Source organism: Equus quagga, chromosome 2 (assembly GCF_021613505.1).
Source record: "Equus quagga isolate Etosha38 chromosome 2, UCLA_HA_Equagga_1.0, whole genome shotgun sequence".
Classification (NCBI taxonomy): Eukaryota; Metazoa; Chordata; class Mammalia; order Perissodactyla; family Equidae; genus Equus; species Equus quagga.
Genome location: NC_060268.1, coordinates 50,337,584 through 50,481,762, shown reverse-complemented (window position 1 = coordinate 50,481,762; position 144,179 = coordinate 50,337,584). Strand labels below are relative to the sequence as shown.

Sequence of the window (144,179 nt, the reverse complement as noted above, 5' to 3'; positions counted from 1 at the left end):
AACCTAATTATGAATTCTGCCTTGATTATATTTTTTTATTCTGCAACTAGTGGCTATTGTTGGACTGTAGGCAAGAGTAGATATTGCAAGGAAGTGCAGACAGACAAGTTAAAATGCTTATTCTTAAATCTAATTTAAAAAGCATAGATACCTGTAGTTCTATTAAAATATTTAAAAATATATAGACACAAGTTTAACCTGAAGTAACGTTCCACTCTTATAATAATTCAGTAGTATGTGCATATCATGCAGCAGTCATGGTGGAGGCATCATTTGTCTATGACCTGTGGTTGTAATAAACAGTTAGAAATACTGGCTTTTGTGGTTTTATTCTCTATAAATTTTGAAGCAGTCTATGATAAAGACTACAAATAAGTATGATGTGTGTATAGACTACTTTTTTCCATTTTGGCCACCATCTATGAAACTTGCAGTGTGACTAAAACCGGCAGTTTATTTTTCCAATCTGAGGCCTAGAGCTTAGTGCTGTGGGAATACTTTAATAGCTACCCTCTAAAGCTAGGAAAGAAATTTAGATCCTGTTTATTGTTATTTAATGTTATGGCTATTTGGGGGTATAAAAGGTATTTTTAGTTAGAATTTTAAGTGAAAGATTCTAGAGTTATATGGACAAGCATATTAAATGGAAATTATGGTAATGAAGCTTCTTTTGAAGGTTACCTGTGGAGTTTGAAGTAACAATGGATTTGAGCTCAGAAAAGCATACCTTAATTCCTTTCCTAAATGAAAGAAACCTACACTTTCTTATCATTAAATATAAGTAAATATAAACATGACTTGGGTTCGAAAGGTCAAGTGAAGAATTAAATTTTTGTAACACTGCAAGAGAAATTTGACTAAAATTAGGTTCATAAGTGTTAAGATAACAGGACAATTTTAATGACTTCTTTGATCAAAACATGTATTTTACCCTGCATTCTCATTTCAGGGGCCTTCTTTTCCTCCATTGTCTGAGTATGCTCCACCGCCGAATCCAAACTCTGACCATCTAGTGGCTGCTAATCCATTTGATGACAACTATAATACTATTTCCTATAAACCACTACCTTCATCAAATCCATATCTTGGCCCTGGCTATCCTGGCTTTGGAGGTTATAGCACATTCAGAATGCCACCTCACGTTCCTCCAAGAATGTCTTCCCCATACTGTGGTCCTTACTCACTCAGGAATCAGCCACACCCATTTCCTCAGAATCCTTTGGGCATGGGTTTTAATCGACCTCATGCTTTTAACTTTGGGCCACATGATAATTCAAGTTTTGGAAATCCACCTTATAATAACGCACTAAGTCAGAATGTTAACATGCCTAATCAACATTTTAGACAAAATCCTGCTGAAAACTTCAATCAGATTCCTCCACAGAATGCTAGCCAAGTGTCTAACCCTGACTTGGCATCTAACTTTGTCCCTGGAAATAATTCAAATTTTACTTCTCCATTAGAATCCAATCATTCTTTTATTCCTCCCCCAAACACTTTTGGTCAAGCAAAAGCACCACCCCCAAAACAAGACTTTAATCAAGGAGCAACCAAAAACACTAATCAAAATTCCTCTGCTCATCCGCCTCACTTAAATATGGATGACACAGTGAATCAGAGTAATATTGAATTAAAAAATGTTAATCGAAACAATGCAGTAAATCAAGAGAATAGCCGTTCGAGTAGCACTGAAGCTACAAACAACAGCCATGCAAATGGGACGCAGAATAAGCCACGACAACCTAGAGGTGCGGCAGATACGTGCACCACTGAAAAAAGCAATAAATCCTCTCTCCACCCAAGCCGTCATGGCCATTCTTCTTCCGACCCAGTGTATCCTTGCGGAATTTGTACAAATGAAGTGAATGATGATCAGGATGCCATCTTATGTGAAGCCTCTTGTCAGAAATGGTTTCACCGGATCTGTACTGGAATGACTGAAACAGCTTATGGCCTCCTGACTGCGGAAGCCTCAGCAGTGTGGGGCTGTGACACCTGTATGGCTGACAAAGACGTCCAGCTAATGCGCACTAGAGAAACGTTTGGTCCACCTGCAGTGGGCAGTGATGCTTAATCACAGCCAGTAACTAAAGTGGGTTTTTTTTCCTGTGTATTACAGAAGTTCAGTGACACAGGATTTTAATGTTTTACATTATTTTTTTAAATGCACACACAAGATTATTTACCTTTTAGTTTTTATTAATATTCCACTTCAGTACTAGTGCAAATTTTGTATCATTGTTTGCTATCTTCAATGAGAATAATGTATATGAGGTGCTTTAGGAAGTACTATACAAATAAATGTTATTTGTTGTTGTTAATCATAAACAGAAAAGCCTCTTGAAGCTTCAAAATAATATGTAGCAAATGTAGGCAAGTTTTGACTTTTAAAAGAATCATTGAAAAGTGTGTACTTCAGCGCTGAACTTTGGCAATATCACATTAAACAGTTCAAAAATTTTTCAAGGATCCATTTAACGTGTTTTCAGGAAAAATTTATGTAGCTATAAAATGAAAGGAACCATACGTTTTAATGGATGTTTTTAAAAAAAATAGGGTATGACACCAGATTCCTCCCCACCCTGGGTCCTTGAAATTAGTGACTTTCTTATTTTTAAGTCAGTCTTTCCAGGATATCTGTTTGTAGAGAGATGAGACAGATGTTAGCATAGAGTAGATGCTCCGTAAGTATTCATTGATTGACTTGTGGATTGTACCACATGAAATTGCTAATATTAGATCAGTTGAAAATTGACTACAATTAGTAGAGTTGACATAAAGGTATGTTTCTAGTTGTGCTATTTAGAATTATTATAATATGCTCTTCAATCTTCAATTTTCTTTGATTATTGAGTTGCATTGTTTTCCGGAGAAATAAATAATATGGTATCCTCAGAGGAATTGCGAATAGCTTTTCTAATATGATTTCAAACTGCAACATATTGCAAGTGAGACAGGTAGAAACATCAATTAGGCGTTACAAGGCTCTGCTAGCGAAAGAACTACTCAGTGGTGGTTTGAAAACTCTTGTTCTGGGGATCTGAATTCAAAAATGAGCCCCAGGAGAGATCAAAATCCATTTTAAGCAAAGACCAATTAAGAGCCAAGGTGAAAGCTAACTCAACAGTTCGAGGCCTGCAGCAGACAGGAGTTTCTGCTATGACTGGGAAAAGTGTAAAAATGGACCCAAAGTATCCTCTTGAGAGATGATAAAGAACAGAGATGGTTGAAGGGGAAGTCATTAAGATTCAAAACAGCAGAAACCTATTTTTGGAGAGGATCATAACATGTGACCACAAAAAAAAAAAGATACTGTATCACAATTGATAGCAGTTTATACAATGGTTGGATGTTGGTGAAGCTCCCAAACTTGTGCAGTCATTATCATTGCAACCAAAAAAGTCCTGAAGACTGTATGGTGATCTGCGAAAGGGATAATTGACTACTACTGTTTAAACCCTGGTGAAACTACAGCAACAGCATATTGCCAAGAAATTAAAATTATGCATGAAAAATTTAATTAAAAAACGTCCTTTGATTAATAAACATGAACTTACACTTTTACATGACAGCACTTGACCTCACATGTCACAAGCCACTAAAGCAAAGTTAATTGAATTGGGCTGTTAAATCTGGTCATGTCCGTTGTAGTCACCAGCCGTTTATCCAATCAGCTACTGTCTTTTTCATCATTTAGAGCTTTTTCTAAGAAACAACATACTCTCCAGTTGAGAAGCAGTAATTGGAGGATTTGAACAATTTATACAGCCTAACATGATGAATTTTATAAAAATGAAATATTTAATTAGCTATTAGAAGAAAATTAATGCTCATGCATATTTTGATTGAATAAAACTTATTTTTTTAAATACAGTGTTTTAATTTTGACCTACGAAAACAGCAATTTCATATGGTACAAGGTAATATAAGGTTTTCTCCATTTACCTGTGACTAGTTAGAGGTGAGTACAAAGTATTTTCAATAGTTGTAAAATATATATCTTTACAGTTTTAGGAAATGAAATGATAGAAACTATAATACTAGGTACTCCTTTGTGTGAAAACTTTACCAGTTGAGGCAGATTAAAATTCAGTATTTTTGGCTGACTCTGATATTTGATATGTTCAGTAGCATACTTGAAGATCCCATTTTGCTTACATTGTAGCTTTTGTTAGAGATACATAATTTTTTAAATGTTTAAGGACCTAGTTATGTTTTTCTTGAAATCCTAGTGAGTGCTAATTTTTAAGAAATGATGCACTGCATGTATACCCAGTCCTAGTATCAGATCATGATTTTTTATGACTGAATACAGTTAAATAGATATTGAGTAGAACCTTCCAGTGTCCGCAGGAGTTAACACTTTATGTGGTATACTTGAGTTATGCTCATTGCTAAAATTCTGTAGTTCGTAAGCCTTCTGTTGCTTACAGTTTCAGTAGTTAGTTGTTTTGTGAAAATGAAATAACCTCTCCCGAGCTAAAGATACTTGATTTGTAATGTGATTCTTACATTTTCCATTTCCAAGTAGCTGTTTTTTAAAACTTACAAACAAGTGAATTTTTATTCAAGTATTTAAGTCTTCAGAGCACCTTACTTAAATAGGAATCTGTAAATACTCAAAAGAAAAACCCGTAGTTGATTTTGCCAATGAATCATAGGCAAACTATAATCATGACTGATGAATGTTTTCATGTATTTGAATTAATTTTCTTACTGGTTCCACATTTGTTTCTACATAACACTAAGTCCAAAGTTATCTAGATCTTTTTGGTAGGGAAAGTGATGAACTATAAGAATGGCCAGATACTGATTTGCCCTATTTGACCAAAGACGGCTATTATACAAATTGATATGGCTTTCTTAGGTGATGAGCTGCCCTAAACATTTTAAAATATTCAGTGATGGAAAGAAATGCACACAGGTGGAGTAATCTAGTCGCATTGTACCTTTTTGATGTAAGACTTTTCCTTCACTGAAAGGCCTCATCTCACATGCGCACGTGTGTGCGCGTGCACACACACACACACACACACACACACACACACACAGTTGAGCAGGAGTTTCTCCTACAGTCTCAAGTTTTGCCAAAGTTCAACCTGGCTAGCCTTCAGCAGCGAGGCTCTCTCACCAAGACTAGGTTACTGATAGAAAGTTTTAAAGCATCAATTCCTTTCTCAGAACTTGCTTTCCTCATTTCACTAGAGAATTCCTGGTCCCCTTGCTTCTAGATGCTACTGGACTCACTAATGCTGAAATAGCTTAGCTGGGGAAAGACAAATCAATTATTCTTCAGATAGAGTGCTTAGAATTTAGATTTGCGATCAGTGTTTTTGTTTTGTGTGAAATACTTGAGTACTGCTATTATGATTCTTGTTATCCAGATTAGAAGATGTGTACATAAAACTGAAGATTTTCTTGTCCTAGTGCTTATTCTTCATAGAGTAACACAATATGAAGAAATCCAATTTTTTGGCTTTTTTTTTAAACTCCCAAGTCTGCCTAGTGGTAGGAAAAAACCTCAATAGTGTTTGTCACCATGATATCTGCTGACTTTAATCATCCAAATAAAATAAGTATCAGGAATCTTCATCTAATATTCTTTCAAACTTGTTCGTCCTGAATATTAACAGTGCTGGTACTTACTGTCCAACATACTATGGTAATTGTATTTAATAGTAAAAAATATATATAAGCAATGTTTTTAAAGGGAGCTCTAAAGAGTTTGGATTTCTTTTTTGCAGTGTATAGAGGTTTCATATGCATGAACATTTGTACTATTTTAGATTTTTTTTAATTAAAAGCATCTAGGCTCCCAAAGTTCATTTGTAAATAGTGGTTTGGAACTCTGTATAAGATGATTAGATTCTTAGGGAAGTTCATAAAGGCTTATTTAAACCGTAATGTTGTTAACCAATAGTACCATGCTGAGTGCTCTGTAGCCTGAGTTTTCTTTAGGGAACCAATCAATGTAGGAGGGAAAAAGAAGCAGAGGTCTTTCCTTTTTCCTGATGTGATTCAGGAAGGTTAAGTTCTTTGGTCTGAATGTTTCCCAGTTGCCCTCTTGCCATCCTAAACTCTCTAGTGGATTGCCATATAAGCCGACTTGCCTTTTCCCTTTGTGGATGCTCTTTGCTTCAGAATTTCTTATCTTTCCTCCAGTCGGAATTCCCATTTCTTTGTGTGGCTGCGGTTGGCTAGATTTTAAGGGAAAAGTGTTTTCCACCAAGATGTGAATGAAGATAGTGAAGAAAGTGAGATTAAATTCTCTTTTTAAAAAGACTTTATTCAGAATGAATCTTTAAGATTTCAGACAATATGACTAAATTTCACGCACCATGGGAAGCAGTATTTTTATTGACTTGGCTGTTACTGTCTTGAGAGTACTTTCCAATTTCCTTTATATTGTTGGGACTTTTCACAGTTTCCCTTCTTCTACTTCCGAACCCAGAGTTTTTCTTCTTATTTCTAAACTTTAGTAACTTCCACTTTTCTCTCTTCCCTTTCTCCGATAAAGCAGTATAGAAGTGGTTGGTACAGTGAGGGGAGTTTAGAGGCACACCTAGAGTAAGGAGGCTAGGGATGGCATTAACATCTCCCAAGACAGTGGTCTGGGGGAAATGAAGGGAAGAAGGTGGCTATGTGTAAGCCAGACATTAGTACATCAGAGGCTGCCTGTATTTTATTGAAAGCTTTTAATGAAACCCAGTGGGTAAGCTTCATCTTTGTCATATTTTGTCAAAATACATAACTTGCAGTTACATTGAAACTTACTCTAAATACCTGTACTTTTCTTGTTCTGTAGATGATGTAGATGCTGTTGCTTGTTAGTTAAAATATCTTTTATAAAAGAAAGTCCTGCTTCTTATCATGATGTATGTGACTTAAATGACTGTTTCATATTAAAACTATTTCTTCCTTATGTACTGTTTACATATACCTCTTTTTGGGATATTAGTTCAGTACTTTTATACAAATCTGAGTGTGTTCCACATTGGTGACATGTATTTTTGCAGTAATTTTTTGTTTTGTTCTTAGAGCATGTCTAAAGTAACACATGCACTAGTGCTGTGGTCTGTGGCAAAATTACTGTAATTCAAATTGGAAAATAAAATGTTTCCAGACTTTGTCCAACATTTATTCCTATGGCAAAGGAAATTACTATGTAATACTAATTATTTCTTACGCTGGTATGTTTAAGCTACTCTATGAAGTATGTGAAACATCAATATTTCTGGATTAGTAGATGGCCTGATGTCTTTGAAAGGGGAGAGGGGTAAAATTTGGTGTTAGCAATTCATAACACTCATAATACAATAAATACTTCTTAAAAGTTTGACCTTCCTCTTGCAGTTATAATTTACTAAGGATTTATTATCTTAATTGACAGTGCATATTAGGATTTTTTTAGCCCATATTATTAAAATTATATACTAGACTTTGAACTTATTCTGATATCTTCCAACCAAAAAAGATATCATTAATTCACCATAATCAAAATAAGTAGTAATACTCTTCTCCATTTATTAAGAAACTATTACAATACAATAAAACTCCTCTAATTTACTTAGCATTTGTATCCATTGTTACAAGGACTTGAATGGTGTTTACTTGGTACTATCTGATGAAAAGACTTGTTAATAAAACTCAGAATCAAGATTTTCAAGAAAAATGTTTAATCTTGGAAAATTTTTAAGCTTTTTAGAGGAATTTATTTAAGAATACAATACTAGTTTAAAAGCATTCTTTTGTCATTAAAACAAGTAGCCAAAAGAATTGTAGTAGGTAATACTTGGCCAATGCAAATTTGTATATTTGAAAGTATCTGCTTGAAAGAAAAAAGAAATGTTCGTGAGTGCTTAAACTGCATATCTTTTTAAAATACTCAAATTGTTAGACTTTAATCAATCCAAACTAAACTTAATTAATAAGCTTTTACTACATCAGTGATGTATATTACAAGATAAGTGTCTACCTATGTTATGTTAATGATATCTATACAGCATCATTTTTGGCATGGTTATATATTTTGTACATTTGATTGTCAACTATTGATAGGACTGACATAGCAATAAATCTCATTCAGTTCTTAATATTTTTTTTAAATGGCAGATACCATACTGTGTCATAATCCTATTATATTTTACTTGAATACCCAGTGTTTTTATGGGTTTATTTTTTGTGTTAAAAATTTAGTATCACATGTTAGGGGTTTATTTTCTCCTGGTTATTTTCACATAGAATCTTTTAGAACTGGGTCTATTTCTATTTAAATCATAGAGGTTTAAAGAAGTATTAGTATTAAGTGATTAATGAATTGCTCTGTGGAAAAATTTAAGTATGAAATGACTAGGTTACCCCCAAATTGTTTATTTTCTTTACATGGTTAATGTACAGGTTTCAGTTTTCAGAGAAATAAAATTGGCTTAGTAACTGATTGAGTATAGTAGATAAAGGGTAGTTTGACTGTCTAAGGGCTTCCAAGTTTTAAACCAAATAATTCTCAATTCTGAATTACTTTTTAGTAATTACTATAAATAGTGGTAAGCCAGTTCTCCCTTTTCTTTTAAAGATATTTAACTCTTACAGTTTACTCCTTCTGATCCCTTTTCCTTCTTCTTAAACACCATGCTAGAATTTAAAATTGGGGGAGTTTAACTTACCTTCCACATTTTAGTTTTTTATTCTATAGATAAGTAGTAAGACAAGTAAAGGTTCTACTATCAAAACAGTCCGTGTTATTGTTGGCCATTCTTTTCAGGGATTGTGCTAAATGTCATGTGTGCATTGTATAAAGAATGTTATCAGTATATAGACCTACCTTTAGTAGAAATTATGTACGGCAGGCTTTCTTGAACAATATGTATTGTAAGTTTCCTATCGTGTTATGCTTCAGATTCTTTTAAATAAAGCTAGTTTTTAAAGAGAAAAATAACTTTTTAAAGTGTTTGACTTTCATCAGGACAAGTAGGTTTGACAGTCTGGGCTTTGGGTAGGATGGGTCCTTCTAGTTGTGGCATGTGGGATGCCACCTCAGCATCGCCTGATGAGTGGTGCCATGTCCGCACCCAGGATCCAAACCGGTAAAACCCTGGGCTGCCGAAGCGGAGCGCAGGAACTTAACCACTTGGCCACGGGGCTGGCCCCCAGAAATTTAATTGTATCCTGAGGAGTAAACCAATATCTTTGGACAGACTTTGCTATATACATACTTGTTTTTCCCTGTGAAGTTTATACATAACACTGAGTCGTGAGTTTCCTTAAGAAAATGTGAGCATAATGTATCTCTATCTTGATTCTAACAAACTAGGACCTCAGTTCTTTCAATAAAAAATTAATTGGAGAGGGGTTCTAAACCTCAGCAGCTTAACAATTCCTGAAGCAGAGACACCACTGTAGCAATATTAAGAACAAATTTGCTTAAATGATAAGATTAGATTTACAAAAGACCTCTAAAATTTATTTGAAACAACCATCAGGTGCCTTGGGTCTTACATGAAAAGAGGCTGCATAAAATGTGAATGTGTCAGTTGCCGCACCTTGGCATTAGAGTTAATAGAAGTGACAATAAGATAAAATTACATCGAGGTAAAATTTGAATGCACAGAAGTTCTATTTAAACAAATGGAAGAAAGAAAAATGTATCTCACCTGCTGTAGGAGAGAAAAGATGTACAGAGACTTCTGATCAAATAACATTATGACCATGCTCTAAGGCATCCCCTCTGCTCCAAACATATCAGTGATAAATATAAAAAGATAAAATTGGGTTCAAAACCAACATAAATAAATCCAAGGAAAGAAATATAAAAAGAAAGCATAGACCATGCTGAAGCAGCAGCCTGCCTGACTCTGGGTTCAGAGCAGAAATTTGCAGTCAGAAGTTCTAATATGACAGGGTAATGAGGTCTAAAAGTGCTACTACATTTCAAAATCTATGAGATGCAGTAACAGTACTAAAAGGGAAATGTATAGCTGTCGATAATTTCTAAGCCCAAAATATGATGAGCTAAGTATCAATCCTAAGAGGATAAGAAAAGAATAAAAAATCCTAAGGAAAGTACTAGGAAGGAAATAAAAGAATAGGAAATAAAATAGAAAACAGAGGAATAATAAAGCTACAAGTAGGTTATTTAGAAGATTAATAAAATTAATGAGCCTCTGGTGAAACTGATTTTTCTAATCGTAGACAGAAATAACAGGAACGAAAAAGGGGACAAAAAACAGCACTGCTCTAAGCCAGGGGCTGAGCTGGGATTCCTCTTCACTGCTGTGCCACTTGTGAAGGAGGCTAAAAAGCAAAACCTACCTCCAACTGATACCTGGGGCTCTAGCTCATAGGAAGATGCAGGCCTAAGATGGCGGAAGTGCACAGTTTTGCAAAGAATTGAAACAGTGACTTAGCATCTAACACTTGGCTGAATCAGGGTCCCTAGGACACAAGTCGAAGACAACTTAAAACTGCTAGAAAGGAAAAGATGAACCCAGAGGAAAGAAATACAAATCAAACAAAGGGAAAAAAAACCACTGTAAATAAAAACTTCAAAACATAAAAAACCTCATGATTAAAAGAACAGCCAACCAACACCTTTTGAAATTTCAATCCACTCAAGATGAAAAAATAAAAGAGCCCGAAAAAGACGTTAAGGTAAGTATGTTTCAGAATCATGAAAGGTAAACTAAAGAATAAAAATAAAAATTATGAAGCCCAGTAAGTAGACATTCATTCATTCATTCATTCATTCAATATTTATTGAGTGTTTTCATGTGTTGGGCACTGTTCTAGATGCTAAGAATATAGCAGTTAATCAAATAGAAAAAAATCACTACTTGAGGTTTTTATTCTAAGGAGACAGAAAATAAACTATAAAGTATGTTAGAGAATAAGGGCTGTGAAGAAATAAAAAGGGAATGCTGGGGGTGGTAAGGCAAGAGGTGCAAAGTTCGTAGTTTTTAGGAGCTCAGTGAAAAAAGATTTAAGTAATGGCTTGAAGGATAAGAGAGACAGTCATGCAGATAACTGGTGAAGAGAAGTCCAGACAAAGGTAACAACAGGTACAATGACCCTGTGGCAGGAGCATGCTTGGCACATTTCAGGTATTTCAAGGAGGCCAGTGTGTCTGGAATGGAGTGACAGAGGAAGAGTAAAAGGAGATAAGCTTACAAAAGTAACCAGAAACCAGATTATGTGGGACTTTGTAGGTCATTGTAAAGTTTTTGGCTTTTACTCCAAGTGAGATAGGGAGTGTCTGGAGGATTTTCAGGGGCGAAGGATCATTCTGACTGCAGTGTTGAAAATAAATTAGAGAGGCAGAGAGTTTAAGGAAGACAACTAGTTAGGAAACTATTACAATAATCCATTTGAGAGATGATGTGACTGAACCACAAAGATGGCAGTGGAAGGAGTGAAAAGTGGATCTTGTTTGGTTTTGATTCAAACAAAATAACTGTAAAAACACACAAGTGAGGAAATATGACTATGAACTGAGATTATGTGACACTGATTATTTTAGTATTCTTACAGCAATGACATTCTGTTTATGTAAGAAAATGCCCATTTTTAAGAAGATGCATACTGAAATACTTATGACTTTTCAATTAGCTTACAAATATCCAGGGGGCAGAGAGGGGAGGAAGCCAAAACAAATCAGAAAGGATATATAAGATTTAAACAGCACAATTTTCAAACATGACTTAGTGATCATATACGGGATGTTCGAGTGGTAAAGCATACTAGTCCCTTGTCTCATTGAAGATGTATATAAAAATAATGAATAATTTCAGATTTTGTTAGGAAAAAAATTTAGTGAATTATGTATTTAAAAAGTTACAACTTTTTAAAAAACTTATGTCATAACCTAAAGATAAATACAATGTAGTTGCTAAACTAGCAAAAGGCAAAGCAGAATATAGAAAACTTTATCAAGCCAAAAAAAGGAAAGCAGCTAAAAAGAAACAATAACAAAAAACACAAATAAAACCAAATCTATCAGTAGTTAAAATAAATGTAAATAGATTAAATCTGACACTGTCAGATCAGACCAAGAAAAATTTTTTTCCCCCCAAATGCTGCTTATCAGAGATATACGTAGGGGCTGGCCCAATGGTGTAGTGGTTAGGTTCATGGACTTCGCTTTGGCAGCCCAGGGTTTGTGGGTTCAGATCTTGGGTGTGGACCTACACACTGCTCATCAAGCCACTCTGTGGAGGCATCCCACATACAGAATAGAGCAAGACTGGCACAGATATTAGCTCAGGGACAATCTTCCTCAAGCAAAAAGAGGAAGATTGGCAACAGATGTTAGTTCAGGGACAATATTCCTTGCCAAAAAAAAAAAAAAAAAAAAAAAAACCCCAAGAGATACACATAGAAATTTCAAAAGCAAAGGGATAGTTTATGTACAATGATATTCATTAACAAGTGGAAAAGCCAAATTCTAAATGATTGCATACTTAAAAAAAAATTTAAGGTCATCTATATAATAGAAAACTGAAGAATTAAAACTTCATGTTGTACAAAAAATGGAATGGAAGAAATGATCACAATTATGAAGTTAAAAAAGTTTATGAAAATAGTAGGTTATATACAGAATGATCACAATTAATTTTTTAAATAAATATTTTATATATCTATATATACCTACCTAGAGAAAAATGTGTAGAATGATTTTAGGCCAAAATATTAACTGTAGTTATCCCTGGATAATGACAGTGTGGGTGATTTTTCTCCTTAGAATTACCAACAATAAACATGTATCCCTCTGGTCATCAGAAAACGTAATTTAAAAAGAAAAAAGTAAAGAGAAAAGAAAAGGTATACCAGAAAAATACTAATCAAAGAAAGCTAATACAACAATGTTAATGTCAGACAAAATAGAATTTAAGGCTCTTAACAAAAAAAAACAAGAGGTAAGTGTTGGTAAGAATGTGGAGAAAAGGGAACCCTTGTGAACTATTAGTGAGAAAGTAAATTGGTACAGCCATTATGGAAAACAGTATGGAGGTTCCTCAAAAAAACAAAAATAATTTTAAGAGGGTCAAAATGTAAAAAGAAAAAGTAAAGTAAAAATAGAACTACGTATAATCCAGCATACAATCATGCGTTGCTTAACAACAGGGATATGGTCTAAGAAATGCATCATTAGGTGATTTTTTCATTGTGCGAACATCATAGAGTGTACTTACAGAAACAAACCTAGATGGTATAGCCTAAGATACATCTAGGCCATAGGTACTAATCTATGGGACCACCATCATATATGTGGTCTGTCACTGACTGAAACGTCATTATGGGGCACATGACTATATAGCCAAAGGAAATGAAATCGCTATCTCAAAAAGATATCTGCATCCCCAAGTTCACTGTAGGATTATTTACAATAGCTAAGACGTGGGAACAACCTAAGTGCCTGTCAATGGATGAATGGATGAAGAAAATGTGAGATCTCTATACATATAGACAGATAGATAGATTGATCGATCTCACATTTTATATATGTATATAATGGAATATTATTTAGTCATTAAAAAGAAGTAAATTCTGCCATTTGAACAACATGGATGGAACTTGAGAGCATTATGCTAAGTGAAATAAGTCAGAGAAAGACAGATGCCATATGATCTCACTTATATGTGAAATCTAGGAAAACTGACCTCATCGATATAGAGAATAGACTGGGGTTGCCAGAGGCAGGGGTGGGAGGTGCATGGAATGGGGAAAGGTGGTCAAAAGGTACAAACCTCCAGTTATAAGATAAATAAGTTCTGGGAATGTAATGTATGCACAGTAACTAAAGGTAACAATATTGTATCATATATTTAAAAGTTGCTAAGAGTATAGATTTTAAAAGTTCTCATCACAAGAAAAATAATTGTAACTATGTAAAGTGATGAACGTTAAGTAAACATTGTGGTGATCATTTCACAATATATACACACACATCAAATCATCATGTCATATATCTAAAACTAATATACAATGTTCTATGTCATAAGGAGAAAAAGAATAGGAAGGAGAACATTTTATAATTATAAAAGGAACAACCCATCAAAATGATAAAATAATCATGAACATGTATGCTTATAACAGAGCCTCAACATACATAACACAAAAGACAGAACTACAGAGAGAAAAAGCAACAATTGTGTGAGGTTTTAAAACAAATTTCTATCAGAAAATGATAGCTCTAATATATGTGTGTGTGCGTGTGTGTGTGTGTATTTTAAATAATAAACCTGTATCAAGATGCATTTAGAATATTCAACCAAATGTAGCTAAAACAAGAGTTTAATTATTTCACATAAGATGAAGTTTGAAGATAGATGGTTCCAAGGCTGGTTAATTCATCAGCTCAATGTCAGGAAACTGTGCTGGTTTCTCTGTGGTTCTCTTGGCTTTCCTCTCATGGTTGCAAGATGGTTACTACTGCTCCATATATCATTTTCTCACAGAACAACATCCAAAAGCAACCAGGAAAGGAGGTTCATGTTGCTCTGTTTTTATCAGGGAGAAATATCTTTCAGAAGCCCCGAGCAGACCTTCCCTTCGAGAAACAGGAATGATTAGTTTAGACAAAACATGATTCATCCTTTGAGGCTAGACCTATCTTTCTGAAAATATTGCTATCTGATATGCAAACAAAATAGAGGTTCTGATAGCAAGGAAAAGGGGAGAGTAGTTTTTGGATAAGCAACCAATAGCATCTGCCTCAAAAATTAACAAGCTCGATGTAATAAAGAACCTTGTACCAAATAAATAAAAAATATACATTCTTTTCAAGCACTCAAGGAACTACCATGCAAAACTTTACCATGTCCTAAATTAACATATTTCAAAGAACTTTTATCATGTAGACTGTGTTGCCTGACCAAAAGATAATGAAAAGAAATCCATATATTTAGAAAATAAACTCTTAAGTAACTAATTTATTAAAATGACAATTATGTAACATTTAAACGTAATGACAGCTTAAATACTGTATATCAAAACTAAAGGCATAGGTTCAAAAGATAGAAAGTTGCAAAGAATCTTGCTAGCACCCTAACAATAAGAAAAAGATGGATAATCTGCAAAACTGTAACTTTTCCCCAAATCATCAGAGAGCTGATTTCAAAGGCAATGAAGTAATCTGAATACCAGAGGGGGACAAGCCGTTCCAAGGAGAAATAGAGCACATGACCTGTTTCATGTGTTAGTAGACCTGTCCTGCCACAAATGTCAAAGGAAGTTCTTCAGGCAGAATTATACCAGACAGAAACTTGTATCTACACCAAAAAATGACGAGTGTTGGAAATGGTAAAAAGGAAGGTAAATATAAAAGCCATTCTTTCTTATTCTTAATTGCTTTGACGCAGGCATATATAGTTGGTTGGTTTTTGAAAAAGTCACCAAGATAATTCAATAGAGAAATGATTCTATAACAATGATGCTGAAACAATTGGACAATCATATGCCATAAAAAATGAGCCTGCACCTATGCATGGCTACATATTTTTAAAAAATTAACTCAAAATAGAACTCAAATCTAACTTTCTTTCTTTTTTTTTTTGGTGATGAAGATTGACCCTGAGCTAACATCTGTGCCAATCTTCCTCTATTTCATATGTGGGACACTGCCACAGCATGGCTTGATGAGCAGTGCGTAGGTCCACACCCAGAATCCGAACCCATGAACCCCAGCCTGCCAAAGCCAAGCACGTGAACTTAACCACTATGCCACCAGGCTGATCCGGCAAATCTAAATTTAAGACTTAAAAGTATAAAACTTCTAGAAGAAAACAGGAAAACTTTGTGAATCTAGGTTAGGGAACTATTTCTTAGATAAGACTCAAAAGCACAAACATTTTGAAAGCTCGTAAATTAAGCTTTATCCAAACCACAGAATGTGAGGAAATATTTGAAAAACACATGTCTAATAAAGGACCTGTATCCAGATATATGAAACACACAATTCAATAATAAGAACATAGACAAATTTTTCAAATGAGTAAAAACTTGAACAGACACTTCACCAAAGAGTAAAATGCAAATGAGCACATGAAAAGATGCTCAGCATCATTAGTCACTAGAGAAATGCAAATCAAAACCATAATGAGATACCAACAGGCAACTATTAAATTTGCTAAAATTTAAAAAAAACCCTACTAATACCAAGTGCTGATGAATATGCAGAATAACTGAAATTTTCATACACTGCTGGTAGGAATGCAAAATTTGTATGTTTGAAATAGGCTGGCAGTTTCTCACAAAATTGAACACCTACCATACCACCCAGCACTTGAGTGCTTGTGATGTTTACTTTCAACTCCTTGCTAAGCTGCTAAGCTGAAGCTGCAAGATTCTTGTGTTTTTGTGCCTCTTCAAGTGAGAAAAGACTTTACCTCGGCTTGTGTGAGTGTGAGATATAATCCTGCCTCTGTAAAGTATTAGTAAATTAAATTATAAGGCTCTTAAAATAAGGGAGCACGGTTCTGATTGGTTTGCAGCAATTCTGCCCCTCTCTCCTTGGGGACATTTGAAATATCTAGAGAAGCTTTTTGTTGTCACATCTTGGGGGTGCTTCTGGCATCTAGTGGGTAGAGGCCTGGATGAGCCACCCATCTTACAATGCCCAGGATGGCCCTGTGCGACCAAGAATTATCTGACCTACATGTCAATAGTGCTGAGGCTGAGAAACCTTAGTTTATAGAGATTAAAAAGCACTTATATACATCCACTATTCTCAAAACTTCCCCAAAACAAACTGAACATCTAATGCTTTAAATGTGGTAACATTTTAAAGAAAAACAAAATTCTTCTCACAGAAGCCGCTAGCTCAGAAACATTTTTTTAAAAATAAGAAACCAAGTTCATGCAATCAAATCAGACATTTGATAATTTATGTTTAAAAAACAGCTATACCTTCTTCCTGATTATATCAGTGTGGAGTAAAATACAAGTGTACGTTTTATTCTTTTTAAAGACTTGAATTTGTTTTCTTATGAAGAGAATAATTAATCTGAATTTCCTACATTTTTTATATGCAGTTGATCTGATAAAATAATGTGACTCCTACATATTTAGGCAAAGGAACAATGAAAAGTTTTGTTTAACCAAATTGACATATAATTCCAATAAATTTTTAAATATTAAGATTATATTGTGTTTTGCAGTGTGTCAGTTTATTTTTTTAATTTTTTGGCTCTGAGCTAACATCTGTGCCAATCTTCCTCTATTTTGTATGTGGGATGCCGCCACAGCATGGTTTGATGAGCAGTGTGTAGGTCTGCACCTGGGATCCAAACTTGCGAACCCCAGGCTGCTGAAGCGGAGTGTGTGAACTTAACCACTACACCACCAGGGTGGGCCCTAAATGTTGGAACTTTTAACAGTTTAATGTTATGGTAGGAAATATCTGTATTTATCTAAACACAAATTTTAAAATTTTAAGCTAAACTCAGTTATAAAGTGTTAAAAAATTGTTGACAAAACAAAAAATTTATATCTGTTTATATTCTCCTCTTATTAATCCTCTTTATTAAGCATACAAAATTCTACTTTAATAATAGCTATTCTCCTTAATGGGAAATTACAATTCTTTTAATACATTTTATTTTTTACAGCAGTTTTAGGTTCACAGAAAAACTGAGCAGAAGGTATAGAAATTTCTCATATACCACCTTCCCCTACACATGCATAGCCTCTCCCATTATCAACATCCCCCCCAGAATGGTACCTTTGTTACAACTGATGAACCTACATTGAAACATCATTATCACCCAAAGTCCATAGTTTACATTAGGTGTTGCACATTCTATGGGTTTGGACAAAGACATATTGACATGTATCCACCATTATAGTATCATACAGAGTAGTTTCAATTCCCTAAAAATCCTCTGTGCTTTGCCTATTCATTTCTTCCTCTCCCGTAACCTCGAGCAACCACTGATCTTTTTATTGCCTCCATAGTTTTGCCTTTTCAGGATGTCATATAGTTGGAATCATACACTATGTTCCATTTCAGACTGGCTTCTTTCACTTAGTAATATGCATTTAAGTTTCATCTATGTCTTTTCATGGCTTGACAGCTCATTTCTTTTTAGCAATGAATAACATTCCATTGTCTGTATGTACCATAATTTATTTATCATTTCACTTACTAAAGTACATCTTGGTCACATTCAAGTTTTGGCAATTATGAATAAAGTTGCTACAAATATCTGTGTACTAGTTTTGCGTAGACATAAGTTTTCAATTCTTCTGAGCAAATACCAAGGAACATGATTGCTGGATTGTATGGTAAGAGTATGTTTTGTTTTGTAAGAAGGCACTAAACTGTCTTCCGGTGGCTTTACCATTTTGCACTGCCACCAGCAATGAATGAGAGTTCCTGTTGCTCCACATCCTGGTCAACATTTGGTGTTGTCAGTGTTCTGGATTTTGGCCATTCTAATACATGTGTAGTGGTATTTCATTATTGTTTTAATTTGTATTTCCCTAATGAAAAATGATGTGGAGCATCTTTTCATATGCTTATTTATCATCTGTGTATCTTCTTTGGTGAGGTATCTGTTAAGGTTTTTGGCTCATCTTTTAATCAAATTGTTTTTTAAGAGTTCTCATGTATTTTGGATAAAAGTCCTTTATCAAATATGCCTTGGGCAAGCATTTATTCCCAGTCTGGGGCTTGCTGTTTCATGCTCTTGACAGTGTCACTCACAGAGCAGAAATTTTTAATTTTAATGAACTCCAGCCTATCAATTCTTTCTTCCATGGATCACACCTTTGGTGTGTATCTAAAAAGTCATCGTCAAACTCAAGGTAATCTAGACTTTTTCCTCTGTTATCTACTAAGAGTTTTATAGTTTTGCATTTTACATTTAGGTCTATGATCCATTTTGAGTTTATTTTTATGAACAATGTAATAGTTATGTGTAGATTCACTTTTTTGCACGTGGATGTCCAGCTGTTCCAGCACCATTTGTTGAAAAGACCGTCTTTCCTCCATTATACTGCCTTTACTCCTTTGCCATTGATCTATTTGTCTATTCTTTCACCAGTACCACACTGCATTGATTACTGTTCTTCCCAACTTGATCTACAGATTCAATATAATCCCAATCAAAATCCTAGCAAGTTATTTTGTGGATATCAAAAAACTGATTCTACAGCTTATATGGAGAGGCAAAAGACCCAGAACAGCCAACACAATCTGGAAGGAGAAGAACAAAATTAGAAAACTGACACTACCTGACTTCAAGACTTGGCCAAGCTTGGCTAAGGCTCCTTGGAGATTTCTAGGGATCTGTTAAGTCTGGCCTCATAGAATGAGCTAGGAAGTAGACACTCTGCCTCTATCTTCTGAAAGAGATTGTAGAGAATTGGTATAATTTCTTCCATAAGTGTTTAGTAGAATTCACCAGTGACCCCCATCTGGGCCTAGTGCTTTCTGTTTCAGAAAGTTGATTATTGATTCAATTTTTTAAAGAGATATAGGCCTATTCAGATTGTCTATTTCTTCTTAGGTGAGTTTTGGCAGATTGTGTCTTTCAGGGAATTGGTTCACTTTATCTAGGTTATCAAATTTGTGGGCACAGAGTTGTTCATAGTATTCTTTTATTTTCCTTTTAATGTCCATAGGATCTGTAGTGATGTCCCCTCTTTCATTTGATATTAGTAATTTGTGTTCTCTAAGAAAAAAACTTAATTAGCCTGCCTTGAGTCTTGTTGATTTTATGGATCTTTTCAAAGAACCAGCTTTGTATTGTTGATTTTCTCTATTGGTTTCCTGTTTTCAATTTCACTGATATCTGCTCTAATTTTTATTTCCTTTTTTTTTCTGCTTATTTGGATTTAATTTGCTCTTCTTTTTCTAGTTGCCTAAGGTGGAAGCTTAGATGATTGATTTTAGATCTTTCTTCTCTAAGATATACATTCAATGCTGTAAATTTCCCTCAGTTAAACTCCGATAAAACCCCAGCAGGTTAGGCTCTGGTTAAATAGTTTCTCCTGAAGGCAGACCTTGCTAAGAAGAACAGAATGCTCTGGCATATTTCAAAATGGTTCCTTTTCCACTCCTCCTGTTGGGAGCACAAGGAGATTTTTCTCTGATATTTACTGTGAGAACCTGGTAGAGCTTTAGGAAGTAAAACTCACAAAAATGTGGGGTGTCCCTGATGACTGGGTCTCCCTGGAGTTTTTCTCTCTCAGTCTTGCCCATAGTGAACCTCCAGCAATTGGCCAACTATGGTTCAGGTTTTCCTACCTTGGCACTGGTTCCCATGGAGGTTTATTCTCCTATTGGTTGTGATTCTCTGTATTCACCTCTTGATCTATCCAATTTTGTGGGCAGTGGTTTGTCCCGTGACCTCACTTTTCTTACAGATCTAAGAGGAGTTGTTGACTTTTCATTTTGTTCTGCTTTTTACTTGTTAGGATGAAGTTAGGTGACTTCCAAGCTCCTTACATGCTAGAAGCACTTTTTTAAAAAGTCAAATAACTGATATTGTGCTAAAACAAGTTTAATAGGAAAAATCATCAAGATCTATACACTATAAATGTAAATCTAAGATATCTGAACCAAAAATAAAAGGAAAAAGATAGAGGGTCCCTTCATACTCTCCATATGAGCTCTACCTATACAGTCTCGTCTAATTGTCAATCACATTGTCTTTTCCTAAAGCCCAAATTTAAAATCACGAATGCATTTAAAATCTAGTAACTAGATTTTGGTCTTGAAAAGAACTAAGAATTAAAAGAACTAAGGGTTTAAAGAGAACTAAGAACTCTTGGAGAATGACTGATCCCATTTCCTAGAGATAAAAGAGGAAAAAAACTTCAAAGGGAGTCTAAGTCATCTTGTTCCAAGAAGAAAACTTTTAAAAAGCTTTAAAAAGTTCTGGAATGGTATTAAAAAACATCGTAAATCAACCTTTCCCAATGGCCAAATGTGACCATCAAAAATAAATAAAATTATAGTTAATTAATTTTAGGTTAAGAATAATCAGACAGTTTTTGCTTCATAACGTACATTTTCACTCCCTAAAAACCTCACAATATGTAAGGAGAAAATAAAGACCCTCCTCTCCTTCAGAGCTTGTTTTAAAATTTTTACTTTAATTTTGTAATATTTGTTACATACAAAATAATACAGGTATTTGTATATGTAAGTTATGAATCGTAAGATGACTAAGTATAAACCCATCACCAAAAATTAGAGAGAGAAAAAAATAACGTGGCAATTTCTTTGAAGCTCTTTGATGGGATGCCTTGATGTAAACAACAGAATCAAACAAAAATGACTGTGGATGCTCTGGGTTTTCCTAGGGAAACAGCCAATAGGACCTGGACCTCCTGTCTCCCAGTGGAAGGGGCTGCACCTGAACTCAGTTTGTCATGGTACCGACAGTTTCTTTCTTCCAATTAAAACTTTCACGTGAGTTAAGGTCTCTAGATACCAGGCAGCTGGCTTTCTCAGACAAGTCTTACATAAACAGTCTGCACCTAAATCGAGACTGCCTTGTGCCCCAGTAGTTTCCCTACTGACAAAGTTCCTTTCATGTTTGCCCTATAAGAAGGGAGAGCAACAAGGGGATAAAATTCCTCTCCTGTAATGCAAACTCAACACTGCAGATTCAGCATAGTGCTCTGAGCCCAGTGTGCTTCTCCTTGGGATGAAGGGAGAATGAGGAAACCTGTGTTTTTTTCTTGGCTTTGTAAACTTCCCCTTTCCCCAATAAAACCTATCCCTTAACCTAGTGGTTCTCAAACTTGGGTATCAGAATTACCCAGTGGGCTTGTTAAAACATAGATTGCTTGGCCCTACTTCCAGAATTTCTGCCTCAGTAGGTCTAGAGTGGGGTCTGAGAATCTGCATGTCTACCAAGTCCCCAGATGATGCTGATACTGTGATCAGAGGACCACACTCTGAGAACCTCTGTCTTAATTCACGCAGTGAGTCTGTAGAAATCAGCTCTGTTAGCTACCACGAAGGGTCCCACTTACATGACCTTCACCTAGGAGTTAGCCCTTACCCTTTCTTATGTCTTACTTTCCTTTATAGTTTCAGCACATATACAGGAATTCTTAACCAGCAGATTTAGTTTTTATTGCTTTAAAGTTTTATAAAAATGGCATTATTCCTTAAAGGTCTTATATGTCTTGCTTTTTTTTTCACTCATCCATCCAGTGTATAGCTACAATTAATTCATTTTTACTGTTGTATGATATTCCTTTGTGTGACTATAGCTATTGATACACACTTGGTTTGTTTTCAAGTTTTTGCTAGCAAGCTGCTATGAACAGCTACTTCTTTATCCCATCATAGAATTCCCCTGTCTTTACGAAAGGACCCAATCTAGAGGCAACCTCCCTCTCTTAGACCCTCCCCCAAATTCTAACACCCTCTTCCTGAGACAACCAATGGTATGTATTCTCCTTTGCTCAATAAGTAATGAACTCAACTTGCTCAACTACAGGTGTCCCTGTGGTCTTTCTTTGAAGAGCATTGACTATACATATATATATGTATATATACATACATATATATTAACATATTTTATTATGCCTTTTGGTGAACACCAGCTTAATTTTAGGTCAGGTTTTCAATCTTTTTCCTTATGGTTCGTGCTTTTTATGTCATATTTAAGAAATTCTTTCTTACTGCAAGATCACACAGATATATATTTTTTGTTGCAAACTTTTATGTCTTCATTTCACCTGAAATTCATTTTTGTGTGTGACACCATATGCATGTAGCGATCCAATCTCGTTTTTTCCACTATGGTAACCATTTCTACTAGCACCAATGTATTCAACAGTCATTCCTTTCTTTGCTTTTCGCCACCTATGTGCAGAGCCACCTTTGCCATATATCAAATTTCTATCTATATACATGAGTTAGATTAGAGCTTTTTTGTTTTTTAAATATAGATTAAGAAATACAGATTAAGACTTTAAGATTGAATTAGTTTCAAGGCTTGTGAAACTGTTTAGATAAGTACATAAATCATGAGACAATGTAAATAATTAATGATGTTTTAAATTGGCATCAGTTGATATAATGACTCAGTAATAAAACGTCAAGTTTTTTTTAAGGATATAATTCATTCAGACTGTAAAAAATTTGGTAAGACTATGGTAGTGGGGAGAACAATTTCATTGCAGAGGTGTGTATGCACTTAACCAAGTGATTACTAACAGATTTTCCTGAAACCCCCAAACAGCACAAAGTATCCTTTTTCTTATCTTTCATACATACATTATGTCACTTGTGTTTTTATATAGTGGGAGATTCCAGACTATAAAATTTTATATAAAAGGAACGCATAAACCCTGTGTTTTGAAGACACAGGGGAGTTTGAAACAAAACAGTAATAGAAACAATAGAAACAAAGTAGTAATGGAACCAAAGGGGGTAAAATGCCAAAAGCCACGGGAAAAGAAAAATCCATAGGAATAATAGGTTTCTCCGTTAGGAAGACAAAGAAAAGAAGTCCAAGATGGCTTTCAGTATTCAAAGTTACAGAACCTCGAGATAGAGGATGAACCGCTGACAAACCTGGGGAAGGTACTGAGCGGCGGCCTGTTTCAGGGAAAAGATTTTTTTACCCTCCCGTCTGCTGCTCCTAAACTTTCCTGCTGAATTTTTCAGGAGCTTTGAAATTTCTGTTAATGGCCTCCAAAAGTAAGAAGTTTAAAACCCAAATCCCTAGATGGTAAGTAGTTTGTAGGTGCTTAACTTTCACGTAAACGCAATGTGTTTTTGCTTTTAACATCAAATTCCAGTAAACTGCCTCTACAGAAAGCAGCCCCGGGAAAGAACACTGGAATGCGAGCTAAGAGATCAGGATTTTAATCACAGTTCTGCCACTACGTGACAGATGGGCTTAAATGTACGGGTCTCAGATTCCTTACATATGTAGCATGAGGCTGTGTGATCTTCACATTTCCTTACAGCACTGAAGTTCTGAGTCTCCATAAGCAAGTGCAAAACGTATCCGTGTAAATCCAACTGACCTTACAGTTGAGTTGCAGCCAAACATCTGTCAGGTGAGTCACAGGGTCATTTCTGCCCAGTACTCAAACCATGGAGCCAACCCCCCCTGCCTGCTGTGGGAGGCTTTAGGGTTGATAGGATTTGAAGGACTACTATAGTAGGGGCAAGCTTCCAGGCAAGGATGTCTGTATGACCAGGACATTTCCCAAACAGGAACACCAAAGAGTGCTAACTTCTATAGCCTCTATCAGAACAAACAAAAGGCCACGGCTGCAATGGCGCGGGGTCGCCGCACCTGCTGCTCGCGGCTCTCGCTTTCCCACCCCGGAAGCCCACGTCCCTTTTTTGCATTCTCACACGTGAAGCTCTTTTCTTGCTTCAGCAGATGTGGGCCAACTTCTTGGGAGATTCGCTCGGACCGCAAGAAAGGGGTAACACCCGTCCCTAACCGTGGTCTAACTGATGCCCAGCGGGCCGGGCAGCCGCGAGACCAGTCCGCTGAGTGGTGACAGGGGCGCGGCCCGGGCGCGCGGGGAACGCGGGGCGCCGCAGCCCGGCCTGACCCGGAAGGGCTGACGCATGGTAACCCCGGCTTCCCTAGCAACCGAGCGGGCGCGAGGCCGCCGCAGCCGCGCCGTCCGAGCCCGCCGACCCCCGGGATGCCCCTGCAGGTTAGCGATTACAGCTGGCAGCAGACGAAGGTGGCGGTCTTCATCTCCGTGCCCCTCCGAGGCGTCTGCGTCAGAGACGCGGACGTGTTCTGCACGGAAAACTACCTGAAGGTAGGAGCGCGATTCGTGCCCGCCGGGTCCGGGGGTGTGGCCCGAAGCTAAGGCGAGAGCGCTGCTGCGTGCGCGCAACAGGCGCTCCCTGCAGATGAGCGGCCTACAATTTTAGTCTTAAAAAAAAAAACAAAACAAAGAAACAACAACAAACGGAATCCTATACAGGTGACACCTCATCTGTAGACAGACATCGTCAGATCAGAGATTATTTTTATCCAGGGCTTCCTCATATGCCTTGCTAATCTTTCGCGACCTGGAGTAAATTTATAGCAGGCATTTCAGAAAATGATTTTGGCCTCTATCACTTATTTCTTAACGGCTTTGCCTTTGATCTGTGTAACTAAATTAACTTCCGTTTCCCCCTTTCTGAATAGGTCAACTCCCCTCCGTTTTTATTTGAAGTGTTTCTCTATGCTCCCATAGACGATGAGAGCAGCAAAGCCAAGATTGGGAATGACGCTATTGTTTTCACCTTATATAAAAAAGAAGCGGCCATGTGGGAGACACTTTCTATGTCAGGTGGTAAGTTCTTTATTAAAAGATGTTCATCTGGTTGTGCTTTTTATATTTTATACCTTTTTAAAAATTCTCTTGACACATTATGTTGCTCTTCCAGAAAAAAAGAAAATAGGCATATGAGCGTGATCTAAATGAGATAGTGCTTCAGCTGCCACTTAACCTAAAGATTGGCTTATTCAAAAGTTAGAGCACATTTACAATAGCTCTTAAGCCGAAGATGTGGGCTTGTATCTTCAGGGGATAAGGCCTCCGGATATAGCCTTTATTTATGGCCTAATACTTATTTTGTATTAGGCATTAACACATCTGTTAATGCTCACAACAATCTGTCACTTAGGTACCCCACCCCCTTTTATAAAGGTGAGGTTACTGAGGCACAGAAGGGTTGAGTAATTGACAAAGGTCGCAACTACTTAGTGACAAACTGGAGCTGGAGCCTTAGCAGTTTGACTCTAGAGTAGTGCTTCTCATCCCTGGCTTGAATCACCTGCAGAACTTTTAAATAATACAGATGTCTGAAACTCACTGTAGACCAATCAAATCAGTTTCTGGGAGGATTGGTATTTTTTCAAAAGCTTTCCAAGGATTATAATGTGCAGCAAAAGTTGAGGTTTCCTATTCTCCTGTACTCTTTTTTTTTTTTTTGGGTGAGGACAATGGCACTGAGCTAACTTCTGTGCCAATCTTCCTGTATTTGTATGTGGGATGCCACCACAGCATGGCCTGATGAGGGCGTGTAGGTCCATGCCTGGGGTCCACACCTGCAAACACCAGGCCTCCAAAGCACAGCATGGGAACTTAACCACTACGCCACGTGGCCAGCCCCCTCTTCTCTGTACTCTTAATCAGTCCTCTAGTCCTCTGTCAGGATCAGCTTTACAGCTCAGTAATTGCCCTCTGCTGCTTTGCTTCTGTTTTCTTCCTCCCTGTTCTAATTGTCACGTTTTCTTGTGTCTGATATCTGCTGCCTGAAATTTCTCTTTGGCCTCCAGCATGAAACCTTGATTAGGGACTATTGATAATGGAGAGACAGCAGTGATTCTTTATATTAATGCTTTCTTGGTATCTTGCAGTGGAATTTAATTTTTTAATTTGCGGGACCAAGTAGAATTTTTCTCTGAGATCTGTGTTCAGCCCAGAGAATGCCTAAGGTCGGTTACCATAGCCAGGCTACCTCAGTTCCTTAGTGAGTCCCAGACTAACCGAGGAGTTTTTAAAAACCAGGTTCCTGCTTTCCTCCCCCTGCCTTCCCTTGTGATTCGTTAAGTCTGAGATGGGGCCTGGGAATATATCATAAAACACACCTAGGGGGTTCTGACTTCCTACCTAAGATTAAATGTAAACACTTGCATTTATTTCAATTCTTTTGATAATCTTAATTTTGACGTTGGATGGGATCAGAACCATCATCTGTGGTAATGGCTTACTTAAAAATAAACAGATTGGAGGTGGACGACCCCTAGGTGATTCTGTTGACTGGCCAGGTTTGAGAACCACTGACTTAAATGTTTGTGTGTGTGTGTGTCTGTCTCTCCTGGGGGCCAACAGATTTCCCCAGGAAATGTTTTGTCCACCCACTTTTTAGAATATAAAGAAGGGTCACATCAGAAAGCCTGTTACTTTCCCCTATTTCTCATGTGAAACACTTTCTTCTGTGTCAAATTCCACAAATTTCCTTTTTGACCTGGTTGGCCACCTTATCGAGGAGTGGAAAGGGAATTAAGGGAATTTTCTTTCCCAGTCCTGATCTTCCTCTCTGTCTTACATATCGCTTTCATTGCACATCTACTTGATTTTTCTCTTATATGGTCAACTAGTCCAAATTTTGACCATTTAAACCAAGGTTTGGCAAACTTTTTCTGTAAAGAATCAGATCATATTTTAGATTTTGCCGGGCCGTATGGTCTCTGTCACAGTTACTCAGCTCTGCCATTGCAGCACAAGAGCAGCCATAGACAATATGTATTTATTGACACTGAAATTTGAGTTTAATCTAGTTTTTATATGTCACAAAATATTATTATTATTTTGATTTTTTTCAACTATTTAAAAATGTAAAAATTATTCTTAGCTTGTGTACAAAAGGAAAACAGGCAGCAGGTTGGGTTTGGCCATAGTTTGCCAACTTCTGATTTAAACTAATCAAAACAGTCTTAAAACTAACTTATAGAACAAGTAACGAACATTGATTTTGTTTCAGAAACCAGGTTTGAGATTCCTTTAGAAATCAAACTCAATTTTACATGCAATTCAGTGAAATTATTTCTTTAGCATTCTTTTTTCACATAAAGTGTTGTGGAACTCCAGTCTGTACTCCAAGCCTGCCTGCCTCATTATTCAAAACATATGTGCTCCATTTTTGCTTGAACTTCCTTCTTGATACACTTTTCATTTCTTTTAGATGTAGAGCATTTCATTTGGGAAGTTTATGTTCTTTTAATTGTTTTTGCTCCTGAAGCTGGTTCAAGTCTCTGCCACCCTGTTACCAAATAGGAGAAGGGCTGGGGAGAGGCTTCAGACCTAATTTCAGTCCTACTTCCCAGCCAAGATTATGGATGAGTAAAAATTCCATACTTTTTACTTACCTCTAACTGAAATTTAACTTTCTTTTCAATTATGAATATAGGCAACAAACAGCAGTAGTATCAACAAAAATCAGAAATATGTTTGTAGCACAGGTGCTTCTACCTTTTTTAAAATTTTTTTGCTGAGGAAGACTGGCCCTGAGCTAATATCTGTGCCCATCTTCCTCTACTTTATGTTAGGATGCCTGCCACAGTGTGGCTTGACAAGTGGTGTGTAGGTCCACACTTGGGATCCGAACTGGTGAACCCCTGGCTGCTGAAGCAGAACGTGCGAACTTAACCACGGTGCCACTGGGCTGGCCCCGCCTCTATCTTTTATACTCACTACTTTGAAATTATAGTATTTATTAAACTTGATGCTCTATGTTATTTAATGCATTAATAAAGAAGTACATATTATATCACAAATTTATTTATTTATTTATTTGGTGAGGAGGATTTGCCCTGAGCTAACATCTGTGCCAGTCTTCCTCTATTTTGTACATGGGTTGCCAACACAGCATGGCTTGATAAGTGGTGTAGGTCCATACCCAGGATCTGAACCCACGAACCCAGGCTGAAGTGGAGCGTACCGAACTTAACCACTGTGTCACGGGGCCAGCCCCCACAAATTTATTTTTTAATAATTTATATTTTAATATAACTAGTTTTCTTTGTGATCCTGTGTATTTTATTTCATACATTTTTAGACATTATGAAGGAGTCTGTAAGGCTTTGTATTCTGCCAAGGGGTCTGCTGCACAAGAAAGGTTAAGAACCCCTGCCTAGGGCCTGATTCGTCCCTCCACCCCCTCCACTTTACTCTCCCCTCCTTCACCCTCTCCCCACAAATTTTCTCTCCCCTTCTGTTTTTGGGGTTTTTTTCCTCAAAGTCTAGATCCCTTCCTGATCCCTCATCCCCTAAGATAATTTATGCCCTAATGGATCACAGCCTGTAGTTTATAGAACATTGAGTCACTGAATATAGGAATAATTCTGAATGGTAAAGTTCTATATATAACCTGTCGTGTTATTTTATAATTTCTCCTGGGCTGGCCCTGTACTCTTCATATGTATAAATTAGCATTTATGTTTGTGAAGGTGATTGATCATATCAGGTGGTCCCAACCCATCTTCTCTTCTGGGAGACCCCATAGTGATAATTTATTGTGATCAGGTATATAAGCAAATAGCCCTAGTTTTTTAACAGAGATGGAGGAGGATAAATGTGTTCTCCTTCCCCCCATCTTACTCACTCTCCTCCCCATTCCACTACCCTCTCTCACTCTGTTCTGTACCTTTCACTGTTCTCTCCCTCCCCCTCATCGTTCTTATTCTCCCTCTCTGTTGTTCCTCCTCTTCCTTCTCTCTCTCTTTTTTTTTGGTGAGGAAGATTAGCCCTGAACTAACATCTGTGCCAGTCTTCTATTTTGTATGTGGGACACCACCACAGCATGGCTGGTGAGTGGAGTAGGTCTGCACCGAGTCTGAACCTGTAAACCCTGGGCCTCCAAAGCAGAACATGTGTGACTTTAACCCCTCGGCCAGGGGCTGGCCCCTCTCTCTCTCTCTCTCTCTCTTTTATTGTTAGCTTCTTGTCCAGTTTAATATTGAGAATGTTTTCACTTCTCCATGTGAAGTTGGGTCCAAAAAATCTCATCCTGTATCAGTACCTTAAGCTGTTTTCCCCTAAGTGAAACAAATTCATCATAATCCTAATTTAGTGATATTCCTTCTGTTTTAGTTGACAAAGAGATGATGCAAAGAATAAGGGAGAAATCTATTTTACAAGCACAAGAAAGAGCCAAAGAAGCTACAGAAGCAAAAGCTGCAGCAAGACGAGAAGATCAAAAATATACACTAAATGTCATGATGAAGGTAAGTTGCAGATTGATAAGAAAGTCCTCTAATTCAAGAGATAATAGGAAACTATGTAAGGATAATTAGTTCCAACCACTGTACTTCCTCACCTTTTTGTTCATACGTTGGTTATAGGACTTACTGTGTTACATAGGCTCTCTACTACTTACATGTGTTCCTGAAAATGTATATGGAAGTCAAGGGTATAAAGGTTGATGATAGATTTACTTGTTTCAAGGAGAATGTTCTGTTTTCAGGGGAATAAAAAAATTATAAGGTTCTATGGTGTGTTTCACTTTTTTAATCTTAGAATAATGAACACAATTATTTAAAACAAAAAAAGTGTAGCGTAAACACTAAATATTGACAAATTAGTATCTTTTTAACTGTTGAGGCTTTCAAATTAAAGCTTTAATCTGCTATGTATTTTTTGAGGTGGAATTCACACACCATACAATTCACCCATTTAAAGCACACAGTTCAGTGATTGTTAGTGTATTTGGAGTTGTGCAACCATCACCACAATCAATTTTAGAATGTTTTCGTCACTCCAGAAGAAAACCCAGTACCCATTAGCAGTCACTGTCCATTCTTCTGAACCCCTAGTCCTAGGCACCCACGAATCTACTTTCTGTCTCTGTAGATTTACTTATTCTGACTAGTTTTTACAAGTAATTTCTTATCTCACATTCTCGTTTTTGACATCTTGAAATGATTAAGGAATTTATAACAAGATTATCATCAAGAGCTCTGTGGACCCATAACTCTTGCATTTGGATCACTAGTCTTGTTTTTTATAATCAACAGTTTGTAATTCCAAAGATTTCTCTGCTTCTTTTATCATTTCTGCTTGACTTTTAAATATAGCCTTTGGTTATATACTTTCTCTTTTACTTAATAATTGAACTTGTGGTCAGCTGAACAAACATTCTGCTTTCAGTATGCTTGACGATTTCCATCTTTTCTTGATTGTGTTATCACTGCTAACAGCCTTTTGATTTTATCATTTTCCTGAATTTTAAAAGCAAAGTAATATAAAATTTGGGGCAACAGACAAGTATTTACTGGATTAATAGTTAAATAATGGCACACATACTGCTGCATTGGTAAATATAATGAAAGTGAACAGTTGGTTGGCAGGCAGCACCACCACACCATACCTTGAAGTTATTGATTTACTGATAACATGAAAGCCTGACTTTGCTTTCTGGAAAGGTGGTTTAAGGGCATTATGTATAAAATTTGAAGCTCTAGATTACATTAAACTGATAGAACCTATGAAAGTCTGTAGTCTGTACTATGGACTATCCATTTTGTTGCTTTCCCTCAGTAGTGTTGAGAGTTGGGACCATATTTTGTTTCATCCTTATTATAGCCATTGCCAAGTAAATAGTAAGTGCTGGAAAATTGGAATGAATGAATGTAAATACATTGCTTTAGTACCCTGTAACCATAGCAAAATTGTTTTGGTGGATAGATGAAACTATTTTTACTCTGTCCAACCTTAGACACCATACAAAAAGAACTTTGATGGTCTAATATGAGCAGAGGAAGAGATATGACAACGAAAGGCCACCTGTTATTAGCTTAAACCATAAATTAGCTTACAACTTGAATTATGTATACCAAAAAAATAATAGTTTTTTAGTAGTAACCTTTTAAAAATAATTAGCAGGGCTAGTGCTAAGAGTCATTATACCAGTTCACTATGCTGATGTGTTAGTCTGCTCTGGCTCCCATAAGAAAATACCACAGACTGGATGGCTTAAACAATTGACCTTTATTTCCTTACAGTGCTAGAGTCTAGAGGTCTCAGATCAAGGTCCAGCAGGGCTGGTTTCTGATGAGGAGTCCATTCCTGGCTTGCAGATGGCTTAGAGAGAGAGACAGATATCTCTGGTGTCCCTTCTTGTTAGGACACTAATCCTGTTGTATCAGGACCCCACTCTTATAACCTCATTTAACCTTTTTTTTTTAAAGATTGGCCCTGAGCTAACATCTGTTGCCAATCTTTTTTTTTTCTTCTTCTCCCCAAAGATGCCCAGTACATAGTTGTATATTCTAGTTGTAGGTCCTTCTAGTTCTGCTGTGTGGGATACAATCTCAGCATGACTTGATGAGCTGTGCTAGATCCGTGCCCAGGATCCGAACCGGTGAAACCCTGGGCCACGGAAGCGGAGCGCACAAACTTAACTACTCAGCCGCGGGGCAGCCCCTCATTTAACCTTAATTACTTCCTCAGAGGCCCCTTTCCAAATACAGCCAGACTGGGGGTTAAGGCTTCAACATGAATTTTGAGGGGACACAAAAATCAGTCAATAACACTGTAATAAACTATCCCAGGTTTACTGGCTTAAAACCATAAACTTATTTTTCGAGATTCTGTGTGTTGGTCAGGCAGTTCTTGTGGTCTAGGACTGGCTTGGTTGTGGCTGGATGTTCTAGGATGGCCTCACTCATGAGTCGAGAGCCTTGCCTGGGAGATGTAGAGCCTCTCTCCTTGTGGCATTTCATCTTCCAGGAGGCTAGCTCAGCCTCCTTTCCTTAATAGTCAAGGTTCCTGGTAGCTTCTTTGCTTCATAATCAAGGTTCCTGGTAGTGAAGAAAGGGAAAGTCCTAATGCACAAGCACTTTTAAAGCCTCTTCTGTGTCATATTTGCAAATGTGCCATTGGCCAAAGCAAGTTATATAGCCAAGCCCAGATTCTAGGGTTGGAAAAATAGACCACGCCTTTTCTAGGAAAAAGGAATTGTCACATTACAAAGGGGCATGCATCCAGTTATGGGAGGGATTTGTGGCCATTTTACAATTTATTTTACTCAATTAGTTTGAGTGGAAAAGATTAGGATTTGAACAATAAAGAGAATTTGACTCATCTAGCGGGAAAAGTTTGAAGATAGAGCAGTGATGAGATGTAGCTAAATCAAGGCTCTGACTCCATCTTCCTGCAGCGTCCTTACCGCTGCCTTTTCTTGGTGTCTGCTTCATCCTCAGGCTGAGAAGATCATCCACGTCTGCACGTAACAGGGCCCAGCAGAAGACAGGCTATCTATTCAGTTGGCTCCCTTTTAAGCCCCGTAAAACAATTGCTTTAGATATTGTAGAATGATATTAAAAATGATAGTTTTACGCATGTTGAAATGAATCTTCAAGTCTTTGTTGCTTCAATTTTGGTTTACCACATCAACTTCTCGGTAGCTTTGCTGCTGATGTATCATTTGCTCGTTTAACAGACATTCACTGAATACTGTCAAAGGTGCTGAGACAGAGCTGAACCAGTCATTCTTCATTTTCAGCTTACTCATAGTCTAGAGAGGGAACAGACAAGAAAAAGCAAAGATTACACCATAGTGTGCGTGTATGCGTAAGAGGTCGTGGGAAGATAAAGAGAGGACACTGGCAGAAGATTGGTATCTCAGCCTGAGATTGTGGTCAGGAAATATGAAGCAGTGTTGTTTGTGCTGACTACTGGCGAATGGGTGACAGTTACCTGGGAGAATAAGTAGGAAAATGACATTCAAGGCAGCTTGGATAAGTGCATGACAGAATATGGTACAATGAGGGAACATTTGTTGGTCAGAAATCTTAATATTTTGAAAAATTTCCTGAAGGTGGTAGAGAACTCTTTAGGGATTTTCAGCAAGAATGTCAAAGTAATTGGCTTTGTATTTCGGAAGGCTCATTCTGGCTAGTGACTTTGAAACAGTTGCAGGGTGGAGACAGAGCTTTTGTATTTTTAAGATGAGAGGACTTTGAGCATATTTATGTGTTGAAGAAGGAAGCCAGTAAAGAGGGACAGCTTGATAATACAACCAAGAGAGGAGGTTGATAAGGGAGCAGTTTCCTTGAGGTGGGATGAAGGTTGGAACAGGTGAAAAAATTAGTTTTAGGTAATAGAGGGATATTTTATCTTTTGACGCTAGAGGGCAGGAATAAGGAATAACTGAGCATCTGGGAAATTCTTAGAGACAGAGATAGTTAAAATGATCCTTTGTTTTCATGGTGAAGGAGGCAAGTCGTCTCCCCAGAGGGAGAGGGATCGAGGTGGAGGTCTATGGGGGTGAGGTGATTAGTGAAAGCTTGGAATCCTGATGCCATACCAATCTTTGAAACGTGCTTTTTTTCCTCTTTATTGACTGCTGTTGCCTTCTTCTCCTATCTTCACTGTTTTGTTTTATAGGTTGCTGCCTTCTAGTTTGAATTTTTTGGTTTGGTTTGGTTTTCTACTTCAGGGGACCCCTTTTTCCCACTGATCTTTTAACCTAGAAAGGTCTGAGTTGAAGTGCTTTCTTCTGTCCTTTCTTAAAATTGAAACCCAGAAACCTTAAACTGTTGAGACAGCTTTGCCTGGCCATGCGGATGAGGAGTGGATTGCTTTCTGGAGTCGTCTAGGTTACGCGGTAGGGCCTTAAGAAGGTCCTTATCTGTGAAACCTCATGCCCTGTTTGTTGGAGTCATAGATAAGGTACAAAAAGACCACAAGAAACTAACTGCTTGGCCATTTTTTATTCTGTTTTTTAGTAATAACTTTCATGTTCCTGGCATCTTTTCATACCCTCCCCCCTTTTTCTGCATTTTCTTCCCTTTTAATGTATGTCAGACTTTCTCAGCACCCTATTTTCTGCTTTTAGATATTTAACATTTTCCCCGTGATCTCATTCTTAGGGCTCTGTGCTTTTGGTATCTCCTGTGCTAACTTCTTTGGCCTACTCTACATACGAAATCTTCATTCTCGTATCTTATTTATTATTAACAGTTATTACCATCATAAGACACTCAGTTATGCTGTTAGTATACTCGGCCTTTATATCACTATTCCTTTTGAATTTTCTTTTTCACCTTTTTTGTCTTATTTCTTATGAGAAGTCCTACAGACCAAATACACTTTTTTGTTTGCTTGTTTGTTTTTTTTCCTTTCCTTCAAGCTGCTGCTGTGGTGGGTTTTATTTTGCGGAATTTAATTTTAAGCTATTTTTTCCAGTTTTGTTGCGGTATAATTGAAAAATAAAATTGTAATATAGTTAAAGTATACAACATGAAGATTTGATATACATATACATGTGAAAGGAATCCCAGAGTCAAGTTAACCCTTTTTTGTGTGTGTTTGAGAACACTTAAGAGCTACTCCCTTAAATTTCCATTGTGCAGTACAGCTTTATCAACTGTAGTCACCATGCTGTACACTACTTCCTCAGCACGTACTTACCGTATGGCTGAAAGTTTGTATCCTTTCACCAACCTCTCCCCAGTTCTCCCACCTCCCAGTCCCTGGCAGTCACCCTTCTACTCTCTGTTTCTATGAGCTGCCTCTTTTTTTTTAAGATTCCGCGTATAAGTGATAGCATGCAGTATTTGTCTTTGATTAGCTTATTTCACTTAACATACTGCCCTCTAGGTTCATCTGTGCTATTGCAAATGGCAGGATTTCCTTCTTTTTTAAGGCTGAATAGTATTCCAGTGTGTGTGTGTACACACCATATTTCTTTATCAATTCATCCATCAATAGACGCTGAGATCATTTTCATATCTTGGCTATTGCGAATAATGCCATAATGAACATGAGGGTACAGATGTCTCTTTGAGTTAGTGATTTTGTTTCCTTTGAATAAATAACCGAAAGTGGGATTGCTCGGTCATATGGTAATTCTATTTTAAATTTCCTGGAGAACCTCCGTACTATTTCCCATTATGGCTGCAGCAATTTACATTCCTACCAATAGTATACAAGAATCCTCTGTTGTCCACATCCTCATCAGCGTTTGTTATCTCATCTTTTTGATAATAAGCCATCCTAACAGGTGTGAGATGGTATCTCTTTGTGGTTTTGCTTTGCATTTTCCTGATGATTAGTGGTGTTGAGCACCTTTTCATGTATGTGTTGGCCATCTGTATGTCTTCTTTGGAAAAATGTCTAGTTAGGTCCTTTGCCCTTTTTTTAATTGAGTTAGTAATTTTCTTGCAATTGAGTTGTATGAGTTCCTTGTATATGTTGGATATTGATCCCTTATTGGATATGTGGTTTAGAAATATTTTCTCCCATTCCATAGGTTGCCTTTTCGTTTTGTTGATGGTTTCCGTTGCTCTGCAGCTTTTAATATGTAGTCCCACTTGTTTGTTTTTGCTTTTGTTGCCTAATTGAAAAAATCATTGCCAAAGCAATGTCAAAGAGCTTATCACCTGTGTTTTCTTCTAGGAGTTTTAGGTTTCAGGTCTTTTATGTTCAAGTTCTTAATCCATTTTAAGTTGATTTTTGTGTATGGTGTAAGGTCGGAGTCCAGTTTCATTCTGTTGTGTGTGGCGGTCCAGTTTTGCCAACACTGTTTATTAAAGAGACTGTCCTTTCCCTGTTGTGTATTCTTAGCACCTTTGTCGAAAATTGACTGTGTATGCGTGAGTTTATTCCTGGGCTCTCTGTTCTGTTCCATTGCACCATGTATCTGTTTTTATGGCAATACCATACTGTTTTGATTACTATAGCTGTGTAATATAGTTTGAAATCAGGAAATGTGATACCTCCACTTTGCTCTTGCTCAAGATTGCTTTAGCTATTCAGGGTCTTTATGGTTCCATACAAATTTTAGGATTGTTTGTTCTATTTTTGTGAAAATGCCACTGGAATTTTGATGGGGATTGCATTGAATCTGCGTATTGCTTTGGATAGTATGGACATTTTAACGTTAATGTTTAATGTCACAAAATTAACATTTAATATTCTTCTAATCCATGAACATGGAATATCTTTCCATTTATTTGTGTCTTATTCAATTTCTTTATGAATGTTTTATAGTTTTCAATATACAGATCTTTCACCTCATTAGTTAAACTTATTTCTAAGTATTTTATTCTTTTTGATGCTTTTGTAATTTCTTTTTCTGATGGTTCATTGTTAGTGGAGAAATACAGCTGATTTTTGTATATTTGTATATTGATTTTGTATCCTGCAACTTTACTGAATTCATTTATTAGTTCTAACAGCTTTTGGTGGAGTCTTTAGGGTTTTCTTTGTATAATATGTAATCTGCAAACAGAGACTATTTTATATCTTTCTTTCTGATTTGGATGCCTTTTATTTCTTTTTCTTGCTTAATTTTCTGACTAGGGCTTCTAGTACTGTGTTGAATAAAAGTGGCAAGAGTGGACATCCTTGGTCTTATTTCTGATTTTAGGGTTCATAGGGATCTGAAAGCTTTTCACCATTGAGTATGGCATTAGCTGTGGGCTTGTCATATATGGCCTTCATTATATTGTGGTATGTTCTATCTACACTTAATTTGTTGAGAGTTTTTATCATGAAAGGATGTTGAATTTTGTCAAATGCATTTTCTACATCTATTGGGATGATCATATGATTTTTATCTTTCATTTTGTTAATGTGCTGTATGATGTTGATTGATTTGTATATATTGAACCATCCAATATCCCAGGAATAAATCTCACTTGATCAAGGTCTATGATCCTTTTAATGTACTGTTGAATTTGCTTTCCTAATATTTTGTTGAGAGTTTTTGCATCTATCTTCATTAGGGATATTGGCCTGTAGTATTCCTTTCTTGTAATGTCCTTATCTGGCTTTGGTACCAGCGAAGTGCTGGCCTCCTAGGATGAGTTTGGGAATATTCCCTCCTCGTCAACTTTTTGGAGAAGTTTAAGAACAGTTGGTATTAATTCTTCTTCAGATGTTTCGTAGAATTCACCAGTGAAGCCATCTGGTCCCGGACTTTTCTTTGTTGGGAGATTTTCGATTGCTGATTAAATTTCCTTACTTGTAATTGGTCTTTTAGACGTTCCATTTCTTCACGATTCAGTCTTGGTAGGTTGTGTATTTCTAGGAATTCATCCGTTTCTGCTGGGTAGCCCTGGCTCTTGTATACAGCCCTCACTGCTCACAGAGCTGGTGTCAGGGATGCTGCCGCTGGAGGCAGGGTCTTGGGCACCAGTGCAGTCCTGAAGCTTCAGGTTGCAGGTGCCACCCACCACTGCTGGGGGTGGGGAGGGACTGAGTTGCAAGTGCAGCTGTGGTTCCTGCAGCCTCTGGTCTTGGGCGCTCGCACAGTTCCTGGAATCTCAGGTCGTGGCACGACTATCAGGTGAGGGGCAGGGAGGTGAGTCACAAGTATTGTTGCTGTTCCTGGCCCCTCTGGTTGCTGGCCTGCAGTGATTCGTGGCACCTCTGGTAGCCTGGGCTGCCTGAATTCCTGGGGCCTGTATTCATGGGCATTACCTCAGTTCCTGGGGCCTCTGGTCACAGGCTTGGCCACAGTTCCTGAAACCTCAAGTTCAGTAGCTGCTGCTGCTCCCTAGGTTCCACTGCCTCAGTCTAGGCCGCCTACCTTCAGATGTATAGATGTATGTGTCTCTTAGATGTTTTAGTGTGCAGTGTAGAGAGTCCTTTGTTGGTCTATGGCTGTCCTGCTGGTTGTAACTTAGAGGGGAGAGACAAAGGAAACAACTCACTCCACAATGATACTGATGTCATTCTGTCTCAAGATTTTTTTTTAATTTTTTTTTTGTGTGTATGTGAGAAAGATTGGCCCTGAGCTAACATCTGTTGCCGATCTTCCTCTTTTATTTTTTTTCTCCCCAAAGCCCCAATACATAGCTGTATATCCTAGTTGCAAGTCCTTCTAATTCTTTGTGGGATGCTACTACAGCATGGCTTGATGAGCAGTGCGTAGGTCCATGACCAGGATCTGAACTGGCAAACCCTGCACCACCAAAGCAGGGAGTGCGCAAACTTAACCACTGTGCAACTGGGCTGGTCCCCCAAGATATTTTTTGATTTCTCTTTTGATTTCTTGTCTCACCTATTGGTTGCTCAGGAGCATGTTATTTAGTATCCACGTACTTGTGAATTTTCCAGTTTTCTTCATTATTGAGTTCTAGTTTCATACTGTTGTGGTCAGAAAAGATGCTTGATATGATTTCAGTATTTCTATTTTTTTTTTTGTGAGGAAGATTTGCCCATAGCTAACATCCATTGCCAATTCTCCTCTTTATTTTGCTTGAGGAAGATTAGCCCTGAGCTAACATCCCTATCAATCTTCTTCTGCTTTGTTTGTGGGATGCCTCCACAGCGTGGCTGCTGAGTGGAGTAGTTCTGCACCTGGGATCCAAACCCACGAATCCGGGCCACCAAAGCGGAGTGCATGGAACGTTATAACCACTCAGCCATGGGGCTGGCCCCTGATTTCAGTATTCTTAAATTTATCGGGACTTGTTTTGTGGCCTGACGTATGATCTGTCTTGAAGCAAATACTCTTTGGACCACCTTGTTCACTTTCTTTGTCACTGTTTTTTAATTACCTAGCCATTGAGTATTAGGATGCTGGTTATTTTTATATGTTTTCCTTATAAGTTTTTATCTTTATATACCTTAAAAGATGTTTTCTTATCTAAAGATAATGTCTGTGTCTGGCCCAGTGGCATAGTAGTTAAGTTTGTGCCCTCTGCTTCGGTGGCCTAGGGTTCGTAATTTCACATCCACATACAAAATAGAGGAAGATTGGCACAGATGTTAGCTCAGCAACAATCTTCCTCAAGCAAAAAGAGGAAGATTGGCAACAGATGTTAGCTCAGGGCGAATCCTCCTCAGCAAAAAAAATAAATAAGTAAGAGTTGGCCTGAGGGTCAGGCATCTAATTTAGCGCATGTATCTAGGAATCTGCTGGGACACTCTCCGGGTATGGAGACTGGCAAGTGCCATCTTTACACTCTCCCTTTGCCATGCTCCAGAGCTCGAGTGTCTCCTGGAGGAGAGCTTTTGCATCTGTCTGGTGCCTGGATTTTTGTGGCTGCTGCCTAGGGGACACCTTTTGATCACCTGGCTCTGGAGGCCAGGCAGGTTTGTGTTCCCGGTCCCATGAGACTGTAATAATCAGCATCACCTAGAAAGAAGCTTATACTCCTGTCTGATGCCCTGATTTTTCCAACTGCTGCCAGGGGACACCTCTGCATTGCCTGGCTCTGGCAGCCAGTGGGACTTATGCTCATGGGCCCCACAGGACTATAACAAATGGAGAAAGAGTTTTTAAACAGCCACCTCCCCCAGAGGACAGCAAGAGACAACAGGCTGAGGAACTTGCTATTTCAGTGAAGGAGACCTATTAATCTGATCATCTTGACTGCAGACTGAGGGGCAGGCTTCTGATTGGGCACACAGTTTGGGGATGACTGTAATTCCTTCCAGAGACCTTGGAGGGCAGGTGCTATCTTTGCATTCACCCTCTGTCATGCTCCAGAGCACCAGTATCTCCTGGAGGGGAGCTTTACATGTGTCTGGTGCATTGTTTTTTCTGTCTGGTGCCCTGGTTTTTCTGTTTGCTGCCAGGGGTTCTGCCCTTGATCACCTGGCTCTGGTGGCCAGGGGGACTTTCATTCCTAGGTCTCATGGGACTGTGGCAATTGACGAGACAGTTCTTGGCAGGCTACCAAGACAGTGTACTGGGTCACACTTCCCAGTCTTTCTGTGAAAGAGGCCTCTTTTGTTGTCCTGGAGCTTCAACCTAGGGGGCAGGCTTTAGGTTTGGCACACATTTATTGGCCTACGGACTGCTCTCAAGGAACATAGCTGTGGACTCCATCTTGGCACTCTCCCCCTGTCCTGCTCCAACTTGCCAATGTCACCCAGAAAAGAGTGTATATACTTGTCTGGAACCCCAATTTCTGCAATTGCCACTCAGGGGACACCTCCAGATCTCCTGGCTCTGGTGGCCACCGGGGCTTATGCTTGTGGTCCCACAGGGCTGTATATATTTGCATACTTTTAAAAGCTGATGCCTGAAGTTCTGGCTTCCAGGCAGCCTGAATCTAGGTGCTGAGATCCTCCCCTTTGGAACACTGACAGCTTTTGGCACATCCTCAACTACTGGGAGCTATTACAAATATAATAGGCTGCTTGGACAAGCACAGAAGTTTGAGAGACAACCAGGAGCTGAGGCAAGAGTTAAATGACAAGGTTTTCATCTTCTACACAAGGCCACTCTTTCAAGACTGGGAGAGGTGGTTGTTTCATCTACTGTATAGAAACTTAACCCAGAGAGTCAAGCAAAATGAAGAAACAAAGGTATATATTCCAAATGAAAGAACAAGATAAAACTTATGAAAAAACCTTAATGAAACAGAGATAAGTAATTTACCTGATAAAGAGTCAAAAGTAATGGTAATGAAGATGCTTACCGAACTGAGTAGAAAAATGAATGAACACAATGAGATGGAAAAATATAAGAAAGTACCAAATAGAAGTCACAGAGCTGAAGAATACAATAACTGAACTGAAAAATACACTAGAGGAGTTCAATAGCAGACTAGATGAAGCAGAAGAAAGAATCATTCAACTTGAAGACAAGGCAGTAGAACTCAACCAATCATAGCAGCAAAAGCAAAAAAGAATGAAAAAAAGTGAAGATAGCTTAAGGGACTATGGGACAACATCAGACAGACATAACATTTGCATCATAGGGCTCCCAGAAGGAGAAGAGGGAAAGAACATGGCAGAAATCTTATTTGAAGAAATAATGGCTGAAAATTTCCCTAACCTGAGGAAGGAAATAGACATCCAGATCCAGGAAGCCCAGAAATTTCCAAATAAGAGGAACTCAGAGACCCACACCAAGACACATTATTATTAAAATGTCAGAAGTTAAAGACAAGGATCAAAACTACACTAAGATATCACCTTACCCCTGTTAGAATGGCAAAAATATCCAAAACAAAAAGTGACAAATGTTGGAGGGGTTGTGGAGAAAAAGGAACCCTCATACACTGTTGGTGGGAATGCAAACTGGTGCAGCCACTATGGAAAACAGTATGGAGATTTCTCAAAAAATTAAAAATAGAAATACCTTATGACCCAGCCATCCCACTACTGGGTATCTATCCAAAGAACTTGAAGTCAGCAATTCCAAAAGTCCCATGCACCCGTATGTTCATCGCAGCATTATTTACAATAGCCAAGATGTGGAAGCAACCTAAGTGCCCATCAACTGATGATTGGATAAAGAAGATATGGTGTATATATACAATGGAATACTACTCAGCTGTAAAAAAGGATAAAATCATCCCATTCACAACAACATGGATGGACCCTGAAGGTATTATGTTAAGTGAAATAAGCCAGATAGAGAAAGACAAACTCTGTATGACTCCACTCATAGGTGGAAGTTAACATTTAGACAAAGAGGACTGATTGGTGGTTACCAGGGGAAAGGGGGGGTGGGGGGAGGGCACAAAGGGTGAAGTGGTACACCTACAACATGACTAACAATAATGTACAACTGAAATTTCACAAGGTTGTAAACTATCATAATCTTAATAAAAAGAAAAAAAAAGTTAAAGACAAGGAGAGACTATTAAAAGCAGCAAGAGAAAAACAATGTGTTACATACAAGGTAACCTCCATAAGTCTAGTGGCAGATTTTTCAGCAGAAACTTGCAGGCCAGAAGGGAGTGGCATGATATATTCAAAGAGCTGAAAGGAAGAAAACTTTCAACCAGGAATAGTTTACCCAGAAAAGTTATCACTCAGAAGTGAAGGAGAGATAAAGGGTTTTCCAGACAAGCAAAAACTAAAAATCACTGCTCAACTGGCCTTACAAGAACTGTCAAAGGGAATTCTTAAAGCTGAAGAGAAAGGGTACCAGCTAGTAACAAGAACACATATGAAAGAATAAATCTCACTGGAAATGTAAATATATAGTAAAGATGTAGTGGATTATTCACTTATAAAGCTGGCATGAAGGTTAAAACACAAAAGTAGTAAAATTAACTATGATTACAATAATTAAGGGATACACAAGATAAAAAGATGTAAAATGTGCCATCAAAAACATAAAGTGTAAGGGGGGTAGTAATAACGAGCTTTACAATGGGATCAAACTTTAGTTGTTATCAACTTAAAATAGACTGTTAGAGATATAAATTATTATATGTACTCCTCATGGTAACCACAAAGCAAAACCTATAGTAAATACATAAAAGATAAAGAGAAAGGAATATAAGCATACCACTAAAGAAAGTCATCAAACTCAAAGAAAGCAAGAGAAGAAAAAGGGAACAGAGATGAAGCAGAAAAACATCTAGAAAACAGTTAACAAAATGGCAATAAGCACATACCTATCAATAATTACTTTAAATATAAATAGACTAAATTCTTCAATCAAAAAAACATAAAGTGGCTGAATGGATAAAAAAATAAGACCCATCTATATGCTGCCTATAAGAGACTCACTTTAGATTAGACACATACAGACTGAAAGTAAAGGGATGGAAAAAGATATTTGATGCAAATGGAAACCAAAAGAAAGTTAGAGTAGCTATACTTGTATCAGACAAAATATACTTTAAAACAAAGACTGTAAAAAGAGTTAAAGAAAGGTGTTACATGGTGATAAATGGGTCAATCCAACAAGAAGATATAACATTTGTGAATACTTATGCACCCAGCATAAGAGTGCCTGAATATATAAAGCAAATATTAACAGACTTAAAGTGAGAAATAGACCACAATATAATAATATAGGGGACTTTTTTTTTTTGAGGAAGATTACTGAGCTAACTGCTGCCAATCCTCCTATTTTTGCTGAGGAAGGCTGGCCCTGAGCTAACATCCATGCCTCTCTTCCTCTACTTTATATGTGGGACGCCTACCACAGCATGGCTTGCCAAGCGGTGCCATGTCTGCACCTGGGTTCTGAACCGGCAAACCCCGGTCCGCCGAAGCGGAGTGTGCACGCTTAACTGCTGCACCACTGGGCCAGCCCAATATAGGGGACTTTAATATACCACCTACGTCAATGGATAGATTGTCCAGACAGAACATCAATAAGGAAATGTCGACTTTAAACACCACATTAGACCAGATGGACTTAACAGATATTTACACAACATCTCATCCAAAAGCAATAGAATACACATTGTTCTCAAGTGCACATGCAACATTTTCCAAAATCAATTTTGTTACATTTTAACTTTGGCTATAATAGATACCTATATCATTCTAAACACAATTCTCATTTCCACAGAATATAAACAAATAACTAAATAATTAAATTTCAGAAGTTAATAGCTTTCCGAGAGAAATTTTAAAACACTATGTTAAACTTTAGACTGAATTAATACTTTAATTTTCTTAGTTTAAGAGAACTCATTGTTAGAATGATATGTATAGCTCCATGTGGAAGATGAAACTAATGTACTCTTACCTGGCATTTTTGCATGTTGTCTATCTACTTTTTTCATTAGAGCCCTTAACATAATAACAGTTATTTAAAATTCCATGCCTGGTAATTCTTACATTCATGTGTCTCTGAGTCTGGCTCTGATAATTGCTTTGTCTCTTTACAGTGTATTTTTTCTTGCCTTTTGGCGTGTCTTGCAATTTTTTGTTGACAACAAGGCATATTGTATCAGATAATAGAAACTGAGGTTATTGGGCCTTTAGCATGTAGATTTATTTTAATCTGGCTGGGATTTGGGCCATGTTTAATGTTAGCTGTAGGTATGGGTACCCGAGGCTCAAATTCCTCTAGTGTCCCTTTTTTTTTTTTTATTCCTTTTTTGATCGTGGGCTTCTGTATCTAGTGGTCCTCAGAGAGTCTTTGTCATACGACTCTTTCTTCTGTAATCCATTGTCTAGACCCCTGTTGTTGTGGTAGTAAATTGTAAGGGAGGGGAAGCATTCTATAATCTTTCAGTTAAATCTCAGTGTTTTCATGGGTCTGTATCTTGGGGCTGTGATCTTCACAAGTGTTCCTCTAGTGGTACAGCTTTTCTCCCTTGCCTCCCACTCCCTTCCCTGGCTGCAGTGTTCCCAGCCTATTTTCTTAAAGCCCTGACTGTTTACTATGATTTTTTCTCCCCTTAGATGGAAGAAGGAGGCTGGAAAGAACTGGAGGAGGAGGAATTCCCTTCCCCCAGCTGAGATAAGGGACCTTAGCTCTTTCAAGATTCTTTCCGCTGGGGAGTAGATCTTTGTTATGGAGAATGCTCTAGGTATTTCTGTATTTCACAATAATTATTCTTCCTCTCTCTCTGCCAGAGACACAAGGTTATCTTATTCAGATCTTCATCATGAAGTTTCTGGAGTTAAGGCCCACGGAAATATGGGGGCAGTCCCCAAGACTGTGGTGCCCAGGAGTTTTTCACTCTCATGCTAGTCCACACACAACCTCCAGCATTTTGTCAAAATTACCGTTTAAATGTTGCTACCAGTTTATAGATTTGTAGCTTCTGCTATAGGCAAGCAGATCGTTGTATGTTTCTGGATACACTTATCTCTCCAGATTTCGGGGTAGCAGTTTGCCCTGCGGCTCACTCTGGGCACTCTGATGGGTCCAAGAAAACTTGTTGTTTTTCAGTTTGTCCATCTTTTTTTGTTTTAAGAATAGTGGTGACAACTTCTAAGCTTTTTATATGTCAGAACTGAAACTGGAGCTCCTTTGTTGATGTTTTTAGCTATATATATTTTTTTAGGTTGGTGTAAAATTTGTTACTGGTTGCTGTACACACCTTTAACGTATCACAATCTATTGCAGGTTAACACTGACTCAATTCCAAGAAAATATAGCAACTTCGCTCTAATACTACTCTATTTTCTCCCCATATTTTGGGGCTATTACTGCCATTCATATATGGGTGTATTCATATATATATAACATATATATATGTTATAAACTCAACAATATATAATTTTACTTTGAAAAATACTGCTTTTTAAACAAAACTCAAGTTTTTAAAGAAATTGAGAAGAAAAGCAATAAAAAGTATGTATTGTCTTTTTAAATTTATTCCTTAATTTTGGTAAAACACACATAACATAATATTTACAATTTTAAACATTTTTAAGTGTACAGTTCAGTGGCATTAAGTACATTCTCGTTGTTGAGCAACCATCACCACTATCCGTCTCCAGAATTGTTTTCATCTGCCCAAACTGAAAGTCTGTACCTATTAAACAATAACTCCTCATTCTCCCTTTCCGTCAGCCCCTGGCAACCACCATTTGACTTTCTGTTTCTATCAATTTGACTCCTCTAGGTATCTCACGTAGATGGATTCATACCATACTTGTCCTTTTGTGCCTGGCTTGTTTCACTCAGCCTCATGTCTTCAAGATTTGTGCATGTTTTTAGCATGTGTTTGAATTTTCTTCCTTTTTAAGGCTGAATAATGCTCTATTATGTATGTACTGCATTTTGTTTATCCATTGGTATTGTCTTTTATACCTACCTACATATGTCCCATTTCCCATACTTTTCATTCCATCTTACAGATCTGAGTTAGTGTCTTGTGCCAAGTCCTTTCAGCCTGAAGAACTTCCTTATATATCTTATAGGGCAGGTCTGCTAGCAACAGATTCTCTCAGTTTTCATTTAGCTGGAGTGTGTTTATTTCATCTTCATTTATGAAAAATGGTTTTGCTGGCTATAGAATTCGTGGGTTGTAGTTTTTTCTGTCGGTGCTTTGAGCATGTCATTGCACCGCCTTCTGTCCTGCATTGTTCCCATGAGGAATTAGCCGTCAAGTGTGTTGATGTTCCCCTGTACATGATGATTCCTTTTGTTCTTGCTGCTTTGAAGATTTTCCTCTTTGTGTTTGGCTTTTGTGTTAACTCAGCAGTTTGACTAAGTTGTACTAGGTGTCTCTCTTTGTGTTTATTTTACTTTGGGTTGAACTTTTCTGAGCTATAGATTATTTTCATCAAATTTGAGAAGTTTTTACCAATTATTTCTTGAAGTATTTTTGGTTGGAAACTAGACATTTTAGTTAATAGATTATAGCAGTTCTGGTTTCTGTTTTGTTTGTTTATTGAGGGTTGTTTATGTTTTAATAACTTGCCTGGACTTTAATTGTAGAATCAGTGTAGTCTCTCTGGTGGTACACAGCTGCTGATGTCTCTGCTAGGTTTTTAAACTCTTAGTGTTTAGACTGGCTTCCTCAAAGATCTTCCCTGTGTCTGTGTAGCATAATTGTTTGCTGTGGGTTTGGGCAGACTTCGTAAATACCTTGAGCCTGAAAGGCTTCCACCCTTTGCTGATTGGTCCGTGTGTGGGTTTGAGAACACATTCAAAGTTGGAGCTAATTGTCAAGCCTCTCTTGGCTTGTTTTATGCCAAGCTTCCTCAGGCATCCCTAAGATATGCATAGATTTCTGTTTAGCCAGGGTTGTTTGGTGAGCTTATCACAGACTTCTATGGCTCTCTCCTTTATGATCTTTGTTAATTTTCTGACTAGCTGGGCACTTACCCTAACCAGGACCTCAACCTCAGATCTCAACTGCAAATTTTCTCCCTTCATTTCCACCCAAGTTGACCACTTTCATCCACCGAAGCCACGGGTTTTTGCTGCCCAACCCTGAAATGAGTCCACCTTTTGTTGCTAGCAAAGCTGCTGAGTTCTTTTTGCTAATTTCATGTCGGTGAAAATGCCAGTGTTGTCATTCTAGCTGGAAATTGGTCGTTGGGAGTAACCTCAGGCAGAAGGGCAGGCACTTCCACTGTTCTTACCTATAACATTAGCAGTTTTTCTAGAATAAACACTTCTCAATTTGCAGGCTGTCTTTGGTTAATTTCCACTGCCCTGAAAAGGGTTATTTTTGATAAATTTGTCTAGTTTTATATTTGATATTTGTGGACGGGAATTGCAAACCCCCTCATGCCTCCATAAAACCTGCACATTTTCTTTTGTGGATGAATTTTACATTTACTTATCAAGCTTCCTAAGAAGTTCTCTTGGTATTTTGATTAGATTTACCTTGACTTTACAAGTTAATTTGCAGAATATTGACATATTTACAATATTGAGATTTTCTTCTAGAGAGATGACATTTATCTCCATTTATTCAGACTTACTTTACATCCTTCAGCAAAATTATTCGGTATACATGTAGGACTTGCTTATATTTTGTTAAGCTTATTCTTAGCATTTTAAAAGTTTTTCTGGCAATTACTAATGAAATGCTATTTTCCGTTGTATTTTATAATCATTTATTGCCAGTTCATAGAAAGTTAGTTTGTTTTTATGAGTTTATATAAGTCGATCTTGTATGTGACTGCCTTGCCGAACTTACTTTTTCATTCTAAAGGTTTGTCAGTTTATTATTTTGGTTCTTTTAGGTAGTCTATCATATTACTTGCAAATAATGACAGTTCAGCTCCTTATAATCTATATTTATATTTATTTTTTTAATTTAATTTAAAATTCTATTTTATAGGTATGCCCTCGGAAAATAGCAGAACAGTAGGCATACTTTGGCTTTAGTGACTTTGCTAGAAATATTTCTGATGCTTCACCTTGAAGTTTGATATTGTATAGGTCCTTTTGTCAAGCTAAAATTTTTCTTTTATTCCTAGTATCAACTCGTGTTTTGGCATGTACTGAGATATATTGTTTTTCTCTCTTGGTTTCCTAATATCATAAATAAGAAACACTCTGTTTGATCAAGATGTATTATAATTTTAATATTTTCCTTGATTTAATTTCCTAATTAATTTTATTTATGATTTTTGCATGTAATATTCGTAAGTGAGATTGGCTTATAAAGAACAATAACTTGATAAACTAGGCATTCATTCCAAATTAAAAGAAATATAGATTTCCCCTTCTTCAGGAATTTGGTTTAGGAGCTGCTCATTATTTTCCTATTATTTACGTTTGCTGTATGTTTTACACTAATATCCCATACTACATGGCATCCTTTTTTGAGCAGTACAAGGCACTTAAAATCCAGTTCCTTCATGTGTGATGAAGATTTTTTTTTAACCTGTGAGCTTTTCTGTTACTACACAGGTCCTCCTTTAAGTGATGTGTTCCCCATATTACTCTTTTTTTTTTTAATAAAACACTTTCAAGTATTGTTTAACAGTTGTCTGTCTCTATTTCTCTTTGCTATATAGAGTCTCTCTTTATCATAAGCTTCATAGTATTTCCTTCTTCATGTTTTTCTCTTCCTTCTAGTTCCTTCTGTCACCTGCTCTGTGAAGCCTTTCTTAGTACTTCCTCTTCCTCATTACCTCTGAAGGGTTAGACTATTTTTGTGTCTCTAATATAGCTTATTATAAATTAAACTATATATATATAGTTCTCTTAAGTACATCTTGGCTATAATACCAGAACTTTCCTGTTACTTTTGGTTATAAGGACAGTCTCATTTTTGGTAATTAAGACTTAGTCTTATATATTTTTAAAATCTTTCCAAAATTCACTCTACTTGCAAGGATTATGAGGGGTGAGGGCGTTCTGACTCTACGCACTTTTCCCTTCTTCCATGTTTTGGGGCAGAGAGGAAAGAGAAGAAAAAAGGCAAACATATTATTAAACTGAGTGAAGTTGTCATCTTCTCCTTTTAGGTTGTGGCTTCCTCTCCTAACATTGAGTGTTCATCACGCCCTGTTGTCAGGCATTTAAATGGTGCTTCATTGCCATGTGCAGATTCTTCCTGGCCTAACATGTTGGCAACTCACTGGCAGCTCTCCGAACTTAGAACACATAGTAATTAGCATCTTTTGTGCCTAGTTTAGGCCTTAGCTGCTATTCTGGGACTACAGATAACTGCTGTTCAGTAACCTGTGAAATTTATTTTAAAGTCATTGTTTCACAGTTCAAAAGGAAAATAAACAATCAGTCTTCCAGAAGAGGGTATTAAATCATGCAGATATTATAGAGCACCTCTTCACTGCACAGTTTTCATACCTAAAATGTTAACTCTGTATTCTAAAATTCAGCCTCTAAGAAACTTTATCCCAGCACATCCTTCTAGAGCTGTGCCAGATAGACTGTTTAAATATAAACTAATTTAAATTTACATTAATGAAACAAATAAAAATAAAAATTCGGTTCCTCAGTCACGCTAGCCACAGTTTAAGTGCTTAATTAGTCACGTGTGGCTAGTAGCTACTGTGTTGGATAGCGCAGAACATGACCATCATCGAAAGAAGTTCAGTTAGACACTGCTGCTCTAGAGGGTAGAGATGAGAAATTTTTGTTACCATAGGAAAGTCAGATACCTAGAGTCAATCATATATACCAACCCGTTACTCTATTTCATGGGATTTTTTTTTCTGTCCCATTTGAGGGAAATTTGTGAAAGGGAGAAAAGTTGGCCCACTCCTGAGCAATATACTGCTTTCAGATTCATCTGACATTTAGCTTTTCATGTGGAAGTTTCAAATATCTGCTATTGCAAACATAGTTGGCAGCAGGATTCGAAGTTCAAACATTTCCACCCACCAGAGACAAACTCCCTAATTCATTCTTCCCATTTCACTTCTTACTGTTCCTTTAGGAAGATTGGCACAACTTCAGTCCTAAGACGAGGTGAGACTGGCATAAGTGGAAAGGTGAATGTTTGTATATATGTGTTTGTGGGTGGGTGTATAGATTTTGGGAGAAGTGCCTTCACTTTTAGCATGATAAATTCTTCTTCTTCTTTTTTTTTTTTTTTACCAAGCCCTTAGATATCATCTAATTGAATGCCTGCCCACATTTTACATATGAGTAAACTGAGGCTAGAGAAAGTGATTGCCCGAGATTGTATCAATAGTTAATGGTAAATGTGGAACTAAAAGCTGTGTTCCATGACTCCCAAATCCTTGGACATTCTGCTAGATCGTTTACCATTCCCATTTTAATTCTTTTATTCACTACTAACTGTTGCTGCAGATACAGTGATGAGAGTTTAGAGGTAAAAATAATTATTACAATGAATTTCTTTTTAAAAAATGTTGCTTTATATGTTTTAAAGGATTTGGTAATTGTAATTTTTACAGATTGAAGAAGAAGAGAGGAAAAAAATAGAACATATGAAAGAAAATGAACGGATAAAAGCAACTAAAGAATTGGAAGCCTGGAAAGAACATCAAAGAAAAGCTGAACAACAAAAAGGAATTCAGAGAGAAGAGAAATTACATCAGCAAGAAAAACAAATTGAAGAAGAGAAAAAAAAAATAAAACATAAAAGTCTTACTAGGAATTCAGCATCTAGAAATCTTGCCACAAAAGGTACAATGATTACTTTAATATTTTCTGGGAAAGTGAGTCCTACTGGTGAAGTACATATGCCACTATTATTGTGTGTTTGTGAAGTGTGAATCTGTTTACAATATTAGGTCATTATTTTGGTATATTGAGAATAAGTACTACAGTACAAAGACTAACGTGAAAGACTTATTTATTCTTCTAGGAAGTAGTGAAGTTTTCATAGTAAAATGAGCAAGGATTGAGTGTTGTTTTCCTTGTATGCTGCCTTTTGGAATTTATGTAGGTGTCATTAAATATGTGTGTAACTCAGGTCCAAAAAGCTTTGGAGTGGACTAGCCATGCCAGGAGCATTCATTTATTTCTGTAGAGAGAAGAAACTAGGAATTTCATTAGAAGACTTCCTCACATCACTCAAGAAAATGAGTACCAGGAAGCAAACTTAAGCAACAAAGGCTCTTCGGCCTTTGATCTTGGTGTGTTCAAAAATAGGTAAAAAAACCTATTTATTGAAAGCTAAGAGTTTGATGTTATCTGACTTTAGAATGTTGAACTTTGTTTTGGGTATATTCAGTATGGTTAGTAAATGGAACATTTTGTAGTAAAATTACTTATGTAATAATAATAATTAATATTTATGGGGCAATGCCAGGCGATTTTATTGGTTCTATCACTCAGTCCTTACACCACCACTTTGGGATAAGTGCTGCTAGTCTTATTTTAGAGGAAATACGTGTTCAGAAATGATAAAGAACTACCCAAAAAGTAAACCTGTGGGATTTGATCCCAGATCTGCCTGCATCTGAAACCTATGTTCTTTCCACTAGGCTATATGTGTTTACTACTTCAATAATGAGGTCTGGCTTGTTGAAAAGTCATTTAGAGTGAATATTAAGTAGTCATTATTAAATTATATATTTTATTGTGGTTTAATATTGACATACAAGTTAACTGCCATACTACCTCCTTCTTTAATGCCATTTCCATAAAATATTGATACCAACTAGAGTATGTGAAAATATTTCCTTCTAAATTTCAAATACTGCTAAACAAATTAGATGTTTTCAAATATTGTTGGAACCCCTACCCTTTTGTAGATAGGAAGTATCCTGAAGATGTTAAAACAAAAATAATTCATCCACGGATATAAGGGAAATAAAACATGGTGGCGGGAAAAAAATGTGTAAATTATGGTTTTTGTATTTTTACCTCAGAAGCCCTTTTTTCCTTATTTCATTAGCGTCATTACAGATGCCTTATAAGTTTGGTTCCTTTCTTTCATCTTGTCCATCCATTTAACAAATATTTGTTTACTCAGTGTCTACTCTGTACTAGGAGTTATGGAATATATAAATATGACTTAAGTTGTGGACAGTGCCCTCAAGGAACTTAAAAATGTTGTAGACACAAATGTCTTCAATAAGCTGAGATTTATAAATAACTGCTTTAAAGAATTCACATATCTTTCATTGGTCAGTAAAGTTAGACCTGTTGAAGAGGAAAACTTGTTTGTTCCTACAAAACATTTATTCTAATACTACTATTTTAGTGTCATTATTAACTAAAAATGCTCATTTGGTAACATTTTTAACAATAGAAAGAATGTTGTCTTATTTGTCCCAGACACATTCTTTAGACAAGCCACTTTTGTATACAGAACACGACTGATGTGGCAGGTGCTGCAGATTGCCTACTCTTTATATACTCTCCCTTTCTTTTTTTTTTTTTTTTTGAGGAAGATTGACCCTGAGCTAACATCTGTTGCCAATCTTCCTCTTTTTGCCTGAGGAAGATTGTCGCCAAGCTAACATCTGTGCCGATCTTCCTCTGTTTTTTATGTGGGATGCTGCCATAGCATGGCTTGATGAGTGGTGTTAGGTCCACTCCTGGAATCCGAACCTATGAACCCCAGGCTGCTGAAGTGGAGGGTGCAACCTTAACCACTATGCCGCCAGGCTGGCCCCTCTCTCCTTCTTTTTTTACCAGCAGAATCATGAATTCAGGGGTGGGGGACAGAAGAAATGTGTCCAGCTAAAAAAAAAAATGCCTCTTGGAAATTTGAGTATTGGTTGGATATTTGAAGAAATTAAGGAATAATTACACTTTTTTCTTTGGGTGTCATAATGGTATTGTAGTTAAGTTTAAAAAGTCCTCATCTTGTAGAGATGCCTACTGAAATATTTATGGATGAAAAAATGTAATGTCTGAGATTTGCTTCAAAATAATATGGTATGTGAAAGTGGATAAAGGTAAAGATGAAATGATATTGGCCATGAGTTGATGATTGAAGTCAGGTCATGAATGCATGATGGTTAATTACTCTATTCCTTTTAATTTTGTATATCTTTGAAATTTTTTATTATGAAATGAAAAAAATAAGGATCAAAGTACATTGAGTCATTTTTATAAACAAAGTAATTTTAAATTATTAAAAAAAAAGAAAAAACTCACTAAGACTCTCTTATAGCTAGATGTAGCCAAGTGACAGGGTTCTGGCTGATGAAACGCAGGAAGAAATCTGCTAAGGATTTATAGAAACGTGTTACGTCTCTAAGATAGGTGTCCCCACTCTTTTCTGCTTGCTCCTCCTTTCCTTTCCCTACGTTAGGTAAAGATCTGTGCCAGGAAGTGCATTAGCTGTCTTGAGATCATGAAGAGGTAAGCCATATACTAGGAATGATAGAACAGGGAAGAAGAAGGAGCTTGGGACATTAATGACATTGGAAAGCTGATAAATCCGTGCTGAACTACCTTCCTTGAAGCTTCTTAAGTGAGAAAAATAAACCCATGTTTTGTTAAGCCACTGTAGTCATGTTTTCTGTTGACGCAGTCTAGAGAATTTGTAACTGATGGAAATGTAGTGGATTGCAAGGTTGGTTTAGCATTTGAAAATCATTCAATGTAATTAACCATATTAAGACAATAAAGGAAAAAGCATATGGTCATTTCAATATTGCAGAAAGGCATTTGACACAATGCAGCACCCATTTATGATAAAAATTAGCAAATTAGGAATAGAAAGAAACGTTTTCTATAAAACAAAAACCAAAAAAACACCTATGGCAAACATCATATTTACTGGTGAATTAATGAATGCTTTGCCCCTTAGATCCAAGAGTAAGGCATTCATGTCCACTTTCACTACTTCTATTCAACATTATACTGGAAGTCCTAACCATTGCATTAAGACAAGAAGAAGAAATAAAAGGCATAAAGATTAGACAGGAAGAAGTTAAACTCTCTATTTTTAAAGGATGTGATTGTCTGTATAAATTCCTAAGGAATCTGCAGAATAACTACTAGAGCTAATAAGTGGATTTAGCAAAGTCTCAGGGTGTAAGATTGCAAAAGTCACTTATAATTTTATTTACCAATAGCAAACAATTGGAAAATTAAATTTGAATCCATTTATAATAGTACTAAAAATATTTAGGAATAAATTTAACAAAAGAAGTGCAAGATCTCATCACTGAAAACTGTAGCACAATTACTGAGAGAGATTTAAAAAGGCCTGGGGGCCAGCCTGGTGGCACAGCGGTTGTGTGCATCTTCTGCTTCAGTGGCCCGGGGTTCACCGGTTCGGATCCTGGGTGCGGACATGGCACCGCTTGGCGAGCCATGGTGTAGTAGGCGTCCCACATATAAAGTAGAGGAGGATGGGCATGGATGTTAGCTCGGGGCCAGTCTTCCTCAGCAAAAAGAGGAGGATTGGCAGCAGGTGTTAGCTCAGGGCTAATCTTCCTAAAAAAAAAAAGGCCTAAACAAATGGAGAGATATAACATGTTCATGAACTGCAAAACTCAGTGTTGTTAAGATGTCAGTTCTTCTTAAATTGATCTATAGATTTAGTGCATTTTCAATAGAAGTACCAATAAGCTTTTTGTAGAAATTGATAAGTTGATTCTAAAATTTATAAGAGAATGCAAATGACCTAGAATAGCCAAAGAAATTTTTAAAAATAAGGACAAAGATGCAGGACTTATACCACCTCATTTGAAGACTTACCATCAAGCTACAGTAATCAAGAGAGGGTGGAATTGGCAAAAGGGTGAGTGTAAAGTTCAGAAGAACTGAGTACAGAGACCAGAAACAGATTCACACATGTATGGTCCAATGATTTTTGTCAAGGATAACAATGCAATTCAATGGGGAAGGGCAAGTCTGGAACAACTAGATAGCTTTATGGAAACAAATGAAGGTGATTCTTGCCTCACTGTGTATGTAATACGTACAGTAGTCCCTCAGTATCTGCAGGGTATTGGTTCCAGGACCCCCTGTGGATACCAAAATCTGTGGATGCACAAGTCCTTTACATAAAATGGTATAGTATTTGCATATAACCTACACACATCCTCCTGTATATTTTAAATCATCTCTGGTTTATTTCTAATACCTAATACAATGTAAATACTATGTAAGTAGTTGTTATGCTGTATTGTTTAGGGGATAATGACAAGAAAAAAAGAGTCTGTACATGGTCAGTACAGTCCCAACCATTGTAGGCCTTTTGATCTGTGGTTGGTTGAATCTGCAACTGCTAAACCCACAGATACAGAAGGCCAACTGTATATAAGAAGACAAGGAACCCAGTAAACAGACAAAAGATTTGATTGGACTTTTCACAAAAGAAGACATATGAATGGGCAATATGCACATAAAATGATGTTCAACATCATTCGACTGAAGGGAAATGCAAATTAAAACTGCAGTGAGATAGAGTACACAGTATGCATCCACTAAAATGACTAATGTTAAAAATTAAGGAGTCCATCAACACAAAGGTTGTTGAGAATGTTCTGCAACTGGAATTCTTGTATACTGATGGTAGGAATGTAAAGTGATACAAGCACTGTGGAAGAGTGTTTGGCAGTTTCCTTAAAAGTTAAGTATACACGTATCATATAACTCAGCCATTCTACTCTTAGGTATTTACACAAGAGGAATGTGTCCACCTTAAAATTTGTATTCAAATGTTTATAGCAGCTTTATTCACAGTTGTGAATAACTGGATATAATGCCCATCAACAGGTGAGTGGACAAACAAATTCTCATACATTCCTAAAATGGAATATTACTGCAATAAAAAAGGAGAGAACTACTGATACACACAACATGAATGAGTCACAAAATTACTATGCTGAATGAAAAAACCCAGACACCAAAACAGTCCATAATGCATGAAATTCTAGAAAATGCTAACTAGTTTATAATGACTGAGAGCACATCAGTGGTTGCCTGGAACCAGGTGTAAAGGGGAGGGATGAACTTCAAGGGGCCATAGGGAATCTTAGAGGTGATAGAAATTTTCTGTCTTGATTCTGATTTCATGGATAGTACATCTGTCAGAACTCATTGAATTAGTACACTTTACAATGAGTACGGTTTATGGTATATAAATTATTTCTCAATAAAATTGAATAAAAATTAAGTTTATTGGGAGTGCTTTTAGGCAGAGAAGCATCAAAATGCGCATCATTTCCTCGAGTTCTCATTATTCCACAGAGTTATGCTTAGGGCTGGGCATAGTGAATCCATCCCCAAAGAAGGCTCTGTCCCGGGGTCCCCGCCCTTGCTCTGTGGTATATATTTACAGGGAACCAGGAAAGGGGAATCAATGAATGTCTATTTAATTATATGACTATGAGGGCTTCCTCTTGTTAGAAAGAGCTTTGTTTAAAAGGGGAAGCCTCTTGGGCTCAGTTACTGGTATCAGCCTATTCTTCTATTGAACTAGTTTTGACTTGCTAAGTTACTAAAAACATTGTAGAGGGAGAGTGAGGCTTCAGGGTGTGAGGATTTGTCCCTTTTCAACTTGGAAGAACCAGGTACCCCTAAAGGCAGGGCAAAAGTAGGTCTAGAAAAACTAGGATTGGTTGAAAGTATGTAAGCAGAATTTGACAGGCAGATTTCCTCCCCTACCGTAACAGAAGATTGGAGGTTTACTTTCTATGTAGTTGAGGACTGAGTGAGATTCTGCTCTGAAAATACAGAGATTGAGAGAAAGTCTGCAATGTGAAAATCTAAATATTGATTCCTCCAGCCCTGTCCTCTCCCCTTAGCTCGTGGACATGCGCATGTGCAAGTCCAGTGCCTCTGGCAGGCACATTGGAGAATTCCTCTACAGGGAAGCTAACTAGTGTGGGATGAATAAATCTTTCTGTAATGGCCCGGTAGTCGACAGACTTCAGATTCATGTGCACAGAACTTTCAGTCAGAATTTTTATACTTCATCTTTAAGATGAGCAGATGGCCAAGAAGCAAACAGAAAAATGTCACTTGGAACAACCAAGTAATGCAGGGAATAGGAGAAAACTTAAAAAGAACTATAGTTAATGTTCTCAGAGAGAAAAGAATATATTTTAATCCTTAAACAAGAACAAGAGGCTGTAACAAAGACTATTAAGAGAACAAAATAGTTTGGAAATTAAAAATGATAAAAATTATGAATTTAATCAAATGGTTCAGATATAGTTAATTTTTGTTTTCAGAAAGTAGAACAAGATGGCAGATATAAAATAAAAAGATAAAACAACTGGAGTATCCATCCAGGATGTCCAACATTCAAATAACAGGAGTATTAGGAAGAGGGGAGAAAGAAACAGGAAAGGAAATAATTTTTAAAAAATTCTTTTTCTTTTTTTTTATTGAGACATAATTGACACATAACGTTATATTAGTTTCATGTGTACAGTGTAATAATTTGGTGTATGTATATGTTACAAAATGATCACCACAGTAAGTCTAGTTAACATCCATCACCACACATAGTTACCTTTTTTTTTTTTTTTTTTTTTTTACTGGTGATGAGAACTTTTAAGATTAACTCTTTTTAACAACTTTCACATACAGGCATATCTTGGAGATATTGCGAGTTTGGTTCCAGACAACCGCAATAAAGCAAGTCATATGAATTTTTTGGTTTCCTGGTGTGTGTAAAAGTTATGTTTACACTATACTGTAGTCTATTAAGTGTGCAATAGCATTATGTCTAAAAAAGCAATGCACATACCTTAACTAAAAATACTTTATTGCTAAAAAATGCTAACCATCATCTGAGGCTTCAGCGAGTTGTAATCTTTTTTCTGGTGGAGGGTCTTGTAAAAGAACAAAATATCTACAAAGCGCAATAAGGCAAAATGCAACAAAATGAGGTATGCCTGTATATAATATGGTATTATTAACTATAGTCACCAAGCTGTACATTACATTCCCAGGACTTATTTATTTTATAGCTAGAAGTTGTACCTTTTGACCACCGTCACCCATTTTGTCCACCGCCCCCCTCCCCATGCTCTGGCAACCATCAGTCTGTTCTCTGTATCTATGAGATTGGTTTTTTGTTTTAGACTCTACATGTAAGAAATAATTTTTAAAAAATTTTTTAACAATTTTCAAAACTTAAATCAATGAATTTCCAAATTAAAAGAGTCCATTAGGTCCAGCACAGTATATGTTAAGATTCATGCCAAAAGCACATTATCAGTACAATACCAGAAATTTCAGCACACTAGAGACAAAAATAAGATCCCGAAAGCTTCCAGAGAGGAGAAACAGATCATGCACAAAGGACTGCCAATGTTAGCATCTGTCCTGAAGACATGGGTCAGTGCCTTACAAATTCTGAGTGAAAATGATTTTCAATGTGGAATTCTATACCCAGTTTATTAATCAAGCGTGAGGCAAGAATAAAGACTTTTCAGACAAGCAAAGTCTAAATAACGTTTATTGCTCAGGTACACTGGGAATGGCATACTTTTTTGTTACATTTTGTTTTTTTATGCAAATTTATAGAAAGGCAGTTAGTTTATGTGTATAGAGAACTTCTGTTGAGTTTGCTGATTAATTTTAACAATTCTTCATAATGAATTAGTTTTGAATTCTATCAAGGGTATTTGCTGTAACTTTTTCCTCATTTATTTAATAAATATGTCAATTACATTAATAAATTTTCTGATGTAGAACCATTCTTGCATTCCTATGATAAATGCTATTTGATCATGATGATTTTTATTTTTATTTTTTTTAATTGGAGTATAGTTGACATACAATATTGTATTAGTTTCAAGTGTGCAACCTAGCGATTGGACATTTATTTACATTACAAAATGATGACTCTGGTAAGACTAGTTACCATCTTTTATCATACAAATTTATTACAATATTGTTGACTATATTCCCTATGCTGTATATTACATTCCCATGGCTTATTTATTTTATGACTGGAATTTTGTATCTCTTATCCCCTTCATCTATTTTACTCTTCCCCCTACCCCTCTCCCCTCTGCTGGCCATCAATTTATTCTCTCTCTCTGTGAGTCTGTTTCTATTTTGTTTTTTTTGTTTTTTTGTTTTTTTTTTTTAAAGATTTTATTTTTTTCCTTTTTCTCCCCAAAGCCCTCCGGTACATAGTTGTATATTCTTCGTTGTGGGTCCTTCTAGTTGTGGCATGTGGGACGCTGCCTCAGCGTGGTTTGATGCATGTCCGCGCCCAGGATTCGAACCAACGAAACACTGGGCCGCCTGCAGCGGAGCGCGCGAACTTAACCACTCGGCCACGGGGCCAGCCCCTGTTTCTATTTTGTTTTGTTTGTTCATTTGTTTTGTCTTTTTTTAGTTTCTACATATAAGTGAAATCATACAGTATTCTTCTTTCTCTGTCTAGCTTATTTCACTTAGCATAATACCCTCCAGATCCATTCATGTTTTCAAAAATAGGGAGAATTTCATTCTTTTTTATGGCTGAGTAGTATTCCATTGTAGATATATATCACATTTTCTTTATCTACTCGTCTACTGATGGACACTTAGGTTGCTTCCGTACCTTGGCTATTGTAGATAATGCTGCAGTGAACATAGGGGTGCATATGTCTTTTTGAATTAGTGTTTTTCTTTTCTTTGGATAAATACCCAGTAGTGGTCATGTTGATTTTTTATACAACTAAATTCAATTTGCTGATATTTTATAAATGATTTTTACATTTATTTTCATATTGAGATTCACTTACATTTTATCCTCTTCATACTGTCCTTGTCCGGGTTTAATACCAAATTATACCAACCCCCTAAGTTATGGAGCTTTTTTCTTTTTCTATTCTTCAAAACAATTTAGTTGTATGTGAAATTTCTGTTGCTTGATGGTTTAATAAAACTGCCACTAATACTGTCTAGGTATGAAGTATTTATGGAAGTACAGTTTAGTTGCTATAATAGTTACCTCTTCATTCAGGTTTTCTATTTTTTCAAGTCAATTTTGGTCATTTGTTTTCTAGGAAATTGTTCACGTCGTCTTTTCAAATTTATTGGCGTACATTTATCTTGTTTCCTTATCTCTACTCTGTCTATATTTATATACTTTTTTATTCCTAATACTGTTTTATTTTTCTTTGACCAACTACTGCAGCATTTTGCAAATTTTATTAGTCTGTTCAAAAAAGGAGTTTTGGGTTTTATTGATCCTTTTTATTGTTTCTTTGTTTTCTATTCCATTAATTCCTGTATTTATTTTTATTTTGCCTCTTCTGATTTCTTTGAGTTAGTTTCCTGTTATTTTTCCAACTGGTTTTCATTAATTTTTGAATCTTTTAATACATGCATATGAAACTATAATTTTTTCTCTTAAGTACTGTGTTAATGCATTCACCAAGCCTTGAAATCTTCTGTTTTCATTGTCACTTAGTTGCACATTTTTGTCACCCATCATAATTTTTTTCTTTGGCCTTTGAATTCTTAGGAAGAATTTTTTTTTACATTTCCAAATGTATAACATGGGAGTGACCATCATTCTCATATTTAAAATTTCCTGGGTCATTATGTTACAGATGTGTTTAAAAGTCTTTTCTAGTTTGCTGGTGCGTATTTGTGTTTATCCTGAGGCTTTCTTTTAATAAACTATGGGCTGTTTAGGAACTACTCAGACATAAAAAAGACAAACTTGTGCCATTTGTGACAAGGCAATGGACCTTGGGGGTATTATGCTGAGCAAAATAAGTCAGACAGAGAAAGACAAATACCATATGATTTCACTCATATGTGGAAGATAAACAAACACATAGATAAAGAGAATAGATTAGTGGTTACCAGAGGAGAAAAGGGTTGAGGAGAAGGCAAAAGGGGCACATATGTGTGGTGACAGATTATAACCGGACTGTTGGTGGTGAGCACAGTGCAGTCTATACAGAAACTGAAATACAGTGATGTGCACCTGAAATTTACACAGTGTTGTAAGCCGATATGATCCTAATAAAATAATTTAAAAAACAACAATAACAAAAAACTATAGGCCATTTAGATTTATTATTCTACATAAAATATATCCTGATGTCTTGGGATTTCTTTCTACTGTATTACTTTGTGATTTATATTTACCAGACTTTCTTTTTGGTTCTTCTTTCTATCTTTTTTGCCTTGGATTAAAGAAGTTTTCTTAATTACCTCCTTTCCTTTCTATTAATTTGAAAGGTGTGCATTCTATTTTTGTTCTTTGAATGATCAATATTAATTTTTTGTAACTACTTTGATATTTAGATATAATTCCAATTATTATGTTTTTAACATGCATACTAAACAAAGCCTAAAGTTAATCTCTAGGGGCCAGCCCTGTGATGCAGTGATTAAGTTCGCAGGTTCTGCTTCAGCAGCCCGGGGTTTGCTGGTTTGGATCCCGGACTTACGCACTACTTGGCAAGCCATGCTGTAGTAGGCATCCTAAATAAAGAAGAGGAAGATGGGCACAGATGTTAGCTCAGGGCCAGTCTTCCTCCGCAAAAAGAGGAGGATTGGCGGCAGATGTTAGCTGAAGGCTAATCTTCCTCAAAAGAAAAAATATGTATAAAAAAATAAAATAAAGTTAATCTCTACCATACTTGTAAATATTACAAGGAAATTTAATACATGAACTCCAGTCATACTCATTTTTTGTGGTATTCTCTAAACATTTTATTCTACGTTTTTGGGGAGGGGTCAATTGACTTCTTACTTTTAAACTCCTAAATTTAGTCATTATTGTTAGTGTGGGTTTTTTACCCAGTACATAGTTACTGATATTTTGATTGGCCCATATTTACTGATTTTTTAATTTATCTTTGCTTCTTGCTTCTTGCCTCTTGTCTCTCTTTCTGGGTCCAATTACCATCCCTTTAAGTAAATCCTTTAGTAGTTCTTTAATGAACGTCTGTGAGTGTTACATTCACTTATTTTTATTTCACACTTGTTATTGAAGGATGATTTAGCTGGCTGTATAATTCAAGGTTGACAGTTATTTTCCATCCATAACTTGAAGATAGATTTCTGTTGCCTTCTATTCTCTAATGTTGCTGCTGAGAATTCTCCTCTTGATTCAACTATGGATCCTTTATGAGGTAATCCATCCTTTGTCTCTGGTTGCTTTAACATTGTTCACTTTGGTGCACTTTGATTTTATTAGTTTAAGTGCAGTTTTATATTTATTTGTCTCATAATACCAGAACTTGGAGTATACTTTCCTTCAAAGAACTTATGTCTTCCATCAATTTTGGGAAGTTCTCAGCTATTGTCTTTAAATATTACCTTCCTCTATTCTCTTTATCTTTCTTGGCTGCATTCTGTGTAATACCCTCAGTTCTATCTTCTGTTTGCAAATTTTTTTCAACTATGCTTAATGTGTTGTTAAACTTGTCCTAAAGGTTTTAAATTTCAGTGACACTATTTTTCATTTTGGAAGTTCTATTTTTTTTTCACACCTGTTTGTTCTTTTGTCATTAGCTTCTTAGTTTTTCATGATGGATTTTAGTCTGTCTTAGGAAGCATGTTTAAAATTATTATAGTTTCTTTCAGATCGTTTTATTTCAGATTCTCAGGGGGCCAGTCCTCCTGTTTCTTGTGTCTGCTGACTGTTCTTTACACTGTGTTGTTTCTTTATGTGACTTGTACTTTTTGTTTCTGTGCTTACCTTCAGCAGGGATGTTTTTGTGTGTACATATGAGGAAATCTCATATGTTCTGGTTTGCAGAAGTAAGAATTGCTCCCAAGGGATATCTGAACTATTGATTTCTCACAAGAGACATTTTTCTCCTCCTATCAACAGCCCCAGAAAGAGACAGGCTTCACTTTCCTGGACTAGTGGACAGAGGTTCTATAAGTGTCCTTTTCACTGAGGGTGCAGCTCTTCCAAAGTTCTAGTGGGATTTCCAGCTCCCCACCTTGGTACCTATATCAGCCTTAAATTTCCAGCCTTTGGCCTTTTTCTTTGCTTACTTTAGAACTGAATTATATACTTGAATCTTTTGTTTATTTACTATTTTTCATCCGGCGTTGTATGTGTTCTTAGCATTTTATCTGTTTGTAAAATGATTTGTTATAGTTTGTAAAAACTCTAACCTGTGCTGCTAGAAGCAGAAAGCTAATTTCTTTTTGTGTTTTGCTATTTGTCTTATTTTACTGCAAGAGTTTGAAAGTTAGATATCCTATTTTTAATGTAACTAGTGATCACTTTAATATTTTTCATAAGCATTTATAAATGTTTATTTACTTTTCTTTAGCAAAATGATTTTTTTTATTTTTCATTATGGAAGAGTAGTGCATATTCCCTCCCTGTTGTGTATACTAATAATCATTAGTATAATCATTTGAAGTTATATACTTCATTTTTACTTTTTATTCTATTTACCTTCTGTTGTACTAACATTTAAAAATCTTACTCACAACAGTTTTTAGTGTGTTATCCACTGTTTTAGAAAACCTGTCTTTTTTCATTTTTACCCTCGAGTTTCCCACTCCTGCATTCTTAGTTTTGTTTTTCTATGTTCTGGAACATTTCTTTGTGCAGTTTATTCAGAAAAGATGGCTAGGTGGTGTATTAACTTAGTTCTTGCATATCTAGGAATGTCTTTTGCCTTCACAAGTGAACAGCAGTTTACATGGATATAAAATTCTTGGAACATCATATTTGGTAGGTTCAAGCTGTTATAATAAAGAGATCCAAAATTACAGATCAAATAAGGTGGAGATTTAGTTCTCTGTAATTAACACTTGTTATGTAGCAGTGATCTATCTAGGCCTAATAGATGACTTTGTTCCACAAGGCTATCCAGGCTGGTGGGGCCACCTCTGTCATCACATCATTTGGCTTCTATCTCTGGTTCCAAGGTGGGTGCTGCAGTTGGCATTGTTTTTTAGTCAGTGGGGAGGGGAAAAGAGGAAGTCCGCATCAAAGAGATTTACCTGTAAGATGATGACCTATCTATAAGTTGTATACTTTGCTTCTGTTCACGTTCTGTTGTCTCAGATTTGGCACATTAACCACACCTAATCTTAAGGGAGGCTAGGTTATGTAGATTCTAGCCTAGTATAGTCATGTGCCTATCTTCTAACTCAAATTCTATTATTAAAAGGAAGAGCAGAGAGTGAATGGGATATTGGGAGATAGCAGTCTCAACTACAAGCATCTGTAGAAAGTTTTTGCTCAAATTTTTGTTGGTGTTGCTTTCTTGTTTGTTCCAGACCTTATTCTTTCCTCCCTACTCCCCTCCTCCCTCCCTTTGACATGTCAATTCAGGCCATTTTCAAATTTTTTAAATTGAAAATTTTGTTTCTTACCTTATTTGTATGTGTACATTTTATATCAAGGATGTTAACTCTGTCATATTTGTGCAAAATCTTTTTTTAATACCAATTTTAATATTTACCTTTTAAATCTGTGTATCATATTTTTGGTACTTTTGCACTATTTAGTACCTTTCTTTCCTTTTATTCATATAGTTTATGTTCTAACACATAGATTAGTTTCTCCTCTTACGTTGGCTTAACAATTATGACATCCAACTACCTTTATAAAAATGTATAGCTTTTCATTACTACTTTTTGCCTGTTCTCGTTAGCTCTCTCTGGTGGCTGAGGAACTTTTATACCATCACAAGGAAGCTTATGGAATGTATTGATAGGAGCTTAAGGAAGTAGAAGTGGTGTTGGCAGTGATGGCTTGGCCTCCATACCCTCCTCTAGACTTGATGTAGAGTTGCCTGGAGTGCCCTCCCCTAGAGCAAATGTAAACTAGACACTGTGTGGTTCAACAAAGGAGATCCCAGAAAAGTAGCTGGGGTCATTGATTAAAGAACAAACGATTAGCTGCCATACTTTCAGTGATGGATTTTACATGCCTTCTTGCAGAAAGTATCTTTGGTTTATTTGCATAGGATTTTAGAAGTAACTTTGATGTGTAATTACTTTAAAAATCAGTTTGAGGGGCCGGCCCCGTGGGCAAGTGGTTAAGTTTGCGCACTCTGCCTCTGTGGCCCAGGGTTTCACCAATTTGGATCCTGGGCACGGACATAGCACCGCTCATCAAGCCATGCTGAGGCGGTGTCTCACGTGCCACAACTAGAAGGACCCACAACTAGAATATACAACTATGTACTGGGGGGCTTTGGAGAGAAGAAGGAAAAATTAAAATAATAATAATAATAAAAATCAGTTTGATTGTTCACTAGAAAATGAAAGGTAAATAACTTACTTGCTAATATTGTTTTTGAAGGGAGAAGTTCAGAGAATATATTTTTTGACAAGTTAAAGGAAGACAGTATTCCTGCTCCTCGTTCTGTGGGCAGTATTAAAATCAACTTCACTCCTCGAGTCTTCCCCACTGCTCTCCGGGAATCACAAGTAGCAGAAGAAGAGGAGGTAGGTGTACTTGCTGTTAGTTACAATGACCACAAAGGAGAATACTTTTTTTTTTGTTTCATCTATTGAAACTAGTACTGAGTCTGAATTTCTTAAGTATTCATTACAGTAGAGATATGACTTCATGGAATATATGTATATGTATTTTTTTGGTGAGAAAGATTGGCCCTGAGCTAACATCTGTTGCCAGTCTTCCTCTTTCTTGTATGTGGTACCCTGCCACAACATGGCTTGATGAGCAGTGTGCAAGTCCACACCCAGGATCCTAACCCACAAACCCCAGGCTGCCAAACCGAAACACTCAAACTTAACCACTAAGCCAGTGGACCAGCCCTGAGAAAAATACATTTTGCAGGATTTTTTTTGGCTCCAGAATGCTGAGAGAGCACTGATTTAATATACAGTATTGTTGCTTATTCCAGGAAATAAACCGTTGCACATGCCATTTATTTTATCAAATATATTATTGTCTATAATAGATTTGTAAACTTTGGATCAGTGTGTGTTGTGGTAAGAAGAGATTTGGAAATTTATTATTAATATATTATTGTCATTAATTATTAATATCGGGTATTTATAATGTGACGTTTTAGAATTTATATCTTTCATTCATTTATAAATTCCTGAGCTCTGGGATTTTGAATATTGTATCCTTAGTTATAGAAGCACTAAGAACTGCATTGTTTTACTGTAAGGTGTGAACTGATACTCCTCTCAATTGAAAACTTGTGGGAATAATTGAAGATCCTTACGATGTAAGGACAATTTATCAATATTAACTTTTTTCTTATTATTAAATAGGACATTATTTCTATATTATTTATAAAAGTATTTTTGTAATTATAAAATTATAATTATTTAAAAATCAGGGGCTGGCACTGTGGCCAAGTGGCTAAGTTAACACGCTTGGCTTCAGTGGCCCAGGGTTTCGCTGGGTTCAGACCCTGGGTGTGGACATGGCACCGCTCATCAGGCCATGCTGAGGCAGCGTCCCACATAGCACAACCAGAAGGACCCACAACTAGAATATACAACTATGTACTGGTGGGCTTTGAGGAGAAGAAAAAAGTGAAAAAAAAGAAAAAGATTGGCAACAGGTATTAGCTCAGGTGCCAATCTTTAGAAAAAAATAAAAAATAAAAATCATTTATATATTTTTTAGTGTAGAAAAATAAAAATATATTATAAACAAGAAAATTTAAAAAATACTGACGTAAACTCCCAGAAATTTGGATGAAAATTTGATCTTAATCAGCTAGTAAAGTTTAAAAAAAGTGTAAAAATGTATAAAAGCTGGAAGTTTAAAAGCGTTATCACCAAATAGTGTATTAGTCTGCCTGGGCTGCTGTAAGAAAATACCATAGACTGGGTGATGGAAACAACAGCCATTTCTCTCTCAGAGTTCTGGAGGCAGGGAGGTCCAAGGTCAGGGTGCTGGGGTGGGGGCTGGAGGGAACAGCACGTGTTCTGGTCTCTTCCTCTAAGGACACTAATCCTATCATGGGGCCCCCACCCTCATGACGTCATCTAAACCTAATCACCTCCCAAAGGCCCCAGCTCCAAATACCATCACATTGGTGGAAAGGGTTTCAATAAGAATTTTGGTGGACACAAACGTTCAGTCCATAACAAAGAGTATTTCCATCTTATGTAGGAAGGTGGAAAATCTAAAAGTAGCTGTTAATAAAAATAAGACCTTTGTGTCCTTCATTAGACTTCATTTTCATTTCAGTGGCTACACAAACAAGCAGAGGCACGAAGAGCAATGAATACGGATATTCCTGAACTTTATGATTTAAAAGAAGAAGAAAAGAACCCAGAATGGTTGAAGGACAAAGGGAAGTAAGTTATTTGAACTCTGGCCATGAGATTTATAGTAAATTTATGTAGACATTAGTACTTATCATATTTTCTAGATACCTTGACATATGTGTTTGTATGAGTGGTTTTGGGGAGAGACAATGCAGGTAAGCAAATTAGGTGGGGCCTCCATATTAAAAAAGTCAGATCTTATAACAATTAAGTAAGGATCTTTTTTAAATCTGTTTTTGTATTTAAGTGTCATAGAAGTGAAAAAATCACATCTTTTGGATTGCTTATTAAAATCACTTATATTTAACATGTCATTCCTAATACCTCCCTTAAAAACATGTTTCTTAAAAACTAGAGCTTCTTTGATTATTTATATCCATTTTTAAAAGAGTACCAAATGATTTTATAAATTATTATTTTACATTTAGGCAATCTTTTTCGTTATATGTGAATTCTGGTACGTTCTGGATGGCAATTTGAGTTATTTTGCGGCAACTGTAGATATTTATTGTATCTCATTATATACACTTTTGTATTATTTTCTTATTGCTACCATAACAAACTATCACAAACTTTGTGGCTTAAAACCATACAAATTTATTATCTTACAGTTCTAGAGGTCAGAAGTCCAAAATGGGTTTCACTGGGCTACAATCAAGGTATCAATTGCAATCCTTCTGGAGGCTCTAGGAGAGAACCCATTTCCTTGCGTTTTCCAGCATGGAGGCTGCCCGTATTCCTTGATATAGCCCCAGCCTGCAATTGCATCATTCTGACCTTGCTTTGTCACATCTCCTTTTCTCACTCTGATTCTCCTGCCTCCCTCTTTCTTTTATAGGGGCTCTTGTGGTTATATTAGTCCCACTTGCATAATCCAGGATAATCTTCTATCTCAAGATCCTTAACTTAATCTCATCTGCAAGGTCCTTTCTGCCATGTTACTTAACATATTCACAGGTCCTGGGGATGAGCACATCTTTTGTGGGGGTGCTAACGGGTTGCTTCCTCTTACTCCCAACAGTAAACCCCAACATGATCCTTCCTCCTATTTCTCCCCTTCACTCCCTCCCTCCCTCTCCATTTATTGAACCGTTAAGTAAACATCTATTGATTGCTTAGTGTTCGCCAGACTGTAGGCTAGGCTCTGAGCTCCAGAGATCAGTGGAGGAGAGAGACATACACAGGTACTTATAACATTGCGTGGGAAGTACAATACATAGAAAAGAACGAGATAAAATGAGAGTAGAGAAGAGGAGCACCTAACATTTAAGGGAGGAAGGTAGGCTCAGGAAAATTTTCCTGGAGAATGTAGCACCTGAGCTCCTCTTAATGATAAGTAGGAGTTTCAAGGGGAAAGGAGAGAAAGACATTCATTCAGGCAGAGGAGACAGTATGAGCAAAAGCTCAGAGACAAGAAATGCTGTGGTGTATGGGTCAGGAACTATGATAGTTTATTTTTTTCTAAAACATAAAGTTTGAGGCTAGGAATAATGACAGATAAACCTATAAAAATAGGCAGATGCCTATTGTACTTGGTCAAGATTCCTAGATTTTTTTCTGTGTGGTGGGGAAAAAAATGTGTTGCAGAAACCAAGGCAAAGGCCTTGAACTATGGCATTGTGGTAGGGATGGAAGGGAGGGCAATCTGAGAAATATTTAGGAGGTAAAATAGGCAGAACTTTTTGATGGATTGTCAGGAAGTGAGAGAGAAAGAGTAGTTGTGGGTGACTTCTGAGTTTCTAGTTTGAGTGAGTGATTGCATGATGCCAACTGAATTAGAGAATACTGGAAGAGGGGCCAGTTAGGAGAGAATTCAGATAAGTTCAGCTTTGAATATGTTGAGCTGGAGATGTCTCTGGGTCAGTCTGGATGACAGTGTCCAGCAAGTTTGAAACTCAGGGGAGAAACCAGCACTCTAGATATAGATTTAGAGGTTATCAGCATTTATGTAGTAGTATAATTCAGAAGAGTAGGTGAGATATCCAAAAAGAGTGTGTAGATTAGGAAACTAGTGGCCTGAGGGTAAAAGTCTGTCGCCTACCAACATTTGAAGGTCTGAGAAAAGGAAGGATTACACAAAAATACTATCAGAAGCCAGTGGAATAGAAACTATAAGGAAAGAGTTTTTGTTTTATTTTGTTCTTCTTTAGTAATAGAAAAGGTTTGAATAGATTAGGAGACAAGACAGAAGAGATGATTGAAGTGTCTGTAAGGAGAGTGAGAAAACTGGGTCAAGGCCAACGCTGGATGGATTAACTTGAATTTGTTTTGTTTTTCTCTTGTGAAAAGTTGCATTCATTTTTAAATTTTATAATGAAAATATTTCTTTTGAAAAAATTTACACAGTCCATATCAAATGAAAGTCCCCCTTGGTTTTCACCCAGTCTACCTGCCTGCCCTGCCCCGCAATTGTATCTACTCTAAATCATTTCTTTAATTGTATTTGCTTGTCTTTAAACTGCTATTGTCATCATCACAGTTAATATGTTCATAGCCTGTGGTGGTTAACAAGAGCTTTCACATATACTCTCTCATTAAATCCTCACAAGTATAGTTGGGTAGGACCTACTGCTTTTGCACTCATTTAACAAATATTTATTGAGAAACTAGCTTTACACAAAATAGCTTGTTTAATTCCTGTAACAATCTTAGTTGGATATTATCTTTATCCCCATTTTACGAATATGGAAACAGGGCTGGAGAGGTTGAGAATGTTGGCTAGGGTGGTAGTTAATAAGTAGGACTATTCAATCCCTGGTGAATATGATTTCAAAGTGTGTGTTCCAACCACTCCTGTCCACCTGTCACAGATAAGTAAAATCCTCTTCCTGTCCTTTTGTTCCGATTGATTAGCCTTAGTGCAGGCAGCCTCAGTGGTGTGGCTGTGAGTTCCTCCTCCTTGCAGCCCGAGAGTGCGAAGTGTGCATGACTACAAGGACTGTTCTGTTGGAATGGTAACTTTGCTCTAGAAAATGTTGACAGATTGACTTGAAATAGATAGAGATACTTTATTTTCTGAGATTGGAGGAAAGAAAGTGAAGATAAGTGTGAATCTAGGTAAGTTTTTAACAAGGAATATTGCTTATTGGGTGATGTTGAGAACTCTGCTAGGTTAGAGAAAATGAATTCTTAGAGATGCCAGTCAGTGCAGCTGTGTGATTTCTCTCCTGTAGTGTTTAGTCTTTTGGATTTAAGAGTAGATCATTGAGCCGGGGTTGGGGTTTTGACTGACAATACAGCAAAAGACTAGTAGTGGAAAACTTGTGGAAAGACAGCTCAGATATTTAGCTGTGAAGTCTACGCTGGGTTAGAAAGGAAGAGATGCCTGAGGGGCCCAGTGGACGAAGAGAAAATGGAGCAATTAAGAAATTAGAGGGCGGGGGCCCGCCTGGTGGCACAGCTGTTAAGTGCGCATGTTCCGCTTCTCGGCGGCCCAGGGTTCGCTGGTTTGGATCCCAGGTTTGGACATGGCACTGCTTGGCAAAAAGCCATGCTGTGGTAGGTGTCCCACCTATAAAATAGAGGAAGATGGGAATGGATGTTAGCTCAGGGCCAGTCTTCCTCAGCAAAATGAGGAGGATTGGAAGTAGTTAGCTCAGGGCTAATCTTCCTAAAAAAAAAAAAGGAAATTAGAGGGCATTGCAAGGTTGAAGTTTGAGTATAAAAGGAAAGCTGGCAGAATAGTAGCTGCCAGTGGTCAGTGGCTGGGATTCCAGAGTTTGCTGTTTCTGAGGTAGTGCAGTTCAGGGGATGACAAAGTCCAAGATGTGTCCCTGGAAGTGGGTAGTAAAAGTAGAGTTGAGGAGGAGGTGATTTGAATTAAGGAGTTCCAGGTATTTCAAGGCTAAATTGATAAATGGGTCATATACCTAAAACTTAGAATCTTCTGGAATTATGGCAGAAGTTGCGATGGGGACAGGTGCTGGGAACCAGGTTTCCAAACCCTCACTGAGAGGCTAGCCCCATGGCCGAATGGTTAAGTTCGTGCGCTCTGCTTCAGTGGCCTGGGGTTTCACCAGTTCAGATCCTGGGCGTGGACCTAGCACAGCTCATCAAGCCATGCTGAGGCGGCATCCCACATGCCACAACCAGAAGGACCTACAACTTGAATATACAACTATGTACTGGAGGGCTTTGGGGAGAAGAAGAAAAAACAAAAAAGATGATTGGCAACAGGTGTTATTTCAGAGCCAATCTGAAAAAAAAAACCCTCACTAAATAAAAGAAGAGTGCTTTAAAAAAAGCCAGGGGCTGGCCCAGTGGTGTAGTGGTTAAGTTTATGCATTCCACTTCAGTGGCCCAGGGTTCGTGGGTTCAGATCCTGGGAGTGGACCTACACACCACTCATCAAGCCATGCTATGGTGGCACCAGGAGTAAAGCCAGTGCAAAGGAGTAGAGGCAGGTGAGAGTAGGAAAGGGTGGCAAATAGGGACTTTAAAATGACCACAAGGGAGATGCATGCTTTTTGATCAGTGCCCAAAGATAACAGGGTTGATGGGCGTGGTTAGAAAGTCCTTTGGCACAAGGTGTTATGGTGCTGGGACTGGCTAAAGGTCCTATGCAGTGTTTGGTCTGGTCTTATTTCTGATATACTAATGACATGATTGGATTTAAGAGTGGAAAGGGCATTGAACCAGGGTTGAAGTTTTGACTGACAAGTACAGCAGAAGACTAGTATTTATATAAAGTGTATATATATATATATATAGGATATATCAATTATATGTGTATAAATATGTCTATATATGTATATGTTATCTGTATAATATGTGTGTATATTATATGTGTATAAATACACATATAATTGATATATTCCTGTCTATTCATTGCTGGCAAAAGCAATGAATTGGCAGCAACCTAGTGCAAACGTGTACTTTGCAGCTGTCAGGTGTGACTGGTAGATTGAAATTACTTTAGTCTCTGTTGTTTTTGTATCATTTTGCCTTACTGCCTCCAATTAGGTAGTAAAAGCAAAAGAAGAAGAGAGTTAAAAATGAGGAGAGATGGAAGAAAACTTAGTAACTAATGACACCCAGAGAAACAGAGCAAAGTAGAGTTAATCATAGTGCCAAGTACAGACAGATAAAAGGAAAGGTAAGACTTGTTAGAGAGAACTCTGTCCTCTTCAGCAATGTAGTGCAGTACAAAAGACAGAAACTGACCTAATAGAACCGGTTCAGAAGCAAGGTGTTGAATTTAAGCCCAAGGATGAAATACTTTCATCTCCAGAGGCTTTGTTTCATGGTAGCTTTCTATATGTACACAGGCAAAAAGAGTCCAGCTGTCCTTATTGTGCTTAAACCTATGAGACACTTGTTTCACAAAAGGGTAGAGGTAGGCACGCCTTTCAAAAGAGCAATAGCTTGAGAAAATGTTTCAGGGATTATATCTATTCAAAAACAGACTCTGAGAAAAAGCCACAGAATGTTTTCATTTTTCATTACCAACCTCCTCCTGCTGTGTCTTAGTTTTAAATGCCAAATCTACCTTTCAGGAAAATACATAAGCATGGTTAATTTTATTTGCTAATCAAAGAATTTTACCTTTTCCAATTAACATTGTGCCAGATAACTTTTTACTGAGAACATCTCACATGAAACAGAGTTTGGGGGCTATAATTTAGATACATGCAAGGTATGGTGTTATTTAACAGCCTTACATGACTCAGAATCTGTAAATAGCTTTAATAGCTACCCTTCTAGAAGACGCTTGTAATCACGTAAGGCAAATAGACCATTGTTCTGTCCCACTGACGTTACTCTGTGCTTGATTTTTAACATAAGTTTTGTTGGACCTTGTCTTAATCCCAGACTTAAAATCCCTTCTTTCCCCACACTAGGACCACTTGAATTCCGTCTGCATATGTCACTCTCCACAGCAGATTCTATTGTTAGATAGGAGGGAATCGAGGATATATAATTCTACAGTTTTGCATCCAGCATTGTATCACCGTTCTTACATAAAATCGCCTACCCGAGTTCTAGTGTCTGAATTTCCTTTTCTTTTGAGGAAGATCAGCCCTGAGCTAACATCTGCTGCTAATCCTCCTCTTTTTGCTGAGGAAGACTGGCCCTGAGCTAACATCTGTGCCCATCTTCCTCTGCTTTATATGTAGGATGCCTACCACAGCATGGCTTGCCACGCGGTGCCATGTCCGCACCCAGGATCTGAACTGGGGAACCCCGGTCTGTCGAAGCGGAATGTGTGCACTTAACCGCTGCGCCACCGGGCCGGCCCCTGAATTTCCTTTTTATTCTCTTGGCCTAAGTGTCAGATTTTGTAGCCTGCCTAATACTCCAGTCTTTTTAAGATTGAGGATGTGCTTTGCTTTTGCTTTTTCTCTTGCCCCCCAAGTTATTTCTGCTTCTGAACTCCAGCTTTGTATGTGGGAGCCTGCTGTTTGCTTATAGACTAACCGAGTACCAGCTTCTGCCAGTCTGAATTTCTGTATGCTTGTTGTTTCTGAATTTTCTGTAGCTGGATTCTGCCTGTTTGGATGTTCTTTTACTTCATGTTGGAATTTTGGTTTTTTTTTTGGCTGGGTACAGTGTACTTTATTGATGGTACATGACAAGGTAGGGCTCCCCAAGCCCCTCCCCTTCTTCAGGGGGTCTGAGATGGAAACTGTGGAGGTCAGGAGACTCTCAATATGTTAGGGGGTCAAGTTGGGGCAAGCATTCCCAGCAGCTGAGGGCCTTTCTCCTTCTCTTGCTGGATGATTGGTGGTCCAGGGGGCTCTTACTCCTTGGAGGCCATGTGGGCCATAAGGTCCACCACCCTATTGCTGTAGCCAAATTCATTGTCATACCAGGAAATGAGCTTGACAAAGTGGTCGTTGAAGGCAATGCCAGCCCCAGCATCGTAGGTGGAAGAGTGGGTGTCACTGTTAAAATCGCAGGAGACAACCTGGTCCTCAGTGTAGCCCAGGATGCCCTTGAGGGGGCCCTCCGATGCCTGCTTCACCACCTTCTTGATCTCATCATATTTGGCAGCTTTCTCCAGGCGGCAGGTCAGATCCACGACTGACACGTTAGGGGTGGGGACACGGAAGGCAATGCCAGTGAGCTTCCCATTCAGCTCAGGGATGACCTTGCCCACAGCCTTGGCAGCACCAGTAGAAGCAGGGATGATATTCTGGGCAGCCCCTCGGCCATCGCGCCACAGCTTCCCAGAGGGGCCATCCACGGTCTTCTGGGTGGCAGTGATGGCATGCACTGTGGTCATGAGTCCCTCCACGATGCCAAAGTGGTCATGGATGACCTTGGCCAGGGGGGCCAAGCAATTGGTGGTGCAGGAGGCATTGCTGACAATCTTCAGGGAATTGTCATACTTCTTGTGTTTCACGCCCATCACAAACATTGGGGCATCAGCAGAAGGAGCAGAGATGATGACCCTTTTGGCTCCACCCTTCAAGTGAGCCCCAGCCTTCTCCAAGGTAGTGAAGACACCAGTGGACTCCACAACATATTCAGCACCAGCATCGCCTCATTTGATGTTGGCGGGATCTCGCTCCTGGAAGATGGTGATGGCCTTTCTGTTGATGACAAGCTTCCCGTGCTCGGCCTTGACTGTGCCATGGAACTTGCCATGGGTGGAATCATACTGAAACATGTAGACCATGTAGTTGAGGTCAATGAAGGGGTCATTGATGGCGACAATATCCACTTTGCCGGAGTTAGAAGCAGCCCTGGTGACCAGGCGCCCAATACGGCCAAATCCGTTTACTCTGACCTTCACCATCGTGTCGCGGGCACGCGGCTAGCAGTGTGGAAGGGAAGCGGCTGTCTGTCGAACGAGGAGGAGCAGAGAGCGTCATGTTGGAGTTTTTGATGCTGATTATTGACCACCTGTTACCATCTTCTCCCAACATAGCATGCAGTTCTCCTTGCCAAATTGAATTTCTTCTAATACTTTGGTTTCGGTCCATTCCCTGGCAGAAACTGTGAAGGGTTAGCCCACCACAGTTTCATACATGCTAGCAGAAGAAAGGAGACCCATGGGTCAGAGACAAAGGACTTTATTATTCAAGGCACAGCAGACAGCTTGAGCTTCATGTTCGTTCCCTTTGCCCTTCAAGTCCCATGGGGCCAATGCAGAGGGAGACTCAGGTGGATACCCTACACACAGCAGGTTTGTACCACGGCTGAGAAGGCCATGTTTACGGAACAGAGTTTTTATGAAAGGATTATAAGCAAACCTGTCTAACCTTTGCCTTGCAAGGAGATGTTATCTTTATTATACTGAGTGGCAAACAAATCTGGTCTTTGCCCGAGAGGCAGACACTATCTCTATCTTCCAAAGTTGTGTGCTATACAGACATCTTTGAAAAGAGAGTCCTACAAAAGCTGTCAGTGCATCTGACATAAGACATGCAAGAAAATAACAGACTCATGGAGAATTGTCTCCCAACAGCCCTTCGTACTTACTTACTTTCAGAACAGATCCGCCAAATCTGCCCTGCTCTGCTGCATTTTTTAGAACTCTGTTTATGGAGGTAGGACTGTTTTCATATGCTGATGCTTTTTGCCTAACTTCAGGAAGTTTAGAATCCGTATTCTAAATGACTTCTTTAATGTAATGATAATTTTGTTCAGTTGCTTGTTTGTGTGCATTTTATAGCCCATAATATTCTGTTACAGTACCTATTATGGCCTAGCTTGTCATTTTATTTAGTGTGCAATATTCTTTTCCTTCTTCCGTCCTGGGTACCAAATTTTGCTGGTTGACGTGCCTTTACCAAGGCACACTGATATTTACCTTTAGAAGCCCCTACAATGTTTTCTGTCTACACAAGATGCTGAAAGAGACAAGGACTTTCAAAGTTCTTTGAGGGACAGGTGGCTGTTACAGTTCCTATTGCCCACAGAACAGAACTGTTCTGTCTCCTGTTGGAATATGTGTTGCTCTCTACCCCCGTTGCTGTTTCTGAGCCCCACTGCTTCTGATTTCTCATAGCTCTTTTTCTGCTCCTTTCTTCACTTCTATCCACATTGCTTCTTTCTTGTCACTCCTGCCTCTTGTTGTTTCTCCCCGACTCAACTCTTGTACAGAATGTTTGGCCCTTTTGGCCATTGCCAAATGGAAAGAATGTTTAAGAATGTTTCTTTCTTAAAGGCAAGCCAATCGGTTATCATAAAATTGACAGGAGTGTTTGCGATTGTCCATGTCTCTTTTGTTCTCGCTATACACTCACTACATTAAGCACTCAGTGTGTGTTGGATGAATGAGTATTTTTGCATAATTCTTTTCACTGGCATTGCCTTATTTGGAGCATCAGGATAGACTTAATGGCTATTAGCTGCTCTGTTTAAATTTGGTGTTCAAAGTCTACTGCCCTTTAGACAGAGGTTTCATTTTTTCCCTTTCCTTTTGAAATTCAGCTATTTCTGAGTTCAGCACCATACTGAAAGTTATAAAGCAACTTTTTGGATGTTTATAGGGTACTGAACTTTAAAGAATGTAATGTTCCTTTGGATTTATATTTTATTATGTATATAAATATCATTTAAAAAGTTTACTACTTCATATTTTTTGCTATTATGCCTCCTACAGTGGTGGTTTTTTTTTTTTTTGAGGAAGATTAGTCCTGAGCCAATATCTGTCACCAATGTTCCTCTTTTTGCTGAGGAAGACTGGCCCTGAGCTAACATCCGTGCCCATCTTCCTCTACTTTATATGTGGGACATCTACCACAGCCTGGCGTGCCAAGCAGTGCCATGTCCGCACCCGGCATCCAAACCAGCGAACCCAGGGCCACCGAAGTGGAACGTGTGAACTTAACCTCTGCGCCACCGTGCCGGCCCCTACAATGGTTCTTTTAGTACTGCTCATTATAAGCTCTTCTTCCCTTAGAGTCTGGGAGAATTTTTCTGATAAAACTGTTACATTGGGGCTGGCCCAACCAGAGGCACTCACAACTAGAATATACAACTGTGTGCTGGGGGGCTTTGGGGAGAAGAAGAAGAAGAAGGAAAAAAAAGAGTGGCAACAGTTGTTAGCTCAGGTGCCAATCTTTAAAGAAAAAAAAAAAATCCCAAACAGCACTATACAGTACTGAGGAGTAAAAGTGGAGAGAGAAAGAGGGTCTCGGAGAGAGATTAAGGAAGAGAGAGAGACTGGTGGATTTTTTAAGGCAAAAAAATTTTTTGAGAGTAGTACTTTTGGTCAATGAGATGGGAAAGGAGTGAAGTGGGAGGTTTCTGGGAAAGGTTTTCTTGCTCTTAAGGAGCATATACCAGAAGATAGTATCCCATTTTCTTCTTAGGAATATTGTGCCTGAATGTGGCCCCTTAAACTCTGCAGCCATCTTACACCCATGAGGAAAACTAGCCCTAGAATGAGGTAGCCACTGAATACAGTAGAAAGAAGAAATGGAAGAAACTTGAGGCCTTAATAACATCCTTGAACTGATTGTGTTGGGCATGGTATAGTGGAGCCTTTCCCTCTGGACTTTAATGTGAGATACTTTATTTCCTTGCTTGTTTAAGCCAGTTTGAGTTGGGGTTCTCTCACTTGCGGTCAGAAACATCCTAGCTGCTAGGAGGCATTTCAGAAACGTGAACTGTTCCCACAGAATTAGCTTTTCTAGTTTGTGCAAGTTATTTTACATCTGAGTCAGGCCTAGGTCAGATGTCACGGTGGTGTCATTTTCCCTTTCACTCATGATTTACTGGCTGCTTGCATGAGTCTACTTTTGGTGTCATCATGTTTAATTTTCTAGAACTGTAAAGTATGCAGGACAATCGACTGGAAATGAAGACAAAGTGTTATTTATATCACACTTTTATATTTGTCAAAGTATTTTCTATTTCCCTTATGTTTATCATTTTTTTTAAGTTCTTGGAATTATACATAAAGAAAGAAACTTTACATTTTAAATAAATCCTTTAATTATGTACAACTCTTTATTTGAAGAGAATTTTGGAAGATTTGAACTGAAAGAGTGTATCTATTAGGATGCTTTTCTTTGCAAGTTAGAAAAAAACTCAGTGTAAACTGGCTTTACGTTAAAAGGAATTTATTGCCTTATATAACTAAAAAGATAAAGCTGTGTTGCATTTCAGATAAAGCTTGATCCAGCAGCTTAACTATATCACCAAGAGCTCAGTTTCCTTCTGCCTTTTTGTTCTTTTCGTAATTTCGTATCAGCTTTATTCTAATGCTAGTTCTTCCTATGGTGTTAAAAATGGTCAGCAACAATTTGGGCTGTGTGCTTTTGTCATTTGTATCCAGCAAAGGGAGTGTCCCCAATTTTTCATCCTCCAACTTTGGAAACAGTCACAGGCTTCATTCTGAGTAGACCAATTTAGGTCATAAACCCATCCCTGAGTCAGTCATTGTAGCACGGAGGATGGAAATATGCCTCCTGGCTTGAACCACTGATGGCTACCGTTGGAGGCCGGGGAGAGGTCAGTCGCCTTCAGATTACATGCTGATGTATGTGGAGGAGGGGCGGAGTCTAGTGCAGCTGATGATGTCCATGGTACAGGGAACAGAAAAGGAGGTAAGCCATCCCCTCTGCCAAATATAATTAGATATTAATATTGTGTTTCTGCTTCAATGTTATATTGTTTTTCTTTTCTGTTTTTGTCTCATTAGCAAATTATTTGCAACTGAAAACTATTTGGCAGCTATTAATGCATACAACTTAGCTATCAGACTAAATAATAAGATTCCAGTATTATATCTGAATCGGGCTGCTTGCCACCTAAAACTAAAAAATTTACATAAGGCCATCGAAGATTCTTCTAAGGTATGTGTATCTACTTATTTATATATGGTGCTTTAACATTGTTATCCTCCTATTTATTGGTTTAAATGATGCCTTTTGTCTGTTAAATTTAAATAATTGAGATGCAAGTATTTTAAGAATCGTCTTGCAATTACATCTTTTTACCAAAACAAAGATTTTTTTTGAATGGACAAGGAACTGGTGTTTCTTGAGACTGCAAGTTAGATGAGAAATCCCCTATCAATTGCTACTGTACTGCCTTGGTGTATCAGTTGAAGTTATAAGGAAATTAGTAAGTGGTTGTCAGTTTATTTTTATTTTATTTATTTATTTATTTATTTTTTTGAGGAAGATTAGCCCTGAGCTAACATCTGCCACCAATCCTCCTCTTTTTGGTGAGGAACCTAGCCCTGAGCTAACATCCATGCCCATCTTCCTCCACTTTATATGTGGGACGCCTGCCACAGCATGGCTTGGCAAGCAGTGCCATGTCTGCACCCTGGATCCAAACTGGTGAACCCTGGGCCGCCGAAGCATAACGTGTGCACTTAACCACTGCACCACCAGGCCAGCCCCGGTTGTCAGTTTATACTCACCCTTTTTCTTATTAAAGTTTTGCAGACTTAAGGCAAGGTAGAAGGAGGAACACTTGGTCCCACTGCTACTTGCACAGTTAAAGGATGTATCCATAATCCTTTTCCCATTACCGCACAAAATTGGGGTTCTCTTGCCCAATGTGCGTAAACAAGCCAATTAATTATGGCATCAGCCTTTGGGAAAGAAATCAGCTTTATTCTGCAAGATTGATTTGCAGAGAGACGGGGCTGTGTGCCCTCAGATCTGTCTCTCCAATTCAGGATTTGGGGCAAAATTTAAGAAGTTAGGGACAGGGGCCGGCCTGTGGTTACAAGAGTAACTTAGTATATCCTAATTCCATTACTAATATCATGTCATTATCTTAAACGTCTAGTCTTTTCTCTTTTTTCCATATCAAAATAACTTGTTTTAAAGGAAAATCACATACAAAATCTCTTATGTGGCTCCTTGAGATTGAGGATATGGAGGAAACAACCAGTCCTCATACTTTGATCTCATTAAGCTACTGAAGATCTGACAATATTTTTATAATCCAGTTTTCCTTTTACTAGCACAGTTTTGTGTACAAACAAATATTTATTGAATGAATGAATAAACGGAATCACCCAATTTGTATATAAAAGACCACAAATGCTATTTAATTATTCTTGGTAGTAAAGGTAAAGCTATATATAGGTTTCAAATGGTAAACCAAATCATAACTTTGGGGGGGCAGGGTATGAATCTCGTATAGGAACAACTGAACAATTCCTTAAACTGTTCAACATAAATATATGTATTTGATAAATTGATGTACTGACTAAGCCAAAAAATATAGGTGTGTAAGAGCTTGAGACTTGTTTTAAAATTAAGATTTTTACCATGTTTTTGCTCATGTTTAAATTAGGAGGTTATGTCTTTCTCTTCTTCTTATTTTTTGTAAGGCACTAGAATTATTGACACCACCTGTTGCAGACAATGCTAATGCAAGAATGAAGGCACATGTACGACGTGGAACAGCATTCTGTCAACTAGAATTGTATATAGAAGGTAAGAAATTGATAGAAATGTTTTTACATTCCGAGTTATACTTTTAAAAAAATGTCATTGGGATTAAGATTATGACTTTTTTAGGACTCCATTATTTTATATTTATAGGATTTAATTTATTCTTTGCAACTTAACTGACAAAAAGTGATTTTGAAATATTTTAAAAATTCATTGTTGTAGAAGGGAGTTAAAACAAGAGGTGAACAAAACTAGGAAAATGCTGTGGTATCAGACAAGTTTTCTATAGAAAGATTTATGATAAAGGATATGATTGAGTCACTTAAGATATAATGGAAATTTTTAAATGAGCTTTTTTGGTCATACACACATACACAACATACACATACATAAGCTCAGAAATAACTGATCTACCACAGTGTATAATTATTACTTATATTCATGAGACTACTAAAGTTTGTAATTCAGCCCCATGTTTATAGAAGCCGTAGCATTTATTTAATTTTTATTGTTTTTCATTTTTAATGTATTTAGGGGCTATTTGCAGTTACTCACGTTGCCCAAAAGGGCAGAATTTTGTAGTACCCAGAGTTACATCCTCAACACTCCTCTTCACACACCTTCCTACCCAGATGCCCATCAGCTTCCATTCATTCAAGGCATAAAGGCCTACGCTTTGAGGATGCCTTGCTAGAGAGCGGGCTCTAGCCTGTAAAGTTTTATTATTTCTGACTTTTTTGTAAACGTCTTTCTGTAACTTTTAGGAGATTCTTCTAACCAAAGCATCGAATTAGGTTTATGTGCCCCCTCCTTTTCTTAATATCCTATCCATTTTCATGAGGATAAAAATTATTAAGACAAGAATGAAACATTTTAAAGCATTCTTTAGAAATTATAGTATCATAGACTTTTTTGAGCTAGAAGAACACTTCATGTTAAAGATGAGAAAATGGGCCCAGCCCGATGGCACAGCGGTTAAGTGCGCACATTCCACTTTGGCGGCCTGGAGTTTGCCGGTTCGGATCCTGGGTGCGGACATGGCACCTCTTGGCATGCCATGCTGTGGTAGGCGTCCCACATATGAAGTAGAGGAAGATGAGCACAGATGTTAGCTCAGGGCCAGTCTTCCTCAGCAAAAAGAGGATTGGCAGCATTTAGCTCAGGGCTAATCTTCCGCAAAAAAAAAAAAAAAAAAAAAGATGAGAAAATGGAGGCTTGGAGAAGTTAAGTGATTTGCCTGAGGTGGCATGGCAGATCAATAGCACTTAGAACTCAGGTTTCCTTATTCCCAGAGAAATTCTTCCTATTGCTTTTTTTCCGTAAAGATTTAGATTCAGTTATATATTTTTACCAACTAGTCCACAGTGCTTCCCTTTTTAACCAGTTTTCCTCAAAGGAATTCTGTTGATGTGATAACTACGGAAAAAAGCACAAACTATAGTCTATGAGTTATATAAAATTATTTTTCTTAATCTAGAATTTCTAAATAAGATGCCATTTATTTTTCATTGAGGTGATAAAAATGTTCTTTTGATATATGAGTTTTGAGTCTGGTCATGCTGTAATGAGGTTAAGCTGTTAGCTTATTTGTACTTAAAGTAACTGCTTCTTAGTAAATCCTGAATGAAATCATTATAATTCCCAAAATTACTGAAAAATTTCTGCAATCTCAGAGTAGCTACCATATGTGTGAAGATGGGAATCTGACTTAAAACCTGGTACTTGTCCTGAACCATGGTCCTAGTGTGTGTTTTTTTTAATATTTAAAAAATATTGTCTAGATAACACAAGTATTTATAAAGTATTTATTTTACTGATCATCATTGCTGTATAAATATAGGCCTACAGGATTATGAAGCTGCACTTAAGATTGATCCATCCAACAAAATTGTACAAAATGATGCTGAGAAGATTCGGAATATAATTCAAGGAACAGAACTAAAATCTTAATGACTACTAGAAGCAACTAAGTATTGTACTAGGTATTGTTTTAAGTTTTTCAAAAATAACTGGAGGCATTTGGAATCTGTACATATTATGGCTGATGGTCCGGAATCACTTTCTCTTCAGTCCTCTAGTTCTGCAGAGGGCAAAATATAAATCTGTAGAAAGTGAAATGTTTGACTTGATGGTTTTTGAGTAAGTAAATCAAAATAAGAATAATCTACATAATTCTTTGTTTCTTCATATTAATACATAATTATATTTTTTTGTTACTGAATTCAGCTTGCCCTTATAACTAACAAAATATTTGTTGGTATAATGATTACCAGGACACTTACTGATTCGTTTTTAACAAGGTAGAAGTTTAAAATAAAAGATAAAATAAAATAAAGTGTTTATAAAGTATTTTTATTTGTATTAAATATACTATTTAATTGTCTGAATGTTTGACAGTTGATACAGAACCAGGTTTGTTTTGCCCGCTGCACGACTATGCCAATCACAGAGAAGACGCGTTTGCAAATGAGACAGGATTCAATCACAAGGCGACCAAGCAAGGAGGCTGGAGAATCAGTCTCAGATCCGCCTCCTGGAAAATGGGGACTCAGGGATATTTATGGGATAAGGGGGTGGGACAGTCTGAGGTGTGGGAATAGATGATGGGAGGTAAGGAGAAGTGAGGAAATTGATGATCTGCGCAAGTGTAGTCAAGCTTCATGCCTGTAGGACGCATGTTCACAAAATGGTGGCATTACCATGATCTCAGGGTGGAGTTTTTAGCTCCTTGACGTCACAAAGGTCACTTGCTCAGAATTTGCACAGGCCCAGTTGATGGGTTGGTGGTCTCAACTGGCCTGAACTGGACAAGGAGTCAACTCTCAGTTCCCGAAAAACTCAAGCACTCCACCTGTTACCATGGTGACCCAAGCATCAGAGATGTTATCTGTAGAGTGGGTTTTAGTAGTGCATTATCTAACTACTTTTGCCAACAAACAGCTGAGTATAATTAAAGCAAGTTTGGCCGCCAGTTTCACCTTGACCTTGGTATAATCAATACTGATGTTTTCACTTAGTTCCCAAATGCACAGAACCTTTTATTTTTTCTTTAATGCTGACCCACCCTGTTGTTTGAGGTTAGACTAGTTCACCCTGGTCAAACTGTTTGGCAAACCTTATCTTTAACTTTAGTTATAGACAGTGTTCCCCAAAACATCGACCATGTTTCATAGCACTATCTAGTGAAGATAAGTTTTCTAGGGGCATTGTTTTCTAGTACCTTCAAGTACACTAGGAAAAAAAAACAAAGGGTGAAATATTAACTTAGAATATTAGGATATTGGCATCAGATTGCACCACCATTTGTGTTGTATCACTGTGATGATGCAAGCATTAAGCAAAAACAGTACAGCTTCTCTTTTGTATATGGTAGTTGTCACAATTCTCTGATTAGAGGATTTTTAGGAAAACAAAAAGAATTTTAGGAATAAGTTTTTACAGTATTTGGTCATCTGACGTCATTCAAGTAGGTCATAAAACAGCCTCGTGGTGTTGTTTTTAATGCAAAACTTTTTTTTTTTTAAGATTATATTTTTCCTTTTTCTCCCAAAGCCCCCTGCCAGTACATAGTCGTGTATTTTCAGTTGTGGGTCCTTCTAGTTGTGGCATGTGGGATGCTGCGTCAGCATGGCTTGATTAGCAGTGCCATATCCGTGCCCAGGATTCGAAGCAGGGAAACCCTGGGCCACTGAAGTGGAGCGTGTGAACTTAACTGCTTGGCCATGGGGCCGGCCCTGAAACTTTTACTTCTATAAAGCCACTTTTGATAACTTCTGTAGCAATCCTGTCCAGTTATCAGACTTTCTGATGAGGCAGGATTGCTATTTCTTATAATCAACCCTGGTTTGTTTGTTTTCATTTTTTTTTTTTATTAATGTTATGATAGATTACAACCTTGTGAGATTTCAGTTGTACATTATTGTTAGTCATGTTGTGGGTACACCACTTCCCCCTTTGTGCCCTCCCCCCACCCCCCCTTTTCCCTGGTAACCACTGATCAGATCTCCTTGTCAATATATTAACTTCCACCTATGAGTGGAGTCATATAGAGTTCGTCTTTCTCTGACTGGCTTATTTCGCTTAACATAATATCCTCAAGGTCCATCCATGTTGCTGCGAATGGGCCAATTTTGTCTTTTTTTATGGCTGAGTAGTATTCCATTGTGTATATATACCACATCTTCTTTATCCAATCATCAGTTTCTGGGCATATAGGTTGGTTCCACGTCTTGGCTATTGTAAATAATGCTGCGATGAACATAGGGGTGCAAGGGACTCTTGGGATTTCTGATTTCAGGTTCTTAGGATAGATACCCAGTAATGGGATGGCTGGGTCATAGGGTATTTCTATTTTTAACTTTTTGAGAAATCTCCATACTGTTTTCCATAGTGGCTGTACTAGTTTGCATTCCCACCGACAGTGTATGAGGGTTCCTTTTTCTCCACAACCTCTCCAACATTTGTCGCTCTTGGTTTTGGATGTTTTTGCCAATCTAATGGGTGTAAGGTGATATCTTAGTGTAGTTTTGATTTGCATTTCCCTGATGATTAGCGATGATGAACATCTTTTCATGTGTCTGTTGGCCATATTTATATCTTCTTTTGAGAAATGTCTGTTCATGTCCTCTGCCCATTTTTTGATCGGGTTGTTTGTTTTTTTGTTGTTAAGCCGTGTGAGTTCTTTGTATATTATGGAGATTAACCCTTTGTCGGATAAGTGGCTTGTAAATATTTTTTCCCAATTAGTGAGCTGTTTTTTTGTTTCAATCCTGTTTTCCCTTGCCTTAAAGAAGTTCTTTAGTCTGATGAAGTCCCATTTGTTTATTCTTTCTATTGTTTCCCTCAACTGAGGAGATATAGTGTCTGAAAAGATTCTTTTGAAACTGATGTTAAAGAGTGTACTGCCTATATTCTCTTCCAGAAGACTTATTGTTTCAGGCCTAATCTTTAGGTCTTTGATCCATTTTGAGTTTATTTTGGTGTGTGGTGAAAAAGAATGGTCAATTTTCAATCTTTTGCATGTGGCTGTCCAGTTTTCCCAGCACCATTTGTTGAAGAGACTTTCTTTTCTCCATTGTAGGCCCTCTGCTCCTTTGTCGAAGATTAGCTGTCCATAGATGTGTGGTTTGTTTGTTTTCATTTTTAAAAATAAATGTAACCAAAATAAAGGTGGGTCTTCTGTGTATCAGATACCAGTTTGACATTCAGAATGTGTTAACCGACCTAGTCTTCCTTTCCTCAGACTTTTCCAATTACTATCCCAATCAGAAAACAAGAGTAGGCCCAGTAGCTGCCCTAAGGGCAAAAGATAGATCCTGGGAGGAGGAAGAAGAAGGGAAACTCTTAAGTAGTTATTTGTTAACATTTTTGATCCTATCCTCTAAGTAAAGTCATGGTTTTAATGTGACAGAAATACTTGACCTCTTTTGAGCAACCTCCTATGGTTTGCAAGGGACCTTTGTCTTAGATTGAAGTGGTGACAGAGTGAAAATACTGATACAGATATTCCCATTTCCTTTATGATAAAAATGTCTCCCAAATAATAATGTTATCATTAAAACCAATGAATAAAAGATAAGAAAGAATTGTTATGGTAGTCCTTTGATGTTTTTCATAATGCCAATTATTTGATTGAAATTAATTTCAAGATACCAAGTGAGGGGTCGGCCCCGTGGCCAAGTGGTTAAGTTCGCGCGCTCCTCTTTGGCGGCCCAGGGTTTCCCTGGTTTGGATCCTGGGCGCGGATAGACATGGCACTGCTCATCAGGCCATGCTGAGGCAGCGTCCCACATAGCACAACCAGAGGACCTACAACCAGAATATGCAACTATGTACTGGGGGCTCTGGGGAGGAGCAGAAGAAGAAGAAGAAAGAAGATTGGCAACAGATGTTAGCTCAGGTGCCAATCTTAAAAAAAAAAAGATACCAAGTGAATAAAATAAACTAAATATAACCATTCCAGAAATGTGAACTGGAGGGCCGGCTCAGTGGTGCAGCAGTTAAGTTCACACGTTCTACTTTGGCGGCCCATGGTTCGCTGCTTTGGATCCTACACACCGCTTGGCAAGCCATGCTGTGGCAGGCGTCCCACATATAAAGTAGAGGAAGATGGGCACGGATGTTAGCTCAGGGCCAGTCTTTCTCCCCAAAAAAGAGGAGGATTGGCAGCAGATGTTAGCTCAGGGCTACTCTTCCTCAAAACAAATAAAAAAGAAAAGAAACATGAACTGGAGAGATCTTTAATCCCCCACTACTGTATGATTACCATACATAAATACACAGTGTACATGTTAATTAAAAAATTGTTTTGACAGATTTGGTTATGAACAAATATCAAAGCTATATCAAAATATTGCATGCAAAAGAAAGATCGTTAGTTAGCCCATGTTTGCAATGGATGCTTTATAGGAATAGGAAATAATTAGACTAGATTTAAAAAAAGGATATTTTCTGGGACTGGCCCAGTGGCAGAGTGGTTAAATTTGCACATTCTGCTTTGGTGGCCTGGGGTTTGCTGGTTTGGATCCCGGGTGTGGACGTGGCACTGCTTGGCAAGCCATGCTGTGGTAGGCGTCCCACATATAAAGTAGAGGAAGATGGGCATGGATGTTAGCTCAGGGCCAGTCTTCCTCAGCAAAAAGAAGCGGATTGGCGGCAGATGTTAGTTCCAGGCTAGTCTCCCTCAAAATAATAAGTAAATAAATAAATAAATGGTATTTTCTTACATGCCACTTGCCTCTTGACTGACAGTCACTTGAGAGTCACCTAGGGTGGATTGGTAACTAGTTTCACAAAACATGTGTTTATCTTGTTATAGTGCTGAAGCATTTTATCAGGAATGCTCATTTCTTTTTTTCTTCCCAGAAAGAGATTGTGAATTACATCAAACAAGCAAGGTTTGTCTCAGACAAGGTTTGGGATAAATCTTCTTTTATACATTTTAGCTCTTTACTGACAGAGGTAAAAGTATTACTCCTAATAGATAAATGCTGTCTAGTAGTTTAATGGAAAGTAAACACATATAGTTATGTAAACATATGCTGTCCTGGCTCCTTAGTGTCAAAGGAAACCAGAGCTAGACAGTAGTTAGAGTAGTAAAAACAGATTTTACTCAGGAACTATTGCAATGGAGAGAAGAGACTTCAGTATAGAACTCGGTTAGTTCCTAATACAGCATGGACAAGTCGTGATTATTAGCCAAGGAACAAGTCGAGGGGGACGGGGGTTGTCAGTGGATAGAAAATTACTAAGAGGAAACATCAAGGGTAGGGAGATTCTGGCTAAACTAACATAACAGGGTTCTTGCTGAAGGCAGGCCAGATTGATCACATATCACTTGGGGGATGGTGGAGGGATAAGGAAGTTGGTCAGATGGAAGGTGACCAGATATTGGCGGCGGGGATTCTGGCTAAACCAATTTAACAATATTCTTGCTACAACTGAGCTCGTAAGGGCAAAGCCCAAGGACGATGCCTAGTTGAAAAGGTGGCTCAGAGGAGCCTGTTTAGAATTTGGTCAAGGAGGGACCACTTGTCACTCGCAAGCCAAGAAGTTTCGAAGAAACCTCATCCATGGGGGAATAAGGGTAAAGGATTTTTGCACATACTGTCTGGGGAAAAGGTTAGAAAGTGATCTCCCAAACGTAGCCTGACAACAGGGGTGTGTTTCATTTCCTTATCTGGCTCAGTCTGACTCTCAAAGACTCATCAAGAGCACCCTCAAGAGCTGACCCATCTCTGCGGATCAGATTCACATTAACCAAGCTCAGGAGACTGAACAAAAAAACCCTGCCTCCTTGTTATTCATAATCAGAAATTGAGAATGTTCATGAGTATGATAGGTTATATGACAATTCATTTCTTCTGATAAGCAGATGTGTATGGTACAATGGTAAACATGAAATCCAAAACAAGGATAATTAGTTTGATGAAAGGAATGTTTCATGGCATCATGCGTCCAATTTTACACAACAGGCTTCCTCTTTCCAAAAAAAGTTTAGGATAATTCCCTTTGTTTACAAGCCCTAAGGCATACCTCACTGTAACTAACTCTCATGTACTAATAATAAAACCAGTTTTCCTATTTTTTTCTTAAAGCTTTTTAAATTTAATTTAATTTTTCTTTGAGGAAGATTAGCCCTGAGCTAACTGCTGCCAATCCTCCTTTTTTTGCTGAGGAAAACTGGCCCTGAGCTAACATTCGTGCCCATGTCCCTCTACTTTATATGTGGGATGCCTACCACAGCATGGCTTGCCAAGCGGTGCCATGTCCACACCCAGGATCTGAACCGGTGAACCCCGGGCCGCCAAAGCGGAATATGCGCACTTAACCGCTGTGCCACGGGGCTGGCCCCAAACCAATTTTATTCTTTAGGTCATGACCAGGTTACTAGTATCTTCTCTTTGTCATTGTCCACAGTTTTTGAAATGTAAATCCTCATTCTATAATGTTTTAAAGGCATATGACCCTAAGATCATCTCTCCGGAGATATTCTCTTCAGAGAACTGCTTTTTTTTGGTTTTTTGAGGAAGATTAGCCCTGAGCTAACATCTGCCACCAATCCTCCTCTTTTTGCTGAGGAAGACTTGCCCTGAGCTAACATCCATGCCCATCTTCCTCTACTTTATATGTGGGACACCTACCACAGCATGATGTGCCAAGCGGTGCCATGTCCGCACCCAGGATCCAAACCGGCGAACCCCAGGCTGCCGAAGTGGAATGTTTGAACTTAACTGCTGCACCACAGGGCTGGCCCCCAAAGAATTGCTTTTGACAATATTTACACCATACTTCATTTTAGCCTTTTTATGACCTAAATAAACATGGTTTTTGTTTAGTCAGTGAAACAAACTACTTACTACAGTACCTAGAACATAGTAAGTTTGCCTAAAGTATATGAATTTTTTTTTCTTCTTTTTCCCCAAAGCCCCCCAATATATAGTTGTATATTTTAGTTGTAGGTCCTTGTGGTTGTGCTTTGTGGGTTGCTGCCTCAGCGTGGCTTGATGAGTGGTGCTAGGTCCGCACCCAGGATCTGAACCGGCAAAACCCTGGGCCACCGAAGTGGAGTGTGCAAACCCAACCACTGGGCCACGGGCCGGCCCCTAAAGTATGTGAATTTTTTAACATAATGTGCCTTAAATCTTTTCTAGAAGAATTGATTGTTCAAACTTTTATCTGAAATAGTCTTTATTTTTGGAAAAATTACAAAGTATATATTTTTTTACATTTTAGGGTAGCATATTCCAAAAGTGTACTGCTTTATTTAGTGTATCTCACAAAGTAGTGAATTTAATACTTTACAGTTCATACTCTAATGCTTCTTTTGGGTGATTCTTAGGTAGCCTAGTTCTAAGTATACTGTAAGTTTGTGGATAATTCTGTGCTTGGCCTAACCTTGGCTTTGATTTTATACACTTTAGCTTTTTTAGTCCATATTAAAGAAAACTTATTCTGTATTCATCTCCAGCTTCATTTTCTGTTTAGAACTGATTACTGTAGGTCAGCAGTTCTCACAATGTGGTCCCATCAAAATACAAATATGTTGGGCCGGCCTGGTGGGGCAGTGGTTAAGTTCGCACGTTTTGCTTCAGTGGCCCGGGGTTTGCTGGTTCGGATCCTGGGTGCGGACATGGCACTGCTTGACAAGCCATGCTATGGCAGGCATCCCACATATCAAGCAGAGGAAGATGGGCATGGATGTTAGCTCAGGGCCAGTCTTCCTCAGCAAAAAGAGGAGGATTGGCAGCAGTTAGCTCAGGGCTAATCTTCCTCAATAAATAAATAAATAAATAACCTTTGGCCCTACCTCTCCTTCCAGCTATCACCCTGTTTCTCTGTTCAGTGTTTAGCAAAGCTACTAAAAAGTAGTTTTTACTTCTTGCATTCTTTCTTAAACCTAGTCCAATAATGTTTTCCTGTCTGTGACCTCACTGGAACACTTCTTCCTGCGGTCACCAGTACTTCCACATTGCCTAGTCAAACCCTGAGGTCTCAGTGCATGTGTTATCTCCCCAGATAATATCAGTTGGGTCATTCCTTCTTCTTGAAACAAGTTCTTTGCTTGGCTTCTGGGTATCACAGTGTTCCTAATTTCTTCCTGCTTCACCATAATGTCACTTATTCGCGGTCTCAGTTGTTTATTTCTCATCATTCCCCTGACTTCTAAATGTTGGAGTTCCCTAAAGCTTAGTCCTTGGGTCTCTTTTCTGCCTATACTTTGTAGTGTTAAAAAAGCACAGGCACAAAACGGAGTCTTTTGTCTCCACAACAGCAAATCAAGACTCCATTGCAATTTCAACCTCTCCCAGAAATGTAACTTTTCAACAATCTGAAATTTCCTGATTAGCGTTAGTGAGGTAATCTGCATGACAAAACCCCTGCCTTCCCTTCCCTTCCCTTCCCGCCAAATGCCAAAGGAAGATGTCCTGGCCTACAATAATCCTTTCTTTTCTTTTGCTGATAACTTCCTTGCCCCACCCTCCTTCTGTCTGTAAAAATTTTCCCTTTTGTACACCTCCTCAGAGTATCTCTCTTCTTGCTGGATGGGATGCTGCCCCATTCATGAATTGCTTAATGAAGCCAATTGGATCTTTAAATTTACTTGGTTGAATTTTTGTTCTTTAAGTGTAGTCTTATCTGGTGTTATGATTTTAAATAATATCTTTGTGTGGATGTTGTTTAAATTGATTATACTCAGTTTAGGCTTCTCCCATGAACTCTAGACTTGATATTCATTTGCCTTACAACAGCTTGATTTTCCCCAGATATTTCCTTCACTTCCTTCAGGAGTGTGGACAAACATCAACTTATCTGAGACCTTCCCCACCTAAAATAACTCCTTGCCCAAGCCTCTTTCTCCCCCAACCCTATTTTAGTTTTTTCCCATAACACTTATCACCTGGCATGATTTATATATATATAGACATATAATATTTACATGTAAATATTTATGTATGTCTACAGGCGTATCTCTGAGATATTGCAGGTTTGGTTCTAGACCACTGCAATAAGGGAGTATCACAATAAAGCGAGTCACACAAACTTTTTGGTTTCCCAGTGCATATAAAATTTATGTTTACACTATACTGTAGTCTATTAAGCGTGCAATAGCTTATGTCTAAAAAAACAATTACATACCTTAATTCAAAAATACTTTAGTGTTGTTGAAAAATGCTAACCATCATCTAAGCCTTCAGCAAGTCGTAATCTTTTTGCTGGTTGGAGGGTCTTATTAAAAAATGCAGTATCTGGTGCCGGCCCCCTGGCACAGCGGTTAAGTTCACACATTCCGATCTGTGGCCCAGGGTTCGCTGGTTCAGATCCCAGGTGCAGACCTACGCACTGCTTGCCAAGCCAAGCTGTGGCAGGCGTCCTGCATATAAAGTAGAGGAAGATGGGCATGGATGTTAGCTCAGGGCCAGTCTTCCTCAGCAAAAAAGAGGAGGATTGGAAGCAGATGTTAGCTCAGGGATAATCTTCCTCAAAAAAAAAAAGTTTGGCTGCCCTGTGGCTGAGTGGTTAAGTTGGCGTGCTGTGCTTCGGTGGCCCAGGATTTCCTGGGTTCGGATCCTGGGCACGGACATGGCACTGCTCATCAAGCCATGCTGAGGTGGCGTCCCACATGCCACAACTAGAAGGACCCACAACTAAAAATATACAACTGTGTACAGGGGGGCTTTGGGGAGAAAAAGGAAAACAAAAAACCAAAAACCACAGTATCTGTGAAGGGCAATAAAACGAGGTATGCCTGTATATGTATGTAACATGTAACATAAATACTTAAATATTATCTATATACTCACGTAAGTGTTTACATGTAAATATGTATACATATTTTACATATACATATTTATATATTATTTTGGATCTGTTTTTCCCTAATAGAATTTACTAGAATCTAAGCTGTATGTATCCTAAAATATAAACACATAAAATCATTCTCAATTATAAAGTTCTGAAAAAAACATAATTATTTAAACCTAGCCCCAAGCCTGTCATACACTACTCACAAAAATTAACTTAAAATGTATTAAAGACTTAAAGGTAAGACCTGAAACTGTAAAGTTCCCTAGAATTGTCCCTGGACTTTAATAGGCACTGAATGACTACGTAGTGGCATTCCAGACAACATACCTTATTCTGAGATATTCATCCTATCTAAGAATTTTAGCAACAACAACAAAAAAGGGCTTAACCACCTGCCATAGTAAGAAACTTTAGATTAATATCTAGAGTCTACATATTAAAAAGTTGACTTCTCTTGCCACAAAATGAGCACCTACAGCAGAGGGGAATAATGGTTTGTACAGTTTACGTGGGGAAAAGGCTAGGAAACTCAAATTCTGTTGATTACTCACCTGGAAATCTTGTGCAGTGCCTTGATTTTTGATGTTTTAGAGGAAGTAAACAAAACTAATTTTTCTTCTTGCTTGTGCCATTAGCAAATACCACATTTTGGGCTTTTTGGAAGAATTTCATGAGAGTGTAGAGTTTGAGCTATTTCCACACATCAAGCTGTTTTTGTAAATAGAAGATCCAACTTTTTTTTTAACTTTTAATTTGCCATTTTAATTTTTTTTTTTTTTTTTTTTGGGTGAGGAAGATTAGCTCTGAGCTAACATCGTGCCCATCTTCCTCTACTTTATATGTGGGACGCCTACCACAGCATGGCTTAATAAGCAGTGCATAGGTCAGTGCCTGGGATCCTAACCTGCAAACTCCAGGCCGCTGAAGTGGAGTGTGTGAACTTAACCACTATGCCACTGGGCCCGCTCAAAGATCCAACTTTTCTGATCTCCTAGTGACTCACAAAATTATTTCTAATTAACATTAATATCCTGAACCTGAAACCAATAGGGAAAAATAAGAACAGTGATTTTTTTTTCAGTGAGGTACCCAGACCCAAGTGAATGGGTGGTTTCAACAGCTGGCAACTGAAATAAATCTGTATATACAGTGGAATTACAGACTTTGAAGAATTGTATAGCTTATCATCCACCACTGCTCACATTCTATGTTAAAGATATATCAGGGGCCAGCCCAGTGGCGCAGTGGTTAAGTTCACACATTCCGCTTTAGCGGCTCTGGGTTCACTGGTTTGGATCCCAGGTGCGGACCTAGCACCACCTGTCAAGCCATGCTGTGACAGGCATCCCCACCTATAAAGTAGAGGAAGATGGGCACAGATGTTAGCTCAGGGCCAGTCTTTCTTAGCAAAAAAGAGGTGGATTGGTGACAGATGTTACCTCAGGGCTAATCTTCCTCAAAAAAAAAAGATATCAAATTAATTGCATTTATAAAAATATACCACATTCTCTCACATCTTTGCACTTTTATACTTATCATTTCTTCTCCTTGGACTGACTTTCCTTTGATTTGGTTTTACCTTCTCCAGGTTATTTATCCTGATCTTCTTGGTCTCAATTTGAGCAATTCTGTCTCTGTGTCTGCATACTTTATGTTACATAAACTATCACTTGTTATTAAGTTGCTAATCTCATTTCCCCCAAAATATTGTTCACTGAAACCATAAAAGAACTATCTTTTATTTGTGTTCCATTTTTATAGAATAGTGCCTGCCATTCATTGCTAAATGAATGAATGAATAATGTCCTATCTTCCACCAGCCTAGCAGTGGGAACTAACATTCACCCAGAACTAATGGTCTAAGCCATTAGTTGAAAAGTGGGAAATTACTGGTCAGAATCTTCCTTAATTCAACTTTTTTCTTAGAGCTCCTGTGTTCCTTTGTTTTGATAAATCTACTCGGTAGACAACTGAGATCCTGACAGCCTTTTGAAGCTTTTGGAGTACACATACTAAAGAAAGATAAAATGTACTAAAATGCTTTCCAGCTTTTATTTTGCTATTTTGAACACTTTTTTTTTTTTTTTGCTGAGGAAGGTTAGCCCTGAGCTAACATCTGTGCCAATCTTCCTCCTCTTTATATGTGGCTCACCACCACAGCATGGCTGACGAGTGGTGTAGGTCTGCGCTTGGGATCTGAAACTGTAAACCCAGACCACCGAATCGAGTACACCAAACTTAACCACTACGTGACAGGGCCAGGCCCTTGAACACATTTTATTTAAGAAGTCACTGTCATTCAGTTATCAGTTGAAAGGCTTTATTTCGTTAAGGTATTTTAAAAAATTAAGTCATTTTATATTTCAAATTAGGTATTCTAGCCTTAGATTTCAAACTCATTTTTGCTGAGTATATTCTCTCTTAAATACACAAAGGAACATATTCATAGAGTATGTTGAAAATTAGGAAAATCAAGGGTTCTGGTTCTGTCAGGTGCAGTGTTCAGAGTGTTATTTTGATAAAATCCCGTAGATCTGATATGGCTTGAAAATACTTGCTCCTTTGGACTATAAATGCAAGGACAAAACTGTGGCATAGGTAAGAATTCACCATAACTACCTGAATTGGTTTTATACATAATCATTGTAGGTTTTGATAGGGAGGTAGCCGTATGGAGTGTCTTTGGGTCCAACATACATGAAAACACAGGGTTGCCGGGGTTCACACAAGGAGGCAGTTGTTCAGCTTTCATTTCTGTGTCTGAATTTGAAGCTGAATTACTTTTCTTATCCTAAAATATAAACACATAAAATCATTCTCAATTATAAAGTTCTGAAAAAAACATAATTATTTAAACCTAGCCCCAAGCCTGTCATACACTACTCACAAAAATTAACTTAAAATGTATTAAAGACTTAAAGGTAAGACCTGAAACTGTAAAATTCCTAGAAGAGGGGCTGGCCCCGTGGCCGAGTGCTTAAGTTCTCGCGCTCTGCTGCAGGCAGCCCAGGGTTTCATTGGTTCGAATCCCGGGTGCTGACATGGCACTGCTCATCAAACCATGCTGAGGCAGCGTCCCACATGCCACAACTAGAAGGACCCACAATGAAGAATATACAACTGTGTACCGGGGGGCTGTGGGGAGAAAAAGGAAAAAAAATAAAAAATAAAAAAAAAATTCCTAGAAGAAACAAAAATCAACAAATGTGACTACATCAAACTGAAAAGCTTCTGCAGAGCTTAAGAAACAACAGAATGAAGAGGCAACCTATGGAATGGGAGAAAATATTTGCAAACTATATATCAGATAAGTGGTTAACATCAAAAATATCGGAAGAACTCATAACTCAATAGCAAAACAAAAATTCCAATTAAATACTGGGCAGAAGATCTGAACAGACATTTTCCCAAAGAAGACATACAAATGGGCCATAGGTACATGAAAAGGTGCTCAGTAACACTAATCATCAGGGAAATGCAAATCTAAATCACAGTGAGCTATCACCTCACACCTGTAGAATGGTTATTATCAAAAAGTCAAGAGATAACTGTCAGGGAGGTGCCGAGAAAAGGGAACCCTTAAGGACCCTTGTTGGGAATGTAAATTGGTACAGTCACTATGGACAACAGTATGGAAGTTCCTCACAAAGTTAAAAATAGAGCTACCATATGACCCACCAGTTCCATTTCTGGGTATATATCCAAAGGAAATGAAATCACTATCTCGAAGACATGTCTGCACTCCCATGTTCATTGCAGTATTATTCAGAATAGCTAAGATATGGAAACAACCTAAGTGTTCATTCGTGGATGGATGGATAAAGATGTGGTGTATATATATATACACACACACATATATGTATACACAAAATGGAATATATTCAGCTATAAAAAAGAAGGAAATCCTGCCATTTGTGACAACATGGATGGACCTTGAGGCCCATACTAAGTGAAATAAGTCAGACAGAGAAAGACCAATACTGTATGATCTCACATATATATAGAATCTAAAAAAAAAGGGAAGAAAAGCCAAATTCATAGAAATGGTAGAATGGTGGTTGCCCGGATCTAGGGGGTGGGTGAAATGGAGAGATGATGGTCAAAGGGTACAAACTTCCAATTATAAGAAGTTCTGAGGATGTAATGTACAGCGTGGTAACTATAGTTAACAATACTGTATTGTATACTTGAAAGTTGCTAAAAGAGTGGATTTTAAATGTTCTCACCACACACAAAAAAATTGTAATTATGTGAGGTAATGTATGTGTTAACCTTATTGTGGTAATCATTTTACAATATATACTTAGATCTAATCATCACATTGTACACCTTAAACTTACACAATGCTATATGTCAATTATTTCTCAATAAATAATAAAGCTGGAAAACCAAAAGAAAACAAAAAACTTAGCCCCATCCAGTCCGTTTTTCAGGAATCCTATTCTCTTGAGATAAATGACATACATCTATACAGAGCAAACTAATCAAAAGTATGTGTGAGATAGCTTTTTAAAACCTTATACTGGAACTATGAGAATTTATAAAAACATTTATAAATCATAGAGAAATCTGCAATAAGTCGTAGTTAGAAGAGACGTACAGCTGAATTTTAGAGTGACAAGGAAACAAGACAAACATTCAGGGATCTTAGCCCTGTAGGGAATAGCCACTAAGCAAACAATTACATAACTAACTGAATAATTACGATTGTACTAAGTGTTATCAAGAAAAAAATACAAGATATTTATGAAGACATATAGGGGATTCTAACCTAGTGTGAGGGGCTAAGGAAGACCAGTCTGGTGAAGTGTCATTGAATCTAAGACTGGAAGACTTCAAAGGAAAAGATAGAGTTGGGAACAAAGAAAAAGTCAGTGTGGCCAAAGTCTAGTTAGAGTGAAAATGGCTTGAGATGAGACTAGAGGCAGGGGCTGCATTCTGCACGGTCTTACTGACATCACTTTTAGGGAGATTACTTTGGCTGCTGTCAGGGCCTTGAATGGATGTGGAGAGGAGCTACAGTAGTCCATGTGACGGATGATGATTTATAGTAGGGTGATGGCAAAGAGAGTCAAGTAAACACATTTGAAACTATTTTAGAAGTAGAATTCACAGGACCTGGTGATTGATTGGATGTGAGTGGTGAGAAAGAGGGACAGATCAAAGAAGACCCTACGTTTCTGGACAAACATATGGGTAGATGGTGGTGCCATTAACTACAGTTTAACATGTAAATTAAATTTATATATATACATAAAATAAATTTAGTAAATACATAAAATATAAAAAATTTGGCTATTTGGGGAGAGAGGAAGCAAGGTATTAAAAAGAATGGATACAGAAGTGCATATAGCTTTCTAGCATATGCATATAATGTGCTTTGTCCTTAGTAAAGTCAAGTCTATAAAGAACATCAAGCTTCAATAATGAAGATGAAAGAATTCAAATGGATCAAACTATATAGACCTTATATATCAATCATTCACTCATTCAACAAATGCTTACTGAGAGTATCTACTGTGTGCCAGGTGTTGTTAGATACTGAGAATATGGCGATGAACAATATAAAGTTCCTAGAGCTTACATTTTATTATATAAAAGACAAAAACCTAGGAAACCAGCTCAGTAATGTTGGGAAATTGGCTAGTTATTTTTTAAAATGTAGGTCTTCACCTTCAAGTATTATCAAAATAAATTTCAGATGAATTAATTAAATACTGATTTAAAATCACATTTTAGAAAAACTAGAAATTCAGAGGAAGGTATTTTAACCCTTGAGAAAGGAAGACATTATAAATTTAAAAGTTACAAAAGAAATTATAAAGGAAAAGATTGATGCATTTAACGCTCTAATCTATACATGAAAATACAGTTAACCAAAATTAAAAGGTAGACTACAGACTGGGAATGCTACCTAGAAAGAATGACAGAGGATTACTATGTTTACCTCATAAGAGTCTTTTTTATTCCTACATTAAAAGTAAGCAAAATACTGCAATTCTGATAAAGCAAAGATAATTAACATTCTATTCTCAAAGGTAAAATATATCTAGGTAGGAAACATATGGTATTTTTAAAAATGTAGATGAAAACCACAGGGAGTGTTTTATAAAAAAATCTGAGGGGCTGGCCCAGTGGTTCAGTGGTTAAGTGCGCATGTTCTGCTTCGGCGACCCGGGGTTTCCCAGTTCGGATCCCAGGTGTGGACAAGGCACCGCTAGGCAAGCCATGATGTGGTAGGCGTCCCACATATAAAGTAGAGGAAGATGGGAACGGATTTTAGCACAGGGCCAGCCTTCCTCAGCAAAAAGAGGAGGATTGGCAGCAGATGTTATCTCAGGGCTAATCTTCCTCAAAAAAAAAAAAAAATCTGAGACCCAATTTTGGCAATGAAATAGCACTTCGCATTGATGATTACTAGGTAAATTAATATAACCCCATTTTAAAAAAATAACACAATGCATTACAAACTTTAAAATGTTCAAGATTTTGAATCCTGAAATTTTAGTTTTGAAATCTATCCTAAGAAAATTAATTGCAGAAAAAATCTACAGCATTACTTACAAAAGACTTGAAAGGTGTACTGATTAGATGGATATTTTAATTATATTGTTTATGCCAAAAATACTAATAAAGTACTTGAAAATAGTTTCTTAAATAGTTTTTTCCTCAACCTTACATTGATGTAGATAAATATTAATCCAGTCCTGGTTTAATTATCTTGGAATAATTACAACCTGATGGGAGGGGGGGTCCCTAAAGTTCTGTTACTATGAATAGATGTTTCATTTAATAAACTTCACCTGGAGATTGTATTATATTGCTTAATTTTTTCTGAAAGACTTGCAATGGTTAATCCTTTATAAACTTGTCTATGCAAAAATAATCAATAACCATTCTATAGATAAGAGACAAGTTGAGTTTTACTTGAGCCAAACTGAGTATTATCACCCAGGAAGGCCTTTTCCATAAAGGAAGAAAGCATTCAGAAGAAGCATGGTTTGCAGTACAATTTTATATATTTTTAGAACAAAGAACATACATTAAACATGCCCAGGATACATATTCATGAAAGTTTCAAAGACGTATTCAGTTGCAAATTAGCAGGTCAACATGCCACTGATGTTGGGAAAGGGACTAATATGGGCATTACCAATAGGGCATAGGAGGGGAAGTATGCATTCTTATCTTGAGAGCCATTCTTTAATAGGTAAAGCAGATGTACAATGTATGTTTGATAGGCCAAACTCAGGCTTTTTTAGTTCAAGCTGAATCAGTCTTGGATATGAATAGTTACTCCATATACTTCAATATGTGAAAATCTCGTCAAACTCAATTTCATTTGTGTTTCTGGTTGGGAAAATCATAAATATAAGTAAGAACATTTATACATATATATTGCCTTATATCTACTTGTGTTTTAAATGTACTTGTGGCTGGTTATAATCTTGAAAAATAAAAAGGTGCTATGAGTTGAAATGGACCTGAGCTAAAATGTTTTCCCCATAAACACATTCCTAAAGTCTTGTTTTTCATTTAAAACTGCCATTAAACCATATTCAATGAACTCTTCAGTCAACTAGTAATGTTTACTTGAACAATGCCTTTAATAAACTCTTCGAAAGTATTTTTCTGTGAAAAGGGACTTTAAAAATATGAATCAAGTATAGTGAAAAGAACTTGTAGTTAGGAGACCCAGGTTCTGGTCCTACATTGTTGAGAATGTGAACTTGGGTAAATCAGATTCTCCAAACCCCAGTTGTCTGTGTGTAAAACAAGGGAGCCTGGATTATTTGTCTGCTCAAATCTCTTCTACTCACTCCATTTCTTCCATAGAATTTATAAAGCTTGTAAGCTTATACAGTATATGTATATAGTATATAAAAAATATATATATTATATACTATATTTAGTATATAAAATGAGGTAATACTGATACCGAACCTCTTAATCTCAAGTTCATGTGCCCAGTGCACAGTAAGTCAAACAGTGAGACATCCGTGCTTGGAAATGGAGAAAGGTTTATTTGAATTGGACAAAATGAGAAGGCAGGAGGATAGGTTTTCTCAAATCTGCCTTCACAAGAGAAGAAAGCAGGAGATTTTTTAGAGCTAAGGGACTTGGCAGGAGTTTCAGAGAAACAAAGGGGTAATCTGTGTTTCTATCACTCAAAGAAGCCCTTGGGCAATGTGACTTCTGGGTGTCAAAGGCAACTAGGGGCTGGTTATCTGGGGATCTAACTTCCTTGAAGGCATTTTTTTCTTCTGTAAAAGCTCATCAATCCTTGTGGCCTTGAGTCACCCCTCAGTTTAAACAAGAAAACAGCAAATTGACAAGATTAACTTCTTTTCATTTATGTCTGTGTTGGGAACAAGGTTGAAAGGTAATCTTATTGAATATTTCCAGTAACCCTCAGGTACCTGGCTTCAGTACCATACTGCATATTCTATGTTCTCACGTTTTGCCTTATTTTAATGACAATCATAAGGCAAAGAAACTTTTCAGCGGGCTTCTTTAAATGTTTTTGAGAACTCTTGTGGGTCACTTGATGGCTTTTTGAAAATCCAATCCAAGAATACTTTTCTGCTGCTGTTTTTCCACAAGAGGAAAAAGCCTTTTTCTTATTTTAAATTTCCCTATTGGAAACGCCAGTGTTAGAGATGACATTGCTAGTCTTTTTTTGTTTTTTTGCTGCTGCTCTCCAGGTAACTATCCATTTTTGCAAAAACTGACATTGTAATTTACAGAGGCTTTAAATGTTTAGTTTTTTTCTATTGTCTTCATATCTTGATCTGAGAGCCTTTAATCTTTTGCCTCAGAAAAACCTCATTGGTCAGTTCTTGGGAATAAGACCATTATTTTATGAATATCTATCTTGTTAGAAATCCAGGGGGCCAGCCTGGTGGTACAGCCGTTAAGTTCTCATGTTCCGATTCAGTGGCCCGGGATTCAGCGGCCGGGATCCCAGGTGCAGACATGGCACCGCTCGGCAAGCCATGCTGTGGTAGGCCTCCCACATATAAAGTAGAGGAAGATGGGCACAGATGTTAGCTCAGGGCCAGTCTTCCTCAGCAAAAAAGAGGAGGATTGGCAGCAGATGTTAGCTCAGGGCTAATCTTCCCCCCCAAAAAAAAAATCATAAAAAAAAGGAAGAAAAAAAACTCTAGCTATTCACTGACCCAGGCACCTTTATGGCCTACTTCATTCCTTTGACCTTGCTAATCAGAAACAAAATCTTGGTAGTACTAACTACTAGTACTACTTGGTAGTACTAACACTGAGAGGTTATCTGAAACTAGAAGTTCTTTCTCCATGTTCTCTAGTGCAGCATTTCTCTTACTTTTATGTACATATGAAATACCCAGAAATCTGGTTAAAATGTAGATTTCTGTCTTAGCTCTGGGGTGAGCCAAGATTTTGCATTTCCAGCAAAGTCCCAGGTGATGCTCATGCTGCTGATTCCTGGATCACACTGTGAGTACTAGGCTACCCACTTGTTATGAAAGATGTGGGTAAGCTGTGGTCAGGAGTTAGAGAGGTCTTTGAGAGGCAGGCTATGGAGTGTGAGGCTATGAGAGAAGGAGGGCCATTGGGCCAGGTACATGACACCTGTATGGATTATACAAGAACACGTGAAGCAGACTAATGGGGAAATTTGTATTTGTTTACCTCCTGGTCTAAGAGTCATAAAAAGCACATAGGTGTCGTCAGTTCTGGGTTCTGATGTTGGCAGTGGTAATAGCTGTGTGACTTTGATGAAATTATTTTACAAGGATTCAAGTTCCTTGTCCTATAAATATAAAACAAAGGAGATGGATTAGATGGTTTTGTTTCCTAATCTGAGGATTCAGATATCAGGGCTCTCCAAATGTAACAATAGGAAAGTGATTTTTTATCTGAAAAGCATAAAGGAAAGTGTATATTTTCTTGTGATAAGGCCCTTAATACAATGCACTCTGTGGTGTCCATGTAGGCCAAAAATTTTGATAGTTAAAAAAAACAAACCTGGGGTCAGCCCCGTGGTGCACCGGGTAAGTTCGCATGTTCCATTTCAGCGGCCTAGGGTTTGCCAGTTCAGATCCTGGGTGTGACATGGCACCACTTGTTGAGCCATGCTGTGGTAGGCGTTCCACATATAAAGTAGAGGAAGATGGGCATGGATGTTAGCTCAGGGCCAGTCTTCCTCAGCAAAAAGAGGAGGATTGGTGGCAGATGTTAGCTCAGGGCTGATCTTCCTCAAAACAAAAACAAAAAAAGAAAATTTGGCAACTTTTGGAATACTTAAGATCTGAGTCCTTCCAGATCAGAAATTATATTATTATATCTATCCTCATAGTGTTTGGCAGGGTGCTATAACTCTGACTTTTTCATGTTGAATTAAAGAGAAGATTGTTTATATACAATAAAGTTTTTTTTCCTTCAAAACTCTACAGTAGCTTCTTGTAATTCATCAGGCTGAGACCCTTTAAGAAATCCTTAAACTAGCAAATACAATCTCAGTTTCTCCAATTCTAAAATGGAGATAAGAATATTTACTGAGTTGTGTCAGGTTTAAGTGAGGACAGGCCTTTTTGAGTTTCAAATTTGGGTCAGGTTAGTTAGGTTCCTCTTTAGCATAACCCAGCTCACCCTGAATTCCTGGGTTATTCTACTTGACATCTCAGCAAAGTTAAGTTTTCCAATGTCAGGAACCTATTTGTTTTAAAATCTTGAGTTCATATTTGCAAATGTGAAGTATTTAGTCCACTTTCTTTCTGTCTTTTTTTTTTTTGCTTTGTTCAGATTTAAATGATTATCAATATGGTTGGAGTAGCACAAGGCAGGAACTGTGACCTAGGTTCCAATCCTTTATCATCATTTCATCTTTGTTTATATATTGTCTGTAAAATTGGTAAAAAAAAAAATCTGCCATAGTTCCTGTGGTCGTGGAGATAAAATGAAAGAAAATCGGATGTAAACGATAAATTGTTATATAAATGGAATCAATTTTTACCATCTTTTTTTGCAGGTTTACCTCAGTGCATATGTATGATCTTACAGAATTCAGTTCTGAAATATATAGGTTAATGCTACTTTATATTAGTATACTACAATTTACTAATGATAATAAATATTATCATAATAATAAATAATAAATAATAAAAATTACTCATAATCTTGTAGGAAGCTGGCAAAGCTGGAAGCAGAACTCATCAGAACTTGCTATTTATTTATTTATTTATTTTGAGGAAGATTAGCCCTGAGCTAACATCTGTCACCAATCCTCCTCTTTTTGCTGAGGAAGACTGGCCCTGAGCTAACATCCATGCCCATCTTCCTCTACTTTATACGTGGGATGCCTGCCACAGCATGGCTTGTGAAGCGGTGCCATGTCCACACCTGAGATCCAAACCAGTGAACCCCGGCTGCTGAAGCAGAACGTGCACACTTAACCACTGGGCCACCGGGCCGGCCCTATTTATTCTTTTTGACACTGCCTATTAATGTGTTTTAAATATCAAGAGCACAGACATTGGATAAGTCACCAGAATCCTATGGTATCTCGATGGGTTAGCTTTTCTCAAAATGTCTGTTTCCTCAGGACAGGGAAGCCTTCTTAGGTGGGAAGTGGTTGCCCTGTGACTTGTGGGGAAAAGTGCCAACTCTAACTTACTTTATGGACACCCAGTCAGGTGTCCTCAGAGCAACCTCAGCCACAGGGGACTTTCCTTCATCAAATCTCCCTCTACAGCTGGCTCTAAAATTCTGATTGGCTTTGGCTCAAAATGTAATACAGTGAACCAAATCTAGTCAAAATAAAAGACAAATTAGCTGATAAATTTTGTTAGCATAATTTGTACCACATAATCTGGAAAAGTTAGTGTCTACCTAAATCTTTTAGACCTCCAGGATAATTCACAAATGTTTATAAACTTAGAAACAAAATACCCATTGCTTTTACTTTATGTCATAGGCCCTCAGTGCCATTTTCTTATTTGGGCTTCACCCTGTTCAAGTCTGATATTCTTAAAATGTAGAGTTCAAACTAGATACAATTAAAAACAAAACAAAACAGACTAATGCAAATAATAAATAGGACTATTCTAAATTTTCTGCCAGGTTACACATTGGGTCAGCAACTGTTTAGTTAAGGATAAAAAGGTTAATTAAAATTGTAAATGATTCTCTTAAAATTGATTGTCTTAATTAGCCTGTGAAGTGCCTTGAAAAGAATATAAATCTACAAATAGATGGTATTAGTTTTCTTACTAATTTAATTTTCAGGCTCTCCTAGAATTAGAGAAATCCAAGACACTTTGACTTTTCAAAGTCCTTCGTTATAAACACATTTTTTAAAAGATAAATAAAAACAAGCCATTGAAATAATAAAAATGCCCATTGCGGAAGTTGTAATTATAAAATTAAGAATCGTTTTTTCTTTGTAGGTGTTGTGCCACAGTTGATGTTAACTATAGGAACACCAAAAGCAAAAACAACCTACGAGTCTAATTTTGAGGCACCGTTTTGTTTCGGCTCAGGCCCACCGTCGTCCTTGTTAATGTTGTCTTTTTCTGCCGTAATTAGAGGACAGAGAATTAAATCTTAACTTTCCACTGTTTCCAGCAAAAATGAGTATACATGCAATATATTCTTTTTGGGGGGCTCATATCCTTTTTTGAACAAGGCATAATGTAAAAAAAAAAATCTAAAATTAACAAGGTACGTTTTTCTTGTTCAAAGCTATCACTGCACAGTTTGCAAAGGGGTACAAGTTGCATACCATCCCTAATCATTTTTATACCTTCAGAGGCAATTCTGGCTTAATGCAAGGCATATTTACATCCTGTAGCCCAGTGGTTGCCTAGAAAGGTGTTTTTTTGGGGGTGGGGTAGGTGGGAGTGCGGGGTGGCCCCAAATTTATAGCAAAGAGTGCCCACGGTCAAAAACATCCAGCCCTCTGTCCAAACCCACCCCGTCGTACTCGGTCATTCTCGATATCTTCTTTATTTTTTCGGCAACCGCAGTCTTTTCCTTTAGCGGATGGCAAGAAAGCCAGCGAGCGCCCGGGAGACGCCCGGCCTCTTTACTACACTCAATCAAAGCAACAAAGAGAAGGCGAACCGTCAGCTGGATCAGGGTGTATAAACTAATCCGCCTAATTCAGGGAGTAGTCCTTCAGGGTGAAACCGCGAAGCTTTCGAGTGGTTGTAGCAGCCCGTCTCCATAGCAACCATCCGCGGCGCCTCTTCAGCGCCGGAGCCCGGATGTTGTGAGGATCGCGGCCGCCAGGCCCGGCTTCCTGCAGCCTCCCCGCGGCGGGCTGCGCTCCTCTTCGGGAGTCGTAGTTCTTTCCTCAGCCGCCGGCGGACATGAGGCGCGTACTGGACTACGAGTTCCGGCATGCGCTGCGGCGCCCCGCCGGCCGCCGCCTCCCGGCTGCGGACGCCCGCGAGCAGGTTGTTGTTTTTATGAGAGGCGTCACCGAGCCTGGAGCTGTGACCGCCGCCACCGCGACAGCCGGCGCAGTCGGGCGGAGGTGGCGCTGCCCCTGCAGGTACGGCCCCGGACGAACCTGGAACCCGGGAGAGGAGTCGTGGCCGACTGTCGGGGCCCTGGCCGGTGTCCGCGACTCAGCCGCCTGGCCGAGGCAGTCGCAGGATCTCCTCTGAGGCGGGGGCTGCTCGGGCCGGGGCTTGACCCCTGGCGCCTGCGATTGCTGCCGCACGGGTGGCCTCCTCGGAACGCGAGTCTGCAGCCCCGGCGGCCCGAGCCGGACCCTGAGGAGTCTGGTTGGGCGATCCTGAAGCTTCCGACCCACGCGTGCAGACCGGAGCGGTGATCTGGGGGTGTCGGGGTTCTGACGGCCCGGGGGACGGACCCGCCTTCCTTCACCGGGCTGGCTTGGGGCGCTTCTCGGTTCTGATTGATGAGAATCCATATGGTAAGATGTTATGTGCGTCACTCTGCCGGGGTTTCAGCCGGCCCGTCTTTTTTGGTGACGTTGAAGCCCCGTGATGCCAGGAATAGAAAGATTAAATAATGGAGCTGAGATTTCTCCTCGTACGCCAGCCTAATAATGATGAAATTCTCCTCCCTATCCTTTCTCCCCTCACCGGTCCCTTTTAGCGTCGGTCTTCCTAATCGATAAGTCCTGCGTAGCAGCTGTGCACATAGTGCCTTATACACGTTACATGTTTATTTTTGTCTAATGAATCCAACTCTTTGCTATTGGGAGCGCCAGTTTTAACGAACTCAGCCAATTAAGATACTTGGTTGAGTGGGTGAAATTTGCACTGCTTCACTCCAGTGTTATTAGAAAACGGAATGCAGCTAGCTTTTAGCTCGAAGAGGTAACTACTTTAGTACTGCGAATTTAGGAGATTTGCCTTCTCCAGTAAGGTCACATCCACTGGACAGTACTTGAAACGTCGCTGTTAGCGCATTATATCTTTGGCTTAGGGTTTGAATCTTCTTAGGCCCCACATTTCTCAGGGGGACGTTTTTCACACCTTGGACGCTACTGTGGCTGGTTTACTATTCTTTCCTCAGCTCTGATCATAAAGGGGAAAGAATGGGAGAAATTGAGGGTCTTATTTTAATGCATAATATTTAACCCTTTACCCTAAGGATGGGATTCTAGTGAAGGAAGCCACTAAAAATCATTCTCAAATAATATTGGTGTGGGAAATACTAATTTTTAAATGAAAACAGGTTAGGAAATAGTGTAATTCTGATTTTGTAAACTAAACTATAGAACTAGAAGCGATTGTATATCTATCAGAATAAGACTCAAAGGATAGTCATAGTTATAAAAGTGATCAAGTGGTGTAAATACAAATAGTTTTTTTCATTATGGTTTCTGGTATTTTCCAAATTTTCTGTAGAAAAATTTTTTAAAAAAGATACAGGTGCAGCAATTCCAGTTATGTAGATTCTTTAAATGTTATTTTAAAAAGCAAATAACAACAACAAAAAACACAGGCAGAACCCCTGTTACTGCAATGACAGACTATATGAATAAGAAATATGTGTAGTTATTTGTCGAGAAGGGACAAGAAATGCATTAGTTGGACTGGAAAGGAAGAAAGCCCAGATATGACAGTAATTCTTAGCATTTATCCATCTCCTCTTATTTTGATCTGTTTTCACTTTGTACAGTAAAATCAAAGACAAAAGTGCTTAGCCTTTCTTCCGTTAAGGTGCTGCAATCTTGATTATTCCTGTAACTCCATCAGGTGACAAAAGATGGGCATATTAATCTTAAAAGATCTGGATATAGCAGAATTTTTTAAATTAATTGTAAGGATTTACCAGTGGAAATAAAGAAGTTAAGCAATTATTATAAAATGGGGCATTTTAAGTTTTTTTTCATTGAATTACTTGGAATACTGTGTTTTATGTGTCTGATATTTTGGATTGTGTTTGTCTTTGTCTTGTTTTCTGTTACGAGTATGTTGGATATGAATGGGTAAGTAGCATATTATTTAGCCCACATTTTTTTTCTGTCATAAAGAAAGAGCCACATGGTTCTTTGATAGGACTATTCTGTGTATTTTTGCAGTTATCAGTCTTGGAAAATTGGGGTTACCTCTACTCCAAGTGTCCATTAACTCTTAATAAAATATCCATTCTGAAGCTTTTTTGTTTTTCGAACTGTAGTATTCAGACTTTGTTTTCTTAGCTTGTCTTCTTTGGAGCTTTGCTTCTCTCCTCACATTTCAATTTCTTTTCAGTATTTTCCTCCCTTTAATTTTGTGTATTTTGTGTACTGTGTCAGCTCAATATCTGATTAGATACTTCGGTCCATTTACAGGGCATAAAAAACATTCATCATTGCTTAATCTGGTTTACTAACTGGGTTCCGCAGTGTTGTTATCCAGGTTGTGTAATTGTATTCTTATCCAAGTTAAATAAAGATTTTTAAAAATTAGGTGTGAACTGCTAAGATCATAGAATTAATAGTTTCTGACACGTAAAGAATATGGACACAGTCAGGGCCTATTAAGCCCAGAGTATTTTAAAACAGAAAATGCAGACTCATCTAACAATGCAGAACTACTAGAGGCTGAATATTTTTGTGTTTGTGTGTGGTTAAGTTGAGGAAGTTGCTGTATTGTAAGTGATAACTTACATTTTCAAGACTTTTCTTCCTGGCATTTCTGCAGTTTTGACTAAATTAAAACTGTTAAAATATATGGATCGGTTTCAAAGGTCATGTCTAATGTATTGCACCAGCTAAACTTGAAAAAAACCCTCAATTTGAGTTCTAACATGAGATTTAGCTCTATAATGTGAGGAGGATTGCAACTTACTGCTAAATTTAGGGCTTTTTTTTTTTTTTTTAAAGGGCATTTAATGTTTGGAAATCTATTTAAGGGTCTGTAGGGTTTTCTGAAGGAAGTATTAGAAAATGAGTAAGCTGAGTTGGAGGTTTTCCTCTCTCATCACAGGAAGTCAGAAATCTAATTTTTCTTCAGTGTTTGTACATAAATCACTATCCTAAAACCTTACTTCTGGTTTCTCTTGCCAGCATGATGAAATGTAGAAAGAGCATTGGATTGGGAGTCAGGATGTTTAATGATGTTGAGCAAGTGATTTCACTTCTGAGTCTCTATTGTTGCCATTTGTACCTTGTAAGTAATAGCCATATGCCTTACTTTTGTGAAGATCAAATCGGATATGAAAATGACACTGCTTTCTAAGTGGCATAGTGATCTACCCATGCAAAGCATTATTGGCCTGCATAAGTAACATTTACATAAAGCATATTACACATTTTGAAATGTGATGACTTAATGTGAGACATACTTGTGGACTGAGAAGTTTGATGGAAAAAAGTCAAATGGGATCTTCTTTTGATTTTTTGGTAGAACTTTTTGGATTTTTCTAGGTTGAAGGAAACCTGGCCCCTCTCCTGACTGTGACTTTGCACTCTGCTGTGTTAAAAGTCCTGAAACTGCAGTGTGCTTTTATGATTGGGCTTTTAATTTTGGTTTTGATTTGTTTTAATCGCACATTTAAAGTATAAAGAAGCTCAGCAGTCTAACTTAACACTAGGAAGTGGATCTTGTTTTTAGTGTTCTAGAATGATCCTTTAAGTTGATTTCTTGAACTGCCAACATTGAATATGAAATCCCAGGTCCTTGGAGAGATGCAGTGCATGTGTGAGCATTGGTCTTTCAGGGAAAGAAGTAGCTTACAGCTTCGACCCCTTCTTCTGGGGAAGTCAACCCTGCCTGTTACAGCATCTGCCCATTGAGGTTACCCTCAAGTTAGGCTGACATATAGAACATTCAAGTAAAAAAGTCTTTTAGAAACTTGTAAATCAATTCTGAGGAATTTATGAGAGTAAATATAAGTGAAAGTAAAAGGCAAAGAAATATATAATGTATCATGGGTTGGTAATGAGTGCTTATATGATTAGTTGACAACATCTTTCCTAACATTTTGTCTAATATTACTACTAAAAAGAAACAATGGGTGTATATTTAATTATTCTGTACTTTAAAAAATGGGAAACAGAATAAAAATGTATAAGATCTCTTTGTTTTCCTTCTTTCCAGCTTTTTTTCCCAAATGAAAAGTAGAAGACAGTTGTAAAAAAATTAGGGTGAACTATCCTTTTGTGAAAAGTATGTTCAAAATAAACAAACATATATGATGAATCTAGATTTTTTAAGAAGTAAAAACAAATTATTTTTTAAAAATTTTGAGAATAGAAGAAAACATCAAGCCAGAAACCAGTAGTTCTACTTTTTTGTTTATCCAGAAAAGGGAAAAAGGGGCCGCCAGGGGCTTACGGTTCCCAAGTGAGGGCAGTATGGAGCCTAGTCAAGCTCATAGATTTGGCTCTTTCAGACTTTTCCAAAATTTAAGATACAACAGTCTGGGAAAGTCGGAATTTTTTTCAAAATGAGAATACCTGGTGAAAGGAATATTTCCATACTAACAGGAATCTTAATCCCCCACAGCGTTTTGCATTCATATTGTTTACTCTGTTTCAAACTTTTTATCTCAATTATGACATCTTTTAGATTGAGGCAAAAAGGGATGTTTTTATCTTCAAATATGGCAGTAGTTGCTTTTGTTTCCCAATTTGAAGGATGTTACACCATAGAAGGAAACTTGCGAAGAAACTGTATATTGACTCACTTCTTGCAGAATTTGTTTTCTAGATCAAAAAGTTAATTTGCTGTGTGTAACATTATTTCTGCCTCTTTCTGGGCATGGATAAAGTGAAATTACTACTCCTGTTAGATTTTTTTTCCAGATACCTATCTTTAGTGATAGATTTCAGTATTTTAAATGAAATTCCACTCTGTTAGAACTAGGCGAGCCTGCTTACTGTGGATAGGTTATCTTTGTACCCACTTATGCGATGAATATAACCAAGAGGCAGGACAGCTGTTGGACCCACGTCTTGATGCCATAATTGCTGTACCATGGATTCATCAAAGCCATGGGTTATGCTGTCTTTTCTCTAGGGTCAGTTTCCCATAATAGACTTCTGATACCTCAAATAGTAAACATTTTAATCTGACTCCTTAAGTCTTTTAACTTGTCTTGAAGAAACTGGTCATCCAGGAGATGATTGGATTTGTATCAGTCATACACTATACTTAAAATTGAGTTGGTCTTTTTATTTTAAAAAATAATTTTTTTCTGCTAATTATAAAGATAAAATCTCATTGAAAATTTAGGACATTATTTGTAAGTTTAGTTTTTTTGGATTTGAAAGGTATTCTTTAAAATTTTAATATATTGCATATAGATTAATATAAATAGGGTTTTATTATAAGTATTATTTTCTAACTCCCTTTTTTCACTTAATTTATTATTGATATCTTTCCATGTCAAGGCATGTTGATTTACTTTATTTTTTTAGTGGCTACATTGATTGTAGATATTATAAATTTTAATTTCATTAAATTCACTCTTGGTAGACATTTTGCTTTCTAATTTTCTATTATAAAAATTGTTCCATCAACCATTTTTAAACGTGTATATATTTTCATACTCATGTGAGTATTTCTGTCAGTTAAATTCCTAGAAATGAAATGGATAGAAAGTAAAATGGAGTTGATAGGTCACTGGGTATCTGCCTGTAAAATCTTATCACAAAATTACTCAAAGGATAATAATAATATACATTTCCACTGTTTACAGTACCTATTTTGTCATATCTTTTCTAAACTACTAACCTGTTTATTTATCTTTTTTTGAGGCAGATTAGCCCTGAGCTAACATCTGCTGCCAATCCTCCTCTTTTTGCTGAGGAAGACTGGCCCTGAGCTAACATTCGTGCCCATCTTCCTCCACCTTATATGTGGGATGCCTGCCGCAGCATGGCTTGCTGAGCAGCGCCATGTCTGCACCAGGGATCCGAACCAGTGAACTCCGGGCCGCTGAAGTGGAATGTGCAAACTTAACTGCTGCACCACCAGGCCAGCTCTTTACTAACTTGTTTAATCTTTGTTAATGGGTTAGGCATTAAAATAATCTTGTTTCTCTTTGTCTATCTTTGGTAGTAAGGTTGAGCATTTTTTTCTTATTATAAACCATTTTTATGTCTTCTATAAATTGCTTATTCATGTTTCTTGCTAAATTTTCTATTCAACTTTTAATCTTTTTCTTATTGATTTATTGGTGTACTTTGAAAACTCTGTCATATATGTCACAGGTATTTTCCCAGTATATCATTCATATTTATTTATAGTGACTTGGCAAACAAGTTTATGATTTTTATATAATACATTCTTTTCCTTTACAATTTTTGGGTTTTATGTAAAGCTTAGAAAAAGATCGTCTTTACCGCAGGATTGTAAAACTATTTTCCATTTTTTTTTGAGTCCTTTTGTGGTTTCATTTTGTACCCTTAAATCTTTGAGCTGTGTTTTACCAGGTGGTCTTAAAGTTTTATGAAGCCTTGTATTAGTAATGCTGATCTCTGCCAGGCAAACAAGAGATGACATGAATCTGAAAGTCTTTTGTGATATCACATTTACGAAGTTTAGTGGAGGCTATGATTCTGGGGTGATGCAACTTGGCAAAAAACTGATTTTTTTTTTCCTTCGGGAGGCAGGAAAGGGAAAACAATGAAATTTGCTTTCTTTTTTAATTTAGAAGCATTTTATGTGTAAGTGGCTTTTACCTTTTTGCATCTCTTTCATCCTTTACCTTCCGCACCAACATAGGAAGCTTTTGTGCTGTGTTTTGAGCATCTAAAATGGTAGCCAGCCCTTAGTTCCATATTCAGAGTTGCCAGTCAAATCTTTTGTCCCTTGGTGCTGTTTGGAAAGCAACTTAATTTGGCCTTTGGTGAAAATATGTTGCAGGATTTATCTGCTGTAACAGTTTAAAAGACCTATGAAAACTTAGTCCTTTTCAAGTAAAGGGTTTACCTGACCCTTCTAGCCTATAAGCCTTGGAATCAACTTCCCTAGGGTGGTACTTTTGTTTCCCACAGCACAAAGCCCTTGTGGGTACTAAGCACTCCTAAGGTAGGCTTATTTATTGCCAGAGTTTGGGGACTGAAATAAGGTGGATATTGTAGATGGAAAAAAAAAAGGCTAAATTGACCCTTGCTTAATATCAGACTATTTGGAAAAAAGAAAGCAACACGGTAGAAGGTTCTTCCTTCCCACAATGAACAGAATTGAAGACCGCATACTTTCCAAAAGAGACACATTTCTCATGATTTGACTCCAGAAGTATTTATGTCAAAATACTTTTTTAAAATGTGAGTTTGTGCCACCATAAAGCATAGTAATAATAACAGTCTTAGATGCTATACAGTAAAAGTCTTGGGTGACTTTTTTCCTGCATCCTCTTTTTTCTTGTTTCACATCCAGCTCAAAGTCCACCTTGTTCACTCAGTCATCAGTGCTACTCCTCAAGTGTGGTTTCTCAGCCACTCAGAAATTGTGTATAATTCCTTAGTGGGTATTTATTTTTTTTTTTTAGGAAGATTAGCCCTGAGCTAACCTCTGCTGCCAATCCTCCTCTTTTTGCTGAGGAAGACTGGCCCTGAGCTAACATCTGTGCCCATTTTCCTCTACTTTATATGTGGGATGCCTGCCACAGCATGGCTTGATAAGCCGTCCTAGGTCCACACCCAGGATCCAAAACAGCGAACCCCTGGGCCAGCCCCTAAAAGACATTTTAAAAGTTTTCGTTAGTTGGGATTTTAGATCTTCTCTTTCTCAAGTGAAGTCTGGTTTAAAGCAGACATTTTCATATCCTTTTGGGGAGAAGAAAGTTATAGAACCTTTGAAAAGCATTAAAGAAATACATTCTTGAAAGCTTTCTGGACTGACTCTCTCATCTTTGATCACATTTACTGTACAACAGCACATTTGGAACCTTTGCTGACAGCTCATTGGTTGGCTTATGTTGGAATTATAGGCGTGTGGGAGAATAATGCCCCCATTCTTCTCCAGCATGTCAAATTCTCAAAGATACGGTAATGGAAACCTTACCTTTTCCATAGTAAAATGTAGCTACTCAGCAATGATGAGGGGCACCATCGTAACAGGTAACACTGACTTGAGTTCTACTTTATGAGGTAAAATGAATATTGCTGCTGTTATTAATTTTAACAACTGCCACCTGAACTGTTTTAAAATTAAATCTTTAGCCTATAACTCTCCCTTAAATTCAGTCTCCAGCTGCCTACTTGATGTTTCCACTTGGATGTGATAATAACTGTCTCAAATTTAACATGCCCCAAACCTGTTTACCAGTTTTCCCTTCATAATATGCTGCTTTTGAAGTCTTTCTATCTACGGCCATTCCGTTCTTGTATTTGCTTAGGCCAAGGGTCAACCCTCATACCCTGTATTCATTCATCAGGAAGTCCTGTTGGCTGTACCTTCAAAATATATGTAGAAAATGTCCACTTCTCACTGTCTTCATTGCTACCACCCTGGTCCAAACTCCCATCGTCCTCACCTGGATTACTGTAGTAGCTTTGCAAATGGTCTTCCTGCTTCTGCCTTTGCTGCCTCACAGTGCTGTCTCAGTAAGGCAGCCAGGGTGATCTTTCTATTCCTTTCCTCAGAATTCTTCTGTGACTTTTAGTTTTACTCAGAGTGAAAAGCCAAAGTCTTAGGATCCGTAGGCCTCCCACTTCATTGTCCTCATCTCTTCCTACTTTCCTGCTAGGCCACTCCTCTCTACCCACAAAGGCTTCTTTGCTGTTTCCCAGAGATGCAGGCTTGGTTCCAACTTTGTACCTACTGTTTCTTTGGTATAAAATCCTCTTTCCCCAGTTAACTCCATAATGATTCCCTCACCCATTCAAATATTTGCTCAAATACACCTTCTTAATGAAGCTTTCCTTGACCATCCTTTTTAAAGTTAAGCCCCTCCAACCCAGGATTTTCTATTCTCCTTTCCCGTATTTTCTCCATAGGAGGAAATACCCCATCAAATCTACTGTATATTCTACCTGTTTGTTGTTTACTGAATGTTTCCATTGTGAAAGATGAAATGCACAGGATAATTGAGATGATTTTAATGCAGACTATTGTTATAGGGAGAAAAGTCGTTAATGAGGAACATCTCAAAGAGGGAGAAAACCAAGGGGTCTTATAGAGGCAAGTAAACAAGGGAATCAGGAGGGGTGGAAGTGAGTCTTACTTGGGATTTTGTGAGGGCAGGTTTGGTTCTTTGCAGTTAGCTCTTTGTCAGAACATGAAACCGGATGGGAGATTTCTCAGCCTTCCTTGCTTTCCTGGAGCAGAGGGCTCAGATAAAGTTCAACATAGTCAACTACCAATAAAATTTAAGCCTTAGGAGGGCAAGACTGTTTGTACATTGGTATATTGTTGTTACCAAATGAAAGTAGGTTCACTTCCTGGCAAGTTAAAATCAAACTCTCCACCAGAAGTAGTTGTCACACAAAGTAGAGCTTATTTGCAGCAAAAAGGAGTCATGCCTGTCCTGAGCATTGGGAAGCAGAGGCCTTTTATTTTGGACGGGGAATGAATATTCAAAAGGGAGAGGTGGGTATTTGCTTGTGCAGGCTCAGCGGCTCATCTCCCTGGGTGCTGCTCTTGGGGGGCTCTGTCTTGTTCAGGGTGGATGATGATTGCATCTCTTAACATAAAAACAAAAAAAAATTTTGGAGGAACAGTTAAATGCTTCTGAAATCTCCCTTGAATTCCTTGGGTTAGTCAGTGACGTTTTCAGTACTTAGCATGTGCTAAGAACTCAATAAATATTGAATGAACAGATGGATAAAGGAATGAATTTAAAATAGTATTAACCTTAGGCCTCCTGTCTGCTGGAGATTGTGTAATTATACTAGTGTAGTATAATCTTTGTACCGTAAGTAGCTTCATAAATGAGATGAGATTCTATGGAATAAATTTACATCCTAACATCACCATTGTGTGCTGTATTCTACATTGAAGCCATATGTTTGTAATACTTAGTGTCACATTCTTTTCCATAGAGTTCTACAAATAAAATCTTACATGTTGTGAAGAAATGTTCTATAGGATTTCTTATAAAGTGAGAGTCAGTTTAAATGATTGTCTCCTGTTCTGGAGGCTGTTTTTATAGGAGTTTGGATTATATGTTAAAGGAGGTGGAGATCAATTTTAAGTGATTAAGTGATTTGTGATCAGATTTATGTTTTAGGATAAACTTAGTGTGGGTGGTCTTATGAAGGATCAACTAGGCGGGAATTGAAACTGCAGGCTGAGGGCTGGCCTTGTGGCCCAGTGGTTAAGTTCACGTACTCTGCTTTGGTGGCCCAGGGTTTTCCCAGTTCAGATCCTGGGTGCGGACCTAGCACTGCTCATCAATCCATGCTTAGGGCCCGGCCCAGTGGCGCAGCAGTTAAGTGCGCACGTTCTGCTTCAGTGGCCCAGGGTTTGCTGGTTCGGATCCTGGGTGGGGACATGGCACCACTTGGCACACCATGCTGTGGTAGGAGTCCCACATATAAAGTAGAGGAAGATGGGCATGGATGTTAGCTCAGGGCCAGTCTTCCTCAGCAAAAAGAGGAGGATTGGCAGTAGTTAGCTCAGGGCCAGTCTTCCTCAGCAAAAAAGAGGAAGATGGCAATAGTTAGCTCAAGGCCAATCTTCCTTAAAAAAAAAAAAAAAAAAGCCATGCTGAGGCAGCATCCCACATAGTGGAACTAGAAGGACCTACAACTACAATATACAGCTATGTACTGGGGGGCTTTGGGGAAAAGAAGGAGGAAAACAAAAAGGTTGGCAACAGATGTTAGCTCAGGGCCAATCTTTAAAAAAACCCAAAAACAATGAACTGCTAAAAAGAAAAATAAAAAGATTGTTATCCTTTGGGGTTGGCCCTGTTGCCAAGTGGTTAAGTTTGGCTCACTCTGCTTCAGTGGCCTGGGTTCGTTTCCTGGGCGTGGACCTACACGACTTGTCAGCATCCATGCTGTGGCGATGAGCCACATACAAAATAGAGGAAGATTGGCACAAATGTTAGCTCAGGGCGAATCTTCCTTAGCCAAAAAAAACAAAAACAGAAAAAAAAGAAACTGCAGGCTGAGATCTCTTAGAGAGCTATCACTGTAATTGAAATGGATAATGGTGAAGTTGGGTTAGGCAGTGGAAGAGGGAATGGATAAGGAGTTAGACTTGCCTGGATTTTGGGGTCAAGGTGAAGTTTTAGTTATCCTAAATCTGGGATTTTGACCTGGTGTTTGGTGGCTTTTGCTTACAGCTCGATTATTTCTGCCTAATGCTGTTCTCTGATGTACCAGAAGTAGGAAGAGCATCGGAAGTTGATTTTAGTTTTGTAGATGTTGTGTTTGAAATGCCTGAGAAACCTACAAATCGTCATCGAAAAAGCAGTGAGAATTATATAACTGGAGATTTGGGTAAAGAAACTACCCTGAGGAATCAAAGGAAGCCTGAGTCTAGAAAAAGGGCTTCTGGTTTATCATCTTCACAAAGTACCCATAGCTTTGTAACTTTATATGCCTTTGTAACTTTACCATAAATTCTGCTTTTTTCTTAATTATTATTAGTAAAGCCCTCAAAATGGGAAGGGTTTCTGCATTTACCTATGGTCAAAATAATGAGGAGGAACTTCACTGGTTCCTCCAGAATTTTGAGTTCCTCAAGGAACAGCTTAGACTTGTGTCACTGACTACATCATCACCCAGAAATCTGTTCACCTTTCTTTGTTGAGTGCCTAACGTGTGTCAAGCACTGTGCTGTGTATTGGGAATACATAACAGGCCGGCAAGCAGGCAATTACAGCCCTGCATTCTACTTTAAGTAGTAGTAGATTAGGGAAAATACTAGAGTCTTTGGGGATGGAGGGAATGGTTCATAAAGGAAGTGATACTTAGCTGAGATGGGAAGGGTGGGTACAGGAGTTTGGGTTGAGGTAAGAGGGTGGGAAACTGGTAAGAATATGCGAAGCCCTGGAGTTAAGAGGAAGCCAAGCCTTTTAGGGGAATTGAAAAGGTTGAGGGAAGAGGGAATGGATGGAGAAAGGATGAGATGCTAGAAATAAAACGCTAGATATTCAGGGCCTTTGGGCGTTTTCCTAAAGACAATATGAAAATCTTAACTCTTTTTTCGTTTTTTTTTTTTTTTTTGCTAGGAAAGATTTGCCCTGCACTAACATCCGTTGCCAGTCTTCCTCTCTCTTTTTTTTCCTCCCCAAAGCCCCAGTACATAGTTGTATATTGTAGTTGTCAGTCCTTCTAGTTCTTCTCTGTGAGCTGCTGCCACAGCATGGCTACCGACAGACAAATGGTGGTTCCCTGCCTAGGAACCAAAACCGGGCTGCTGAAGCAGAGCATGCTGAACTTTACCCACTAGGCAATCAGGGCTGGCTCAAAAAATCTTAACATTTTTAAGGAATGACATAATGAGATTATTTTAGGAAGATCACTGGCTGTAGTGGGGAAGTTCAAATACAATGGCAGCTTTCAGAGTCAGTGTGTCTAGGGTAGGGCTCAGAAATTTACTTTTTAAAATTTTGCTTTAATTACGATGCACCCAACTCTTTGAGAACAGCTGAATTAAGAGGGTTCTTTAGTAGGGCTGTGATTCTTTGCTTATCCAAACTGTTACTGTGGTGGTATTGCCAGTAGGGAATCTTATTTTTCTCGTTTGGGTTTGATGTCAAGCTTGTCCTTCTTCCAAGATAAGTAAACAAAGAATTAAACTGGGGTCTTATTAAAGTGAGCTCCTTGATTTGAGAAATTCAAATATGCTAAAGTTGCCCCAGTTTAACAATGTGTATAACCTTCTTTTGAAGTGTTGTCTTTGTTTATTTCATCTCCTGAGCTGATAGAGTATTTTGTTAGAAAACAAAAGCTGGGGACTAACCTGTTTAAATGGAAATTACCTAGAGAAGGGTAAGAGATGTATGCATATTAAATATCTCTGATTGGGTCTGGTAACTCAGAAGTTTTGGAAGGTTATTAAGAAAATAAAGCACTGGTAAGTCTCAGGGTTGAGATGGAGTAGCAGTGAGAAGGTGGGCTGCTAGAGGAGGTTAGAAGATGGGGATATGCAAAGAGAAGGAGAGAAGCTTTCACATGGTGAAGAAAGAATGTTTAGGCTTTAGCCAATTTTGTTTCTCTCAAAGCCCTACTTACTTCTTGTTCTGTATGGAATGCTTTTTCCAATTACCCAATGCTTAAACCCAAAACTTGGGACTTAATCTTATTTTTCTCCCTTCTATATTTGGTCATTCAGTCCTTTAAAAACAATCTTTCATGTCTTCTCAAATCTCTCTTAACCCCTCCCTTCTCCTTTACTCCCCTCCTCCTCATCAATACTGGTTAAATTTAGGTGCTCATCTTTTTCATGGAATATTACATTGATTCCTTGCATCCCACAGGTCTAGGGCCCTTTAATTGCATCCCTATCTTAATATATGCCCTTTTAAAGATTTGTATCTGATCTTCTTTTAATATTCCACTTGAAGCCGAGTACCTGAGGGTTACTGTAAATATTCAGTAAGATTACCTTTTGACCTTGTTCCCAACATATAGATGAAAAGTCTTGTCAGTTTGCTGTTTTCTTGTTTAAGCTGAGGGGTGACTCAAGGGTCTCAACGATTTATGAGCTTGTTTTACAGAAGAGAAAGAATGCCTTCAAGGAAGTTATGATCCCCAGATAACCAGCCCCCAGTTGCCTTTGATGCCCAGAAGTCAGATTGCCAAGGGCTTATCTGGAATGAAAGAAACATAGATTACTCCTTTGTTTCTCTGGAACTCCTCCTGCCAAGCCCCTTAGCTCTATAAAACCCCCTGCTTTCTTCTCTTGTGAAGGCGGATTTGAGAAAACCTATCCTCCTGCCTTGTCATTTTGGCCAATTTGAGTAAACCTTTCTCCATCTCCAAGCATCGTGTCTCAGTGATTGGCTTACTGTTCACTGGGCACACAACTCTGAGATTGAGAGGTTCAGTATCACACTCATGCTAGATTAATTAATTAATTAAGAACTTTCATATTCTTTAATTTTTTTGCCTTTGTATTTAGTCCATAATGCTTTTCCCGTTCTCTCCTGAGAAATCCTTCCAGTGTCATCATAGCTTCCTTTTTTTTTTAAATGAGGAACTACAACTTTATTTTTTGTGATATCTCTCAATTTTTAAATTTTGGCAACTAATTCAGTTAAAAAACATGCTGTCTAGCATGTCTAAAAACCATTGCAACCTTATTTATAAAGGCTTCTTTGACCATTCTCCTTTCCTCCTGCAAAGATAATTGCTCAGTCTTTGTAGTCCCATGTCAACCCATAATTTTCAAATTGTTATGAAACAATTTAAATACAATAACAAAGTTTTTTAAAAATTTGTGAAAACAGATTCAGTGAGAAATTGGGATTTATATAGTCAGTTTAATAAGGAATGCTGAAATAAAATTGCTTAGAATCCTATAGGGTATTCAGACTGTAGCCTTTGGGATCATCTTCTGGACAGAAAAAATTTATTTCACTGTAACAGTTTGTTACAAGTTTACCTTTAAATTTATAGAGTTATGTTGAATCACTATGTTGTACACCTGAAACTAATATAATATTTTATGTTAACTTTACTTCAATTAAAAAAATAGAGTTATAAACTACCTAGGCTCTAATCAATTTTAAATAGAGAATCAAACTATCAGATGACCTCAGGTGAACTTATTAGAAAATGTTCTAGCAGGACATTAAAAATCACACAGGCATTTTTATCTTATTTTAGATTTTGAATAATTTGAAAACATGCTAATTTTTATAGTGTTAGTGACCAACCACCTCTTTATATCTTCTCTTTTTGAACTATTAATTTACTTAGAGTTTCTAGAATCACTAATGGAAGATTCAGATCTATATTTTTTGCCGTATTCTCATTTGAGTACTGGTTCCATATTAAATTGTCTGCAGTAAATTCTATTAGAATACCAACCATCAACTTGGAGCTAATGTGTTCTCAGTATATGTGCAATAATAGAAGTATTTATAAGACTTAAATGTATAGAACAAAGTCAGTAAGATACCATTCACTTTAATAAGCATGGTTTTGAAGTTTAAATAGGAGTTTCAAATAGAAAGAGAGAACAAACCAGGTACAGTGACCAATGTGTGCTTGTTTAGGACTTGACTCTAGGTTATTGCCAGTGACCACAAGTTTCTAACCAGTCTCTGGTCTTTTTCTTCCCCTATCTTAATCCAACCAGAGTATTACTGACACGAGTATTTTCATAAAAACTGTTTATGTTCCTTTCCCTGCTTGAAAATTTAACTTGTTTCATGTTGCTAGCACAATAGACCTCGTTTTGCTTGGACTCAGAGCTCTTCCATTCCCCGCCCCCCCACCTTGGTTTCTTCAGCCCTGCTTTTCACACCTTACTCTTCATGGAAAACATAGGCTTTTACTCTTGCTGTCTGTCTGTTCCCCATTTGCCGTTTTCTCCCTACTTGACTTCTTCGCACTTTGAATTGAGTTCTTTCCCTTCAGTTCTGCCTCGCCAAATTCTACATTTTCATTTAGACCGAGTTTTCTTATTCATTCCAACAATGTGACTGTTTAGACTATTCTAACTCAGGAGAATCTCCTTGTCTTCAAGTCTGGTTGTATTTGTTCATACAGGTATGCAATCATATCCTATATTAAATCTATGGATATGTTGTCCCAGTTTTACCTGGAAGGCAGTAAGCCACTTTTCATACTTGCACTTCCTATAGAATTTTTTAAAATGTATCTGACATGTTAATATGTTTTTGTATTTTTAGACTTCAAAAATGTCTGAAAATTCCAGTGACAGTGATTCATCTTGTGGTTGGACTGTCATCAATCATGAGGTATGCCATTTAATACTTTTTATAAGGTAATTTGTAATGTTACAGTGTTAGCAGTGATGTAAACTGGGTTCTTTGAAGGCCAGTATTTTCCTGCATTCAAGCATAAGGTTCCATTGTCTATAGCTTGGACATTTTCCCACCCACATTAAACTTCTCTGCTGAAAACTCTAATGAGCCAGGGTCTTCTACATCACTGTACATTGCTTTCCTCAGCTTTGAGACATTAGGCAGATATTCGTTCAGGGTTTATTATTGGTCAGACCCTGTGCTTTACCTACATTTTCATACAATTTTAAACAACTCTTTGTGGTATAGATTGTTTTCATTCTCATTTCATAGTTGAGAAAACTAAAGCTTGGAGACGTTAAGTAATTTGGCCAAGATTACGTAAGTAGAAAATATCAGAGCCTGCATTTAAATAGAGCTAGAGAATATCAGAACCTGCATTTAAATAGACTGGAAGGAAGCGTAGAGAACATGTATTCTACTTATGATATGTTATGTTACATTATGTGATTAGCAGAACTTGACAGGAAAAGGACTATGGCTAGAACTCTATCACAAAATGAATTTTATTATAAGAAGCATGATGTCATGTAACTAGTATTTAATTTTACATTAAATTTATAACATTAATTTATTTTCTCATGCTGGTAAAATATGTTATAGAAAAATCATAAAATACTGATGAATAGAAGCAGGAAGACAAAAATCAGCTATACCTCTTTAAATTTTTAATGGATTTATTTATAGTTTTCCTGTTTTTAGGATCTCTTGTGTCTCGTGTTTTTCTTCATTAATAAAAATTTTAAATGATGTTTTTTATAATTGCTTCGATAATTTAAGATTTAGACAATTGGTTAGTCACGTCTTCTAGAAAATAACATTAACAAACAAAATGATTGCTTTTTCTGCAAGAGAGTTTCAGAATTTAATAGCAGCTGTATCAATTAAATTAAGATTGATGTGGTTTCCTTTTTTCGGTGAATGACTTTTCTATTTTTAACCTGTTCTCTAGGAAGCTTAGATCAACTCCAATAGCAACAACTTCTTGTTCAAGGATAATTAACAGTATAGGTGCAGGGCAGCTGCGGGAGTCTTGCTTGTGAGTCTGCAGTGTGAAGCAAGACAGCAAACCGCTCTGGTGCTTAGCCAAGTGTGCCGTTAGGGTATTCTGTGTTAGAGAGATCTTGTCACAGAGTAGGTCATATTTGTACTTTTATCCCTCTTCCTTTCATACTCTTTCTTGCTATTGTCTCTTAGATGTATTTTCTTTTCCTTTTCCATTGTCAGCATTCTGATTTAGGCCAGAACTGGTCTCTCCTGCAACCCCCAGTCCAACCCTGACCTTGCCTCTGTTTTTATGGTTCTCCTGCCACTTTAGGCAACCCCAAAGTCTTACATTCAGAATTCTCTTTAGGACTCAACTCAAAACCCACTCCTTTAATAAATTCTCTTAGTTTTTGCTGTTTTATCTATATCAGGACAACTTAGACCTTTTAATTTCATGGATTAGTAAACTAGAGGAAAAATTGAGGGAGGGGCATGGGGAAAGGCAGAATCAATTTAGTGTTAACTTTATTTTGCTAATTAACACAAAGGAAAAATCTTCGTAAGATCCACTATTTTATTAAAGAAAAGACAGTGTGACATCAAAGTAGGAAGGACAACCTTGGAAGAAGGAAGAAGTGTAAAGTTTTGAATTTTATAAGGAAAGTTTACTGTAGTGATATAATAGGTTCATTTTATTCCTTGCCATTAAACTTTTTTAGTTACTCATTGCCATAATAAGTAGTTATTTCCATGTGGCTGTTTGTCTGAAGAGGCTGTATATTTGAATTTTGGATTTGAAGTTTTTTATCCCACAACACCTAGCAAAGTGCCTTGCCTAGAGTAGTTCCATAACTGGTGAGTGGAAGAACATTTATAGAAATAGCTAAGTTTAGAAACATATCTTTTAGGATTCAATTTATTGGTTGGGCTTATAAAATAGAGTATTTGACTTTTGGGCTGACTTCTCTTAGAAGCTAAACCTGTAACTCCATTCTGCTGTTTCCCTGCCATAGGCCTTTATGGACTAAATTGAACAAAAAGTAGTTGGATTAGATACTCTTCCCTCTGTAGTAAGGCAGCATCTGGGACTTTTAATAATGGAAGCGTCTTCATGTAGTCAAACCCAGCTTTGAGGAGCGATAGACTAATAACTGATTATCACTTTTTCCCTAGGGGTCTGATATTGAGATGGTGAACTCTGAACATGGTACAGCCAGTGACAGTTCTGAGCCCACCCCAGAACGTTCATCTTTAGAGCAAGAGGAGCTACAAGTATTGCAATTAGAGCAGGGAGGTAAGATGTTAAAAAAGTCTGATTTTTTTTTTTCCTTTTTTTAAAGGACATTTGAGCGACATTATGAATCTTACCGTCTTTCTAGGTGGGCAGCCTTTCTAGCTAATCTAAATGCTCACGTCACTAAAGGACTAGAATTTTAGTGTGGATTAGGTGGGTAAGCCTGCAGAACTCAGTGGCACCAACCTAACCAGAGGTTTGTTTATTTGCGGCTGTGGCATATATTTGGGCCTCTGTGTAACTCTTTGATAATCCAAGTGTAACCAGTAACTAAATATTATTAATCTTGATTAAGACTAGTGGTATACAGAATTATTTATTCATCACAAGAGATTTACTAAACTCTTCTTCATTTATCATGCTTCAGAGTACTTTGGTTAGAGGTGGTAAATGGTGTTTAACTACTGTATTGCATCACTGTTACATATACTTCTGTGGGATTTAATGCCCACGTTATATAGAGAAATAAGGCACCCAGATAATTAATGCATACTCTTATCTTCATATTTAAATTACTTCTTTTTTTTTTCCTTGCTGAGGAAGATTCACCCTGAGTTAACATCTGCTGCCAGCACTCCTCTTTTGTGTGTATGTGTGAGCTGCCACCACTGCATGGTCACTGACAGAGGAGTGGTGTAGGTCCATGCCCGGGAACCAAATGAACCTGGGCCGCCAAAGTGGAGTGTGCTGAACTTAACGCCTAGGCCACTGGGGCTGGCCCTAATTTACTTCTTAAACTTAAAAATAATTGTATTAAAATGTAAACAGAACATTTCTTCATCAGGAGAATAAAGCAGATGTGTCAAGGCCAGACATATAATAGATTATACTGTTAATCTTGTTTTCAGCCTGTGTTGATTACTGTTCTCATTTGAACAGTGATTCTCATCTTTCATGGGTCAGAAATTTCTTTGATAATCTGAAAGCTGTGAACAGTCTCTCCCAAGAATTGCATATATTCATATATGTAAAAAAATTTCCATACTTGCTCAGGAGTCCTTGGACCCAAGTCTTTTATTGAGGAATGTTATCTCCAAAGTAATATTCCATTAGGGGCTTCATAACACACAAAAATGGTGGTTTTTTGTTTTGTTCTTTTCCTCTTATTTTGGAGGGGTTAAATTACATGAGAAATACATATTCATCCTAAAAAAAAATTAAAACCACCTATAATTCTTTGTGTGTGTGTGTGTTTTGTGAGGAGGATTGGCCCTGAGCTACATCTGTTGCTAATTTTCTTTTTGTTTGAGGAAGATTGTCCCTCAGCTAACATTTTTGTCAATCGTCCTCTATTTTGTATGTGGGACGCCGCCACAACACGGCTTGATGAGCAGTGTGTAGGTCTGCACCCAGGATCCAGACCCGTGAACCCTGGGTCGCTGAAGTGGAGTGTGCGAACTTAGCCACTATGCCACTGGGCTGGCCGCTGTAATGCTTTTTATCTGGAGATAATTGCTGTTAACCTTTGGTATATGTTCTTTGCTATGTATAAATTTATGTTTATTATATTGTTTTAATACTTTTAACTTCTATTAACATTTTATAGCCTTTTTATTAAAAATATAATATAAACTCTTTTGTTTGTACAGTTTTTTATTTGATGAATTTCTCATAAAATGTATCTGCTATAGTGACCTTATCTGGTTTTTCCATGTTCTTTTGAGTCCTTGTTTATTATATAGTCTTTTTTTTTTTTTTTTTTTGGTGAGGAAGATTGTCCCTGAGCTAACATCTGTGCTAGTCTTCTTCTATTTTGTATGTGGGACACTGCCACAGCATGGCTTGATGAGCGGTGTGTAGGTCTGCACTCAGGGTCCAAAGTTGCGAACCCTGGGCTGCTGAAGTGGAACATGCGAACTTAACTACGTCACCATGCCAGACCCTATAGTCTATTTTTTATGCTAAAGAATTTATAATTTGAAGCTGTAGTTTTGATTCTTGTGTTAACAGGCATTGACAATCATTAGAATAGTGGTACCTTTAGGGATTTTGAATAATAATTCAGAAAATGTGCCATCAGATATCTGAGAATCAATGTTCCATATTAACAGATTTTTAAAAACACCTTGGATTAAGTATGTACCTTGGTATTATAAAGTAGAGATTATGTTTACTTAGAGATTGTATTTTCTTAGTAACTTTTAAATGAGTTCATTTCAGTATCTAAAACTATCCCCTGGCAATTTCAAATAATTCTATTCGAAATAGATCTTTTTAGCAACAGTAGAATGACTGTTACACTTGTATGTGGCATTTCATTAAATCCACTTTAAGAGATTAGGAATAGATTTTATGTACCCAGATTATAATATATGTAGAGAACAAAATTGATGGAGTGTGATTGAATTGATCTTTGCTTTATATCAGAGAGCAGCCAAAATGGCACAGTGTTAATGGGAGAAACTGCTTATCCAGCTTTGGAGGAAATGAAGTCAGCACTTGAGGTAACCTTGTGTTTTACTCTGTGGATATATGATAAGCAGTATTTCTTAGAGAATACTAATTAAAGCTTCCATTTCTAGTTGTGCATTCTGTTCCTATTTGAATTATAGACAACTTTTACGGAAAATTTTTAGATTCCACAGATTGATCAGTTTTAGGGTTAAAGTTTGGTTCTATTTTAATTCTTAATTCAGTGAGATGTCTTTTAATTTGCAAAAGTAATTTCTTGGTAATATGTTAAAGACCTATTCATTTAACCTAATATTTTCTTTGGAAATAGGTTGCATTCTTGAATTATATTAAGATGTTAAGCTATTTTCATATCTAAAATAAAGATTAGTTTTTAAATTTGAGACCAAACTAAATCTTGTCTCCTGGCATTTCACTTCTAGATAAAACTAGATAGCTAGATGAACTTTACATGGCCTAGCTGTTGAAGTTTATTACATGCATAACCAGAAAAATTTGATCAGTCTTTTATGGGCTTCAGAGTTACACTGAAATAAACCCATGGAATGGTGAGAAATGAATCCTCTTCTTTCTGTGATCATTCTGCTGTAAAGATGGGTGTCCCAGCTTCTGCTGCCCACGAGGTGTGAGCAGCAGTTTGACCTAATTCTGAGAGAGAGAGTCACCAATGGGTTTGATGGTGCTTTCCTACTAAAAGATGAACCTGCTGTTCAGTAATCCTTTTCTCTTGGGCAGGACTCATATCTTTTATTTTAAGTCCAAATTATCATAGTACTTAAGTACTATTATACACTTTGAACTGTGTAGAAAATATAAGGCCTGTAAATAATTGTTGAGTTTGTCTCTAAAATTATGATTCCTCAGGGAGAGGAAGAAAAGTTACCTGAAGACAATGTCTATTTTGGAACTGTCAGTGATGATTCTGATATTGTTACCCTTGAGCCACCTAAGTTAGAAGAAATTGGAAATCAAGAAGAAGCTCTAATTGTTAAAGAAGCACAGAGTCCAGAAGATTTTAATATGGGCTCTTCCTCCAGCAGCCAGTATACATTCTGTCATCCAGAAACTGGTAAGAACTCCATAAAGAATACACTGATATGAGACTTAAGGACTCCTATGACCACATTTTATATAATGGTTTGTTTTCTAACCCTAACTTTCAAGTTTTGAATGGATTTGGATAAAACTCAAGAAAACCATTTATAAAATCTACTGTTATATCTAGCGTTTTCCTAGACTCAGGGCCTAGAGCACAGTAGTCCATTGCTATAACAGTAAATACCATCTTTTATCCTTAAGTAAAAGATGAAAAAAAATAGCTTCAGGGAGATTTGTTAAGGTCTCAAACTCTCCACTGCATTTGACATGTTTAAGATCTTTAAGAATGAGAGATTGAGCCATTAGACCTGAAAGCAGGAGAATGTTAAACTTTTTACTTAGAGCGGTACATGTTTTACAATGAAGTGAAAGAACTTTCTTGTTGAAGTCTTCCGGATCCATTCAATTGTTAGTCATTTAACAAACATTTATCGAGTGCTGCCATGTGCCAAACAGGGTTCAAGGAACTGGCAGTACAGCAGCATCCCAAAGCCCCTGACCTTTGGATCTTTCATTTTTGATTGAGTTATGAAAATGTGCCTATTGTAAGTCACATCCTTAATGCAGTTAATGCCTGTTGTTCAGACAGAATAATGTGGAGGTTAAGATATGAGTTACCTTCTGCAATTCTTTGGCTCAGTTTTAGGGATGTGTATAACATCTTTCAAGGTGATATAAATATTTAGATACAAGGTTACTGGAAAATAGGAGAAACAAACCTGTAATCAACCCACATTTATTAACCTACAATTATCACTTAAGGGTGAATTATGGGAGAGAGGCCTTGGAACATTGCTAGTGATTACAAGATTTCCTAATTTGATGCAAAAACAGGAACACATAGTATCTATTTCAGATCATTTTCTTAGATTTTACTGTTCTGGCAAATGTAAATATTAAAGAACAGATGATGGAATTTTTGTTATTCCAATTTAAGGTAATAAAATGTCAAGTAGAGATTTTTAGCTATCTCATTTAATGACTAGTTATTTTCAGTTAGTCTGTCAGTAAATTGCATATGAACAAGAGCTTCAAAACACTTTATTCAAATATTTAAACACACATCTGGCATTCTTAGTGGTCAGAGGAAAATTTCAGCCTTGGCCAGAATAGTATACATTGTACATTTATTTCTGAGGGCTAATGTAATTGATTTTAGAATCCTTTTTGGTCATCAAATTTTATTTATTGAAATTGCGGATTTGTGCTGTATTCAAGTAGTCTTTTTTCTTTCTTTTTTTTTTTAAAGACTATAAAGATGCTGGTTTGAGAATATTTGTGAACCAGAAAAGATAGTTAAATTGAAGCAGGAGTATTGTAGAAGGGTCTAAGCAGACATTTAAGAAATTGATGCTACACAATGGTGATTTATTTCAGCAACTTGGACACTTCAAAGCACATTATTCTAGTTTTTATTTCCTTTCTGAACTTGGACTTCTTGGGAATTTTACAGATTCAGTTAAGAGGAATATTTTATTAGGTGTATTTTTATCCATTGTTATCCTTCCCAAAGGAATTAATTATTTCAATAAAGAAAATGTTAAAAAATAATAAAAAATGACATTTTGGACTATGTTGAAAATATTATATATAAGTCAATAGCCAAGAGATTTTGGTCTCTTTCCCTTACCCCATATTTTTCTTGGTTGGTTAATTTCCTGCTACTCATTGCTTAGTTATTTGTTTTTCCTTTTCCCTTTCTTCTCCATCTCTATAGGATTTGAAGTTCAATGTTTTCTTCTTATAGATTACATTTTTGTGGCAATAATCTTTTTGTTAATTTAAGAACATTCCCCGCTCCCTCCATATCACCCTCTCCTCCCCCAAGAAAGCAAAGTTGATAGTTGTAGAAAAGTTTGTATTGTATGTGTTTTTTTTTAAAGGCATGATTGTTAGATTTTGATGGAGCACAAATAACAGTGTGAAGTAATAATTAAAATAAATATTTCAATTCTCTTTCCTTTTTATTCTTTATAATAAAGCTTTATACATCTTTTTTTCCTGTTTATTCACAAAAGAAAGGTGGTGGGAGAAGCTGTGGAAGATTCCTGAATGCATAAGGGGATGGGATGATCAGCTGAAACACCATGTTCCTAGCCAACTCGCTTTCCAAGGTGGTGTGACTAAATCTGATCAGCTTTTCTAGAGCTGAGTGTGCCTAGTCACATTTACTATTTACTTAGTGCTTTAAAGATATCTATTGTCATCTGTGATAATCTAAACAGGTGTTCAAAATTGGTCTTGTAGTAAAGCTGGCTAGCTTATTGCATGCCTTTGCATTGCTTGCATCGTGGACTATGGGCCAAATTAATTTAAAAGAAGTTTAAAAATAAAAATATTTCGGCTATCATATGTATGGGTTAAAAAAGATGGAAGCATTAGATAAGGATGTGAATTTGTTAATATGGGTTAGGCTGCTTTGTTTACTTAGAATATATAATGAAGGCAATATGTTAAGGTAGAAGCAAAAATTTATTTAAGGAATTATGACAAATGGTTTGTTTTTACATTTACCCATCGTAGTACTGTCAGAAAGTCTGACTTAAGTACTCCAACCATGATCACGATTGCCTTTGTATTATGTAATGCTTTGTTTAAGTCTTCCTTTCTTTCTCTGTCCAAGAAATGTAACCTCACAGCTGAGGCGACGGCATCTTGGAAAACTAGCCATCAAGAGTAACCTGATAAACATGATGGGCATAAGGGTCATGACCAAAAGATCTCTCAGTGGCATCTGTATCACTAGATATTAGGAATATTCATTCATTCAGTAGTGCCTTCTGTCTTTTTGTTTGTTGTTGTAAGTGTGAAAGTTAACCGGATCCTCCATGATCCATCTTGAAAAAGTATTGCCTAACCTAAGTCACCAGCTTTCCTGTGGCATGGATATCCTGTCTTACAAACAATTGTTTTGCTTTTTTGAAGCATGAATGTTGTTTTGGAGCTCTCTGTATCAAATTCAAGTTCCCATTTTATCCTTAGTTTTAGTGCTTTTCTTTTCTTCTAACTGGCCTGTGGGAATTATTGCTGAGTCATCTAATCTTCTTTGTCAAAATATAGTTTATTGATATATGGAACAATGTTAAGAAATTATACATTTGAAAAAGCTGATGGTGATTTTTCTAAAGGATATATCTCCAGTACTTGAGATTTCTTGTTGTATTTTTTGTTTCAATTTATTGTTCATTATTATTCTTTTCAAAAAGGAGCAGCACCAGACTAGTCCTTAATATCGGAGATAGCTGTTGTGTCACTTCCTCATGCTGACATATTTACTAGAGGGTAAAATTAATAACCTTCTAGTAAGAGTGGCAGTCGAAGGGAAGGGCTCATCTGACTTCTGGAAACCTGTGTTAAGCTATAGTGCTTTGAACCTTGATTGTGGGCTCATAGGATGGGAATGATACTAGGGACATACACACCTAAGGAAACTTGTGAAAACTTTTGTCCTTTTAAGTCACAGGAACTGCTTATATACTTTCCTGTGTTCCTTAAACAGTTGAGCTTAGATGACCTCTATTTGAAATTGAATGAAGAGATAGAGGGTTTTTTTCCTTCCAGAAATAGTATTTGTTTATGTCTTTAAAAGTGATGAAATTTAGTAGGCTATGAGAATGATTGTTCTAATGGTGTAAACAACAAGGGAGGCTTAAAAAAAAACAGACCATCAAAGGCACAGAATATGATTAACAGATTCTTGTGTATCACAGTTGAAATCACTTATGTTTTGGCTTTATGCTGATAAACTTGGAAAAATTGAGTTTTTGTTTGTGTCTTTTTGTTTTTGGCTGTCTTATGTAAAAAGGCATGTAGGGATGGCATTGATTATTCTAAATCATACTGGGAAAGCTTTTCTAGAATTTTCATATTTATCTACATTTTTCTTTTTAAAATAGTATTTTCATCTCAGCCTAGCGATGACGAATCAAGTAGTGATGAAACCAGTCATCAGCCCAGTCCCGCCTTTAGACGTCGCCGTGCTAGGAAGAAGACTGTTTCTAGTTCAGAATCTGAAGAACAGCTGCTTCCTGAACAAGAAACTGAACCCTCTAAGGAGCTATATAAACGCCAATTCAGTAGTGGTCTCAATAAATGTGTTATACTTGCTTTGGTGATTGCAATCAGCATGGGATTTGGACATTTCTATGGTGAGTATTTGAAAATTTATTATACATAAATTGATGGCTTAGTGTACAGCACTTACCAAGAGTGAGAAATTCTGGGATCTGTTTTCAGTGTCATTATTAAATACATGACCTTGGAAAGCTCGCAACCTATTTGAACCTCAGTTTTCTCATTTGGAAAATGGAGATAGTGTTGTGTATCTCACAAAGCTGTTTTCACTTTAATTAGCCAGTATTTAAGAAATGGAAGGATTATTAGCTGGTGTATTTTTTTAAAGAAAAAGGTTGGAAGATTAAAAATCTGAAATGCTTACAAAGCATTCATTTTAATTTAGAATCACAATTAAACTAGTTTTAACTGAATTTTTTAGGAGAATTCAATCCCAGTTCAAATAGTTACATTTGAAATGTCACAATAATTGGTGCTCATTATTTCTACCTTCAGGTTTCATGCAAGAATTATATTTTGTGACATTCATTGCTGCTGCCATGATTCACATGAATTGAGAATTCTTAGTTTTATAGTTTAGCATTATACTTTGCTCATTATTATCCTTGTTACTGTTTACATACATTGATTGTCTTAAGGCAAAGCCTTTAAAAGTCTCTTGGGTGAAAAGAGGAAAGAATTCCATATGGTGTTATTTGTCATTTGGGAGTCTAACTATTGAACCTTTTTTAAGGTGAGAGTATTTAAGAATTGAATATTCACACTCTTTGCTTTATTAGAATAAAAAAAGATACTTTAAAGAAAATATCAACTTCACAAATTTCAGTTTGCCTTATATTAATTACTTTTAGGTTTTTTGCCTACATAATTGACAGTTTAACTTTATGAGTATTCCTGTTTTGCTAGTTCCTTCCAACAGTGTGTTCCTTATGCAAAGATTGAATTATGTATACTCTATGTTGACTTACGGAAAAGATATATATTATTCAACAAAATGTAATGTTAGAATAAACTTAATGAAGATAATACTTGTTTAAAGTCAGAGTCAGTAAAATGTGTTTCTTCTTGTATTTAACTTTATATTAATAAAAATAAGTATTTAGAGTCCTGGTGGATGCCTGCTTGAGTTTAATACTGAGAGACTATAATTTGTATCCTCCCTTGAAGTTTGTTGTAATGAGATTTGACTTGAAATGTGTATTTAACTTTATTATCTAGCTGGAGCAAGTGTATGAATTTTTTTTGAGCATGGTTTTTTCCCCCACAGGTAAACATGGAGGTGACAAAGGAGAAGGTCTTATTTCAATTGTTTTTTCTTACTAAAAAAAAAGAATTGGACAGTGATTTAATGTTAATCTCAATTGCATTAAAACCCCAATTGCATGACCTTTAAGTATTTTGTAGAAAGATCAATTTAGAGAAGAGTGCTTTCAAAATTGAAAAATTATTGCCCTGTTATTTAGGATTTGGTTACTTGTAAAATTTACTTTAATAAAACTTTTTTTTTGTGCTTTTTCAAATTAGCCTTTTAGAATATTAAAAACATGGGCAATATAACATGAAGTAGGTCTATATTAGTAATGAGATTGGCTCAATGAACATATAAAAACTTAGCTGAATCACTGTTAGCTTTTGAAGGTCACTATTTAAAGGACATCAAATTTTTCCTTAATTCTGGCCCTGATCTCAGCACTTTAAGAGCTCTTTTGAGTTCATTTTAGAGGCAATTTGAATTTCCCATGCACCATGAAGTCAGTCATTGCACTCCATAATTAGTCATTTGCTTTATTTATAATCGTTTAAGAACACACTCAGAACATTCACCAGCTTTGGTTCCCTATAACTTTGGAGTGTCAGATCTATCCTGGAAGGAAGAGAAAACTAGCAGGACTGAGGATAGTAAAAGAATGTACTTACAGGTATTTGGCACTGCTTCAGGTTCTGAAAGTACTTACAAAAGTTAAAAAAAAAAAGAATTTTCATGTCTAAAAGACCTGTCTTCTTATTCTTTCTTTACTGGTAGACCATCCATATTATGAATCATCAGTGGAGTTCAATTGATTTATTTTCCTCATGGAGTTGCTTTAAGTATTGATAGGCTGCCCTACTCTTCAGCAGACAATATAATGGAATATAGCTAGGTGATAAGTTATGTAGCACAGACAAGAATATAGCTCAAAGGCTACACTTATTGAGTTATCCCAGAGGTGCTAGTATTTGTGTTGGGTCTGGTCTTAACATACTTATGCTAGGTAAGGAAAGTGGAACATTCCAGCAATGAAGAACCTGATAACCTGAGAGTAAACTTGCTGGGTTTGGGAGCAGTGAAAAGACTGGCTGGACTGTAGCAGAATGGATACTTAGAAATAATGGAGTAAAAGGTTGGACTTTGTGGGGTGTTGTTATATTGTAAAACATCTGAGAATCTGGGTAGAATTTGATTCATAAAGTAACCTAACAGCAGTAATTTTAGAGGAAAAGTGCAGGAAGGTAAATGGTGTGGGGAAAATTAGAACAGTCAGCTAGGAGGTTTTGTAATCCAGATACTCAGTGATCAGGGCCTTGACAGGGATGGTGGGGATGGAGAAAAGGTTGGTGAAATAAGGGATGCTGAAGTGATAATGGAAAACAGAACTTTGAGCCTGGATACTTGAGGTATTGGTGGTTTATTTTTTACATTCCAAGAAGTATGCCAGCTGTGTTATTTTGGAGTTTAAAGTGTTACTGGGGAAGAGTTTTCCTAGATGATGAAGTAAATAATGGTGAGCACAGTTTAATTTGTTTTCACCCAACTTTATTCTAGAACGGTTTAGGGTAGGTGTTGAAGTTTGATATTTTTTATGAAGACACTCCAAAAATTGTGCGCAACAGACAGCTGGATGTCTTGGCTGGAAGCTCTGGTGGGACTGGGGACTCTATCTCTAGAAGAGAAGTCTTAGAGCAGTGATAGCAAAAACTGACACAGGGTTAATGTGATTAATTAAGATACGCCGATTTGTAGACATGACCAGAAGGCCAAAGGTTGTACCTTGGGTGGTAACACTTTATAGTTAGGCAGCGGAAGATAGAGGAAAAACCCCAGAGAGTTAGTGAGATTGATAAAGGCCACATTAAGACAGTCATCAAACATATGCTATATAATAGTACTGCTGCGAATTCAGATCTTAACACATAGTTTTAAGTTACTTTCTAGTGGGCAAAGGATTTCATCCTGTTGGCAGTTTGAAAAGAAAAAGGTTTTCTGTTACTCTGGGAACTACAGATGAATTTATTTCAATATTTTTAAAAATCTGAGATAACAGTAATATTGAAACAAATTTGCTATTCTTTTACAAATCAAAAATTTAAAGAGAAGTGATCCTAACAGACTATCATAGTTGTTAACTGGTAACAGTTGTCTGTAATTTGGCAAAAGTTTTCTCTTTAGTGTTTTTCAAGATGTATTGAAGAAATTAAAAATCCATCTTTTTAGCAGTATGGAAAGAAATCATAAACTGTCATTATTACATTCTTTCATTACAAAATTCCTTGTTATCTTTACTTAATGGTATGCCACTCAGTAGATATAATTTTAAGGTTGCCAAATGCATTTTGCTTATTTTTTATTTAGTGTTGGTTTTTTCCTCTCATGCATGAAGCACGTAGCAGCATGTGAACAGCATGTCTTGGTACATTAACATTTTTATTTTTAGGGTGAAAATGTAGAGCATCCTAGTTGGTTAAGATTTCTTTGCCAAACTGCTGGGATAGGGATGGTGATACTTGGGTACAGACTTAACCAATGCAGAATTCTTAAAAGATTTGTCTTTGAGAATGGTGGGTAATCACAGTTAGCCAACTGTTTTCCTTGCTATACTTTTTGAGTTTGTGTTATATCATTTAGGCAAAATATAGTGAGAAAAAAAGACATTTTTGTTTTTCTTTTTTTTTCTCTCTCTCTCTCTCTTTTTTTGTTTTTGTTGAGGAAGATTAGCCCTAAGCTAACATCTGTTGCCAATCTTCCTCTTTTTTTGCTTGAGGAAGCTTAACCCTGAGCTTGCATCTGTGCCAGTCTTCCTCTATTTTGTATGTGAGTCGCTGCCACAGCAAGTGACAAGTGGTGTAGGTCTGCGCCTAGGATCTGAACCTGCGAACCTGGGCCGCTGAAACCGAGTGCACCGAACGTAACCACTAGGCCACGGGGCTGGCCTCTGTTTTTCCTTACTGATTTATGACGTGTGAATAGATTCCATGGTTGGTTTCTTTCTCTTTGGAAAGGGGGGAATGCAATACTTTATTGTACCTTAGAGCCCTCAAAAACAACCTTGAGTGCCTTCAATATAGTAGGATTAAAAACATTACATAAATTGTTTTCTTTGTTAGAGTAATATGGACTGGCTTGTTTTAATCAAAAGGATAGTGAACTGCTTAAATGTCCCTGGGTGTATGCTAAATAAAATAAAAAATATATTAACCTACTTTGCCTGATCTATATTACAATTAACAGCCATCTACCATTTGATGAATGACACCATGAGATTTTACTTATTCATTCTTTGTTTATATAATCAGAATTGTTATAGAACTGTGAAATGCTGATACTTTGAAGAAAACGATCCTATCTGAATTAAGTAGTTAAATATATGCAAATAAATGTTTTATTATGTTTTAAAAATATTGGTAGTCATAACATATACGTTATATCCCTAATAAAAATTTTCATTTTTAGGCACAATACAGATTCAGAAGCGTCAGCAGTTAGTGAGAAAGATGCATGAAGATGAATTGAATGATATGAAGGATTATCTTTCCCAGTGTCAGCAGGAACAAGAGTCTTTTATAGATTATAAGGTGTGTACTACTAATACAGTTTATAAAAATTAGCAAATAGTGATTGTGCTATTCAGATACAAGTACAGTGAGGACTAGTAAATAATAATACTGGTAATTGTGGATTGAGTACTTACTGTGTCGTAGTCACATTGTGAATACCTGACATACAGTATTTCTCTTATTTCTCACCACAGCCCTGTGAATTAAGCAAGTATTAATTTCATTTTATAGACGGGAAAGAGGTTCAGAAAGGTTAAGTAATTTTCATAAGGCTGACAACTGGCAGAGCTGAATTTAATTCCATTTACCTGACTTCAAAGATAGTACTCCTAATCACTATAATTAATGTTATTATTATTATGATTATTATTTTGGTGAGGAAGATTAGCCCTGAGCTAACATTGGTCACCAACCTTCCTCTTTTTGCTTTAGGAAGATTCACCCTGAGCTAACATCTGTTGCCAGTCTTCTTCTATTTTGTATGTGGGCTGCCATCACAGCATGGCCGCTGACAAGTGCTGTAGATCCATGCTGGGGAGCCAAACTGAGGCTGCCAAAGCAGAGTTTGCCAAACTTAACCAGGGCTGGCCCTAATTAACATTATTTTTAATTGATATTATATACATAAAACATTATTGGGGCTGGCCCAGTGGTGCAGCAGTTAAGTCTGCCCGTTCCGCTTTGGCGGCCTGCGGTTTGTCAGTTTGGATCCTGGGCGAGGACATAGCAACATTTGTCAAACCATGCTGTGGCAGGCCTCCCACATATAAACTGGCGAAAGATGGGCATGGATATTAGCTCAGGGCCAGTCTTCCTCAGCAAAAAGAGGAGGGTTGGCAGCAGATGTTAGCTAAGGGCTAATCTTCTTTAAAAAAAAACCCAAAAACATTATTATTATTTTTACAGAGCTGAACAAAACATTTTCATTCAGTAAAAGAGAGAAGGAGAGTTTGTAATCTCTCTAAGATCTTCCCTTGATCAAGGGAAATAATCAACCAGCCCTTTTTCTCTGGTTTCTTGTTAATTCTGATGGAAGAGAGAGCATGTTATGCTTTCCTGCCTAAAACTCACCTAACTCCAATAGGACTGTGCTGTCAGTTCTTTCCAGTTACCTAACACCTTTGTGGGTTTATGAAGACCAGTTGGTCTCCTATCTGATTCTTCCCTAGGAAGGGATTATAGGTAAACTCAGGGTAGAAAAGTAAACTGTTCTTTTTTCCTTCCATTTCCCCAGATTTCCTTTATACTTTATATAAATATATATATATATCCCTTATAGGATTATGACTATATTTCTTTGGAAGACAGAATCCCACTTGACATCTGAATTATATCTTTCAGGAGGGACTACTGAAGTTAATTGTAAATAGTGTAGTTTTCTGTATCTTGATCAGATGTTGTTATAAAAAGAGTAGCCATTTTCTTTTTCACCACTAAGGTTTCTGGTTCCATAGGATGATATTGGCTCTTAGGATACTTGCCCTACACAGATCTTTACTGAGTCATTTTTTTTTTTGTTCTCTGAAGATTAATGATAATCTTATCTTCTAATAAGATTAATATCTGTGGTAAATTGAGCAAAATTTAAGTATCATTTTGCTGATTTATACATAAGATATTTTAACTGACTGGATAGTGCTATAACCATTAACTTCTTTGAGCATATTGTTTAGTTTCTTGTTGTTTTGATTAAAGTTTGTTATTAATACATACGTTGAGAGAAAAATTAGATCATTCAAGGCTACCTTGAACTGCAGCAGAATTGTGTAAACCTGATTGAACATGGTTTCTCTCTATCAAGGGTATTGACTTCAGGGTTACATTGCTAATCTGGTCATCGTCTCATCAGAAAATTATTTGAAATTGGAGAAATTAGTTATAAAAGTTACCATGATTTAGTCTGATCTCTAAAGTGCGGGAGAACTTGTATGACTTATCTCAACTTACTTAGAGATGTTAATTTGGGTAGGACTGAGATCTTTCACATAGGACTAAGATTATTGAAATTTTCTCCCTTCAAAGAGTGCAGTGAAGATAAACAATTTTTTTGAGTCTGAAGTCATCTCTAGCTGTAATTTTACTTCTTATAAAAGGTTATCTCCCTCACCCAAGGATCAGAGAAGCTTTTAGTCCTGCCTTACTTCTCTCTAAGAGCCTTCTCAGGAGATTAGAGTCTTGTAGTCAAAAGACAGGCATATCTCATGGCCGGCGCAGTGGCATAGTGGTTAAGTTTGTGCTCCACTTCAGCAGCCTGGGGTTCATGGGTTCAGATCTTGGGTGTGGACCTACATAACAGTTGTCAAGCCATACTGTGGCAGCATCCCACATAGAAAAAATAGAGGAAGATTGGCACAGATGTTAGCTCGGTGACAATCTTCCTCACTAGGGAAGAAAAAAAGATAGGTGTTAATCTCCTTTTCTCCTAACTTGTATGTGGGCCTAGAAACAGGTAAGGATTTCATATGATTATGGGAAAGACTAGTCAGAAGTACCCCATCTCTATTTTTAAAATCTTACTGAGATAAACCAAGCTCTAGCTAATTTTTTCCTGCCTTTAAATTCTTCCAGCATGCTATATTCTTATTTTGATGTAGCTCTCTCCTGTGCATTTTCTTGCACGTGAATCTTATTGAAAATACTGTATAAAGGATAGTCTCTGCAGAAATAGACACTAAAAATTCATGGAGTATTTGTTATATCTTAAAGATTTAAATTCAGCTTTTAAAGCATTTGACATTTTTCTTTCTTCTTTTTCAAAAAAATTTAGTCATTGAAGGAAAACCTTGCAAGGTGTTGGACCCTTACTGAAGCAGAGAAGATGACCTTTGAAACTCAGAAAAAGAACCTTGATACAGAAAATCAGTATTTAAGAATATCTCTGGAGAAGGAAGAAAAAGCCTTATCTTCATTGCAGGAAGAGTTAAGGAAACTAAGGGAACAGATTAGGATATTGGAAGATAAAGGGACAAGTACAGAATTAGTTACAGAAAATCAGAAACTTAAGCAGCATTTGGAAGAAGAAAAGCTGAAAACACATAGCTTCCTTAATCAGAGGGAGACTCTTTTGGCAGAAGCAAAGATGCTAAGGAGGGAACTGGAGAGAGAACGACTAATAACCACGGCTTTAAGGGTGGAACTCCAGCAGTTAAGCTCTAGTCAGTCATATGGCAACACAGACTCTCCTGATATATTGACTGAAAAAAAGGAAATAGAAATCTTACGAGAAAGACTCACTGAGTTGGAGCGGAAGCTAAACTTTGAACAGCAGCGTTCTGATTTGTGGGAAAAACTGTATATTGAGGCAAAAGATCAAAATGGAAAACAAAAAACTGATGGAAAAAAGAAAGGCAGCAGAGGAAACCACAAGGCTAAAAATAAGTCAAAGGAAACATTTTTGGGTTCAGTTAAGGAAACATTTGATGCCATGAAGAATTCTACCAAGGAGTTTGTGAGGCATCATAAAGAAAAAATCAAACAGGCTAAAGAAGCTGTGAAAGAAAATCTGAAAAAATTCTCAGATTCAGTTAAATCCACTTTCAGGCATTTCAAAGATACCACCAAGAATATCTTTGATGAAAAGGGCAATAAAAGATTTGGTGCTACAAAAGAACCAGCAGCTAAAAAACCAACAACAGTTTTTAGTGAATATTTACATCCACAGTATAAGGCACGTACACAAAACCAGAGGAGTAGAGGCCCTACTACGCACAGAGAAGGAAGGAAAGAAAAACCAGTTCACTTTGAAGAATTTGGAAAAAATACAAATTCACAGAAATGCAGTGCTGAGCATGACTGTAGAGAAAACTCTTTCAGAAAGGCTTGTTCTAGTGTATTTGAATGTGCTCAACAGGAATCCATTAATCTTTTTAATATTAAACTCTTGAATCCTGTAAGGATAGATGAATTTAGACAGTTAGTTGAAAGGTATTTATTAGAAAAACTGGATAGTTTTCATCATTGGAAAGAACTTGATCAATTCATCAATAAGTTTTTCCTAAATGGTGTCTTCATACATGATCAGAAGCTCTTCACTGACTTTGTTAATGATGTTAAAGATTATCTTAAAGACATGAAGGACTATCAAGTAGATAATGATGGAGTGTTTGAGAAGTTGGATGGATATATATATAGACACTTCTTTGGTCACACTTTTCCCCCTCCATATGGACCCAGGTCGGTTTACATAGAACCATGTTATTATAATAGTTTTTAACATTTATAGATTAGCATTTTTATTATATGATAAATTTTTTGGAATGTTACTATTTGTAAAAGTACTTTTTTTAAAAAGTACTATTTGTAAAAGTACTTTATTGCCAGAAAATTTAGAATAAATTGAAAGATATAATTTTAATAGCTGTTACAAACTGAAAATTTCATATAATCAGTTTGACTTGAACAAATGGTTTAATTTCTACCTTAATCAGTTAAAGATATATAAATCCTGTTTTGTTTCTTTCCATTATAGTTTATATGAAAAGACAATCATCTTAAGTGAAATTATTTTCCTTTAATCTTTTATTTATTTACTCACTTTGGAAAGCTAGGCGTGAACAATACAGATTCCGGTCTGAAATCAGAGGAGCTCATATATAACAATTCAGATGTCCGACTTATTTTTATTTGTCTATTCCATTTACCAACTAATTATATTTAATATACTTATTACAGAATTATTGTTGACAAAGGTAGAGGCATGATCAAAGAGGCAAACTTAGCAAGCCACAAGTTCTAATGTGTGTGCTTTATACATAACTTCTAAAAATAACTCTGTATCCATTGCTTACCAGCTTTATATTCTGTAACATGAAACTCGCCTAATCTTCAAATGTTAGCTTTATTTTTTACCTTTGAGATAGTTTATATATATATATATATATTCACATATATATATATATTTGAATAAATGTAATGTGTCTATAAAATAATGAGACAGATTCTGGTGTCTTTAGTCCTTAAACATATATCCAGTGCCTATAATGAGCAAAGCACTGTGAGGCTGTCCTGAGGAAACAAATGAAAAATTTCCTGCTGACAGGGAGCTCAGAAGCTTTTGGAGAATTACGTAAATATAAGAAATTAATTGGAGGTATGGAGGCATATTGTATATGGTGGCCTTAGTCTGGAGATGTTTAGGATGGCTTCATAAGTGAGGTGGCCTTTGAACTGAACTTTTTAAAACTGGCTTTTGAAGGAGATACAAGAATATGCCAAGCAGATAGGGTAGAACATTACACTCAAAGGGAATTTCATTTGCAGAGATTTGTAGATATGAAGACATGCCACTTGAAGGAGGCAAAGTAGAGCTAGAGTGTGAGTAGAAGAAAAGATTCAGATCATGACGGACCTCATTTTATGTTGAAGTACTTGCTTTATTGCATTTTGGATCACTGGCAGCAGCCTGGAGGATTGGTTGGCAAGGGTGAAGCCAGAAGCTAGAAGGTGGTCTTTGAAACAACGTAGACATGAGCTGATGAGTACCTGAACTAGGACAATAGTAGGTGTGGAAAGGAGCAGACAGATTTGAACAATAAATAGTAAATAAAATTGGTGGTATTTCTTGTGAAAGAAAAGTAGAAACTAACAGTGACTTCCAGATTTCTGGGTTGGGTTGCTATTTGGATAGTGATTATCACTAAGATAAGGAATACCACATTTTGGGTTAAGGGGAATTGGAAATGAGAATTATACTTGGAGGTACCTGTTGACATCCAAATGGAGGGAATTAATTGGCCGTTAGTTATATGACTATCTTTCTAGCTCAGACTGTGTGTCTCTGTGTAGATAGTCTAGGCTGGAGGTATTCATCAGACTTGGGGAACACCAGCATCTAAGGGGTTGTAGAGAAAGAAGGCTGAGAATGACATGAGTGGCATCATGAAAATCCAAAGATCATCTCAAGTAAAAGGAATATATGTAAGTGTGTCAGATGATTTTTTTTTTAAAGACTGGATTTCTTAGCTGGGATGGTGTTATGGACTGTTTCAGTGAAGGAGTGACAGAAGCCTGATTATAGAGATCTAGGAAAGTAGTAAATGCAGACATTGGTTATGAACCTTAGTAGTAAGAGAGAAAGAAAGAGACTGTTTTGTTGGTAAGAGATGTATACATATTCCTGCTGAGGGATGAAGCCAATGGGGAGGGACTGATTTTTACAGGAAAGGAGGAAAAGTAATGGAAACACATCTCATTATTTTATTGTCACATTTCTATTCTTTATCTGTTGAGTGTTTCCCCTTTTTCCAGTACAGTTATGTTTGTCTGTTTTTTATTTCTATAGGATAAAAGTGTAATACTTACTGAATCTTTCTGGTATGGTTATGCTAGGATTATACTTCAGATTAATTTAACATCTTTTTTCAGAGTAATCAGATAATAGATTAATGGAGAAAGACATTAAAATTATTTCTTGCTTAAATAAATTTAACTCTAACATAGATGAAAAATGTGTTTACTGCTTTCAGTCGACCAGATAAAAAGCAACGTATGGTAAATATTGAAAACTCCAGGCATCGAAAACAAGAGCAGAAGCACCCTCAGCCACAACCTTATAAAAGGGAAGGTAAATGGCATAAATATGGTCGCAATAATGGAAGACACATGGCAAATCTTGAAATAGAATTGGGGCAATTACCTTTTGATCCTAAATATTGACCATCATGATTAAGTTAAATTAGAAAACTGTAACAAACATGGATGCTTTCTACAATGTTTGGTGTTGAAACTAAGATGAAATTATCAAAATAATGTCTTTTTATCATTTCTAAGTATCAGTTTGATGGCTTTATATTATTACTCAGAAGCATCAAGCAAAAGCTTACTAACCTGCATTTTCCTGTAGCTTTGCTGAATTTTTTTTTTTGGCACTGGAAATGTTCAACTGTAGTTTCATTAAGGAAGCCAGGCACGCAACAGATTTTGTGCATGAAATGAGACTTCCTTTTAGTGTATGAGCTTAAAGCAAGCTCAAATCATACATGACAAAGTGTAATTAACACTGATATTGTGTTAAATTTGCAGTAGAGCTTGAAAAAAGTACATTATGATGGAATTTCATCTAACATTTTATAACCTTACACTTGCTTCTTGTCTTTTTGTGGGTTCAAGAGCCCGTTGACTTGTGAAGAATTTGCTGCCTTCTTATGAGCTTGCTGACTTGTTCTCTTGTGAAATTTCTTGCACATCTGAATATTGTGGAAGAAACAATAAAACTACACCATGAGGAAAACTAAAGGTCTTTATTTAAAATCTGGCATTGTATTAATACACAATTTTATACTTTGTAATACTTTTCATACATTTCCTCAGTAGTGATATGTGGTAAAGCACTTCATAGTTCCATGAATCGTACCCAAGTGTTTACTAGTGTATTTAAGTATCATCTGAACATTTCTACCCAGCAGTGTCTCTTTCTCTGGAAAATACCTAAACACAGTTCAGAATTTCATCTTCTGCTGAGTTTCCCTTTTAACTTCCGTTCATAGACATATACGTGACTTCCAGTCCGACCCTCTGGCAAGTGAGTGTGGAAGAAAACAGCAGTTCTCTCATAGTTGCTTGAAATTAGGAAAGCACTTATGTCCTAGAAGTAAATAAATGTTTAAGTAAATAAAAGCTACGTTTTGCTGAGTACTGTTTCAAGAATTTTAGAATGTCCTATTCTGATTTGCGTCTCTACAACTTTTTCTTAATTTTTAAAAGAACTGACTCTTGGTAAATAATATATATACCTGGATAGTTATAGAACTGGGGCTGATTTTGACTAGGGAAAAGACCACTTACAAAATATGGGAGTTGAAAGAGACCATAAAATTTTTTTTGGTCTATTTACCTGAGTGTTTGCTAAACTTGAAGTGAAATAAAAATACTGAGTTTTCCCTTTTTTCACGTTTCCTTA

The 144,179-nt window shown here is 37.3% G+C and overlaps 4 protein-coding genes and 1 pseudogene across 8 annotated transcripts in view; 3 read left to right on the top strand and 2 right to left on the bottom strand.

The window, feature by feature from the left end:
- Positions 1 to 3,893, top strand: part of PYGO1 (pygopus family PHD finger 1) — a 21,030-nt gene extending 17,137 nt beyond the window's left edge. Inside the window, exon 3 of the mRNA XM_046653827.1 lies at positions 950 to 3,893. Coding sequence (XP_046509783.1) covers positions 950 to 2,074 — 1,125 coding nt within the window. The 3' untranslated portion in view covers positions 2,075 to 3,893. The remainder of the gene's footprint in view (positions 1 to 949) is intronic.
- A 20,052-nt stretch (positions 3,894 to 23,945) lies between these two features.
- DNAAF4 (dynein axonemal assembly factor 4) lies at positions 23,946 to 82,763 on the top strand. Its single transcript, XM_046650377.1, has 11 exons — positions 23,946 to 24,027; positions 24,360 to 24,405; positions 24,576 to 24,756; positions 25,134 to 25,281; positions 29,587 to 29,720; positions 50,464 to 50,695; positions 65,178 to 65,323; positions 67,056 to 67,165; positions 78,735 to 78,888; positions 80,388 to 80,493; positions 82,292 to 82,763. The coding sequence occupies exons 3-11, from the start codon at positions 24,634 to 24,636 to the stop codon at positions 82,399 to 82,401; spliced, it is 1,263 nt and encodes a 420-aa protein (XP_046506333.1). The 5' UTR covers positions 23,946 to 24,027; positions 24,360 to 24,405; positions 24,576 to 24,633; the 3' UTR covers positions 82,402 to 82,763.
- Positions 73,663 to 74,891, bottom strand: LOC124233219 (glyceraldehyde-3-phosphate dehydrogenase-like; annotated as a pseudogene).
- Positions 82,764 to 106,044: 23,281 nt separating the features above from the next.
- On the top strand, positions 106,045 to 143,510 carry CCPG1 (cell cycle progression 1). 5 transcript variants are annotated; one of them, XM_046654397.1, is made up of 12 exons: positions 106,045 to 106,180; positions 121,471 to 121,539; positions 123,766 to 123,886; positions 126,254 to 126,330; positions 127,163 to 127,367; positions 129,415 to 129,510; positions 131,293 to 131,544; positions 132,738 to 132,764; positions 136,179 to 136,300; positions 139,050 to 140,455; positions 142,747 to 142,844; positions 143,390 to 143,510. In XM_046654397.1, exons 1-12 carry the CDS (start codon positions 106,166 to 106,168, stop codon positions 143,404 to 143,406), a joined length of 2,505 nt encoding a protein of 834 aa, XP_046510353.1. In that variant the 5' UTR covers positions 106,045 to 106,165; the 3' UTR covers positions 143,407 to 143,510. The 5 variants fall into 5 exon arrangements, with proteins under 5 accessions (XP_046510353.1, XP_046510351.1, XP_046510354.1 ...); XM_046654395.1 differs by having other exon boundaries at positions 142,747 to 143,394; XM_046654398.1 differs by lacking the exon at positions 129,415 to 129,510 and having other exon boundaries at positions 142,747 to 143,394.
- PIGB (phosphatidylinositol glycan anchor biosynthesis class B) overlaps positions 143,506 to 144,179 on the bottom strand; it is a 24,641-nt gene continuing 23,967 nt past the window's right edge. The window contains exon 12 of the mRNA XM_046654400.1: positions 143,506 to 143,864. Coding sequence (XP_046510356.1) covers positions 143,727 to 143,864 — 138 coding nt within the window. The 3' untranslated portion in view covers positions 143,506 to 143,726. The remainder of the gene's footprint in view (positions 143,865 to 144,179) is intronic.

Coding starts and splice junctions, on each gene's coding strand:
- DNAAF4 (XM_046650377.1), top strand. CDS start 24,634: ATGCCCCTGCAGGTTAGCGATTACAGCTGGCAGCAGACGAAGGTGGCG. Junction 24,757..25,133: donor GCACGGAAAACTACCTGAAG/GTAGGAGCGCGA, acceptor CTTTCTGAATAG/GTCAACTCCCCTCCGTTTTT. Junction 78,889..80,387: donor CCATCGAAGATTCTTCTAAG/GTATGTGTATCT, acceptor ATTTTTTGTAAG/GCACTAGAATTATTGACACC.
- CCPG1 (XM_046654395.1), top strand. Junction 123,887..126,253: donor ATTGCAATTAGAGCAGGGAG/GTAAGATGTTAA, acceptor GCTTTATATCAG/AGAGCAGCCAAAATGGCACA. Junction 127,368..129,414: donor ATTCTGTCATCCAGAAACTG/GTAAGAACTCCA, acceptor TATTCACAAAAG/AAAGGTGGTGGGAGAAGCTG.